Below are 138,568 nucleotides of genomic sequence, written 5' to 3'. Positions count from 1 at the left end.
GTATTCTAGTGACCTGAAATGCTCCGAAAATATTTAAGACAAGTTCAAAGGTTTCATAGATTCCCGGCTAGCACTGCAAATTAATGGTACAAGTTACAACACACAGTCAAGCTCTCAACAGACAACATAAACAACTAACTGCAGTGGCATGTGCACACGATAAGGTAATTTCTTGTTGCATCTAAACCTACCATGCCTTCGGGAATGTAAATACCGGAATTACATGGTACTACCCTACTGATTGCACCGATGATATTTGCCCTTCCTAATTCTTCGGGCCAGCTTCCTTCGCACGGCGTGCCCTCTCTCACTTTCTCTCCCTGTCAGCTTCACGTTCCGCCGCCGCCTTACGATCCACCTCCTCTATCCTCTTGCGGATCTCTTCTTGATCTTTCTTGCGCTTCTCCTCTTGCTATTCCTCTTGCTTCATTCGGTGCCAACGTTCCGTAGCCCACCTTGCTTGTTGTTCCACAAAGTCCTTTGCCTGTTGCGACTGCTCGGTGTCGAACCACTGCACAAAATCACAAAGAAGCGGAGGAGACTTTGTCCAACAAAAGTTAGAATCATAGCACAATGTAAGAGTGACAAAGACAAAGAGCTTATGTTCCGGTGCTACCTTAGCCCAGTCTTTGCCGTATCGCTTAGGTGGATCATATTCGTAGTTGTCACACATAAAGAATCTCATGTCGTAGTCATCTCCTAAAATCTCTGATTTCATGAACTTGCACAACGAACCACATAAGCACATTGGCACATCAATTCCTTCGGATATGGTGGCTTTACATTTGCTCCATGGAATATAGGTTGATCCTGACGAAGACATTGGCGCTATAGTGTGGTGCGCCAAATGACGAACAATGATTTCAATAATTAACCTATTGTATACCAAATCTATGTGTGAAAATATAGGAGGAGATAGAGGATACCTTGCTCTTGCAAATTTGCGGTTCCAGTCGGAGTTTCCAAGGTCCAATTTCTCGATTGAGATGGTTCGCCAAGTGGGAGTTGAGAAAATTACCGAGAAGATGGTGAAAGAATGGATGGAAGCTCAGGGAAGAAAGGTGGGGGTTGTATAAATATTGTACCTCGACGCCAAGATCTACGGCACCAAACTCGGCGCCACAAATCTTAGCGCCGAGGTCGGCGCCATGTGATTTGGCGCCGAGATATAAGGCCATGTTAGCAGCCACGTTGAAGCGGACGGCACGTTGGCAGCAGGCCCGGCGCCATGGGTCACAGCGCTGAGACGTTAAAGCTCGGCGCCACGAGCTTTGGCGCTGACCCTAGGGTCCAGAAATGGGAAATGTTTCCCCAGGGGTCTATTTGTGAATTTCTTTTGCGCGAAGGGCTAAAAAGCAAAAAAAAAGGCGGGGGCGCGGGCGTGTGGTTGTTTGCTCCCGAACCGCCCAAAGGTAGGGCGCGTTGTGCACTCTGCGCTGAGTGGGAGATAATGCCACGCCGTCGCCGCACATCGGCACGACTGCATCAGCCACCTCCCCCCGTCCCCGGTTCCCGGAGTTAGACACTGGCACCGCAACGGAGCAGGACGAGCCGGGGAGGAATTTCAGCCATTGCTCGCTAACTTCTACTGGCGGGTGATGCTCTCCACCTCTGTGGGCTCCACCTCATTAATCCCCCACCCCCTGGATTTTCTATCATGTTTTTACTTCTCAACAGGTGGCAAGCATTAGGCTAATCCCAGTGGAGTGTTTCATATTGATGTTTCTAAAATAGTCGTGCAAGCAAGAAGATTATAAAACAATATTTGAAACTATCCCTCCCAATACATAATTTCATGTTGTGGTTTCATGAAATCTATGTTACATTTAGTTTTAAGAATCACATAGTGTTGGTATTCGTGTAGAGAGAGTCTCATCTAGATGAAACTGTTTTCTTCTCTTTCATCTTAAATTTTATGTCATGTCATCGTATAATCCTACATGACATGCTAACTAATGTGCATGAAACTCCTATGAAACTCCCATTGGGAGTGGGAGTGGCCTTAGTACATGAACTATTTTCTTCCATTTCTATTTCTTTTCTTCCATTTTCCCGTATCTTCAATATTTAACATGTGGGTAGTTACAAGCATTAGCTATGTGGCTAAAGTTTGTCTAGAAAGAGTTATGCACAAAGTTGTGCAGAATAAGTTGTGTGCGTAAATTTACAATGACGTCAATTACTTGCACAAATTATCTATAAAGGTTGTGTTATAAAAATATACGATAATTTTACTCGCAGCTTCGCTGGCACCATCTTCATGTAAACTTGTGATGAATTATCACTAAGAAGTTATTCTGAAAAATTATGAGGGTAAGTTATGCCCAAAAGTTTTGTTCATAACTTCTATAACTACTGGAAAGATGTTTAGAAAAATTTAGGACATAAAAATTATATACACAATTTTATAACTTTCTAGATATAAAAAACTAGTAAGATGGCCCGCGCTAATGCCGCGGGTAGCTAGTTTGTTTTTTGTCTACAATTATTTTGTTTTTTTACTTTAACTTGGTATTTTTTTACCTCTAATTTGCTCTAGTTAAATACTATCTGCAGCTTTGTGTGTATAGCCTTTCATATCAATCATCGATTTCTAAGTTGCTTTATTCCATATCACTTTGACATTTTTTAATACTTTAATTTCTAATATCAAAATTTGAGGATTGAATTCTATATTGGGTCACTTTAACTATTTTATTGTAGCACGTAATACCTATGTTTGATGGTTTGATGATTAACTGTAGTAAGGAGTCACCTTGAATAGACGCTTGTCATTTCCAAAATATATATGTGTTAGTGGTGTTTTTGAAGACTACAACTTGTAACTTAAACAGTGGATTTTTATTTGTGCCTTGAATATCTTGATTATTATTTAGCAAAAAAATCTCTAGCCTAATTGTTAGAGCATCTTAGTATCATCCAATAGATCTTAGTTTGACTCCCTGTAAGAGCAAGTTAAAATGGCATGCATTAAATAAAAGGTTATATTAAAACAAAGGTTGGGACCTCAAGTCAAACAATATTTTGTTTATTTTATTCATCTGTTGTTGTTTTCTTATGTTTAGGTACGCGGTCTTCTTGTGCCGGGCAATCGTTTAATTTTATTTATAATTCATAGATTATTTGAAAAATGACATGTTTGAACGGACTAAAACTAAAGTTTAGTCATGGCTAAAGTTTAGACGTCTAAACTTTAGCCGACTAAAATTAGCACTATTCTGTTTGGATATATGGGCTAAATTTTAGATGTATTACTGAGTAAAATCACTTATACACTTGTGCCATGCGTGTGACAACGTTTAGAGGAGGATATTTTGGTATTTTACAATCAGATGCCAGAATTTAATCCTCATTAGCTGGTTTTAAAGAACTACTGATAGACTAAACTTTAGTTAGAAGGTTGACTAATTTTCCACACCTTTACCCCTCCTATTTAGATTATCTACAACTAAAATTTTATGTAAATAAAAATTGGTCTTTGAATCCAAATATGCCCGTAGTAACTCCAATATGTAGGCAATACTGCTTTGTTTGCCATACATTTTATTGTTCCCTTCTTGGAAGCCATGACCCATTTAAATTCGAACAAAAGAAGGCCTCTCTGTTGTTTATTTTGATAAAATATCTTGTAGAGTAGAATTTATCCTTATTCACATGCTTTGGACCGCTTTGGTTTGAACATCACAAAGATTTCTAACACCAAATAGATATACTGTAAAAGTATGTTTAAGAAGAATCTAATGATACTTAGTTGGTATCATAAATGTTAGTACTTTATTGTATAAATTTGGTCAAACTTGAAATATTTGGACTATTCAAAAAAATTAGAATAGCTTACAATTTGACTCTTTTTTGTTGCGAAGAGTGGAGATTATATCAAACGTGAGCAGCGCAGACTCATTTTACACAAAACAGCCGAGCACTCATGGACCCTATGATGTAAAGGTCCAGCTAAAAGCATAAAATAATTAATCTTTATCCTTTCACGATTCTATTAGCTATTTCCATATATATCTATTAGAGTTGTACTTCTATACTATTGCTATATATATAAAATGAATATATTGGAGTATTGTTTGAGTAAATCTAGACCGTTAGATCTTCATAAAATCTAACGGTGTAAATTCTTCTCTTTTTAGATTAATGTGGAAATTTCTACACCCACTCGGCGAACGTGGTGGTTTTTTTTAACACTATTGTATTAAGATAATAGATTACGGAATATCGGTAGCTGGAGAGTGCTCGCGAACTGCCCAAGCCGAGCCTCGCCCGGCAGCAGGCTGTGCGCAGAGCGGCCCACCTATCCAGCCCATAATGCCACATCCCAACAAGCCCATAAGTTTCCCTCCTTCCTTCCTGCCGCGTGCCGCCACGGAGGAGGAAAATTCCGATGGTCCATGGACGCCCAACAGCACAAGACGGCCCACTAAGCAGCCCGTACCGGTCGCCAGCCGCATGCCGCTACTGCTCGTCGTATACACAGACCCAGCTTGGCATTTCCGAGCAGGAAGCAGTGGCAACCCGCATCGACAACCTTCAAGCTCGCGATCGTGATCGGCCAATCCAAAAAAAACTGCATGGCCGGCCAGACGGTCCGCTCGGGCAGCACAGAAAACACGTGACACCGAGGGGCAGGTCGCCTGTCAAGTCGACGGCAGACACGAGCACGCATCCCGGAGTTGATGCGACAACAACTCCGGGTCAACTGTGCCACCGCCACGTCTCATCACCGAACCCATGCTGGCGCGGCCGCCTACGTTCAGCCGTTCATCACGCCCAATTCGTGGAGAGAGATGAATGAAGATTTTCAGTACTATAGTACCCCGATAGGTGTTATCCTGTCCATCCATGGTAGCACTGTTTGGTTCTCGAGATCTGTAACAATAGCAGAGAACTCTGATTTATATATCATGTACTGTATCAGCGTATGTATACGATTATCTGTACGCGATAAAACAGCCGTCTCTCCGTTTCAAAATCATTTGAACCACCTCCCATCTCGCCTGTCCCCTCCCCTGCGGTACAGCTTCACGTCGACAACAGCGCCTCACCGCCTCTGCTTGTCGAAGCAATGCCGGCGCGGACTCCATCCTCTCCACCGCCCGCGCCGGTGAGACGCAGATCCAGGGTCGCGCGAGGCCGGATCCGGCAGCAGTGGACCGAGATCCGGCGGTTGCCGTGACCGGCGGCGCTTCCCTCCCAGGCCCAGATCCGGTGCCGTTGAGGCCGGACCCGGTGGCGGCAGGACTGGATCCGGTAGTTTCCATGGCCGGCAGAGCGGAGGCGGGCCGAGATCCGCGCTCAAGCTGCGGCGGCGCGGGTGGCACGGCTCCCTGCCGCAGCGGTGCTGTCCTCCCCACGCGAGAGCTATTGCCGCACATGGCGCGGTGAAGGGCGGCGACGACGACCAATGTCCAGGTGTGCTCCGAGGCGGCCTGCTCTAGGATTTGCGCGAGGTCGCCGCGGCGGTCAGCGCGCGGCGCTGCGACCAAGCTCCCCGTCCTCGTCATCTTCCACACTGGCTACTTCGTCCTTGGCTGGCCCGTCTGCCCCGACTTCCATCGCTACGTGAACCCGCTGGTAGCTGCCACACGCGTCCTCGCCGTCTACGTCGACTACAGCCTGCCCCCAAGCACCCTCTCCCCGCTGCCTACGATGACTCCTCGGCTGCGCTCAGCTGGGCCGTAATCGGGCACGCACTGCGGGGGTGCCCCCGGCCTTCGCCGTCTCCCTGAGGCCCGTGAGGAAGTGCCTGGCGGAGCCCGCGACGGCGGCAGCGTCGCAGCCGGGGGCCTCGAGGACCTGCTGCCCGCGCAGCGCCTCGGCGCAGAGGACGTCGCGCAGCAGGCCTGCCGGCATAGGCCGCGGGCGCGACATGGGCCGTGCCCGCCGGTACGGTCATGCGCAACGCGGAGCTGCCCCCGAGGCCGCTAGTGTGGAGGAGCTCACGACGCAAATCGCTGGCATCCTCGGCGGTGGTAGCAAGGTGCGCCAGCATCCTCTGCCCTCGCCGCCCCGCGCCACGGCGCGTAGGTCAGTGCTCGTGGTGCTTCTCGCTCGGATGCTCGTGGTCTCTGGCCGATCCCCGGTGTTTTGCTTGGTTTTGCTGCCCCTGACAAAGTTCCCGGCGTGCGGTCGCAGGTCTACGGGATGGAAGGGAGCGCCGTAAGCGGCCTGCAGCAGGACCAATGAAGTCGGCGCCGGCGCGGCGGCGGTGGCCTGGCCCTTCGTGCCGTACACGTCGGCGCAGTAGCGTGGGAGAGATGGTGTTGATGGAGTGCCCTGCTTTGCTTCTCTTCCTCCTTGGCCAGAGCAATGAAGGTGATATTTGGTTTGTCCCGACAAGGATTCTTGCTAATAAGATGTGCTTTTTTCTGTTCTTTCATTATTGATGTCTAGATCCAGTTTGCATATACCTTTTCATTTTATGTTAAAGGCTCGATTAGCGCTCAGCCCTCCGTTACGTCATAAGATCCCTGCTTCTCTTTTCTCTCTCTTGATGTGTGCATCTTTCTTGTAGAAGCATGTTCTTAGAAGCTAATATACTGTACTCGTTCTTTCTCGAGAAGCTAACATGTTCTTGTATGTTTAAACACTCTTAGTTGTAGATCATGTATATGGTACTTGTAGAAATATATTTGTTCTTTTTTCTTTTATGTGTACCAGGATGTATATTGAAGATTAAAAAGAATTACGAATGGAATGAATTAAAAAAGTCACATTTTAGCAGCGGCGGGGGCTCAGGCGGTGCCTTTGCCTGGACGAGCTCTCTTGCGCACCAGGAGCTCACGGCCGTTTTTTAGTTTTCCGAGATTTCTGATTTTGGCAGGGTGTTAGAACGTGCCTCTGATTTTCGCATGTGTGTTATGCTTCGTGCATTTCATCTTTCAATTTTAGCTTCAAGTGATCTTGCTGAGTGCTTCTGTAACTTCTATTTTGCACTAGTGGTAATGTCATTTACTGCAAGATTAAGATGTTTTAATGATGCAAACAGCCTACGGCAAGCCGGCGTCCCATCCTCAGCAGTTGCGGGCTTTTCGATTTCGATTTCCTAATGTGTGCTGCAGAGTTTGCAATAATTTCTTGGCATCCTTTTTGTTTTATTAGCTTGCAAGTTGCAACTGTAAAATTGAAACTGTAGTTTTGACTAGCAACTGCATAATTGAATAGTCAGTTTTCCTAAAACTCAAATGAGGCAAAGATTCTTCAGAGTCCTTTGATGCTGGGAAATTCCCTTTTGATTTTTCACTAGAAAATTCTAGTTTGCTCATCGGTTTTTCATGCTACCTACCTGTCAATTACAAATGCAATGCTCATCTACGACAATGAGGCCGACAGCCAGGGCCCATGTACATCACCATTGGCGACGGAGGCAACAAGGAAGGCATTGCTCTCAGGTATGCAACTAGTGCCATCTCGGATCATGGATTGGTGATACCAGATTCATGTACATCTACATACATTGAACGTTCATCGAGGACCACAAAGTCGGTGCACCTGTAGGTACAACATGTACTTGTACATGCGTATGCGTGGCTCTCTGATATTCTTTGACCATATTTCAGAAATTCCTAGCAAGTTATCTACCATCGATATAAATCAATGAGCTTAGAATCGGGTACGGGATGGTACCGGATAAATTGATTAATGTGTAGCATCTAAATTATAGTACATAAATAGCATGCGCACATGCTCTAGAGAATAAGCTCAACGGATAGTATGTATGTGTTGTGTGTGTGTGTGTATAGATATATGTATGTACTTGTACAAATGTTCTAGTGTATTTGATACCAGCACGCACATGAAGTCAGAAAAAATGATGTAAATATAACACTAAAGTGAGTTTTATAGGCAAGGTACCGGCATGTATTTTGTGACTACAGTAAAAAAGTACTAATTGTACCCACAAGTATCAGCACCAAGCAAGAAATAACAGTACATATAGTAGGAAGAAACAACCGTATATATAGTTTGACCAATAGTTACTGCTCGGCATGTATAATAATGTCCCAGCCAATAGCCTTCGTGTACCCACCGGTAACAGTGCCGGACAGATACCGATACATTTTAAAAAAAAATAATTAAGAAAAAAAATCTCACCACACAACAGGCGGCAAACCCCCGTCCACACAAGTATATAGCAGGTAGCGGTAAAAAACTGAGTAAATAAATGGTAAAAAAAATGAGTCCACACAGGTTACGGTAAAAAAAATTGAGTGAATAAACGGTAAAAAAATGAGTCCACACAAGTATAGCATGTAACGATAAAAAAAATGAGTGGTGGAGAGGTAACAGGTGACGGTAAAATATTAAAACATTTGAAATTTGAAAGTGCGGCAGTAAAGTGACCATGTTGCACCTCTACTACATTTGCCGTTGGGATAAAAGAGCATCTGCCTTGCACTTGGATCAATGCACCTTTATGTCTTCCATACTCAGCAGTTGGACAGATACGATGCAAATGAAAAAATAGGAATACAGAGTTATACATAAGGATGAGACAAAAACGCACATATCTCGGTACAGATTCTTCGGCCACGATTGAGACATCCGCGGTCGCCGAGAACAAAAACGAGTTTTCGGAGAGAGATCCATCGACAGGGTCCATCAGCCCGACGCGAGCGATGGCGATCACGGTACGGCCAGGACGTGGCACGCTACTGCCCGGATGCCGCCGCTAGAACTGTGCGCACCAGCACACAGGGCGGTTACACTGTCAGACGCTAAACACCTTGCCTATTCTGGGTCGGATTCCGTAATCTATCTCTGTCCCCTGAGGCGCTTTTCTTATTAGAGCAAGGATACTAACTCATCCGACCAGCCGGCTGCAAGCGCCTGCCATCCGCTCGCCTCTGCGCACGCTGCCGGCTGCGTGCTGGCGACAGGCCCACGACCAGACACTCTATCAGCCGACGGGGAGCAGACGGTAAACTAAACGCCCGCTCCCTTCTCTCTCTTCACCTCTCTCTCCTTCACGGCGGACACCGCCGGCTCCCAGCCTCCCATTACACCTGCTCTTAGGCGCACGTGCGCTAGCAGCTGTCAGCGGCAAACAGACACAGCTTCACAGAATGAGTTGTTTCTCTTTCTTTTTCTCTTCTATTATTTGTGTCGTTTTCTCCCTCCACCCACGGACAACGTGTTTCATTTACATTTCCTCCCACCGCCCCCTTTTTCCCCTTCCAAATCACTGGGTATAAAGTTTTCACTATATGTGCCTAAAGTTTGCATACCAAACTCCACAATAGGAAATATAACTTTTTTATTAGGCATACAAGTTTAAGGCTGTGAATGGAAAGGTTTGAAGTTTTTATTTCATGAATCATGACCTGATATATTCATTATTTTTGTAACTATTTGTACAAATTTTTATATACATGATCTGAAAGTTTCTCAATTTTTTCATTAAAAGTTTTCAAGTAGTCGTTTTTGAGTTTTAGCACAGAACTTTGTAAGTTTGGACCTAGGATGTTTTATGTGCGTCATAGTTGTTTTTCACAAACATGAATATCAAATTTTCAAATATGTATATTCAAAGTTAGGTATTTTTTAAAGTTTTAGAGTTCGGAGTACAAAGTTAGTAATGTTATATTTCTAAAGTTTATATGTTCTAATGTTCAGGATTGTAACATTTTTTCAAATAAATTTTTAGAACTGAGAGGTACAAAGTTTATGATAGGTTAGGACAAAGTTCCCAATATGTTATACTAAGTTTATAACATGCTATTATAAAGTTTTTTGATTGGGCCTGCAAAGTTTCGAGTTTATTTTACTAAAATAATTTTGACAAGTGATTTTCAAAGATCTTGAGTTGAAAGTGCAAATTTATTTAATTTATGTTAATATTTTTTATTTCAGTATGAAGTTTTTATGTAAACATCTATATATCTATTGGTGAAAGGTTTTAAATATCTATGTATAAAGTTTTGTGTCTAGTAGTATAGCTTTTTAAATTTAATTGTAGAAAGTTCTTAAATTTACAGTACAAAGTTTTGAAATTACAAAGCTGTGGAGATTTTTTCTGGTTCGTATTGATTCCATGCCTATTGGTGTAATTATCTTCTCACACACATCTTGTTGGTTTTTGATATACCACAATATTAGCTTGGGATTCGCGTGAAGTTTCTAGAGCTGGAGAAAATTCCTTTTCTCTCAATGCAAGTGGTGTAGTTCGGGAGCAGGAGCAAAAGCATATTTGAGGTGAGCTGCATATACTCCTTCATGTTCATGTGTATTTTTTTTTGATGATGCTGCCTAGATGTATTAGCAAATTCTCTTTCTTTTTGTTTGTGACATATGCGGGGGTTTTAAGCCTACCTTTTGTTTTGTGAACCACACTTGTTATTTGTTTTATTTTTATGTTTTTGGTCTCCATATGCCTGAAATTTTGGAACTGTTCTTTAGTTATATGTCAAGCATAGGTATCCTATAAAATTTTGTATATAGTAATCAAAAGTTTGGTTATATTCTATTGTAAAGGGTTATGCGTGCAAATTGAAAGTCGAGGATATTAGAGTTTTCAATTATGTTCTTAGAATTTTTTGAACTACAAGTGTAAAGTTTTGTACACTTGGTTCATAAGTTTTTAAAAATACTAATGTGAAGTTATTAGTTTAATTATGTTAATTAAAAATTAGGGATTCTATAAAAGTTTTGAATATGTGCATTTATAGGTAGGGATTCTAGACTTTTTTGTTAATATGTGCACTAAAAGTTTTTCACATTCTTTTTACAAACTGCTATATATAGAACTTGAAAGCCAAGAATGTATAAATATTAAAATCATATAGTTGAAATTAGTTGACCTACATATGTGAAGTTTTACACATGTGGCTCATAAGCTTTCAAAGTATCTATATGAAGTTATTAAATGTGTATATTTAAAGTTCTTGAAATGTGTAAGCAGTAAGTTTCTAAATTTGGAATGCAAAGTTTTGGCTCTAGGAGTACAATTTTTGAAATGTACTAGTAGAAAGTTTCTAGATTCAATTTTATGGTTTGTACCATTTTGTTTTGCATAGGACCAATTTTCTTATGCATGAATGAGACCATAAAGTTGTACTCTGGAGCCATGTACTCATTAGGTTGCTATAGTTCTAGAATGCGAGGTTTTGAAATAGGTTTGGATCAAGAAGTTCAATGTTTGATATATCCTACTAAAAATGTACAAAATATTGAATATACGGGGACAAAGTATTAGATCCAAGAAGTACAAGTTTGAAATGAACCATTACAAACTTCCAAATATTTGGATTACAAATTTTTAAATTACAAAATTTAGGATATGAGAAGACAAACTTTACAACATGCTAAAAGAAATTTTCTTAATTCAGAGGACAAAGTTTGGGGTCTGTTTTAGTAAATAGTTTTTCACGAGTGACTTCAAAAATTCTGAATTCAAAGTGCAAAGTTATTGACTTTAGAGATCAAAGACTTTCTATTTGTCTAGAAAGCTTTCATGTATACATATATATATATATATATTAAATCTGTTTGTAAAGCTTTTAAATATCCATGTATAAAGTTTTTATTTGCAAGAGTTTTGGACCTCTCAAGGTGGAGGAAAAATAATAGTTAGTTAAAATAAAGCCAAATAGAGGAACCTACATTCTATTGAAAGATCATTGATAAGATCATGAAGTTTGATACATGCCACTAGCTACTTTTGATTGGTTTCTTGGTTCAAATATTTTGAAAACCTTAAACTATTTTAAAATTTAGTCAAATTTAATATTTTTTATTTCTATCCTAATGTTTCCCTCACTCTAAGTTTGTCTAAGTTTAAACAAACTTAGGGTGTAAAGTTTTTCCTCGCATATGTCTAAAGTTTTTGTACTTGATTTAAAACTAGTGGATATTTGCCTTCAAATGTGGTTTTTACAATATTTTGAATGTGTGATCTGATAGTTTTTGAATTGCATGTTCAACTATTTTTTAATATGTGACTCGAAAGATATTGGTATATAAATTTCTGTACAGAGGTTTTTAACATGTGGCTTAAAGTTGGAGATGTAAGAAGTTTTGAATATATGAGTCAAAAGTTTTTAAATTTTAATTACAAAGCCTCGTACATATATCTTGAAAGTTAAAGGTACTTGATTTTGAACAACATAGTTTGAAGTTTTTTTTATCTACGCTATATGAAAAATCTATGTGTATAGGATATAAAGCATTCCATATGTGCATTGAAAGTTTCTCGAAATATGTGATTGAAATATTATTAATCCACTTGAAAGAATACTTTTTTGTCACTTTTTTTTTGCAGGATGTCACTGGATTTCTTTGGGGACATCTCCGCTGAAGCTTTTCTATCAAACAATGAGAAGATCTATTTTCTCTTATTAAGTTGAAAAGCCACTTTTTATGCTGAAAAATATTTATGAATAATTATTTTGTTGTATTTATTGTAGTGGTTGATATTCTATTACAGAAAGAACATAATACATATGAGAAAGTATTGTGATGCATCATTTTTTTTCTTGAAACTTAAGTAGCGAAGTGTCACATTTTTTTCTTCTGTTCATTTTATTTTGGATCTTTTTTGGAGTTATTGCATGGACGTAATAACTTTTTGAGCACTACTTTTACATATGTATATGAAAGTACTCCCCGCCTATTTCACTACCCACACACCTGCTGTTTCGAAGGAGGAGAAGGAGAAGGAAAAAGCACGCAAGCATCTATTATATTATTAAAGGAGTGTTAAAAGAAGCCACCATGTTCGCCGAGAGGGTCTAGAAATTCCCACATTAATCTAAAAAAGAGAAGAATTTGCACCGTTGGATTTTATGAAGATCTAACGGTTCAAACTAACTCAAGAGTTCATATCAAATACGATTAATAAATAGCTAATTTCGGATTGAAAAAATTAAGGAAAATTAAGACATGGCAAAGAGTCCATGCTGAATACTATTAGTAAATAGTTTAATTCGGAATTAAAAAAAATAAGGAAATTAGGGCTTAATCAAAGAGTCCATGTTGAATACAATTACTAAATAGGAAAATTCTGAATTATCAAATTAAAAAAATAGCATTACCACTAGATAAAAATTAATATTAGCTGAATAGCTAAATTTAAAATTAAAAGTATAAATTCTATTATATTATTAAGGGAGTGTTAAAACAAGCCACCACGTTCGTCGAGAGGGTCTAGAAATTCCTACGTTATTCTATGACTGTCCAACTGTTGTCAGTTGACTAATTTTTTAGTATGTCATATTGTTAGTACCTGTTAAAAGTTTTGCAAACGGATTATGCGTTCTGTACGATTGAAGAAGAGGGGGGCATGGGTAATACGTGAGCTTGATGGAAAAACATATGTTTTAGAATTAATCTGGACTGATAATACCTCTTTGCAAAGAGATAATGTTGACTTGAATTCCTAGCAACTACTGGTAGCTAGCAGCACGGTGGTCGCAGGCAACAGGCTGGCAGAGGGAGCCTCCGACGCGATGTGCCCCCAGTGTCGTGGCACTGCACCGACATGAAGGGATGTCAAAGATGGATGTACGGACGATTTCGTGATGATGATGGAGTAAAGAAACGCGATGAGATGTCAAATACGATTAATAAATAGCTAATTTCGAATTTAAAAAAATTAAAAAAAAGACATGGCAAAGAGTACATACCAAATACGATTAGTAAATATAGCTTAATTTGGAATTAAAAAAATAAGAAAATTAGGACTTAACCAAAGAGTCCATGTTGAATACAATTACTAAATAGGCAAATTCGGAATTATAAAATTTAAAAAATTAGCATTGGCACACGACAAAAAAATTATTATTAGCCAAATAGCTAAATTAAAAATTAAAAGTATAAAATATTGGCATCAAATATGATTAATAAATAGATAAATGCAAGAACTAGAATAAAAAATTTATTGTTGATGTGTGTAGTGATTATGAATCATATTAAGAAGAAAAATAGCTAAATAAATAGTATCAAATGCAATAATAAAAATCCAAGTTTGAGTTTCATGGCAAATAAAGTTAATAAATACTCCAAATTAACGAAGATCTAAATAGTATTTGTGTATAGGATTTACACCATTCGATTTAATGAAGATCTAACGATCTAAATTGGACAAAAGAGTCCATGTCCAATTTAATGAGATGCAATATTTTAAACTACCAAAAAGTGTCTGTATCCAATTAAAATTAAATACATGTCCGCATGACATAAAAACTCATGTTACCATCTATGTCTCGCATTAACCTTCCTTAAAGATGCAAAAAAAAATAGCAGCAGCATAAGCATGACAACACGACCATAGTTGTATTGTATTGGTACTATTGAAAGAGATAATTGCTTTGAAAAATCTTTGGAACGCCCTGCACTACGACGCGACCATAGTCTTTGCCCGAGATTCCAAATCACAACTTTTTGAGTCTCAAGAACGTCCTGTAGTACATGCAGCTGCATGAAGCACACTGGATTCTACTCAAAATCATTGCCGAACTCAATCAATCCATTTCTTCTGGAGCAACCAAACATCGAGATAGGGACGAAAAAATAATGATGATGCGCATAGTTTCACATATTGCAATCTATTGCAAGACCATTGGCACCTTATGATTGTAAGTGTGGGCCAATGAATACGCAGACGAATTAATGTGAGAGAAATAGCCGCTAAAGAACCAATGCTTTCTCCAAACAAGAATTATCATTATAAATATTGTATATTCTTGAACAACTTTAGTTATACAAACTAATCTGATGGTGGTCAACAAAGAATTATGATTCTATGGGCATATAAATAGTTTCATACAAGTAATAATCACTGGGATAAAGGGTAAAGCACCGAAACCTACAAATAAATGTGACTATTATTAGCTCAATCTAAATAGATGCATGGGAAAAATCAGGAAGTTAGTCATGTGAGGAATCAAATAGCATAGATAATTATTAACATTATTATCCCCATCTAATCTTCTATAAGTACACACTAGGCATGGAACACAAATGTGATCGATACCTCTAAAGAAGTATAGAGAAAGAGAAGAGAAAAAGATAAAGAAGCACCAAGATTGAACGGGTAAGGAAAGTAGAAAAAGGAGAATAGAAAAAGAAGGCAGGAAAAATGAGAAAATGAGGGCAAAAGAATAGGACAAAAGTGAATTTATTGGTTTAGTCTATAAATAATATCATTAGAATGAGAAAAATATTAAATTATAGCCATGTCATGTTGGACATTTGACATCTTTCATATATTCATGAAAAAATAGAAGAAGCGCGAACGGTTTTCAAAACAGCTCTATATCCATAAAAAAGCTGCTCCATCAAAGAAGCCACAACTGAAATTATTTTAGGCCTGAAGCCCTGCTAATCTATCTCAAAGTTGATTGCCTACAGTACAAAATCAAATGATTCAAACAAATATACGTTGTCGATGCTCCTCTTCGCTCAGAAAAAAAACCCTGAGGCACAATACTAAACAGGAAACTTCTCCATTAGATGCATCGGATGCGATACACACTAATCGATTTCAAATATACCGAGGAACAAAATAGAAGACAGAGAAATCAATAAAAATTGCTAGAGAAAATGAAAAATAAAAAAAAGAGTTAGAAACAACAACAAAGATATATATGGAACTATCTATCACCGAGATGACAAAACTCTAAAGTAGACCAATATATGCAGTCATATGGGCTAAAAACAAATAAATTGTGCAGTAACCAAAGTGGGAAAAATAATAATAGGTTCGGTTAAATAAAAAATTTAAAACATATATGCATTAACATAGCACGCATATATATAAGTTTTGCATAACATTTATTTACCAAAGCCAGCAGGAGGCCTCAACTTATTTTTTAACATAACTTTTTTTTTGTCTAATCCATGATCATTTTTATTTCGCTCCGATGATGAGTCAGGTCTAGATCTGCTAGATGCTACTTAAGTGCTCTAACAACTATACTGGATATATTTTCGCTAAATATTAATCAAAATATTGCAAGATACAAATCGAACTCCAACATCTAAGTTATAGATTGTTGGCAAACATAACTATCATATACATATAAATATATTTCATAATTATAAAAAACTTTATATGAATACAATTATGTACAATTTGCTCCATATTCAAGGTGATCCAAAATTGAATTCAATCCTCAAATTTAGATTTTGCAGGTTTAAGTACTAAAATATGCAACTACAATATAGAATAAAGCAACATAAAAAGTGATGATTGATATGAACTCATGTGCATAGAAAGCTGCAAGTAGTATAATATTCAATAAGAGCAAACGAGAGGTAAATAAATTACAAAATACATCTCTTCTCTCAATGTAAATATTTTTAAAGAATTAAATAAAAAACTAGCTACCCACGCTATTAGCGCGGGCCACCTTGCTAGTTCTAAAAGTAAGCTAACGTCAGAGCCGCTTAGAAGCTAGACATGGGAACAGGAAATTAATAAAAAATAGAAACAAATTAAACTACTATTTTACATTAAAAAGGCTGTTTGGTTTCATTAGCACGGTAACACGCACAATTCTCGAAAAAAGAATCTTCAATGCATGGAGTACTAAACGAAGTTTATTTGCAAAATCTTTTCACGGATGGGTGTAATTTTTCATGACGAATCTAATGACAGTAATTAATCGATGATTGGCTACAGTGATGCTACAGTAATCATCCTCTAATCGTGCGGTCAAAGGCCTTATTAGGTTCGTCTCGCGAAGTAATGCAGGGTTGTGGAGTTAGTTTTGCAATTTGCTTTTATTTAATACCCTTAATTATTGGTCAAAATTTTTGTCCTACTTATACTGCAACAAACCAAACAGTTGGGCCAAACTGACGACGCTTGTTCGTCGCGACAGCTAGCGGGCGATCATTCGCCCGCTAGCTGCCCCCGCTGTCAATTTCGTCGATCGAGCCCATGCTCTTGCTCTGAATCTTCGATAGCCCGCATTGAAGGATGAGAGTTCCAGCAAACCACCCCCGGTACATGCATTGAAGGCACAGTCATGCTCCCCTCTCGGGTACGCATTGAAGCGTCCTGTCAGAGCGCAGGTGCGCGCCAGTTGCAATAAATAGGTCCCCCGGTGCCGGGCGTTCCCTGCGCGCCACCGTCGAGCCGCGGTGTCATCTGTAGCTGTAGGAGAGCGACTGCGAGCTCGACGAGCTGAGCAGCCGGAGCTGGTGGAGCATCTGAGCTGATGAGCGCGGCCACAATGGCGGCGGGCGCGGCTGCTGCTGGTGCCGAGGCCGGCGGGGCGCTGGGCGAGACGGTGCGGGAGCTGCGGGAGGCGTACGAGGGCGGCAGGACCCGGAGCCTGGCGTGGCGGCAGGCGCAGCTCCGGGGCCTCCTCCGGCTGCTCAAGGAGAAGGAGATGGAGGCGTTCCAGGCGCTCCACACGGACCTCGGCAAGCACCACGCCGAGGCCTTCAGGGACGAGGTCTGCATCCCCCCCCCCCCCCCCCCCCCCCCCCCCAAATCCATTCGCCAGTTTCTTAGTCCACATCCACGCCTTCTTCTCCTGGTCGCCATCTTGACGATTTGGTTCGGTTTTTGGCAGGTCGGGGTGCTCATCAAGTCGGCCAACGGCGCGCTGCAGCAGCTCCGCAAATGGATGGCTCCGGACAGGGCAAGCGTCTAATCGATCCATCGAGCCGCCGTTCTCCGGCCGGCCGGCCACTTTTCTGACGCCCTTCCTGTGCGTATCGGTTGCGGGTGTGTGCAGGTGTGGGTGCCGCTGATCGCGTGGCCGGCGACCGCGCAGGTGGTGCCGGAGCCGCTCGGGGTCGTCCTCATCTTCTCCTGCTGGAACTTCCCATTGGGTACGAACCAAAACGCCAATCATATCGACCTCTTCTCCCTGCATCATCTATTCGTACTCGCCAAACTTAACATTCTTGATGCCAACGTTGCCAACATTCGCAATCGCAACGTTGCCAACCGTCTTCCCCTACTGTGTGTGGCACACCTAGAAGCTAGAAGGTCAAGTTCTCCGATACGGTGCCTACGCCTAGTCTCGTAGTCTGTACGTGCTGTGCTGCCCCTGCGTATACGCATTCGTACACTCTCCTGCACCGCAGTCATGGTACCTGTCTGGTTTTATTCCTGTTGCTCGAGTCAGTAGGGCTAATCATGGTACGCAGTCTGGTTTGGTGGCGTTCAAAGCGCTCGTGCCGTAGCAGTGTTAAGACACCTTCGAGAGTAGGGCTAATCACGGGCCCAACTACTGACGGCGACTGATGCGGCATCAATTTTGATGCTCTTTTCACGGACGCACTGTCGTGGGGCCACTCATCTTGCCTCCCAGTGGTATCGCACTGCAGGACAGAACTCCATCCAACGGCTGAGAGAACACGAGGCACACGTACACACAGTTGAACTGTGCCCGTCGCCGTCGGGTACTATTGTACTAAATTACCACTGGTGCAAGCATGGAAACGGTGAGCCTTCAGCCTTCACTAGTTCACCGCTACAGCAATACTAGTTCGCGGGAGCTGTCAGAATTGATGGAGTGGTCTGGTCACTCGACGACTCGGCCCTGTTCGGCTGGGATGAAAAGCGCTGGCTGGGCTGGCGCACAGTTCCTGCTGGCTGGACGCACTGTTTCTGCTGGGCACGCGAGAGTGCGAGACGCGGTGGGAGAGAGGAGGCGCTGGGGCAGCTGGTTCACCAGCCGGCTGCCGAACGGCTGGGCTGGTGATCAGCCCAGCCACTCTCGCGCATCCGAACAGGCGCTTGGTACCGGCCCGTCAAAAACGTTAAACGTAGGAACCTAGCTGGCACTAGTACTACCATGTACCAGCAAAGCCCAATAATTTGCGAAACAGGCCAGACCGGAGTACAGGAATCAGTGGTTGTACCGGACCTGGAGCAGGGGCAAGACCGCAAGAGGCTCCAGACGTTCAGTTCAGAGGCTGCCCCCCATGTGCCTCTGCGCGGTGTGGGGGCGATTACTGAGCTTGAACTGGAGTGGCAGCTGACCGTGACCGAGAGTAGCGTAGTTAGCTGCTAATTTTATGCGAGCAAAGCTTAGAATGGTGCTGCTGGGTTGGGTTAAGAAAAGGGATTCAGAGGGTGGGGTAAGGTTGCACGCAGCAGGGTCGCAGGGACGCCGCTCTGCCGTGCTGTTCGATCCTGTGGCTGTTTCTGTGCGTGCCCGGCGCGGCATGTGGGTGCACTGCCGTTCGGGGTCGAGGCGCGCACTGGAGCCGGCCCGATGCAGCTAGCACATTTACCAGCGGGCTCTCGTCTGTTGGCCTGGCCAGATTAAACCGTCCTCCGTCCTGTGACCGGTAACCCTTCTCATCATTTTACCACGAGCCAGTCATCGTTAAAATGATCGTCTACCCTACCTGCAAAGATCAGGCCGGGGCACAGTTTCGAAATGTACGCCTGTATAATCGTACCCGTGCTCGGTCGTGTGCGTTGGCAGGCCTGTCGCTGGAGCCGCTGATCGGGGCCCTCGCGGCCGGGAACGCCGTGGCGCTGAAGCCGTCGGAGCTCTCGCCGTGCACCGCCCGGTTCCTCGCCGACAACATCGGCGGCTACATTGACGCCTCAGCGGTCAAGGTCGTCAACGGCGGACCCGAGGTCGGGGGGCAGCTCATGGAGCACCGCTGGGACAAGGTCCTCTTCACCGGTAAGTCAATCCAACCGCCAAAATTTCTCCTGCGGCGCGGAACAGGCGTCCGATCGGGGCCAGCCGTCAGTCTAACAAACGCGCGCGCTGTTTTTCCCCGTTTGCCCGACGAGAGAAGGGAGCCCCCGCATCGCGCGCTCCGTGATGGCCGCGGCGGCCCGGCACCTGACGCCCGTGGCGCTGGAGCTGGGCGGCAAATGCCCGTGCATCTTCGACGCGGCGGCGGCCGGCGCGCGGGACCTGCAGGTCTCGGCGAACCGCATCATCGCCGGCAAGTGGTCCTCCTGCGCCGGACAGGCCTGCATCGCCATCGACTACGTGCTCGTCGAGGAGCGCTTCGCGCCCGTCCTCGTCAAGGTGCTCAAGTCGACGCTCAAGCGCTTCTTCCAGGACGCAGACCACATGGCGCGGATCGTGAACGAGCGCCACTTCCAGAGGCTCAGCGGCCTCCTCAAGGACAGGGCCGTGGCGCCGTCCATCCTGCACGGCGGCTCCGTGGACGCCAAGAACTTGTGAGTTCGATAGATCTCAACTCTGAATGATCTGCCAACTGATGCAGATCTACAAGGTGCGTGACCTGATCTAATTTTCTGACGAAACTGCCACCAGGTACATTGAGCCCACGATACTGCTGAACCCGCCGCTGGACTCGGCGATCATGACCGAGGAGATCTTCGGGCCCCTGCTCCCCATCATCACGGTACACTCTCGAACGCTGCCGCATGCGCAGCTGCCGTCTCTTGCTCCGGCGAAAACTGAAACGCTGCCTGCGCTTGACTACCGACAGGTGAAGAAGATCGAGGACAGCATCGCGTTCGTGAAGGCCATGCCGAAGCCGCTGGCCATCTACGCCTTCACCCGGGACGCCGCGCTGCGGCGCCGGGTGGTGGAGGAGACGTCGTCCGGGAGCGTCACCTTCAACGACGCCGTGGTGCAGTACGCGATCGACGGGCTACCGTTCGGCGGCGTCGGGCAGAGCGGGTTCGGGCAGTACCACGGGAGGCACTCGTTCGAGATGTTCAGCCACAAGAAGGCGGTCATGAAGCGGGGCTACCTCCTGGAGCTGACGCTCAGGTACCCGCCGTGGGACGACAGCAAGGTCACCCTCATGCGCTACCTCTACCGCTTCAACTACTTCGCCTTCGTGCTCGCCTTCCTCGGGCTCAGGAGATGATCCAGCTCGGCTCCAGCATCGACGCAAGAAAATTGCACGTGGATATTTAATTTGTTTGAGACCAATAAACTGATGGTGAATGAATGAATGATAAGCGAATAAAGAATAGTAGTATGCAGTAATTATGTTTGTGGTGAAGACTGAAGAGCAAGTATCGTATACAGTATGTGCTACTGCACTGCACCCGCTCTATGATTGCTTCTAGTGAGACAATGTAAAATACCTTTCAGTGTTTAGCAGCGCATACTGGCCGGATACGATCGATACTACAGCGTACAAGTTTGTAGGGCAAAGGATTTAAATTCTTACCTTTCAAAAAAGAAAAAGAAGGATTCGAATTAAAACATGTATCTGATTTGTTTGCTCTTGGTAATATAGTAACATTCACCTGTGCATATTTTCCCACAGATTCTTCTCCTCTGGCTCTCTTGCACAGCTGGAATTCTTGCCCTGTAGACGGCACACCAACCATCAACGTGCAGGACTGCTCCCAGGCTCCCAGTCCCACTCCTGGCACCAACGCCGTTAGTCCTCCAGCCATTAATACCACGTTTTGTTTTACAGGAACCAGTTTGGACTTTGGACTTCAGATCACCCCAGCCATTTTTGAACAACAAAAGGAAAATGGGCCGGAATGACTGTTTGAGCCAGCCACCCAATAGCACGAGAGGCCGAGAAAACTAAACAGGCCAAGACTGGGCCTAATTTAACCTTATTGGGCTGCAGGCACCTTAGACGAAAGGAGAAAATCTTGGCTGACGGTAAAAAACACACTCGGCCTTTTGGCATTCCGAGCCTGCTTGTATACCAAAACATCGGCATGCCAAACATAGGCATGCTAATATTTTTTTTAACAAAGTTCTTGTAAATTTAGAATGTCAACCAAACGAGTAGCAAAATTTATGGATTTACCTACATTTTAGCATGATAATATTTTGGAAGTGGACCAATCACGCCCTCTGACTTCGTATGTTCGTCAACCATCGTCATGGTCAAATTTTCCCAAACCCCAACTCCCAATCATGCTAGTTGCACTACAGCTAATGACTCTGTTCGCTGGGCTGGAGCTGGAGCTGGTGGCTGGAGTGGTGTGAGAGAAAAATATTGTTGTCAGGCTGGTGGCTGGAGTGGTGTGAGAGAAAAATACTGTTAGGCTGGAGGCTGCTGGAGCTGCCGAACAGAGTGAATGACACTGGTACTTCTACATTTCGCTTCCTAGTGGCACCTTTCGCTTCCTAATCGCTCCTCTCTCGTGACCTTTTTTGTCCCGGTGAAGAGGTGGTGGGCATGTCCTCCCTGATACACGGTGGAAAAAATAATTCTACACCAGAGCTATGAAAGACGGCAGCACCATGCAAGCGGCGGCGGCCAGCGACCGCCGCCGCGTCGCCGGCGCTCCGTTGGGCAGCGCGGGGTACTGGTCCGCCGGCGGCATGACGCACTCGTGGCCGTCGAAGTAGACCCTCCTCGGGAACGCCCAGCCCCCCGAGAAGGTGAACTCGCCCTCGCTCTTCTCCAGTATCATCTCCGTCTGCACGTTCCCGTCCTGCAGCAGCATCTCGTTGTACGACCGTATCCCCCAGAACATCCCCGTGTCGTCTGCAACAGCCAACAACTCAACAATTCTGCTGCAGATCGTGCTGCATTATTACTGTTACTGACAAGTGGCGGCCGGGGCACTTACTGATGGTGCCGTACTCGACGAGGGGCTTGTAGTTGAAGCTGAAGAGCTGCGTCAGGCTGCGCAGGTTGGGGTGCTGCAGCACCAGGTTCCAGTCGCTGTAGTTCCTCACCAGGTTGTAGTTGCTCACCGTCACCTTCACCCGCCAGTACCTCCGGTAGTTCACCTTCACGTGCCAGTGCACCCGGATCGGGCACATGTGCTCGGAGCACCGGACGAGCGGCGCGGCCGGCTCGCCGCCACCCGCCGCCGGCGCCGGCTCACCGCCGCTGACGCACTGCGGCGATGCCGGGGAGCCTTGGCAGGCGCAGCTGCAGCGCGGGCACGGCACGATGCCGCTGCTGTAGAACGTTGACAGGGAGACGCAGCACGACGGCGCCCCCGCCTCCCGGTACTGCGAGTACGAGCAGGTCACCCGCCACGTCACTGCACGTACGGCAGCAACAACGTGTCAGAGCAGGTCAGGAGCAGCGGCGCACGGGTTCGAACACGGCGCACGGTCTCGACGACCAAGGACGAACGGGGCCTTACGGAGCACTTGGACGTGGCGGTTCGTGTCGACCTTGGTCCTGGTCGGGGGCACCTTGGTGGCGTTGCTGCACGAGTACCCCGGCACGCCGATGTCGAAGCTCCACGGCATCTCGGGCTCCTTGCCGCCGCCGTCCCGGGCGGCGGCGTACTGGCCGACGACCATTTGGAACGCGGCGGCGGACGTGAGGTTGTTCTGGGTGAGGGACGAGAGCACGCCGTCGCGGCAGCAGTTGGCGACCTGCTGGTTGAACGGCGTGCCGGGCGGCAGGTCCGCCATGACGGGCCGCTTCTGGCAGCAGTGCGGGCGGCTCCCGCCGCCGACGCGGGAGCAGTCGCCCTGCTCCGTCGCCTCCGCGCCCCTCGCGTCCCAGATCACCTCCTCGCCGGCCCAGCTCCAGCTCAGCCGCCACCCCGGGCGCTCGATGTGCCGGTACAGCTGGTGGTTTTGGATGCTCACCATGACCTGCGCACAGAGCAAATCGATCGTCCACTTTCGCTCAGGCAATTTGAGTTTCCCGGATGCAAGGGTAAATAACAAAAATTTCACCGCGAGGAATGGGGGTAAATGGCAACTTGAAACATGAAAAAAAAAAAGAATGCTAGCACTAGCAGCAAGGGAGGCGGAGAAAGTCTGAATCTTTTCTTCGGATCCATCACCCGTGTGGAAGAATGGCGGCGCTAAAGAACTCACAACTCAACATCAAGAATGCGTACCGTGTACGTGTTGGCGACCTTGACGTCGAGGCTCTGGAAGTCCCAGTTGATCGTGATGTCCCCGTTCGGATCCATGGGGTCGTAGGCATCTGATCCAATCAATCCAGCGCGATCAAACAATCAGCAACCACGATTCGGCCGCCCATTTCAACGATTGGAACACGCAAGAAGAAAGGAAGGAGGAAGATCACCCGCGAATCTGGAGCAAGAAGAGCACGAGAAGACGAGCAGGACGAAGACGAAGCGCTCCTTCCCCATCGGTCCAAAGCCGATAGAATCCCCCGTCTGAACGCGCTTGACGCTCGGTTTCGCAGGAGACAAGGGGGAAGGCGAGAGGGGGCACGAGGAACAAGAGTACAAGACACCGGGAGTTCGGTCAGTCGATAATCCGATCGCCGATGTGACGTTCGCCTCCCAGTCCCATCGATCGATCGCTGCACTCGCCTCGAATTAAACGCCGGGGACGGGGAGGTTTTCGCTTGCAGAGTTGCAGGCAGAGGCTGCAGCCCGCAGATACGCCGCCGCTGCAGGAAAAAAAACATTGATTACTGCTGGTGGCGGCCCAGTTGGCGCCCGCTCACCAGTCGCCAGTCGCCAGTCACCGCGGCGCGTTTTCGGAAGGCCACCCCGGATCGGGGCATGTAGGGCGCGGCACGCCGATTTGGCACGGCGTTGCCACATTTGGAGGGAAGGTTTGAACCGGGGGGTGGTCTCACGCTCTCGCCGGCGTGTGGTCCCGGGGCAGAGAGGAGGTCATCATGGATAGAGAGCAGCTGCCTCGCAAGTAAACCTGCTCGTGGCCACAGACGGCAGGTGATGAGGACCCGACGGCCCGATCAACGCAGAGATGACGTGACTCATGAATATTTTTTTTTTGCTTGAGACTGGTCTTTTGGCGAAGACTTGGTAGTACTTCGTGGCAATCTCTTGTGCTCACCTGGCTCATTGGCTCGTTGTGGCAGAAGTTTAGTGGCCAATGGTGAAGGTATCTGGAGGCAGTGTACTAAAACTTAGAATCTGACAAAAGAAACGGACGTGAGCCAAACGTTCTCACTGAAACCATTATTCATTTATTTGGCAATAGCAATTTTGAAAAATTAACAATTTCGGGGCCAAATGAGCCACTTATGGGTCAAATTCTGCCAGAGAGCGCATGGCGCTTAGACAAACCAGGGCCGAACGAGGCCCAAAGAAGGCTGCTGGACTCTCATCTGTAAGGCCCACGCTCAGACGGCGTAAGGTTGGGCACTTGGGCTATTCATGTTTTTTGTGTTTCTTAGGCTCTCCAAAATGTTTTTTTCCTTTTCTTTTTTTTGCGGACGGACTATTGGCCCAGTGGCAAGCTCCCCGTTTGTCGGTGATGGGAGGAGAGAATCCTGAGAGAGGAAGGAGAGATGAGTCGCTTTATTTCACATGTGTTGCTAATTTCTCCTGAGGTGGTAGGTTAAGGTAGATGAGTCGCTTTATTTCACATGTGTTGCTAATTTCTCCTGAGGTCGTAGGTTAAGGTTTGAACAGTTTTAAACTTCGCTCGTGGGAGGGCCTTACATTTCCTGTTCCTTTAACAATTGTGCTCATGAGTTAGCTCGTCTAGGCCTTGAGAGGGATCCGGATCATCCATGTATTTGGCGTGATCCTCTTCCAGATTTTGTAACTCGTCTTGTGGGGCGCGACTGCCCAATTGACCAATTTGGTGAATAATAAAGCAATTAATGAGCTGCTTAGAGATTAAAAAAAAAAGAAAACTGCAGCACCGGAAAGCCAGAGACTTCGCCGAGGTCGGCAACGATCGCCACGGTGGAGTTCCTGCTCGCCTGCTACCTTGTCATTTGTCAACATCCTCTGTCTCGTCGACGGCGCGCCCACCCCTCGGATGCCTCGGCGACATTCGACCGGTAGGCAGCATGGGTGCATGGCCAATCGATCTCGCCGGTACAGATGTACAGTATACAGTACGGCGCTGCCATCATGGGAGTGGTCACGCACGCGGAGTCACAACAAAACTCCCCGTCTCCCCCATAGGCCCATACGCAACCATACATCCACAAAGTCCAGTTTGAGCAAGCGAACAATTTGCAAGAGCTCGATCGAAATCGACACAATTGATGCATCGGAGAAGCACCGATCCGTTTCGTTTTTGGCTTTCTTTTTTCCATCGTTCCTAGCTACCTTCTAGTAGTACGGTAGTAGCAGTCTAGTACAGAATACAGATCATCACCATCTTCTTACTGAAAAAAGACGGCGAGCTTTTCACCAGTACGGGCAGGGAGGCGACGGTCGGGGCCACTTGCTGCTGGCGAACTCCGCGTGCATCTGCGGCACCCACCGCTCCCGGCTGGCCCGCTCGTCGGCGGTGACCACGACGTCGGCGAGAAGCTGCTCCCGCCCCGTCCACGGCGTGTAAGCTTCTTGCAGCAGCCCGCCGATCTGCCCTTGCTCTCCCTGCTAATAGTAGCACGCGAGTTAATCGCCGACACGCCAAGTGATAGAGTCCTAGCATAAAGCCAATTCCCTGATTCTTTTTTTTTACTTTTTATTTATTTAGTATTTTTTAATTACATGTAGTGCATGCATGGTAAAAGCTGGTGATTCAAATGAGAAAAATTGACACGGAGCCGACCGAGAAAAAGATTCGCGAGCTGTTCGTTTGTAGGAGTATCATCAGATCAGATCATATCGTATCGTATCTAGGTGGTCTCCCACGAGATATTATCCTGACAGGCTGGTCCAGCAAATCAGGGGATTTTCTTTGTTTCTTAATGCAAGTGTGAGCACGACAACAAGCTGCCCTTCATGATTATTCTCAGCTCGCAAATATTGCAATTGCCAAAGGAGGCAGTAGTGGTTAGGCCGGGTAGATGGCCGGCGACCGGCGGCGATGTGTATGGCGCATTGGCTTCTGCAGTGGCGAAGCTAGAGCAAATTGAAGGGAGTGCACTAACTTTGTGAGTGTATGGAGTTAAGGTGTATAGGGTACATATATGGTGAAAAATTAGGCCTAATCACTGTTTTTGCAAAATTTTGTGGGTGCATGGGCACCCCCTAATCATTACCTACCTTCGCCCCTGGGCTTCTGTGCAACTGGCGGCGCAGGGGCAGGACCAGACTGTGACGTGCCGTGAAGGTTCATGGCGTTCTCAGGAAACGTGTCGGTGAGAAGTACAGGGGGTTGTTCATGTTCATACGCCGCCGCCCCGGCGGACTAGCTTAGGACCTTAGGTGGAGTAGTTCGCAGCAGTATTTGCGTGCTACTGATGAAGGCGGAAGGGATGGAGATGAGATGGTCGAAGTCGAACGGACCTGGTAGTCATAGAGGGCGTCGTCGGAGCAGGCGGCCAGGGCGCCGGCGGACGCGTCGTCGACGAGGAAGTCCTCGACGTGCCACCCGGGCAGCGTCTTGGTCAGGTACTCGGAGATGCTGCTCCCGTCGCTCGCGCTCGCCGCGGCCGTGGCGCCGGCGTCGCCGGCGCTGCAGGAGTCGGCGTTGCAGGGGCTGCCGCTGTTCTCCTCCTCCTCCTCCTCCTCTGACGCGGCGTTGGAGTACACCGGCGCCGACGACAGGCGCACGCCGGTGAGCAGGAAGCGGCTGTGCCGCCGCGTCATCTCGCTCGCGGTGTGCACCGGCACGTCGCACTCCCGGCACAGGATCGCCCTGTCCTCCTTGCAGAACAAGAACCCCCTCCGCTCCTGCGCGCAGGTCCACAGCCACAGTCGGTTACCACCACGTTTCACCATCGATCAGTTTCAGAAAGCAGCAAGGGAAAAGACCATCAGGTACCTGGCAGATGTCGCAGAGCGGCGGCTTCGTCTGCGCGGACGAGGACGTCGTCGTCGACGGTGAGGGGTGGAGGAGGGAGAAGCGGCGGTGCTTCCCGGCGAGCTTGTTGGCGCAGTGGACGCGGCGGTCGCACGCGTCGCACAGCGCCGCCTCGTCGGCGCAGCAGAAGACGGAGGCCGCCTCGGCTGCGCACACGTCGCACTGCACCTTCATGCCGGCCGCCGCGCGCCTTGCTAGCTACTACTCGGGCCACTCCACCTCGATGGTTGAATGGTTCGATCGATCTCGATCGGTCCGCGCTGCTGCTGCTTCTGCTGCTGCCCAAAAGGGTATGCTGATCCAAGCGTAAAAGGCGGTGCGGGGAGTGGGAGAGGTAGATGAGATTTGCTCAAGTCAATGTCTCGTCTAGAGATGCTGCGACCGAAGGCCCTAGAACCAGAATAGTGGCACAGGAGATGATGATGCTCGTTTATATATAGTTTGGGAGGCGCCAAAAGGCAGCAGCAATGGAGTCATGTATACTATATATATTATATAGGGCAGTGGGGTGGGAAAGTAGGCGTGCGACCTGTTTCGAGTCTAGAGATTGTTTGGTGGAAAGGGAAACAATGCGAGGCTGTTTAGCTTAAAGCAATGCAAATTAGTAGGTTCAGCGTAGAAGCACACGGAAGCCATGGCTAGAGTGGTCTGCACCGACCACCCTTGGTTTTCCAATAAAACTGGGCGTATAGCCCGCGCATTTGCACGGCTAGTATTGAAAATTCAAAATTTGCATGTCGTTGTATCTTTAATTAAAGGTTATACTATTTTTACCATACATCATCATATTTATTATCATAAATTATGTCTTATTGTTTATTAAAATAATTTAACTATGATCTACCTATAATCACTACTACAAAAACAGCCTTTTGTCCCGGTTCCATAGGACCATTTGTCCCGGTTTTGGAACCGGGATTCGCCTTCCGGGACAAAAGGCTGGAGGTTTTTGTCCCGGGTGGCAGAACCGGGACAAAATGTCCCACACGCTAAAAAAAATTTGCACCCCGCGGGATTCGATCACAAGACCTCTTGTCTAGTGCATGGTTTCCTTGCCAACTCACCTAAGTAGTACATGTGACTCAGTATAGAATAACTTCCTTTTGAACTGTCACGAGGAGGTGCCTTTTATCCGGGTTGGTAACACCAACCGGGATAAAAGGGTTGGGCCTTTTGTCCCGGGTGGAGCCACCAACCGGGACAAAAGGGGACCTTTTGTCTGGGTTGGTGCCTCCAACCGGGACAAAAGACCCCTGCCCCCCCCCCCCCCCGCTGGCCTGGCTAGCCGTTGGAACCGGGACAAAAGCCACCTATTGTCCCGGGCCCAAAGGCAACCGGGACAAATGGTCTGGAACAAAGACCTGTTCTGTAGTAGTGAATAACAATTTGATTTGTTGAGCTTTAATAATATTATGCAGATAATTATTCTTATTTTCATTCTATTTTGATTTGTTGTTAGATTTAGTTTTTATTAAATGGTATTTTATATTTAATTTTTCATAATGACATTGGTGGGTGATTTTTAATTAGGCACAGGGATATTTTAGGCTAATTTTTATCATAATGGCAGTGGTGAGTAATTTTTATTTTTCTATTTTTCTCCTATTAACGTAGAAATTTCTAGGCCTTGAGAGCGAACGTGCAGGCCCCGTTTGTTGGCCAAATAATAAGATTATAGATTGATGAGCCGTGACGGTAGGAATCGAGAGGTGAAATGACACGGAGGAGGTTGGAGGAGAGCAAAGGGCATCATTTCAAGTCGGGCTGGGCATTCGGGTGGAACCGAACCAATCGGTTCGGTTCCTCGGTTCTCACAAAAATTTGGTTCCTAAGAAACAAGAACCGATCGGTTCTTTTTATAAGCAAGAACCAACCAAATTCAGTTTCGGTTAATTCGGTTCGGTTCCGGTTCTAACCGAAAGAACCGAACCAACCAACCAGTCAGAGAGGCAGAGAAGAAAAAAAATCGTCGCCACCACCATGTCCTCCGAGCACGCCGAGCTCGCACGCCTCTGCAGCTCCCGCAACTGGTCCATGCCCATCCGCTCCTCGGCAGCTTGGCTCAATCCTCGCGCGCCGCCGGCTTGCTTGCAGCCTTGCAGGGGACCGCCGCGCCGCCACCGCCTTGCCTGTAGGAGACCGCCGCCGCCTTGGGGCCTTGCCTACAGGAGACTGTAGGGGACCGCCGCGGCGCCGCCGCCTGGCCTGCCGGGGAGCTTGTCTGGCGCGCCGTGGCCTCCTGTGGTGCGCCGTGAGCGTGGACACGTGGTGCCGCTGTAGGGGAACTCCAAGGGCGGCGGCGGGGGCCTAGGGCGGGGCGAGGGCCACTGGGCTAGGGCGGGAGCGAGGAAGGCCCGCGGCGGGGGCCGGGGCCGAGCGCTGGCCGGGGGCGGCGGCGGCGGCCGGGGCTCGGGACCAGCCGCTCGCTGGGGCGGCGCTAGGGATTGGGGGGATTTGGGGGCGGTGGCGGCGTGGGGGCTGGGTGGTCTGGTGGGGGGGGGGCGGCAAGGGGGCTGGGTGGGCCGGGCTGGGGATGCCGCGGGCGGGGGTGGGGTGTTTTTGCTAGGGTTTGACTGTTGGGTTTTAGTGGGCCAAATGTCTACATGGGCTAAATGTTTAACAAGTTCGGTTCCTCGGTTAACCGAGTAAAGAACCGAAACCGAACCGAGTACTTCGGTTCCTAAGAATCAGGAACCGAAGAGGAACCGAAATTCTCGGTTTCGGTTCGGTTCGGCTCCGGTTCTCGATTTTTTCGGTTCGGTCCTCAGTTCTCGGTTTTTTATGCCCAGGCTAGTTTCAAGCACACAACGCTAGCAGTGTCACAGTACGGAGGTCTATGTAAGAGGCGTCACAACTTTTCTTTATCATCGCCATTGCTTTCGTGCTTCCGTATCAGCGAAGAAAATGCGGGAAATGAGGGGGGAAAACAAGAGGGGTCGCTTTCAGGGACCACCAGCCTGTTGTTGCAATCTTATACTAGCTAAACGACCCGATCAAGATCAAGGTCTGCCCAGCGTGAAGCCGGGCGGCAATGCAGTGGCGCTTCTTTTATTTTTCATCGAGCAATGTTGCAGTGATGTTTTCAAACTGATCAAGAGGATTGGTGGGTGTTTCCTTGGTTAACCCCCAGTTATCTCGTTTTTTTTTTGGTGGGAGATTTTCAAACCGGCTGCGGCCCAATGATTAGCCGTCCGTGGGTTGCTGATGGGCGCGGATGGGCAGGCGATAAGGGTCAGAGCTCAGACATGGCCGCATGGGCGCTCATAGGTCAGGCTCACAATAGGGACACCGTCCTGCAACTTGATGCCATGCCGGGGCCTCTGCGGGGCGATCCTCCGTTCATGCACTTTTCTCGTGGTAGCGTTGCTGTTTTAGCAAAAGGGACACCAAGAGCTTTGGCATCAGTGTTCAATAAGCAAGAAAGCTCCGGAATGCGCCATGGATTCTCATCTGTAATGAAATGGTACTGCCTGCTTATAAACTCAACGTCCATTTATAAATTCGACGTTACCAATTCAAAATTTCAAATGGTGCTATTTGTATTACAAGGTTGGTACCAGAGTAAATGATAAAAGCACATGATTCCATGGCGGTCTTCGGTAAGCTTCAGAGCAGCAGTACAATAATTCTCCCCTAAACAAAAGCAGCACAATTCTTTTTCCCTGCAAAAAAAGGCAGATGCCTTTGCCACTTCCCATTAATAAAAACTCAATTGCTCGCACAGATCACGCAGTTCATTTGAGCTGCATACAGGACCACCGCGGGTGCCGACTGCCGAGGGCTAAATTATGGCCAGCTTACTGGTTAAGTACGCCCATGTTTCCACCAGAACCATACCATGGTCCCCCATATATAGTCTGCCTATACATTGTGTATAATCAAATCCAACCGCTTTACCAAATAAAATGCCATTCCTTTGAGGTCACGGGTGACCTCATTTCCAACGCTCCTTTCAATAATCCATGTTGCCTCAAAGAATTGGTAGTGTTGCCTCAAGCTCTCGATACGCCAGAGTAAAGGCCCTTCAAATCCATCAATCGCATGAAGGCTGCTTGATCATACATTGTTAGTGGCAGTACAAGATAAATCATATACGTGGGATGTGTTAGGTTGTACGGTTCTGACAGGATAAGAATTGTTTCCTTCGCGTATGATTTTGGTGACAGTAAAGGCAGTTTCAACAACAAAAAAACAGAAATGGGCAACCAGGGTCGTTCAGACTTGAAATGTACTAGCAAGATGTAGATCAAAAGGATGAGAGGCACTGTACGTGCAGATAGTTCCGTGGCACGGACAGATTGCTGATATGGTTCGGTGTAAATCTCTGTAAACCTGCTTACTTCGAAGGCACTGTGCAGGCACAGCATACTACAACCTCCATCGTATATGTTCAGAGCATGTTCCTATTTACAAACTAGCAAGGTGGCCCGCGCTAATAGCGCGGGTAGCTAGTTTTTTTATTTTATGTTAAAAGAGCTTTAATGAAGTGTCTGGTCACACCGATTCAGTGTGGGCTAGAAGAAACGGTGACGCTAGTGCGTTTTTTTCCTGCAAAGCTGAGTCCTCTGCCAATCACTTATCTTGGGATTCCATTAGCAGTGGGGCATCTAAAGAAATCAACTTTGCAACCCTTAGTGGACAAGGTCGCTGGTTGTCTCCCTGCATGGAAAGCAAAGTTCCTAAGCAAAGCTGGTCGGTGTGTCCTAGTGAAGACCACATTATCAGCAATTCCAGTGCATACAGCCTTGGCGATCACAATCTCTCCTTGGGTGATCCAATGCATTGACAAGCTGCGTCGTGCATTCTTATGGGCAGGTACAGACACGGTGAGCGGTGGAAAATGCTCTGTAGCTTGGCCGAAAGTGTGCAGACCGCCGGATCTTGGGGGACTGGGCCTCATCGACCTGGAAATCTTCGGCTATGCTTTGAGAATGCGATGGCTATGGTTCAAAAAAACGGATGGGTCGCGGCCATGGGCTAGTTTACCTGACAAATTGGAGGGCCTGGTCGACGCCATGTTTCAGGTTTCAGTGTCCGTTGAGATCGGTAACGGACAGCGGGCGCTATTCTGGTTGGACCGCTGGCTTCAAGGGAAAAGCATTAGTGAACTGGCACCCTGTCTGTTCAATGCAGTTGGTCCTAGAGTGGTAAAACATAGAACAGTGGATGAGGGCCTGTTGAATAACAATTGGGCTCGCGACATCTCAGGTGCTCTAACGGTCCAGGTGATACTTGACTATCTGCTAGTGTGGGAGTTAACTAGATCGGTGCATCTTATGCCTGAGATGCCGGACAAATTTATTTGGAAATGGACGAGTGACCACAACTTCTCCACTGCATCTGCGTATCGCGCATTCTTCATTGGTCAAACGGAGATACAGGGAGCCAAGCTGCTGACGAAGGCACGTGCCCCGAATAAATGCAAATTTTTCATGTGGCTTGTCCTCCATGATCGTTGCTGGACTGCCGCGAGGAGAAAGCGCCATGGCCTGCAGGAGGATGACACTTGCATCCTTTGCGCTCAAGAAGTGGAGTCCATCTCTCATTTATTGGTCCGATGCGTTTTTGCCAGGGAAGTTTGGCACCGGGTATTGTCGCGCCTTGGCTGGCACACACTTGTTCCTTTGAATGGCGGTTATGACCTGGCTTCCTGGTGGTCTTCCTCACAGAAAAAGCTACAGAAAGACGATCGCAAGTGCTTCGACTCACTGGTACTCCTTACCTCGTGGACGATCTGGCTTGAGCGCAATAGAAGAACGTTCGATCACCAGTCTAAGTCTGTGTTTGAGGTCACCTCGGGTCTTGAGGATGAGGTTGTCACTTGGGGCCTAGCTGGTCACAGCTCGATTACTTCTTTTGTTGTCGCCCTCGGTAGATCATTTGGTCGCTTTTTAGTTCATATGTAATTTTTTTTACAAATGTTTTCGAGCTTTGGGCCCCTGTTCCAAAGCTAGTGTTTGTTCTGGTGACTTATTCTTCTTCTTCTTAATGAAAAACGTGCTCAGGCACGATCATGAAAAAAAGAGCTTTAATGAAGTTATACCTAATAAGCAAGAAAAATATAGTTATATATGCTCTTTATGTAAGTAATTTCCTTCGAACTATCAATTGAAACTGAATATTATCTATTTTGTAGTTATTTTTTATTTTCCTTTTATTATTTCTTTCATAATTCATGTATTATATTTTTTTGTTGAATTGAAGTTAAAATATATATGTATCATATTCCATTTTATTTGATTAATTATAATTATTATGTTTCATATTAAAATCAATTTTATATACCTTTTTTAGTATAAGCATGGTGTTTGAAGTCATATTTGTAAACAGAGTTAAATTAAATTGACATGAGCTATCAGTAAATTTTTGTACTAAGGCCAGTCTCGACAGGGGTTTCATGGAGGATTTCTTAAATATCATTAATTTTGCTAACATGGAAAGAAGAGAGAAGAATGTAGTTTTATGGGATATGAGGAGGGAGGCGGTTCTTTTGCTTGGTCAGTTCTTCAACTTGCGGAGGCGACCATGGTGAGCGCCTCCAACACTCATCCCACCCCACCAACGCCGACCGGTGACCCACCGCCGGCCACACCACCACCACCAAAGTCGTCCGGTGACCCACCGGCGACACCTGCTCGTTCCTACCAGCTGGAGGAGGAAGCTTTGGACTACGATGACTCCCCGGGCTGGGAAGCAGAGGTTGGCCCGACGGATACGGTGGAGCCGGCCGAAAATCAGGAAGCGAAGGAATCCAAGGACAGCTGCGCTCCGTCGTTGTCAAGCCGGCAGCGCACCGGGTATCCTACAAGGATGCTCTTGTTGGGGTCAGAACTTTTCGACCTAGATTCAATGCGGCTGTGGAGGCAAGAGGAGGATGGAGTGTGGAGAGGAGAAAGGTTCGTAGGCATGCAGCTACGGTATGGGATCGTCTGCAGCCTGTGCATAGCACTCATGACCGGCTGGGTAGGAGATGGAGCATTCATGACCGGCTTGGTAGTAAGGGAAGCTTTCATGGCCGGGTGGTTGGCAAGCGCATTCATGAGCATCTAGGCGCCCGTGTTCCAATACTGGAAGCTTTTTCCTGCTTCTCAAAGCTAAGGCTGAGAACAAGTGCTTCAATTGCTTTGCTCGCGACCACCGCATCACCGACTGCAGAGACCCACCTCGCTGCATTCTGTGCTCCAAGTCGGGGCACAAGGCGCGCCAGTGCAAGAACAAGTCTGAAGCTAGTAGGAGTGTTTGGAGAGAGAAGGAGGTGAGAGGGAAGGAGAAGGAGGCAAGCAAAAGAATGGAGGGCATTCCGGGTGAGCCAGAAAGGTGTCCGTCGAGGGTGACCGCCTGTGCTGGGCGCACGGTGGCCACCAGGGAGGCGGAGCGGGATCTTGAGCTGCACTCGCTTGTTGCTGTGCAGCTGGATGCAAGGCAGAGGTTGACCTGTGACCAAGTTCATCATGATCTTGTTCGCCAGCTGCGCATTCCGGGGTTTGCGCTGGGCGTCACAATGCTGAAGACTGCGACTTTCCTTCTGCGCTTCGGGCAGCCTGCTCAGCGCAATGCGGTGCTAGGCCGTGGACCTCTTGTTGCCGGAAGCACCAGGCTGCACATCATGCCCTGGACACGCCAGTTCGGGGCGGTGTCTTCAAGCATGCTGAACTTTCGGGTACATGTTTGCATTGAGGTCATTCCTAGCCATACTACCGATGTTGAAACCATTAGCAAGTTGTTTTCGTCGAGGACAATCGTGGATCGAGTTGACCAGGAGTTGAGGAAAGAGGAGGACACAGCTTGTGTTTGTGTGTGGGTGACAACATCTGATCCTGATAGTATTGCGGTAGAAGGAATACTAAAACTAGAGGAGCCAGTTGATTACTGAGGAGCAGCACAATGAGTTCTTCATAAGGCTGGGTAACATGGAGCCACCGGAGGTGCATCCTGGGCCAGCAAGAATGCTGGACTATGAGGTGATACTCCATGTTGACGAGGTTATTGATTTCACACCACTCCCGGTTAGTCCTTCTTGGAGAAGTTATGAGAGTGAAACGAGTGGGATCCCAGATGATTCACTGGATGATGAGTGGCCAGTCAAGCACAGGTTCAGCTGGCAATTGGGTGTGCCGGATAGGGGCCAATCGCCTCCGCGGGTGCCGGTGCATGATCGACTTGGAGCAGGCCGTCGTGACAGATCTCCAGATAGAGGTCTTGGAGGTGGGCGAGGTCAGATGCAGTTCCCACCACCTCCACATACAGCCTTCCGTGATGTTTGAGCGGGAAGCAGCGGCCATGGTTCTCACCCAGGAGGCAGGAATGGAGGTTTTGGCTCATCTGCTGCAGGTGCCATTTCAGAGGCCATGCGGCCAATGAGGGACATTCAAGACCCAACGTCCTTGCCGGAGCCGGGGGAGATGCTCCAAACTCTGTTGGAGAAGAAGGTGCTACAGTACATGGGAGTAAGCAGCATGCTGTAAAGCCTATGTCCGGCCATGCAGAGCTAGATTTCCTATTGTGTGAAAGAACGGATAACGATACATGTCAGTGGGACCCGATGGTGCAGGAGGCCTTAGGAACCTTGTCAAATGCTCACGAGAAAGAAGCCAATGCTGGGCTGAAGGGGGTACAGGAGTTCGAGCAAGAGCTGTGTGATGCGTTTGGAGCAGCAAAGGGGCAACAGTGTTTGGAGTCTTCCTTCCGTGCTGATCCAATGGGAGTTGAACTGCTGGGTCAAACTTCTGGGCTGCTGACCATCCATGTGCAGCCAACTGTGGGGGAAGTTTTTGAACGACCAGAGGAGCTGTTGAATGATGTGCTAGTGGAGGGAGGCAAGCCAGGCCTATTTCAGGCGGGAGACGATAAGGACTATTTTGTCTTACCGGATGGGCCGGAGGATGGGCCTGCTGTGTCCGATGAACTTACTAGGGGGCTGGTCATGGATTGCCTCACTACTGCAAGAGAGATATTTCCAGTTTCAGATGCAACAGGGGACATGGGCAATGGTGTGTTGCTGAGGCAGGATGGACAGCAACAGATTACGGTAGCCGGGGAAAGTAATGATGCTACTAAGTACTTGTTTACCAAACCAGTTGATAATCCTCTTCTGGCAACGCCAAGACTGATTGAGAGGGAAAGTAACCTGGTGTAAGGATCGATGGACCAAGAGGGGGGGTGAATTGGGCCTTTTTCAAATTCTAAAGCAAGGTAAAGCAACCTTAACCTATGCAATACTAGTAGGGCACCAATTCACCAACCGGATAACTAAGCTACCTACACAAGCTAAAAGAGATAAAAACAAAGTAAAGCCTAGCAAGGTAGAGCTAAGTTATGATCTCTAAGTCAAGCTCATAAGTAAATTGCATGAAAGAAAATGCTTGAATAAAGAGAGTGGACAAGAGACGACCGGATTTTTCCCGTGGTGTCGATGTGTTGGCACACACCCCTAGTCCACGTTGTGACACTCACTAAGAGTCTTGTCACCTCCCATGTCACCGAGACTTGGGCGCTCACTAAGAGTCTCCGTTCACCATCCCGGCGTGGTGGAGCTCAGGCCACGTACAATCTTCTTCTCCGGGCTCCCACAATCCTTGGCAAGCTCCGCGAGAAACACCCCGATCACCAAGATCGCCTAGGTGATGCCAATCACCAAGAGTAACAAGCTAAGGCCTTCACTTGAGCAAGAACCGATCACCAAGAACGGATGCACACTAGCTTTTCTCTACTCAAGTCCTTAATCTTGCTTCTTGATTGATTGAAAGCACAAGTATGTGAATGATGAAGCTCAAGGTGGCTCTTGACTATGGTATGAGTGTTTGGATGTTGCCTGGTGTCAAGAGTAGGCGAAATGACCCATTGGAGGGGTATATATAGGCAGCTCACACAAATAGAGCCGTTGGAGAAAAGCTGCCAGAAAACTGCGTAGCGCCGGTTAATCCGACGTACCCCCCATTGTCATCGTCGGTTTAACCGGTGAATGTAAACTGCCTCTTCTGAAAACTAGCCGTTACAACTGGGGCAGATTAACCGACGTAGCATCGGTTTAACCGGTGAGTGTAGTTGTCCACTGAACCACTGAAAAATCAAGTCTCTGGACAACTGCACCGACGTTAACTCAAACCTATCATCGGTTTAACCGGTGAGTACAACTTTTGAATTCCTCTGAAAAAACCATCTCACTGGTCAATTGCACCGACGTCTTGATTCAAACAGCGTCGGTTAATCCGGTGAATAGAACTTGAATTTCCCTGGAAAAACCAACTCTGGACCAATGCACCGACGTTAAATTCAAACACGTCGGTTTAACCGGTGTATTGAATTTGTCCAGACTCTGCTGACTTCGTTTAACCGACGTATGGAAAATTGAGAGCGTCGGTTAAACCGGTGTATAGACTTTTTCTGATTTTGTCTTTTCTGATTTGAGTCTTGAATGAAATCCAAATATTCTTGAGATATAGTTTGAGAACCACTTATTTGAACTTCTAGAAACCTGAGTGACCATAGTGTGCATCCATTTTCAAATGACCATGTCCATGCTCAAGTTACTAAGCTTTAACCCCTCTTAATAGTGCGATCACTACAAAACTATAAAACCTATACTAACCTAAGTGTCCTTCTCAACCTTGTGACACTTAGGACTAGAAAGATCCTTAGCCTTGACATAAAATTGAGTTGAATACCGAGATCGCCTTTTTGAATAATGAAATTTGAGGGGCCTCTTTTGACATATGACCAAATGAGCGATAATGATCTTTTAAGCTGCACAAACTCATTAGTCACAATAATGGTTGTCATTAATCACCGAAACATACCTTGAGGGCCTAGATGCTTACACCTGGACTCAGATGCACCACAGCAAACAAAAAGAAGAAGTACAAGGCTGGCAAAACGTCCCAATTCAGATCTGCCAGTGGAACAGCAGGCAACAGCATTATTGATGAAGAAGTGTGGGCTACTGCAGCAGAACCAGAGACCAAATGAGGCATCCAGGGAATAGTTTCAAGCACAGTTTGCTAACCCAATGGTGGATGCTACTGTAAAGAGCTACGGAGAGGCATTTGACTTGCCGACGGATGAGGGCACTGATAACCTCAGTGCCTTGGTTATTCATGCTGAAGCTTAAGCGGGGGAGACCCGCTTCATGGGTGTGTGGGCGTGTGTTGTGTGTGTGTGTGTGTGTGTGTGTGTGTGTGTGTGTGTGTGTGTGTGTGTGTGTGTGTGTGTGTGTGTGTGTGTGTGTGTGTGTGTGTGTGTGTGTGTGTGTGTGTGTGTGTGTGTGTGTTTGGGTCTTCTGTACGTGCGTCGGTGGGACTGTGTTGTGTCTGGAATCCTGCTGTCTGTGGGACTCTTGTGTCATGTGGTTGGTGTTGTTTTGTTGGTGGCCTGTTATTTCACAAGTTAACTCTGGTGCTCCAGAGTGCAATACCACTGGTTGGTGTGGGGTGGAGTGTCTCTTGTTTTCTTAATGAGTGAACAGAAGTGTATTGTACTAAACTGGAATGTGAGGGGGTTGAATAATAGAGCAAGGCTTCAGGTGGTGAAGGATATGGCCAATGACTAAACTGGCTGTTGTTAATTCAGTGGATGTCACTGAATTCTTGGGTGCTCGATTCAGTAATCAGTTTGCCTATCTACCAGCAAACAATACTAGAGGGGGGTGCTACTGGCAGTGGATGAAGATTACTATACTATTACTCAGTCTGTGTGTCATCAACATTCAATTACTGTGCACTTATCGTCAAAGCAATGTGTGTCTGACTGGTGGATAACTGTGGTTTATGGACCACAAGGTGAACAAGAAAAAGTGGAGTTTCTGGCTGAAGTAAGAAGCATCAGAACTACAGTTGGGGACAAGTGGCTCTTGCTGGGGGATTTCAATTTAATTCTGCATGCAACTGACAAGAGCAATGAGAATCTGAATCGAAGGTTGATGGCTGAATTCAGAAACACTGTAAATTTTCTGCAAATGAAGGAACTGTCGCTGAGAGGGAGAAGATTTACTTGGTCAAATGACACAACGCAAACACGCATTGACAGGGCTTTCTGTTCAGTTAATTGGGACCTGATGTTACCAACTGCGAGCTTACAGGCACTGTCATCGGCAACATCTGATCACAGCCCATTGCTAATCACGGGGGGTTCACTAGGGTGTAATTACAAAGGTTTCAGGTTCGAGCTGTTCTGGCCGAAAGTGCAGGGGTACCAGGAAGTGGTGCAACAGGCTTGGCAGAAACATGTTAATGCATATAATCCTTTTCTGAGGCTGCATATAAAGCTCACATGTGCAGCGAAAGAATTGAGAAAATGGGCAAAGAAAACTTTTGGAAACATCAGAGTGTTAATTTGTGCTGCTAGGCAATTGATTGCAATTCTTGATGTGGTGCAAGAGCACAGGCAATTAAGTAATGCTGAAATTCTGCTAAGAAGGGATCTCAAGTCCAGGTTGCTGGGACTAACTGCAGTAGAAAAACTAAGATTAAAACAGAAGTCAAGGTTGACATACATCAAGGCATCTGAAGCTAACTCAAAACTGTTCTATCTGCATGCAAATGGAAGGAGAAAGAAGAATTTCATCAGATTCTACACAATGTTAGCAGGATTTTGTATACTCATGAAGAAAAGGCTGAGTGTGTGTATCAACATTTCAACAACAGACTGGGCCAATTTCAGAGCAGAGGTGTCACTCTTGACTGGGAAACCTTGCAGCTGCAAAGAAGACAATTGCAACATCTTGACCAGCCTTTCTCAGAAGATGAAGTCAGAGCTGTGGTTGACGACATTGAGGCAGATAAAGCACCGGGCCCTGATGGCTTCATAGGGGCATTTTACAAAGCGAGTTGGAGTGTTATCAAACATGATGTGCTAGCAGCAGTAAACTACTTTTACAGCAACCATGATCAGCATTACAACCCGCTTAACACAGCTCATATTGTGTTGCTGCCAAAAAAGGAGGAGGCAAGCACAGTGGGGGATTGCAGACCAATCAGTTTATCACATAGCATAACAAAGTTGATCTCCAAACTAATGGCGACCCGATTGCCTGTTGAGTTGAATTGCTTACTGTCAAGAGCACAGAGTGCGTTCATAAAGAAAAGAAGCATACACGACAATTTTTTGTACACCCAAAACCTGATCAGAGAACTAAACAAGGCAGGCAAACCAACCTTGTTCATCAAGTTGGATATTGCAAAAGCATTTGATACAGTAAGATGAGATTATTTGCAAGAAGTAATCCACAACTTTGGTTTTGGAAATCGGTGGAAGGCATGGGTAACTACTTTGCTGGGGAAATCGAGTTCCTCTGTGCTACTGAATGGGGTAAGAGGAAGGTGGTTCAAGCACAAGACAGGACTTAGGCAAGGGGATCCACTTTCCCCTATGCTATTCATTTTGGCCATGGAGCCATTGCACTTAATGCTAGCCAAGGCTACTCAAATAGGTTTACTCACAAACATTGAAAACAGAAATGCAAAGCTGAGAGTTAGCCTTTTTGCTGATGATGCAGCCATCTTTGTTAATCCAGTTAGCGAGGAAGTGGCTGTGGTGAAAAACATTTTTAGATGGCTTTGGATTTGCTTCTGGGCTACTTACCAATATAGAGAAAAGTGTTGTGTATCTTGTCGTCGTCGGACGGAGAACTCTCACCCTCGGTGACAGACGGAAGCTGCTGGTCTGGGTCTGAGCTCACTGGGGGAGTAACTGTCATGGAGGCTCTCGTGCTGGCACTGCCTGGTAGAGGATCCGTAGAAGTCGTAACCGGGTCAGCAGAAGAAGTATCAATATCTGAAGAGGTGACTGCTGAGGCTGCCGGCTGCGTCGACTGTGGAAGCAGGGACTCCTCTACTGCTCCTCCCCCTGAAGGTGCTGCCTGAAGTGAGGAGGGGAGGGCGACCGACTGAACCGCTGGCGGTGAGTCCTGAAAGAGTGTGGTCGCCGGCAGTGGTGAAAAGAGCGGACGACCGGCAAACCCAAAGAGTGCTGACATCGAGAACGTGGTCTCCGGTGTCGCTGAGGTAGCTGGAGCTGCAGTAGGAGCTGGAGGAGGAGGAGCTGGTGTGACGGCAAGCTGAGGTGCTCCAACACCCTGAAGGCCTGACTGTCCTGGCTGCTGCGGGGCGAGTCCGGTGTGAGAGTAAAGCTGTGAGATCATCCCGAACATCGCCATCATCCCCTGCTGCATCTGCTGAAACTGAGCGTCTGTCCTCTGTGAAACTCTGTCGATAAGCCCGACAAAACGCTCCTCGGTCGCAGCCCGCTCTCGGGCGGCCTCTCTCTGTATAGCAGCAATCTGGGCCTCATGGGCTCTCCTGGCCTCCTCCTGAGCAAGCCTGTCCTCTCTCTGCTGGGTCACGAGCTGCTGTAATAGTGAAGTGAGCTCGGACGGCTGAATCACCTGAGACTCAGAGACTGTAGCAGCTGCTGAAGTCGGAGGTGCTGGCTGTCCTGAACCTCCTGCCTCGTGATCGTGACTGGCTGGGGCAGCTGAAGGAAAGTACTCAACGTCGTCGGAGGAGTCTGACTCAAGCTCAGACCAGTGAATCTCATCATCTCCCCCGGGAAGCTGTGCCTCTGCTGCTAGGAGTGCCTCATCCTCCTCTGCCACTCGTGCCTGAACCTCCGGTGACAGTCGAGCCATCGCTGCTCTATCTGCGTGTCTGCCCCTCCTCCTGTCCTGTGGAGCTGTGGGTCGGTAGACAGGGAACCTGGGAGCCTCGTCGTGACGGTAAGGAGCACTGATGGGTGACTCTGCTGGCACTATCATAGAGCATATGTAACTGATCCAGTGCGCATAGGGAAACTGTCGCACCACACCCATCCCGTCTGTGATCACATCCTCTATCTCAGCCAGAATAAAGTCAACTATGTCAAACGGCTCGTGAGTGAGGATGTGTAGAAGCAGGAGCTGCTGCAGTCCCGTAAACCCCTCTGGGTAGCCACTCCTCGGTAACAGAGTCCTCCGGAGTGCCATGTGAACAGCGTAAGCCTCTGGGGTCAGCAAGCTCGGCACTCTGGCGTAAGAGGCTGGGAACGGCTGGCGGAAACACTGAGTGATCGCCTCGTGAGAAGGAGCAATCCCGCCAACCATCGCCCTGCGGGGTGGATCTGAGTCCCCGTAAACCCTCTCGTGCAGCGAGACGTCGACCAGGTCAACTCCAAGAATACCAGCAATGGTCGCCCTCGACAAACCAAAGTCCTGCCCTCCAAACATGAAGTGTACAGCTCTGCGCTCGGGGGCTATCCAAGCTGTAGCGTAGAACACTCTGACCCAGTCCTCGATATAACGGTTCTGCTCCATCTCTAGCAGTCTAGGCAGACCTCTGAAGTGAGCAAAGTGTGCTCTCACATCTGCTCCCCCTGCGGCTGTCCTCAGTGAGACCCAGTCAAGAACCCTGTGCTGAAAGATCCGGTGGCCCCGCCTCTGGTAGGTCTCGTAGAAACTGGCCTGTAGCAAAGTCCAGAACCTCCTGTCGACTCTGCTGTCTCGGGTCACCGGGAACCAGACCTCCTCGTCAACACTCCACCTGAGTCTCTTGACCTTGGCCGCATTGGCTCGGGTCAAGTTCTGGAGCAGCACACCTGGCTCCAGACGCACAACAGTGTCCATACGGAACACTGCGCGCTCGGCCTCTAGGGCCTCGGCTCTACGAGCTGCTGCTGCTGCAGCTGTGGACCTGCGAGGCTCCTGTGGCTGGTGACCTCCTCGCGTCCTCGGTCCAGTGCGACGCTCGGTCGCTGGTGAAGTCTCTGCTGCTGGGGATGTCTGCCGAGTGCGGCCAGACCGTCGTAGAGTCGGTGACTCCTGTGTGCTCTGCCCCTGAGACTGCTCGGACTGCTCTGCCTCTGAATCTGAATCTGCAGCTGTATCTGACTGATCTGACTCTGCTGCTGCTGCTGTCGCGGCTCTGGTGGCCCTGGCACCTCTTACTCTGCCCATGCCCCTGCCTCTGCCTCTGCCTCTGCCTCTGGGGTCCTCCCTGATCTGGAACGGACGAGCGCGGCCTGATGCCTGCTCCTCGGCGGCCTTGGCCACCATCTCGGCCTTCTCGGCCTCCTTCTCTGCACGAGTCCGCTTGCGAGCGGGCTTCTCGACCACGACCTCCTTTCCCTTTCTCTTCTCGCGACCCATCTCGAACAAGCAAATTTTCGAGCACCTGGTGAGCGCTGATCGGGTGCTGCTGCGGCGTGGAACTGCGGCTGCGGCGTGGGGCTGCGGCTGCGGCGTGGTGCTGCAGCTGCGGCGTGGAGCACGGCGGCGCTTGGAGCACGGAGGCACGCGCGGCTGGCGTGATGGCGGCGGCGGCGGCTACGCGCGCAGGCGACGGCGCAGAGCGTTTGCGCGGGCGGCGCCGGTGCGCACGGGCGGCGCTGGGCGAGCGCGAGGGCGCGGCGGCGGCGACTCGACGTGCAGGCGAGCGGCGGCGAGTGGTGGCGGCGCGGAGGGAAGGCGGCGGCGCGAGAGGAGCGAGTCGAGCGGCGGCGGCGTGAAGGAGTCGGGCGAAACAGAGGCCGGCAGCGCGGGCAAGAGACATATATGACAGGCGGGCCCACGATTTTTCTTAACGCCGGTCGATCCGACGCCTAGGTTTTGATCACCGGTTGATTGCGTCGGTGTAGTTCACCCGAGGCTTCTGCAGATCTGAAACTGAACGCCGGTTGAACCGATGATGTCAAGAGTATACTCGTCGGTTGATAAATCAAAACATCGGTTGATTGCTAGGTCTGATTTGCATTTACTATCACCGGTTGATCCGATGGTCTGACTTTTGTATACGCCGGTTGAACGCCTGAAACTTGACTGAGCTGAGACAAAACTTAGTAACGCCGGTTAAACCGATGATGATGCTCCATTGAACGTCGGTTTAACCGGTGAAGCCAAAAACCCCACACTCAGCTCACTCTTCTATGCTAAGTCCAATAAACTTATAAAATTCAAATAAACTCAAGTCAATGGACTTGCATAGGCGACTTTACCCCTCAAAATAAATAGGATAGCACACTTGCTTAAATAAATTTCTTTTCAAACACAAGGAAAAGCCGCAAGAGAGACAAAACGCCAAATAAAATGTATGAGCCATGTCATAGGAATATTGAAGATAGAAAGCTTCAAACTCATCATGACATTGCTCATTAGGCAATAACGCACCTAACACTTTGCTCTTTTCACTTTTCATGAATTAAGATCTTGTATATGAAAACAAGTCTCATTTTCATCAAGTGATCTCCTTTGTGACCCTTACGCATGCAATGATGATGCAAACTACAACCACATGCGAAAGTATAGTAAACATGAAGTGCACATCTAGATGACAAGAAATGCATAACAATAAATTAAGATCTACTTGTCAAGTTTGAACCCACGGGAAGCTTCTTCATGATGAGCCTTTCTACAAGCCTAGAGGAAAAACAAGTGGACCACCACCTCTAGCTAAACCCTTGCTCATCACTATCTTACCATGGTTAGACAAGTGTCCTATATGTATGCATTTTTCTATATGACATGGCAACTTACATGACGTTTGCCGCATCTAACACATTGAGCTCATTTCTTAGCCTAACAAAGGTACTCTCGTCTAAAGGTTTTGTGAATATATCCGCCAATTGCTCCTCGGATCTCACACCTTGAAGGGAAATGTCCCCCTTGGCTTCGTGATCACGCAAGAAGTGATGGCGAATATCAATGTGCTTTGTGCGAGAGTGTTGAACTGGATTCTTGGCAATTTTTACGGCACTTTCATTGTCACAAAGGAGTGGGATCCTATCTAGTTTCACACCAAAGTCCAAAAGGGTTTGCTTCATATATAGGATTTGGGCACAACATGCACCGGCCGCTATATATTCCGCTTCCGCGGTGGACAAAGCCACGGAATTTTGCTTCTTACTCGACCAAGAAACTAGAGAACGCCCAAGCAAGTGGCAACCCCCGGAGGTACTCTTGCGATCCACACGGCTTCCGGCAAAATCCGAATCCGAGTATCCCAAGAGATCTAAACTAGCGCCTTTGGGGTACCACAAGCCTATGCTAGGAGTGTGCTTGAGATACCGAAGGATCCTATTCACAGCCGAAAGGTGTGACTCCTTTGGGTTAGCTTGAAAGCGGGCACACAAGCACACACTAAACATTATATCGGGCCTAGATGCGGTAAGGTAAAGCAAAGACCCTATCATAGAACGATAGAGGGATTGATCAATCGGTTTACCGTCCACATCCAAGTCGAGATGCCCATTTGTTGCCATGGGTGTCTTGATTGGCTTGCACTCATCCATCTTGAACTTCTTCAAGATATCTTTGGTATACTTTTCTTGATGGATGAATGTCCCTTCCTTCATTTGTTTGACTTGAAAACCAAGGAAGAAGGTCAATTCGCCAATCATGGACATCTCGAATTCCCTAGACATCATGGTAGCAAACTCATGGCTTAGCAAATCATTAGTTGAGCCAAAGATAATATCGTCAACATAAATTTGACAAATAAAAAGATCCCCGTTGACGTCTTTTGTGAACAACGTGGTGTCCACCCTCCCGATCTTGAAGCCTTGAATGATTAGGAAGTCACGAAGCCTCTCATACCAAGCCCTTGGAGCTTGTTTGAGCCCATAGAGTGCCTTGTGCAACCTATAAACATGGTTAGGATTCCTCGGATCTTCAAACCCGGGAGGTTGCTCAACATAAACAAGTTCGTTAATAACACCATTTAAGAATGCACTTTTCACATCCATTTGATACAACTTAATGTTATGATGTGAAGAGTAAGCAAGAAGGATGCGGATAGCTTCAAGTCTTGCAACCGGAGCAAAAGTTTCACCAAAATCCAAACCTTCGACTTGAGAAAACCCTTTTGCCACAAGTCTTGCTTTGTTGCGTACCACCACCCCATGTTCATCTTGCTTGTTCCGAAAGACCCACTTGGTGCCGATGATGTTCTTGTCTTTTGGAGGAGCTTCGAGAACCCAAACTTCATTGCGGGTGAAGTTGTTCAATTCTTCTTGCATGGCCATCACCCAATCCGAGTCCTCAAGCGCTTCCTCTATGCTAGTGGGTTCAATACAAGAAACAAACGAGTGATATTCGCAAAATGAAGCATGTTTAGAGCGAGTTCTTACTCCCTTTGATGGACTACCAATGATTTGACCAATTGGATGATCCTTGGAGATGCGACCATGCTTCACTAGCGGTACTTGCGTGGATGCTTGTTGGGGTGGATCATTGGTGACTTGTGCTTGTGGTGGAACGTTTTGCTCTTCTTGTTCTTGGACTTGGGGTGTTGGCGTTGGCACATCTTCTTGAGGTTGTGTATCATCTTTTTCTTGATCTTCATCCATTTGGGGCGCCGTGGAGGTGCTTGGTGTAGATGAGGAAGATCCTCCCCCTTGATCATTGTCTTCATGCACCTCTTCCGGCTTGATATCCCCAATGGACATCTTCTTCAAAGCTTCATCAATCTCCTCATCACCTACATTTTCATAGCCAACAACCTCCTCTTGGGAGCCATTAGATTCATCAAACTCCACATCACATGTTTCTTCAACTAACCCGGAGGTTTGATTGAATACTCTATATGCTTTGGAGTTTGATGCATAACCAAGAAAGAAACCTTCATCACATCTACTTTCAAACTTACCGAGCCTTTTCTTCTTATAGATGAAGCATTTGCAACCAAAGACTCGAAAGTATGATATATTTGGTTTCTTCCCGGTGATGAGCTCATATGGAGTTTTCTTGAGGAGTCGGTGAGGATATACTCGGTTGGATGCATGACACGCCGTGTTGATTGCTTCCGCCCAAAACTTCTCGGACGTGCCATAATCATCCAACATTGCTCTAGCTAGGGTGATGAGAGTCTTGTTCTTTCTTTCCACCACTCCATTTTGTTGAGGCGTGTAGGTGGCGGAAAACTCATGCTTGATGCCCTCTTCATCGCACCATTCTTCAATCTTCATGTTCTTGAACTCGGTGCCGTTGTCACTCCGGATCTTCACAATTGGGGAGTTGTACTCCCTTTGAGCTCTTCTTGCAAATGTCTTGAAGAGTTCCGGAGTTTCACCCTTATCGCCTAGAAACATAACCCAAGTGTAACGTGAAAAATCATCAACAATTACTAGGCAATAGAGGTTACCACCAATGCTCTTGTATGTAGTTGGACCAAAGAGATCCATGTGAAGTAGCTCGAGCGGCTTGGAGGTAGACAACATCGTCTTGATGGGATGATGTGTTGCAACTTGCTTCCCGGCTTGACATGCTTTACATAGCTTGTTCTTGTCAAAGGTGACGTCCTTCAAGCCGGTGATCATCCCTCTCTTGTGGGCTTTCTTGAGGTTGCTCATGCCAATATGAGCAATTCTTCTATGCCAAAGCCACCCAAGAGAAGACTTGGTGAAGAGGCATGTCATGGTGCTTGTTTGCTTTGAAGAGAAATCCACCAAGTAAATGTTGCCATGCCTAAACCCCGTGAATACCAATGACTTGTCTTTTTCATGAGTTACTACAACACCATTCTTGTCAAAGGCACACGTTAGTCCAAGATCACACAATTGAGCAATTGAAATAAGATTAAAACTAAGTGCTTCTACAAACAAAACATTAGAAATAGATAAATCTTTAGAAATTGCTATTCTACCCAAACCTAAAACTTTTCCCCTTGAGTTATCACCATAGGTGACGTGTTCATGATCGCCGGGGTCTTCAAGGGAGGTGAACATGCTATCATTGCCGGTCATGTGTTGAGAGCAACCGCTATCAAGTACCCAATGTTTTCCACCGGCTTTGTAGTTCACCTACACACATGAGAATTCACTTTTGAGTTTTAGGAACCCAAACAAGCTTTGGGCCTTGCACATGTGTGACAAGAGCTTTTGGGACCCAAAGTTGCTTGGGGAGCTTCTTCTTTGACTCCTTAGTGAGTTTGCCAATGAATTTGGCCTTCACCTTGCCCTTCACTTTACTCAAGAGAAAATGGTTATTTTCAAACATTGAAGAGTAATTCTTGGGTAATTTAGGAAGAGGACGTGATGGTAAAGTGCACTCCCTAGTGTGGTGCCCGGTGACTTGGCAATGTTGGCAATATGATCCAACTTCCTTGATGAAGCTAATCTTGATCTCCGGAGAAGGAGTAGTGCCTTGATTTGGCTCCGGAAATGAACCAAGACCTCTCTTGCCATAGTCACGTGCATTGTTGAAGAGAATTTCCTTGTGGATGTATTCTCCTCTTGAGAGCTTCTCCACACTACTCTTGAGGCTTGCCACTTGATCCATCAATTCCTTTTCCCTAGAAGGTGTAAGCTCGGGCAAAGCATTAGTAGCATTTGCATTAATGAGTAGGTCATCACATGAAGTAGAAGCATTGACCTTCTCAATAGTTTCATGAGCAAAGTTCTCAAGACTTGGGTCAATTGCTTCATAGGCAAATTCAAGTTCTTGATACTTGTGAGCCAACTCCCTATGCTCTTGTTTAAGCTTTTTGTGGCTCTCTTCAACTTGCTTAGCAAGTACAAGTGACTCATTGTGCTTTTTGAGCAAGTCATTGTACTTGCCAAGCAAATCGGAGTGGGCAAGCTCTAACTTGGCACGAGTGCTCTCAAGAACCTTGACTTTGCCCTTTTCCCTCTTGATGACGGATGTATACTCATTAATGAGATTAGCAAACTCATTAGGGTCAAGCTCATCATCACTATCATTTTCACTCTCACATACCTTAGAGTTACCTTTGGCCATGAGGCACATTGGAGGTGGAGGTAGTGATGGTTCTTCATTTGTGAGAGCGATAGTGACTATGTCTTCTTCATCACTTGATTCTTCGCTTGATGAGACATCGGTCACCCACTCTTGCTTTTCCACCAAGAAGCTTCTCTTGGTGTTGCCCCTTTTCTTTGGGAAGAGCTTGGTCTTTTTGTCATGGCTCTTCTTCTTCTCAAGCTTCTTGTTCTTGTTTTTCTTCTCATCTTCTTCATCATCGCTTGAATCATGGCGATGTTTGCCTTTGTTATCCTTCTTTCTCTTGTCCGGCTTGGGGCAATCGGGAGAGATGTGTCCTTTTTCCCCACAATTGTAGCATGTTTTGTACTTGACATCTTCCCTATACCGGAACATCCTTCTTTTGGGGTCAAAGTTGTAACCCTTCTTTTTTATCTTGTCGCTCAAGCGTGTGAACTTTCTCATCATGAGAGCAAGTTCCCCATCTTCTTCATTATCGGATGAGCTTTCATGATTATCTTCTTCTTCATTGCTTGAGCTAGATTCTTGCTTGATCATCTTGAGCTTGCGGTGCTTGTTGACCTTGGTTTTGAGAGCAATTGATTTGCTTGTTGTTGGCTCTTCTGTCATACCAAGGATACTCATTTCATGAGCGCGAATTTCGCCCACAAGCTCTCCCACTTCCATTGTATCAAGATTCTCCTTTTGAAGCATAGCATTGATAATGTTGTACTTGGGCTTCGGAAGGAGCATGAGAATCTTGCAGTTGATGGAGCCACAGTCAATTTTGGAAACTTCAAGAGCATTAATGTCCTTGACAATGACATTCAAGCGGGAATACATATCATTGCAATTTTCATGAGCAAGCATTTTAAAAGAATCATATTTAGCTCTAAACAAGTGATATTTTTGTTCACGGACTTTTGTGGAGCCTTCATGAATTTCAATTAGCTCTTTCCATATATCACTTGCTAAGTCCATGCCATTTACTCTAGCAAAGACTTCCTCACTAATGGCTTCGAAAATTGCATTTCTAGCCTTTGCATTCCATTTTAATTGCTCGGCGGTGGGAGTTCCGGTGAATCCGGTCTTAGTGGCCAACCACACTTCGGGGGCAATCGCATCAAGGTATGCGGCCATGCGAACTTTCCAATAGGCAAAGTTCTTGCCCTCGAAGTGAGGCGGCGAACCACCCATCTTGGCCATAGCTCTAGGCGGTGAAGCCTAATGATCCAAATGAGCAACGAGGCTCTGATACCAATTGTAAGGATCGATGGACCAAGAGGGGGGGTGAATTAGGCCTTTTTCAAATTCTAAAGCAAGGTAAAGCAACCTTAACCTATGCAATACTAGTAGGGCACCAATTCACCAACCGGATAACTAAGCTACCTACACAAGCTAAAAGAGATAAAAACAAAGTAAAGCCTAGCAAGGTAGAGCTAAGTTATGATCTCTAAGTCAAGCTCATAAGTAAATTGCATGAAAGAAAATGCTTGAATAAAGAGAGTGGACAAGAGACGACCGGATTTTTCCCGTGGTGTCGATGTGTTGGCACACACCCCTAGTCCACGTTGTGACACTCACTAAGAGTCTTGTCACCTCCCATGTCACCGAGACTTGGGCGCTCACTAAGAGTCTCCGTTCACCATCCCGGCGTGGTGGAGCTCAGGCCACGTACAATCTTCTTCTCCGGGCTCCCACAATCCTTGGCAAGCTCCGCGAGAAACACCCCGATCACCAAGATCGCCTAGGTGATGCCAATCACCAAGAGTAACAAGCTAAGGCCTTCACTTGAGCAAGAACCGATCACCAAGAACGGATGCACACTAGCTTTTCTCTACTCAAGTCCTTAATCTTGCTTCTTGATTGATTGAAAGCACAAGTATGTGAATGATGAAGCTCAAGGTGGCTCTTGACTATGGTATGAGTGTTTGGATGTTGCCTGGTGTCAAGAGTAGGCGAAATGACCCATTGGAGGGGTATATATAGGCAGCTCACACAAATAGAGCCGTTGGAGAAAAGCTGCCAGAAAACTGCGTAGCGCCGGTTAATCCGACGTACCCCCCATTGTCATCGTCGGTTTAACCGGTGAATGTAAACTGCCTCTTCTGAAAACTAGCCGTTACAACTGGGGCAGATTAACCGACGTAGCATCGGTTTAACCGGTGAGTGTAGTTGTCCACTGAACCACTGAAAAATCAAGTCTCTGGACAACTGCACCGACGTTAACTCAAACCTATCATCGGTTTAACCGGTGAGTACAACTTTTGAATTCCTCTGAAAAAACCATCTCACTGGTCAATTGCACCGACGTCTTGATTCAAACAGCGTCGGTTAATCCGGTGAATAGAACTTGAATTTCCCTGGAAAAACCAACTCTGGACCAATGCACCGACGTTAAATTCAAACACGTCGGTTTAACCGGTGTATTGAATTTGTCCAGACTCTGCTGACTTCGTTTAACCGACGTATGGAAAATTGAGAGCGTCGGTTAAACCGGTGTATAGACTTTTTCTGATTTTGTCTTTTCTGATTTGAGTCTTGAATGAAATCCAAATATTCTTGAGATATAGTTTGAGAACCACTTATTTGAACTTCTAGAAACCTGAGTGACCATAGTGTGCATCCATTTTCAAATGACCATGTCCATGCTCAAGTTACTAAGCTTTAACCCCTCTTAATAGTGCGATCACTACAAAACTATAAAACCTATACTAACCTAAGTGTCCTTCTCAACCTTGTGACACTTAGGACTAGAAAGATCCTTAGCCTTGACATAAAATTGAGTTGAATACCGAGATCGCCTTTTTGAATAATGAAATTTGAGGGGCCTCTTTTGACATATGACCAAATGAGCGATAATGATCTTTTAAGCTGCACAAACTCATTAGTCACAATAATGGTTGTCATTAATCACCGAAACATACCTTGAGGGCCTAGATGCTTACACCTGGACTCAGATGCACCACAGCAAACAAAAAGAAGAAGTACAAGGCTGGCAAAACGTCCCAATTCAGATCTGCCAGTGGAACAGCAGGCAACAGCATTATTGATGAAGAAGTGTGGGCTACTGCAGCAGAACCAGAGACCAAATGAGGCATCCAGGGAATAGTTTCAAGCACAGTTTGCTAACCCAATGGTGGATGCTACTGTAAAGAGCTACGGAGAGGCATTTGACTTGCCGACGGATGAGGGCACTGATAACCTCAGTGCCTTGGTTATTCATGCTGAAGCTTAAGCGGGGGAGACCCGCTTCATGGGTGTGTGGGCGTGTGTTGTGTGTGTGTGTGTGTGTGTGTGTGTGTGTGTGTGTGTGTGTGTGTGTGTGTGTGTGTGTGTGTGTGTGTGTGTGTGTGTGTGTGTGTGTGTGTGTGTGTGTGTGTGTGTGTGTGTGTGTGTGTGTGTGTGTGTGTGTGTGTGTGTTTGGGTCTTCTGTACGTGCGTCGGTGGGACTGTGTTGTGTCTGGAATCCTGCTGTCTGTGGGACTCTTGTGTCATGTGGTTGGTGTTGTTTTGTTGGTGGCCTGTTATTTCACAAGTTAACTCTGGTGCTCCAGAGTGCAATACCACTGGTTGGTGTGGGGTGGAGTGTCTCTTGTTTTCTTAATGAGTGAACAGAAGTGTATTGTACTAAACTGGAATGTGAGGGGGTTGAATAATAGAGCAAGGCTTCAGGTGGTGAAGGATATGGCCAATGACTAAACTGGCTGTTGTTAATTCAGTGGATGTCACTGAATTCTTGGGTGCTCGATTCAGTAATCAGTTTGCCTATCTACCAGCAAACAATACTAGAGGGGGGTGCTACTGGCAGTGGATGAAGATTACTATACTATTACTCAGTCTGTGTGTCATCAACATTCAATTACTGTGCACTTATCGTCAAAGCAATGTGTGTCTGACTGGTGGATAACTGTGGTTTATGGACCACAAGGTGAACAAGAAAAAGTGGAGTTTCTGGCTGAAGTAAGAAGCATCAGAACTACAGTTGGGGACAAGTGGCTCTTGCTGGGGGATTTCAATTTAATTCTGCATGCAACTGACAAGAGCAATGAGAATCTGAATCGAAGGTTGATGGCTGAATTCAGAAACACTGTAAATTTTCTGCAAATGAAGGAACTGTCGCTGAGAGGGAGAAGATTTACTTGGTCAAATGACACAACGCAAACACGCATTGACAGGGCTTTCTGTTCAGTTAATTGGGACCTGATGTTACCAACTGCGAGCTTACAGGCACTGTCATCGGCAACATCTGATCACAGCCCATTGCTAATCACGGGGGGTTCACTAGGGTGTAATTACAAAGGTTTCAGGTTCGAGCTGTTCTGGCCGAAAGTGCAGGGGTACCAGGAAGTGGTGCAACAGGCTTGGCAGAAACATGTTAATGCATATAATCCTTTTCTGAGGCTGCATATAAAGCTCACATGTGCAGCGAAAGAATTGAGAAAATGGGCAAAGAAAACTTTTGGAAACATCAGAGTGTTAATTTGTGCTGCTAGGCAATTGATTGCAATTCTTGATGTGGTGCAAGAGCACAGGCAATTAAGTAATGCTGAAATTCTGCTAAGAAGGGATCTCAAGTCCAGGTTGCTGGGACTAACTGCAGTAGAAAAACTAAGATTAAAACAGAAGTCAAGGTTGACATACATCAAGGCATCTGAAGCTAACTCAAAACTGTTCTATCTGCATGCAAATGGAAGGAGAAAGAAGAATTTCATCAGATTCTACACAATGTTAGCAGGATTTTGTATACTCATGAAGAAAAGGCTGAGTGTGTGTATCAACATTTCAACAACAGACTGGGCCAATTTCAGAGCAGAGGTGTCACTCTTGACTGGGAAACCTTGCAGCTGCAAAGAAGACAATTGCAACATCTTGACCAGCCTTTCTCAGAAGATGAAGTCAGAGCTGTGGTTGACGACATTGAGGCAGATAAAGCACCGGGCCCTGATGGCTTCATAGGGGCATTTTACAAAGCGAGTTGGAGTGTTATCAAACATGATGTGCTAGCAGCAGTAAACTACTTTTACAGCAACCATGATCAGCATTACAACCCGCTTAACACAGCTCATATTGTGTTGCTGCCAAAAAAGGAGGAGGCAAGCACAGTGGGGGATTGCAGACCAATCAGTTTATCACATAGCATAACAAAGTTGATCTCCAAACTAATGGCGACCCGATTGCCTGTTGAGTTGAATTGCTTACTGTCAAGAGCACAGAGTGCGTTCATAAAGAAAAGAAGCATACACGACAATTTTTTGTACACCCAAAACCTGATCAGAGAACTAAACAAGGCAGGCAAACCAACCTTGTTCATCAAGTTGGATATTGCAAAAGCATTTGATACAGTAAGATGAGATTATTTGCAAGAAGTAATCCACAACTTTGGTTTTGGAAATCGGTGGAAGGCATGGGTAACTACTTTGCTGGGGAAATCGAGTTCCTCTGTGCTACTGAATGGGGTAAGAGGAAGGTGGTTCAAGCACAAGACAGGACTTAGGCAAGGGGATCCACTTTCCCCTATGCTATTCATTTTGGCCATGGAGCCATTGCACTTAATGCTAGCCAAGGCTACTCAAATAGGTTTACTCACAAACATTGAAAACAGAAATGCAAAGCTGAGAGTTAGCCTTTTTGCTGATGATGCAGCCATCTTTGTTAATCCAGTTAGCGAGGAAGTGGCTGTGGTGAAAAACATTTTTAGATGGCTTTGGATTTGCTTCTGGGCTACTTACCAATATAGAGAAAAGTGTTGTGTATCTTGTGAGCTGTGAAGGGCTGGATCTACAACTTATAATGCAATCTTTCCAGTGTCCAATCAAAGCCTTCCCATGTACCTACCTGGGATTGCCACTAAGTCTTAGGCCATTAAGAAGAGTTCAAATCCAACCACTCATTGACAAAATTGGCAAAAGACTAGCACTTTGGAAAGGGAGGTTACTCAACAAAGCTGGGAGACTGAAATTAATAAATAATGTGTTGTCTTCAATGCCAACTTACTTCCTGACTACATTCAGACTGCAGAAATGGGCCATCAAAAGTATTGATAAAATGAGGAGGGGTTTCCTTTGGAAAGGAACTATTGATGCAAAGGGAGGACAGTGTCTTGTAAACTGGGCCAAAACAAAAAGGCCAAAGAAATTTGGGGGACTGGGGATACTTGATCTTGACCTATTTAGCAGAGCTTTAAGACTGAGGTGGTTGTGGTACCAATGGACTGAACCAGATAGACCATGGGTAGGGACTGAACCACCAGTTGATAGAGTTGACAAACAATTGTTTAGAGCAAGCACTACAGTCACACTGGGAGATGGGCAAATAGAAAGTTTTTGGCAATCAACTTGGTTGGATGGAAAAGCACCAATGGACTTGTATCCTGACCTGTTTTGGCTGGCATGGAGGAAGCACAAGACAGTCAAGGAGGAACTACAAAATATGAATTGGACGAGAGGGTTATGGAGGATGGGGTCAGTTGATGAAATGGCTCAATTTGTTGAACAGTGGGATTGCGCACAAAACATTCAATTGAATGATCAACCAGACCAGATCAGGTGGAATTGGACAGCAAATGGAGGGTATAGCTCCAAGTCTGCATATTTGGCACAGTTCTATGGCTCTTACAGCACTTTCAGAAGCGGGAACAATTGGAAAGCTGAAACGGAGGGCAAGCACAAGTTTTTTGCATGGCTTCTGATCTAGAGCAGGATTCTAACAGCAGACAACTTGTTGATGAGAGGGTGTCCATGTAATCCAGTGTGCATAATGTGTGACCAAGAAATAGAAACGCCTGAGCATTTAATTCTACATTGTAGCTTCGCACGCCAAGTGTGGCAGGGAATTGCAGTCTGGACGGGTGGCCTCATCTTGACTCCGGATGCAAGAGTGCAACTGATGGATTGGTGGGAGAAGGCACTCAGCCAGCTGCCCAAGAAGATACGTAAACTGAAGGCCTCGGTGATGATCTATGGAGCTTGGAATATCTGGAAGGCAATGAACAGAAGAGTGTTTGATCAAAAAGTGCTGACGCCTGTTGATGTGCTACATGAGGTACAGATGGAGATGAAGTGCAGAAGTTTGGCCTGCGGTGGCCCTGAGTTATCTTTTAGTAATAATGTTTAAGCTTTTTAGCGTTCTTTCATAGTTCGAGTTTTTATTGTTTCATGTAATATCATGCTTGTAAAACTTTGCTTGCTTCTCCTATCTTAAATGACATAGCGGAGCTCCCGCAATCTTTTCAAAAAAAAGGGATATGAGGAGAGTTTCATCACTATGAAACTCATCTGGCACGGTTACCTAATTCTTAATCTAGGTATCTTTGCCCATGAAACTTCTATTGAGACTGGCCTAAAATTTGCATTATTTTGGGACGACGGGAGCATCGTTTTGTCGTGAGATTTTTTTTACCGTTTTAATTTTTTGCAGAATGTTGTAGTTTTTTATTTTTAAGAATATTTGAAAATGAATGGAAAATGACTAATTACCCCTGTCTCCTAAAACCATCCCAATTACAATCGCATCGAATCCCCCGACTATCCAAACCGCTAGCTTCCGTCCTGCTCCATCGTGTGGTGGTCCTCCGTCTTGCCCCTGCTCCAGTGAGTGGTGGATCTTGCCGGCGGCGGGCAGCGGATCCTGCCGGCCGCGCGCGGGGTCCTGCTACCGACCGCCCGGGCCATCATGCCTGCTGCTTTTTCGGTTTGTGCGGCATCGAGGCCTCAGCCGTATCCATCCTGCTGGCGGCGCGCTTGGCGCCTTCTGCCGGCCGGCCATACAGCCACGCCTGTTGCTGTTTTTGGGTCCTGCCGCCGCCTGTCCGTGCCGCCGCGACGATCGCCACTTCAGTCCTTGGGTTGCTGATTCTTCAGCCGGGGCCCTGCTTGCGCCTGATGGTGTTGGTGTTCCGGTTTGGTCCGAGTTCGCCCGCAAGGCGGCGGCTGCATCACAGAGGCTTCCGCCCGTTTATGCAAAAGATAAATTGAAGAATTTCACTTTATTTAATCGCAGCTCAGTTTCATATTCGGAGGCTCATGCGAGGTCATTTGGGGTACGTCCTTTGGCTTCATCTGTGGATCTTTTATTACCAGTGCTGCAATCTCATCTGCTCCCGGCAAACCATGTGTTCCATTTCTATTTCGATCTGCTATTAGCTTCAGAGTGTAATCATGGTAGTCTAAGTTTTTGAATCTTTCTCGGGCCATTCGGAATGATTGAGCCAGGATATTGTTCTCATCTAACATGCTCTGAAGGCCAGCCACAATAGTACGGTAAACCAGTGTTTTTCCATTGGAACTTCTCGATGCGTCTATCCTATTTTGTACCTCATTCTCTGTATCGTAGATGTATAGTTGTGCCCAACATGGCTTGCTAGCTTCTTCTGGCATTAGAGTTCCAATGTGATGATAGTTTTGACTATGCATACGGAATACGTATGGCCCATGGACTTTGTTTATCTCTTTGTCTACAACCCCTCCCATGGATGTGAATGAGAACATTGAGTTGTAAGACCGGATATTTTCTCTAAAGTTTTTCGAATCTTCTCCTTCTCCATTCAAAAGATTGTTGAGGTAATTCGGTGGATTTTGGCATGGAAGCAGTCTGATTTTTTTCCTTCCTTGCAGCACATTCCGAAAGCTGGCTTTTTAGTTTTGACTTTGGGCCTTAGTCTTTCCTCATACCATAGGAGAGCATTGCAGTGTTCACATCTGTATTTTGGTTTTCCGAAGTTCCATATATTACTTTCAGCATCACCCCTCTTCTCTGTTTCGCCAGATGCTTTGCTACTGTTCTCTTGATTTGCATCTTGTTGCCTGTTCTTGTACGCTTTGGTTTCCTCTTTTCTTTAAGTATTTCTTTTCTCTTCGGTCTTGGCAGTCTATATTTCATCTTGGTCGTTTCCTCTAAACTGCATACTCTTTTTTTGCCCTTTTTAAGATTTAGTTGTTCCTTCCTCCTCTTTTTGTTCTGCAAAGCTTCTTCTTTTCTATGGTTTTCCATTAGTTTTTGCCTGTTTGAGATGTAAAATTAAGGCAACAGGAAAGACACCATGTAAATACTTGCTTGTTATAGACTTGTAGCAGTTGCCGCTAAAGTATTGTTATTATATTTTTAATAGAATTTTAAAATAGATTGTATGCAATGCGTAGTAGCATCCATGAAAGATAAGTTAATTTTGAGGTATTTTTAAATTTATATCTAGTAATTTTATTATTTCGATTAACATAATTATGCATGATATGTACGTGTACTACAGGCATGAAAGAGAAGAGGTTGGCATGAACTTGCCGAAAGTATACTCCAGTTTAGTTTTTTTGTCTTCCACAAACTGTTGTGGTTCCCGATGCTTTGTTTAATGAACTGTAATGCTACAAATCAATATACTTGCATAAGCAGCCAGTAGAGAATATAGTTCTTGATTTTTGGAGCAGAAAAGGAACAATGGAAAATACCTGTCTTTCGTCTGTTGTTGATGGTTGAATCTATTCTTTGAGATGGGCTACGGAATTAGATTAGTATATGTAAATATTTGGAGAAAGCATACGATGAGGTTTGAGTTATATAGTTTCTATTGTAATAATACTCTGTATCCGTTTTATTTACAACTTTGCATATAGTTGTTCGTTTCGAATATGTATTGACTTTAAATTTGATTTTTTGTTTAAGAAAGATTCTTGGTGGCCCAACGTGTATATCTTTTGTCAAACTAATGATACCTGATCCATTATTGACCTGAGCATAAACACCTAGGTCGTCTGAGCCATACACTTGTGCGAGCTGCGAGAGGACCAACTTAATAATGGCGTGTGATTGGAGCAGTGGATCCGGCTAGGTCGCGCGTCGGCTCCGGCTGGCCGGCCAGGACGCGTGGCGTCTACGTACATGGCTGCGGTACCTGCGTGTCAATTCTGGCCGGCAAAAATACATGTACGTAACTGCTATGGAATATCAAATATTTTATTATTTGTGTTAGGCAAAGCTAAGGTTCTATTATCTTGGCGGGACTGCTTTTCCTATCCGAGTCGGCCAAGTCAGGTTCTTTTCTCCTGGACTCTTTTTTCGTCCGAGTCAACGCCTTTCCAAAAGATTTTTTTATCACGGTCAATACATTAATATGGACTCTTCTAATTACTTTAGACCAATTTTTATTTTTTATTTTTTTATTTTTTTATTTTTTGGATTAACGTGTGAATTTCTTGATCCTCTCAGCGAACGTGGTGGCTTCTTTTAATTTTTTTTAACACTCCTTTATTAATATAATATATGCTTGTGCAGAGCTAGCGCAGTGTGTAAGCGAGGCATGCACACGAAGGAACGCTGCGACGCGCTGGTCCACCCATCCTCGCGGAGGCCGAAAAGGGCATTCTTGGCCGGGCTCGCTTTCTCAGTTGGCGGCACGGCATTGGCAACCGCGTAGCCAGCGTGGACGAAAAGGCAATACGAACCGCTAGGAATTAACGCCTCCACCAAGTCCAACAATGCAGCGGCCTTCGGCCTGTCCTCGCAAGCGCTGAGCACGGCGCGCCCCTGCAACTACCAGTCACCTCACCAGAGCCCCGCCGCAGTCGGCAAGATACGGCGGATCCGTTCACACCACGGCCGATGGATCCATCCATCCGCGCAAAACCACAGCCCGATCGGTGCGTTTCTGGTTGATTGGCTCATGTTGAAGAAGGCATCCTGATCCATCAGGCGACCAGGTTCTGCATCCATTCAGAAGCAAGATTAGCGATGGCTGGCGCGAGCTCTTGGTGCCTTTTCGGCGTGAAGGCTTAGCTATCACATTGAAGTTCTCGTAGCTCCACTTGATCAGGGGGATGGAGGATCACAGGGAAAGCCAGCCTTTTGCAGACGTGACGCCCCATTAATCGCGCCCCCGGCGATCACAGGCTTGGACGGCAACCCGAGCGGCGGCCCCCGCCGCAGGAGCGTAACGCCGCGGGCAGGAGGGAGAACGAGACGCCACCGGAAGGCGACGGGCATGAGAGCTAGCGAAAGGCACGGCTCGTCCGCTGCCCGGACGAGGAGCGAGACATGCCGTTCTGCCGCAGCCCGCAGGGGGTCGCTTTACCCCGGCGGCGTCGCCGTTGCCGGAGCCGGAGGTATGGGGCCGCCGCCGGGCGCGCCTTATCGCAGGGCCCGATCGATGGCGATAAGACGGCGTACGCGTAGGATCATAGCGACGGCCGGCCGGCCGGGGAACTTCTGCGGTCAGCGAGATGATGAAAAGAACAAGGCGATGGTTTATCCGTGCGGGTGTGCGTGGTGGATGCTGCGGCTGCGGCGATCGCGTCTTCTCCGGGGAAAAGCTTGCTTTTGTCATCTTCCTCTCCACGATCAACCGGCATGCTGTTTACGCCGGGTATATTATTTTTGTATTTTCTGGATGGATGATCTTGATCCGATAGCTGGTACCTGGTATTTTAACTGCTGTGCACACGACTTGTATCTGCTGGCTTCTTTTTTTTTTAATAAAGGATAGATACTATCAGACTTCATCTACACATAATAGAATCAGTCCACTTATTACAAAATGAGTAAAAAGTTACAAATACTCGCATAAACAAGTCTAAGCGAGGTAAATAAATTGAACAGGTCTTTCTCGTAATTAATGAAAACCTAATCGACTTGACAATAACCATCCAAATGACGCAAAGACTCGTAGTGCGCCTCCTCAACCCGCTTCATCTGCTGGCCTCCTCCTGGCTGGCGGCGAAGTGGTTGGAGCATCGATGGTTTGGATGACGAGTCCCCCTTTATCCCGCTCCTGAATTTCTTTTCCGCGTGGCCCTACTGCCTACTGGAGACTATTTTGTTCTCCATCAGATCTTTTAGAGCTTCTCCAATAGATTACTCATATCTCATATTCAAAACATACTCTTTCTCCATTACCAATAGCTACTTTTATGATTTTGGTAGTAAATGATAATGGTTGCTGCAGCGGACTACTGAAATCTAATCACCAAATATAGGGTAGAAAGAAAATCTCCTTCATTTAAGTAAAAGAGAGGTGTGTTTTGATGATTACCAAAAATCTTTAGGTAATGAGGATTGGATTGGTAATCTGCTGGAGCACATCCAATTACCTAAACATTAACTTTTTGGTGTTGGAAAGAGGGATGGGTAATTTGTTGGAGATGAGCATCTCCAATAGTTTCACATCTATCTTCCCCATCCTTGTTTTTTTGAAAAAAAAATTGTCGGTGCCCTGACCCGGGGGGTCCGAATCCCAACTAGTAAATGTTGTGTGTTTCCTCGTCCCAGGTGTTGATGCAAGAGGCAACACAGTAACACACGGGTTTATCCTGGTTCCGGCCACGTGGTCGTACGTCCAGCAAGGGGGTGTGCGAGGGCCCTGTATTATCTTGCACCGGAGGTGTCTGTAATAAGGGGTACATGCAAGGCGAGAGATGGAGGGAAGCTCACAGGTCTCTGCTAGAGGAGAAGCTAACAGAGGCGAGTGCCAATATCGAGCGTTGAGTGTGGTGCTTGTGTCAGGGTGATCGCGACCAACGTCCCAGGTGACGATCCTGCGTAAAGAAAGCCCGTCTCCTCCTTTTATAGTCACAAGGAGGGGCGGTGTACATGAGCAGGGGATCGTGGAAGTCGTCGTTTTCCCCCGAATCCCGGGGTGCAGTGGTCGAATACTGTAGGAAGTACACTGTGGGGCATGGCGTCGGGCGTGGCAGTCGTGCTTGGTCTTACGGAGATCGCGCCGGCGTCCTGCCAGCCCCAGCGGGCGGCGTGATCGTCGCTGTAGGGTGTACGGTCTTCCAAACGTGGCGTGATGGCGCCCCGTGGGCCCTGCAGGTTAGGGTCTTGCGTGCTCCAGCGGCACGTAGCGATCCCGGACCCCCCTGAACGGAGTGCTGGCGCACGTACTAGGAGGTCCGGGAGACACACGGAGTTCCCGGACCCCTCGAGGGGGAGGTCCGAGACTCCGGCTGCGAGTGCTGAGCGTCCCTCCTTGAGGGGCACGTGGCGACGCCGGACCCCCTCCCGAGCAGGTGGCGGGTCCGGGGTCATATATGTGATGAGGTGGAGTCCGGACAGCCGGAGTTGACAGAATAGTGATGGGAACTGTGCCGAGCGCGTCTCGTCCCGCGTCGTAGGCTCCACAGTGCTGCCACAGCGTCCGGGATGGCGGAGCAGTGACCGGAGTTGGCGGACGGGACTCCGATCACAGTCACTGTGGGGAATGGCGGCCTGACGCCGTCTGTCCTGGGCGCTGTGGAGGAGTGGTTGGCATTCAATGCCTCCGTACGACGGGCAGGCGAGCGGCAGGGACGTTTGTCTTCTTCGTCGAGGGGTGGCCTCGAGCGAGGCGGAGATGATTCGCCCTGCTCGAGGGTAGGTTCGCTACCCTCGAACGAGGCGGAGATGTTTTGCCCACTCGAGGGTAGATTCGTTACCCTCGAGCGAGGCGGAGATGCGGGGCGCAGTCAAGGGTCTCGATGGGAGCCCTCGAGCGAGGCGGAGATCGTCCCGCGGGTCCGAGAGGGGCGCGAATGAGCCACATGCTGGGCTTCTTTGAGTCATTTCCTTTCTTCCGGATTGGAAGGAGGCCGTGAGCCTTCGTGGGCCCAGACGCCTATCATGTGTTTGCGTTTTTTAGGGTGACTTTAGTAGCCCGATTAGGGTGTCCCTAATTGTGGTACCCGACAAAAATACTCTCAAATAGTTTTCCATCATAGTTCTTCACCTCTTAACAATTGGCAAATTGGCATCCACTATGCGTTTCCGTGGAATTATCTTGTGGAGCCGCAACATTTAATTTTGAGAGTAAAAATGAGAAGACTCTTTTTTTACTTTCCAAACCTATTTAGGAAGTTGGCAAATAAAATTTTGAGGAGAAAAAATTAGAAACTATTGGAAATGGTCTACATAATTTTTTATCTTCAGTTCTTCACATTGTGTGTCTTTGAGCTGTCCGGGCCAACGGCGGCGTATTTTAAAATGTGTTCCTGACTTCTCTTTTTGAGATCGGGCCCAGACAAAATAAAAAGTGTGTTGGAATCCTGGACTTATGGCGTCAGGCGCTGGCCCATGCTTCATTTTTGTGCGGGCCTCATCCAAGTGGGTCAGGTGACTAAGATCCGGCCCAACTTGTAGCAAGCGCATTCCCTTTGTGCGGCTGCCATTTCTTTGTTCCTTTCGAAACAGGCGGAGCAAACCATGACATATTGACATTTACCTGCTACGTCTCGTGAACGCTCCTGTCCTAGTGTACAAAAACTAACCAAAAAGCATCCAGGCTTGAAAACTGTAATTGTTACGTAGAACATAAAAAAATAAGTCACGTTGCGTTTAACATTATTAACAAATTTCAAAAAAAAAAGAACATCTGTAGGACGCGAAAAACAGAGTCTGCAACTGCTCACTATGCTGCAATAGAGTCTGGAATCATACTGTAGCCAACATGCCCATTTGACAAAGGTTTTGTTTGGTTCTATGCGGTAGTGAGTGATAGGAAATTTTGACCGCTAATTACGGTATTAAATAAAGTCAGTTTATAAAACCAACTACAAAACTCCTGCGCTATGAACTTTGAATAATCTAATAAGGCCTTTGACCACGTGATTAGAGGATGGTTACTGTAGCATCACTGTAGCCAATAATCGATTAATTACCGTCATTATATTCGTCGCGGAAAATTATATCCATCCCTAAAAAGATTTTGCAAATAGACTTCATTTAGCACTCCATGCATGTGAGATTCCTTTCTCGACTTGTATGCGCTAGGAGAACCAAATAAGGCCAAAGCATACGCGGAAAACTGGCTTCGCGTAGCACAATTTGAATGTTCTTTACCCGCTAATCTCTTGACACGAAAGAGGTGTTATTCCCCGTACAGCCAATAGGGCCACGTCGCTAGCTTCTTCTCAGTCGTTGGATCACGTCCCTTACTTACCATCAGGCGTTGGATCAGTGCTGAGGAACCCGGGCAGTGCAAAACGAACATCTGTGCTAGGGCTCTAGGCCTCTACATCTCTCCAGAGCCTCCGGCAAACGCTCAAAAAGAGAAGCGAGCACGTTTTAACGAGACTCCGGCAAACCCTCAAACAGAGAAGCGAGCACGTTTTAACAATGGCAACGATATTGCTAACCCAGTCCCTAGACGAACAACGCAAAGGAAAAAAGCCAATCAACGAACAACGCAAAGGAAAAAAGCCAATCAAATCATCAGGTGTGCACTCTTTCTTGCCATTAATCTCCTTCGCCATAAATCTATGTTCCTTGCTCAACCAGTCGCAACTCGCATACTACAACGCCGACGACCACGACCCAGCGTCTCCTTTGTTTCAATCCCCTCTTCGCTCGCAGTTGGCGTCGAGATGCAACGGCCTGGCCGAACCCCGCCATAGCGACGCTCTGCTCGGGGCCGTCACCGGTCTGAGCTGGCCGCGGCGCCGCACACCTTCCTAGCCGCGCATTGGACTGGCTGCACCGGCCGCCTGCAGCACCTGGACCTCTCCGGCCTGGCCGCCCGACCTCAACCTCGCCGCATGCACGCCACGTAAGAAGGGGGGAGACGGAATGCATCCGCAGACTCCAGCATCGGCAACCAGTGGCCGCACTGCATCCTCTGTTTCAATTCAATCCCATCTTCCTTCTCCAATATCGTCAAATACCAATCCAGTCTCCTGACCACCAATTCGATGAAAAATTGCAATATTAAGACTGCAAAGACCAATGTTTATAGTGCCATTTTTACAAATTTCATCTCATAGAACAAATAAAACAACACTGCTTTAAAACTCTATAATATAAATCCCTTACCTATCTTCTCATATCAAAGAGATTACCCCATTAAAACAATTGTTACTAACACAGTTGTAATGTTTGTTTCAGGTAACCAATAAGCAAAGAATTTTTTTTAAAAAAGGAACGCAGATATCATGCAGATCCCATATACCTTGTATTGCTATTTAACTCGTGCTAACATATATCATGTATTCATTTTTATAATTTTCTTTGTCTTATTTCCGTTCCTCATATTTAGAAAAAAATAGGGATCAGAAGACAAAAAAAAAACAATGCCTCACAATATCTCTCATTAGCTGTGCCCAAAATTTATTAAAAATGACCCAACAATACAGGGCACTAACCAAAATATATGGGCTTAACAATTAACATTGCTACACGCTGGCAAACATAGCGGCCCGCGCGGCAATGCCGCGCGCAGTTTCTAGTAATGACTGTTATTGTGTTTCAATAGATTTATCTGGGAGAAACGAGTACAGGGCAACAGTGTTTGTTTTATCGAGGGAGGGGCAGCAGTGTTTGTTTTCTCGGCGTACGCGCGCCGACAGCGGGGGCGGTAGGCGGTTGGATGGAGCCTGCCGCGTCCGCGTGACCGGCAGGCACCAACGCCACGGACTCGTCCTGCGCTGCAGCCACGGGCAAACCGCCCCGCGGGCCCGGCCTGGCAGCCAGAGAGCCGTTTCTATACTACTCAAAAAAAAAGAGCCGTTTTTATTATTCCTCCGGTCGACGACCGAGCCGAGAGGGCACACGCACGCGGTTCCGCCGCAGCGGCCCGGCTGGCCTCTGAACTGAAAGGGCCGTGCGGGAAGCCAACCACCGCGAAAGCGCCGGAGAGTCGGACGGGCGACGCAACCCAGGCGAGGCGGGCGAATCGAGGAGGAAACCAAACCAGAGGTGGGTGGGGGCCGGAGGCCGCCGGACCCAGGTCCCTTGTCGCCTCCTCCGCGGGACCGGTTCGCCGTCTCCTCCCGACCTCTGCCGCCCGCCCCGCGCGCATGGAGGCGCTGTGGAAGCAGGCCTCCAGGCTCAAGGAGCAGGTCGCCCGCCAGGTCAGTCACGCGCTCCCGAGCCCCGCCGACCACCCTCCCCCTAATCGCGACCCGTCTGAGCACCGGCAAAGGATGCAACAGGGTTCGCCTTGGACGCTGATTTTCCGATGACATGTGTCGCTTGAAGGGGAGCCTGTGCCTGTTTCGGTCCCTGTTTTCTTCGTGGGAGCTTGGACGCCTGCATAGGATCTAGCCGTGTGCACGATTCCCGGTCATGTGAAGTGGGCGCTGAATCCGGTTTCGAGGCGGAAGGCTGCGATGCGATCGGCTTGGTTGACTTATTCTGATCGCAAGTATCGCCTCTGGTTTCCTTGTCGAAACAAAGAGCCGTATTGACATTTTCCCTGTTGTCCGCCATGCATCGTTGCAGTGATTGCCACTCGGTTGCTTTCCATTTGCCTTGAACAGACTTGAAATGCTTGACCGAAATCTGGACTTGTGCTGGCTTAGGAACGCCCAAGTGAATATATTAGAGCTTAGAGGGCTACAAGTGTTTAGATGAAGTTTTTTTTATAAAAAAAACAATATGGAAATTTAAAAGCCAATATGGTACAGAAGCTGGCATTAATCAGGTGGCGTAGTTCGGTCGTGATTCTTGTTGAGATATCTGAGTTGTTAGAATATGTAGATTTTAGGTGTATAGAAGCCTAACTTTGAATTTGATGTGTAGTCTTGCAGATGCTGTTCCTACCTCAAAAGTATGATAAGATCAGCTGGTAAATTGATTTACGGATTCTCAGCTAATATCTGAAAGTGATACTGGACTGCAAATGCCTGTTTTTGTAATTTGCAAAACTTGCCGCATAAATTACATATACAGTGTCCAAATTAGATATTCATACCTGGAACCTGTTTGCATATTTTTCCCATATTATCACCAATCATTAGCTGCTCAGTGATCGCCTATTTATACTACATATAACATTTTCTTTGATTTTTTCTTACTGTTTTGATTACATCAAACAAGTGTGCAATTCTCCATCTTAAGTGTATCAAATCTTTTTAACTCGCTAGAATTGATGAAATTTTATTTTGTCAACATCACTGCAGGGCGTGTTCAAGCAGTTTGGCTATGGGAATTCAGACAACTCGTTTACAGATGAGTCAGAGGTTAAACTGCATCAGAAATTGGAAAAGCTGTACTTATCGACTCGTGCGGCTAAAGTATGATGAAGGCATACTTATCATCTCCTTTTTTTATTTTCCTTTTTCCCTGATAAAAATATTGGCATCTTTTGCTAGCATTTTCAAAGGGACATCGTTCGTGGCGTGGAGGGCTATATTGTCACAGGATCCAAACAAGTTGAAATAGGTAGTTCGCTTCTACTATCTATCAGCCGACTGAAGGTTTTTTATGCTAAACGTAGTACAGTTAAATTGTTGTCTGAGTAAAATTGATTTTAACTGATAAGCTGTGCAATCTATATTAGGGAATAAATTGTCTGATGACAGCCAGAAATATGGTGTTGAAAACACATGTACAAGTGGTGATACTTTATCCAAAGCAGCTACATACTTCGGAAAGGCACGTTCACTGATTGAAAAGGAGCGTGGCAACATGTTGAAAGCATTTGGCACACAGGTCTCTGTTCCTAACTCTGTATTTGCTTTACGTTGTGAACTAAGTCGTAATGAAATTGCAAGATTGAAATTATTTTGTTTGGGACTTCAAACTAGATTTTCCTTGATAGGCTGATTTTTTATTTTTTTTGCAAGTTGTTGATATCTAACATATTAATCTTTAATTGTCTTCATCATAGCATGTTAATTACCAGACTATCTGATGGGCCTTTGTAATTATTTCTCTCCCCTACTTTGTTTTTGACGAATTCTCCCCCTACTTAATGGAAGGGTGGACTAGCAGTGCTGGTACTGGTTTGCTAAAAATATGGCACGTGATAACTGTTCAAAAAACGTTGAACTTTTGTAAATATCTACTGATATTTGGTTTCTAATAATTTGTGCTATATTTCAAGCATAGTCGCACGGTTTTTCTTAATATTTGCACTGATGTAGACATGGTAGATAGATTTCTAGCAAACTGAATTACAATTTTTTATTGGAATTCTAGGTGGCGGAGCCGCTGCGGGCAATGGTAATGGGTGCACCCTTAGAGGATGCTAGACATCTGGCTCAGAGATATGACAGAATGAGGCAAGAAGCCGAAGCACAGGTGAATATCTTTGCTAACTTATAAGCTTAGTTCCCTGCAATGGTGAAACTTTGTTCTTCACGGTTAGAGTTTATGGAAGAGGACACCTTTGGGTCTGGAGTTGCTACCTAAAAGAGTTATTCAGTTGATGGCAACAGCCAATCAGGGAGCTGCAAGAGCTATATGGTCCATATGCTATACTATAATGTAAGGAATCGGGTGCTCTAGCCTAAGAGGGGGAGGGGGTGAATTAGGCACTAATAAAAACTTTGACCTATGGCTCCAACTAGTTTGCACAAAACTTAAACTAAAACAAGCTATCTAGATGTGCAACTAAGTTGTTCTAGTGTGAAAATCACTATCCCAAAAGAGTTATGCACCCTATAGCTTTTCCTAACAAGAAACTACTATATGAAAGTAAAGTCACAAAGATTGCAAGTAATAAATGCGGAAGCTTAAAGAGCGGGATAGGAGATAGCAAACTCTTGACGCGGGTGTTTATCCCGTGGTTCGGTTAGCCACAAAGGCACACCTACATCCACGTTGTTGTAGCACTCACTAAGAGTATTGCTACTCGGCCACCAAGTCTCTTCCGTGAACACAATCACGGTCACCTTGGCCCCGGGTTCCACTAAGGAGCTTCTCCACAAAGAATGTGGGTCTCCACGTCCCCCGCACAAAGATGTCGTCGCCGCTCCACACCAAGTCGGAGGGTCGATGACATTGCCGGCGAGCTTCACGCTCCAAGGTGCCGGCGCACCAAGCTCTTGTTTTGGTTCACTAGAGAACCACAGCACAAAGGCTCAAGGCCTTGCAATCACACTCACTAAGAGCTAACCTTTACACAACACTCTCAAAGTATGCTAAGGGCTAAGGATATGATCTTAATGCTTTTGTATGGCTTGGAGATGTTCTTGGGTGTGTGTGGGATGTCCAGCAACTCCAGCAATCTTCAAATGGCCGGGGTGAGGCGTATATATAGGTCATCAAGTCTTGTAGCCGTTGCTCCAACGGTCAGCTGAAAATCTGCGTATCACCGGAAGAACCGATGCCTCTGGCTGCGGTAGCGTCGGTTCTTCCGGTCACTCATAACCCGAAGTAGCCGTTGAACTCCTGACAGCTGACGCAGTGATCACCGGTTGAACCGATGCTGTACCGATGCATCACCGGTTCATCCGGTGCTTAAGAATCTTCTTCTGGGCGCTAACGTCATTGCACCGACGCAATACTCCGATGCACCGTCGGTTGAACCGGTGCTGAAGAATCTTCTCCTGGGCTCTTGACATCGTCTCTGGAACATAGGACGCCCAATGCACCGATGCCCCTTTTTGACCCGTCGGTTCAACCGGTGCCTATAGGCTGACTTGGCTTCGATTCCCTTCTGCACCAGAATTCCATAGCGTCGGTTCTTCCGACTACCATCGGATGCACCGATGCCCTTGGCGTTGGTTCTTCCGGTGCTACTGACTGAAGAGCTTTCAGGGCGCTGGGGGCGGCCCTTCGGGTCTTGCTACGCCTATCTTTTCTTTCTCTTTGTCATTACTTGAACCTAAAAGCCTGAGAATGGTCATCTTAACAATCATATTAGTCCAAGTGTTGTGTTGTCATTCGATCACCAAAATCACTTGAAATGGCATAAATGGTGCCATGTTCCTTACATATAACCTCAGCGGTTCGGAACTGCAAGTTATGATTTGTTAGTAGCAATGTAAAAGTATCATTATAATATTTACCACTGTCTAATGCCAAAGCCAAATCCTTTAACCTCACAGTCCTGTTAATCATATGTTGCACCACGGTCTTGTACATAGAATCCTATTACATTCTTTGATCATATGAATCAGTTGCACCAATCTGTAGTTTGTGCTAGGTCTCTGTTTCTCTACAGCATAAAACAGTACCATTTCTCTTATTTTCCCCCTCCTTTTTTTGTCTCTTTTGAGGTTGTCGAAGTATCTAAACGGCAGAACAGAGTGAGGGAATCACCTGGGAATGGTGATATGATATCCAAGTTGGAAGCTGCTGAGTACAAGCTTGAAGAACTGAAATCAAGCATGGTGGGATTAGGGAAGGAAGCTATTGCAGCAATGTCAGCTGTTGAGGCTCAGCAGCAACGATTGACATTACAGCGCCTTATTGCACTGGTAATAATCAATGGCACACCTTGGTGCAACATTTTCTTATCCTTCAGGTTGCTGTATTTTTATGGTTACTAATCATTGTTGTTTTGACTTTTAAGGTTGAGGCTGAGAGAGCTTACCATCAGAGAGTTCTGGAGATACTTGACCAGTTGGAAGAAGAGGTATATATGCTACGTATCTGCTTTATTATTCAAGCAGATTTACATCTTGGTCTGCCATGTTGGAAAGGTTACTGTGAACTCTAAAGCACGCAGGATTTTCTATATGTTAAACTGACAATTATTTTCTAATTGTTAGATGGTGTCTGAGCGCCAAAAAATCGAAGCACCTCCTACCCCAGCTGCAGAAAATTATATGGCACCACCACCTTCTTATGATGAAGTTAATGGAGTGTTTGCATCCACTTCTGTTAATGAGACAATCCAATCTGTCGATTTCTTCCTAGGAGAGGTATGGCAGTCATTCAATAAAGAATTATCACACCAACGGTCCATATGTACAAGCTGTTAACGATATCTCAGATGCTTCCTGAATATGACTATTTGTTCTCTGTGTTACAGGCCCTTGATTCCTTCAGAGCGGAAAGTGAGTTTGAGCTTACCTTGTCAGCTGGTGACATTGTAATTGTCCGAAAGGTAACATACGCTTTCACAACCATCGTTTCTTTCATCCACGTTGTTAACACCATTTTTGCTTCTTTTTAAATGCAGTCTTAGCAGATAAACACACTATCATTTAGTCGTCTTTAACTTCATCTGAACCAATTGCCTTTTTTTTCAAAGCTGTGGGTTGTGTGAAATGCTTATGTTTTCACCAGCAGCTGTGATAATCATGTATGATCATTCAGGCTGCCAATTGTCTGATGCTGTTTGTGCAAACAGATCTCAAGCAATGGGTGGGCAGAAGGCGAGTGCAAGGGCAAAGCTGGATGGTTCCCTCATGCTTATGTTGAAAGGCGAGAACGTGTTTTAGCAAGCAAAGTTCCACACATCTTTTAGGAGTCTTGAACTGTCAATTACGTGGTTTTTATTTTTATATTGTTGGATGCTGGAACAGTAGCTGTCTTCTATTTATGTGCCTCTTAGCTTCTGCGATGTACTTACCGTGTGGCATGTGTATAGATCAAAATTTTGATTTCCGTTTTTTTTAGTTTCTACCTAGATTCTGAATGTAAACATTTCGGGAGACTGATTGGACAATGGACATTAGTTATCTTCATGTTATTTGAAATGGTGAAATAGATACAGTTGATGTTCATAACTTTGTTTTAACAGCGGCAAATGAACATCTTTTTGTTTCTTATCAAAAGTAACAGCAAGTGCACAATCGCTCACGATTTCTCTGCTCGAGTCTCGAGGTAAAGCGCAAAACGTTTAAGTTGCATGAGACTGTAAAGCTACTGCCGCAGGAGTGCCGTTTGATTGTGGGAACTGGAAGAATCAATCAACCAACCGCCCGGACAGCGTTGCGTGGAAATCATGGTTTGTTCATGGGAAATCAAAGTTGCCCTAGATAGCACGAACGGCTCTTGTTGGGTACCAAACCTTGGGTCCCTACTCCACTGGATTCCAGACATTGTGAGCTACCGGATTTTGTACTTTCCGGAGCGATAAACATATGGTAGCCCAGCCCACTGCACTAATCAGTCGCGGCTGTGCGGTGTCCCTCTGTCTGCAGAGTAATATGGGCAACGTATGCGAAGGCGTCTCTATTTGGGCCTTGGGCCACTCCGCATGCCACCTCATAACTAGTTGTGCTTTAAGCAACGCCTCAAAAAAAAAAAAAGTGGGGCTTTAAAGCAGCTTTAAAAAATATGTAATAACGGGGGCGTTGCGAGAATCGAACTCGCGACCTCTCGCAACCGAAGCGAGAATCATACCACTAGACCAAACACCCGTATTGATAGCGATGGATAATATACCTCTTATATTTCAAAATTATTGTGAACATTTGTTCTTCTAAGCCCTCTTTTTTTCTGAAACAAACAGGAGACTGCGAAGCCTCCAGAACGCGTTGTGAGCTCTATTGTCAACATCCACAAAGTTAAGGCGAGAGAAATCAAGTGAAGAACTTCGCTTTCAGTTCCAGCAAATCACCGGAATTACATCACGCCTGCAACCACCCCCGCGCTCCGGTGGCGCTGCAGGCATACGCACGGGGCGCGCCGCGTGACCTCGGCGTAGGTGACCTACCGGGATCCGGCACGTCGTCTCGTGGTGGGTAAACCTAAATCAGTTGGCTTGTCGACTTGTCGTGCCACGCATCGCGGCTGCCGGCGACCCGGCCAATCGACCCCCCACCCTGGACGCCGATCGCGCCGCGGGGGCGAGGTAGCCGCCGCCTCGCCCGTCGGTGCAACCTGGCGGCTAGCCGGGCGTCGCTGGCAGCGGCAGTGGCAGCGACGGCGCCGGCCCACGGCCCGTCCCGTCCGGTAGCCACACGTCACCAGCACTCATCCAGACATCCCTGGCGGAGCTCGCGTATGACTGTGCATCCACCACGCCGTCAGTGTCAGCGAGCTCCCTCCCCCCTGGGCCTGGCCAGGAGCCCAGGACGTCGCCAAATGGGAGGCACAGTAGGCAGCAACAGCCAAGGGTCTAGGGCTCCACGCCACGGAGCTGGCCGGATAAGACGAGGAATGTCCAATTCAATCAACCCGCCATGAATCAACTAAGGATGCTTGATTTAAGGATGTCCAATTCATTAGCAGCAAAACACTCAAGAATTGATTTAAGGATGCTTGGATCGGAACCGCGGGGTTATCTGCAGTGACAGTGAGAGGAGAGTGGCTACGCGGGGCCCCTGGTTAGCAGTGAAAGGATGTGTGTCCGTGGGTGGAAAAGGGCGGGTCAAAAGCAGCGTCCGCGGCGGTGACTAGGACGAGCAGCACGGGCCACGGGACCAAAAGGGAAAGGGGAGATGCAGGCCGGCCAGGGCGTCTCCTCAATCACACACAGACACAGCGAACGCGGCGGCGAGGTGATAGATGAGAATTTCTTTCAGGGAAAGAGGCGAGGCTACTGGCTTGGGCGAGAATCGTGAGACCAAAAGATGCAGCGAGCGCGATGGGGGGAGGGGGAGAGGAGAAAAGAAAACACGGAGACGAGAGACGCCAGCGCGCCGCTCCAAAAATACCTCGCCGGCCGTCCGCGCGCGCCGCTCCGTGCGCTCTGTTACCGTGCGAGTGCGAGTGCCCTAGGCCTCTAATCATTGCGCGCCCTGCACCTGCAGGGAGTGATGAGCAGCTGCCGCGCTTTCGGATGGCACCCATCATTCCAATCCGACGCCCACATGGACGGCGAGCCCTGTCCGGATGGGTGCGTGCCGGCTACCCGCTTTCGAGTTCTGTTGCTCCTAACCTCCCTGAACCTGTTGGGTTAGCTGAACCCACTTCCTGACCAGCCCGAATGAATTGCGGCGACGAACGGACAGGGAGGAAAACCAGAGGAGCGCAGTGCAGGCAGCGGTAGACCGCACTACTGAACTACCACTGTCCACTACACCCATGGCTTGTACTGCGGTTTCGATGGCTTAACGCTGGAAATCAGCGAAGGGCGCAGGGCACCCTCTTCTTTTGTTGACTTCTTGGGGTTGGCGTGTTGCAGCACATGGCATTTGTTCGCCAACATCTCTCTCCCCGCAAATGTCACGCTGTGTGGAACCAGATGTCTACTAGAACTACGGTTTGGGAGGCGCTGTATCCGGAAATTGTGTGGCTGGTTCAGTGGTTGGAGCACCTCGACGCTTACGGTGTCGTGCCATTTCCGGGAGGAGCTGCTGCTGGTCGAGCGCTCGTGGTGGCCGTATGATTGAGCCATTACGAGTATGCGTGGTAAATGATCACAAAATTCAGCTTAGATAATATGTGGATCAGATTTCAAAGAGGCCAAGTTCTAATCTTATATATATGGATCAAGTTGAATTGTAAAACCAAAGCTCCTCTAGTCTAGTTGGTTATAGGAGCTGAGGTATGGTCGCCTCCGTGAGGTCGCGAGTTCAAATCCTAGGTGGTACGAATTTTCGCTCACCCCCACCCCCAAGCTATGATCCACCATTACCACAACTAATTAAAAGTCATTGCAGCTCACCCCGCCGGGGCACGCGGGAGGCCCAATAATTCAGAAGCTACGGCCAGGCCGATGGGATTTTTTTTCTTCACTCCTGTGCTGTGCTGTGTCAAGTGTCAACCGTGATGTATTTGGATCGGCCTTTCGACCGGTGCTGCTTTTCCCCTGCACTGTCGATTTCGCTCGTTCGGTGCGAGAGTTTTGATGGTTGGGATGAGAGAGCAAATCGACAGGTGTTTATCAACAAAAATAAAATCTTACTACTGTTTCCCTGTCACAAGTTGCAACCGAACGAAACTGCGGTCACGAAGCCGGTCAAGATGTAGCGCGACGCAGATGTTTGGGCAAAGAGCGCTGAAGTCATCAGCGTCTTTCCCTCCCCCTCACTTGAGCAGAGAGACTCCTTTTTTTTCCCTCACGAAGTCACAAGTTGACCGGTGTAAAGAGACAAAGCCCAGGAACTCTGCAAAGCCATTCGAATCTTTCCCGGCTGCTCGGTGCTCGCCCGAAGCTTAAGATGGCTGTAGCTGTACATTGCAGCTCAGCCTGCCGTTTCTAAAAGCAATCGAAATGCTTAGTGTTAGCCGTCCTTGGACGATAGGGAAACTCATGGGCCCATGACCGATGGCACCCCTATTTTTGTTCCTCTCGGACGAGTTGCTGTCAGATAATCAGACCCCATCAGGATCGAATGGAAGAAGGTGTCCGCTATCCATGGGAGTTGGGAACTGGACATTTGGAGCCTGCAGACTCTACAGCACAAGAGAATTGGCAGGAGGTCAAAACCGAAACAAAGCCAAAGCAGGTAGAACTGATAGCGTGTTGTCCATTACATCGTGCAATTTTTAACAGACTGGCTGCGTTTAGTTCCAAAATTTCTCTCTCCAAACTTTACTATTCATCTATCACATCAAATTTTTTGACTCGTGCATGTAGCATTAAATATAGATAAATAAAAAACTAATTGCATAGTTTTTATGTACATGACGAGACGAATCTTTTGAGCTTGGTTAGGTCATAGTATGACAACAATTACCACAAACAAATGAAAAGTGATACAATGTCCAATGTAACTTTTTTCCCTTTTTATGGATCTAAACACAGACTAAGTGGAATGAAATTCAGCTGGCGACACCGCACAGATCGTTTGCTACCCTTTGCCCAGGCATCATCCTATGCTTCAATGCTTGGATAAAAACCGGAGCAGCACAGGTAAAACCGTAAAACGTACTGGGTATACACGTACCCCCACTGACCTTTATGCGTTGCTCCAGTGGGCGGCTTCATTTTTCCACGGGTACACGCACTGGCCTTGGCCTGCCTCGCCGTCGCCGCCATCAAAGCGTACCACCACCGGTAGACTCCGTACCATGTTACTCCTGCTCCCGCCGCTGCGCCTGCGGTTCGTAGAGTAGGAGTACCTCGCAAGGAGGGAACGCCTTGGGCGCCAAGGGTTTTGAATGCCCGGCAACCGGTCGCGCCGACGCCGCAAAGGCCCAGTGGCCTCACGTGACCTACTACTCTACTGCGCGAACGAGCAAAGGATTTTTCTAAAAAAATCTTGCTACCGGTAGTAGCACCGCCGGACTGATGGATTCGGTGTGTTCGCTGCAGCCGCGTGCAGGTGCTGGAGCATGAGCAGCTTGACCCATCCCCGGTTCCTCGTCGCGAAATTCCCGGGCATAAAACAACCATCCCCAGATACACGACTCGGCGACCTACTCGTCGGCCGGCCGGCTACGCTTCTCGACGCTCCATGGCAAAATGTTCAGGCTCGTGCTTCCAATTTCATTTCCAGCCTCCTGTCGCACGCACGTAGCACACTCGTACAGTCCGAAGTCGTTCCGTTCAGGCATTAACAAAAGGAGGCGCGCCGCGACTGGGTTGGGTTCCAACCGGAACAGCCCGGCACGAAAACTGGATGACGCAAAAGAAAGAAAAAAAAAGAAGAAGAAGAAGAGAAAAGAATCCGGGTGGGCAGGAACCGATAGAACGGAACAAAGCAGAGCGCGGCAGAATTGCGTGGCCGTTTACGATAAGGCACGGGATTAGCGTGCGGCTGCGGCGGCCGGGCCAAGTGGAGGAGCGGGGCGCCGGCGCGTGCGGGGCGGCCGCAGCCGGATGGTGGTGGTGGTGGAGCTCGGCGGCTCATCGCCACCGGCACAAAGGCGAGTCCCACAGCAATCGATTGGGAAAAGGCCCCGGTCGCGGTCACCACCACCACGACCACCTCCTCCTAGGTGCCCCCACCAATCCAATCGCGGCCACTTCGCCATTACCGTCCAGGTTACGTTGGAAGTATGTTGGGCGCTGGGTCCGCCCAGATGACTGTGCCACCACCACTACCCCCACAGCGGAAAAAATCTCTCGTCTCCGTGGACGTTTCAAAGGACTCGGGGCAGTAGTAGACAGTGCTAGTATATGGCCGCAGGCACGAGCCAGCGAGGAGCAGCCCACCCCACAGATTTGGCAGGGATGTGCCGGCGCCATCCAGAGCCAAAAGCAAAAGCGTTGAGCCTGTTTGGCTGATCTTGCCACCGCTTGTCTCGGTTTATAGCACTATTCATTCTGTCATCCCAACAGCCTCAAAGCTTACTGTGATGCAGTGTGAAGTAAAGACCTCAGTGAGCGCGGAAGCCGATGGCCCCTGGCGCAAAGCCGATGACCTCAGTGCTCGTTTCAGGTGCCGCGAGTCAGAAGAAACCACTACGGGCGGCCTACAAAGCTGCAGGGTGTTTTCGCCTAACCCGGCAGAATCAAACGGCCAGGGAGCCCTGAGTTCCTGTTCCATCGGTCCATCCACCCATCCCCACTTCACAACTCTTTTTTTTTGGGGGACCCACTTCACAACTCACGCTTATGATCAAGCAAGATGGCAACATCAGCCTTGATGCTTGCTTCCACACCTCGCTATCTCCACTCTACTGCCCTCCTAACTAAAGGGGTGTTTAGATTGAGAGACTTCAAAAAAGTCCTAGGGACTTTTTAGTATTTAGAAGTATTAAATAAATATTAATTATAAAACTAACTGCAGAACCCTGGGACTAAACTGCGAGACGAATCTAATGATGTATCTTAATCTATGATTAGCGAATGGTTACTGTAGCATCACTGTAGCCAATCATCAATTAATTAGGCTCATTAGATTCGTCTCGCGAAAAAGCAATCAGCTGTCAAAAAACATTTATAAACAGATTTTATTTAATAATATAAAATAATAAGATTCCTTTTGATATGATAGGGACTTTTGGAAAAAGTCCTGGAGCCAAACAAGCCCTAAGCATATCATGTCGTTACAGGTGACAACACCATGTGATGTAACCAAGGGTGCACGCAACACGCACCTGCCCCCCACACAACGGGTCACGCTGCGCTCTTCGCTGCTCCGGCGATTGTTCGTCTCGTCTTCCTTTCCAGCACCGGGTGCACTGATTCTCCGTTTCAACTGCCACAGGACCAGCCAATCGCCATTGATCGATGCCATGGTCCATGGATCAAACAAGCTATACAGCTAGCTCAGAGAAAGGAAGAAATAAAAGCTGCCTTTTTAGAAATGCTAGAAATTTAAGTTCTGCGCTAGTGCTGCGCCTGCTGCTGCTGTCGCAGTAGAACCCTAACCGTAACCAAAGCTAAACCTAACCAGACCTAATCGAAAGCTCCTAAACTCTAATTAACCCAAGGGACTACGACGACGATACTAGCAAGAGGAAAAGGGAGGGAAATCCAGGTACGGTACAAAGGCTATTCCGGCCGGAAAAAATGTACAGCCACCGCTGCGGCTCGGTGGCCAAGCCTCCTTGTTGCTGCCGGGGAGGGGCAGCTAGAACGACGCGACGGCCGGCGCAGCGGTGGCGACCATGCCGCCCTCTTTCTTGCGGCGCATCTCGAGCACCTTGCGGTGGGAGTTGGAGTGGATGCTGCTCACGAACGTGGGGCTGCAAGCAGGACGGTACTCCGGGAGCAGCCGCCCGGACTTGTAGCGGACGCCGCACGCATTGCACAGCGTCTTGGCGCCCTCGGGCCCCGCGCGCCACTGCGGGGTCTTCTGCACGCCGCAGTGGCTGCAGCGGCGGTCGCCCGGCGCCGGCTGCTGGGCGGCGGCGGAGGGGTTCGGGGGAAGGTGCTTCGGCCTGCGCCCGCGCTTCTTGGGCTTGTGCTTGCTGCCCTTGCCGCCGCCGTGCTTGGACTTCTTGGACGGCGGCGCCGGCAGGAAGTGGTTGAAGTAGCCCTCGCCCAGCTCCAGCCCGCCGAACGGGGGCGAGTCCAGGAGGAACGACGAGAACGAACCTGACGAGGAGCACGAGGACGTGGTGGTGGTCGACGAGGACGAGGCCGAGTCGGACAAGAACGAGGCGCCCGAGAGCGACCACCCCGGGCCCCGCGTACGCTTGCTGCGCTTCGCCTTGACCGGCACCAGAGCCTCCGTGGACAGCGCGCAGATGGTCGGGGTCCGCAGCGGGCCGTGCGCCGCCGGCAGCGCACGGTACGCGCCGTCGTGCGCCTGCGGCGCCCGCCGCTGCTGCGTCAGCGGGGGCCGCAACGCCATGGACGCCACCAGCGCGGCGGAAGGCTGCGGCTGCGGCGGCAGCTCGGAGAGCGAGTCGTCCATGATGCGGGAGACCCACTCCAACTCCTCGACGTCATGCGCCTGCGGGAACGCACAGCACGGAAGCATAAATTAATCAGCTTTTGCAAGATAGCCGCCGTCTTTCCGAGAATAGTAGCGAAGCGGTCAAGGGTCCTCCCGGAAACTCACCGGAAGGTCAACCATCTCCGGTGGCGGCGGCGGGAGGTCGTAAGTCACGACCGACAACGGCTGCGAGTCCTCGTTCGACTTCACCTCGGCCGCGGCGGCGGCCGGCGGCGGCGGCGCCTCTTCGTTGTCGGGACCGTCCTTGTCAGGCTCGCCGAACTCCTCAAGGTCCAGCAGGTCCTCAACCGAGAACCCGTCTTTCTCCGCAAGCGCACCGGCAGCCGCCGCCGCGGCGTCCTCCGCCGTCTCCTCCGGCGGGAAGCTATTATGACTCTTCAGCGCGTCCATCCTCCCATCATCCTTCACCGCCGGGCCGGAAAAACACGCACACATCAAAACCACTAATTCCGGATACCAGAAACCAAGCACCACGGCTCAAGAAATGTTTCTCCCCTCTCTTCTACCACAAAAAAAAAAAGAAACAAAAACACCCCGAGAATCTTCTTCCTCCGCCCCTCAATCAATCAACCATCTATCTATCCGCAGGCGGCACCCTTCCTTACCAGGGGGCCATGGCGGTGCGCGAGGGAAGGCATGGCGGAGCCTCGCGGGAAGGCGCTGCGGGAGGGGGAGGAACCAACCGGTGGCGCTGTGGCGGCGTCGGAGGCGTGGAGGAAAGGCGAGGAGGAGGAGGCGGAGCTGGAGGGGGGAAAGGAGGAAGGGAGGAGCGTTTGGTGGAGCATTGAATGGCTGCCGAAGTCCGTGGGCTCAACAAAGGGCGAGACGCGCCGGTTTCGCGCTCGGCCCCCTCCCGTCTCGCCAATTTACACACCGGCCTCGCCTCTTCCGGCCCTCCCCCTCTCTGCCCCTTTGGCGCTTTCCCCCTCCGCTTTAATTTCCCCGCCGCGATATCTTGTGGATTTCTCCGGGTTATTTTGTTTTTCCGCCACCTCGCTATCTGATACTACTACGCCCACGCGCCCCCACTTTTGTATCGGCGCCCTCCCACTTTCGAAAAGAAATGGAGCCAAACCAAAGATGTGCTGTTACAAAAAAGAGAAAGGCGAAACGGCGCGTCGAGATGCGCGCTGAACCAGCGGACGGCCGGATGGGGTGGCGCGCGCCCGGGCCGGAGGGCACGCGGTGGGCCCGGGGCCGGCCCGCGCCTCGCGACGGGGGGGGGTTTGGATTGGATGGTGGGGGGAGAGAGCGTTCGAACTTGGTTGGACCCCGCCGCGCACGCAGGCCGCATGGGCTTCCGATTCCCGTTCGGGTCTGCTGGTGGTAGACGCTGAGGACGTGCCCGCGTCGTGTCAGTTTCATCGTTTCATAAAGATCGTCTCTAAGAAAAAAGAAAACAATTTTGTTTTTTAAAACAAAAAGATTTTGGATACGGCGGAATTCATAATTCATGGGCTGCATAACGTTTTGGAGGATACGGAAGCGATATTGCATTGCATCTTGGCTCATGCATGCACGCCATGCTGGTGAGAATCAATGCGTTCGTGCTGGATTTGGAAACTGTTCGCGCGCCATATATTATTTGGGTTCATCTTGTGGTGCCTGGCAGGCGGCCTGATGGAAGTTTACGCGGGGGAGCACGGGAATAGCATGTGCACTTTGTGATAGACGCGGAAAGCCGGAATATATTATTTCCTCGCCTGCGAAGCAAACTCGAGTTTAGAAGAAATCGATAGGAACAAGCAAACTATGGGTCTTTGCTGCCGATTCGTTTTGGCCTTTCCCATGTCGTTTTTACTACTACTACCGCTAGGAACTATCGAGAATATGCCGTGTTTCTACCAGCACGAAAGGGATAATATACCGGACTCCTGAATGTGTATTGGCAAAAAATTTCAGAATAACAAACGTTCAATCCACGGTTTTATTCTTTATTTAAAAACACGTTGTTTTTTTTAATCTATACGAGTGTTCCGGAACGAATTCAAAACGATTCCCCCTCCTCTACGCGATGCCGCGGCGGCACTCGCGTGGCTCCACCCGCCGGGGTGTACGTGGAATCGCCAAAATTGACTGGAGTTTCCTTCCGCCACGCGAAGTTACTAGAATGCCCCCGGTCGAAAAATCTGGGCGGCCCGCCGGCGCCGCCTCGCGGCCAGGGTTTCACTAACCGACCGGTCTTCGGTAACCGCCGGGCTCCGGTTCCGGTTTACCGGACCGGTTGCATCGGTTACCGGTAGAACCTGTTCAAATTCAAATTTAAATTTAAAAAACTCAGTTTAACCGGTTTGTACCAGTTTACCGACCGGTTAGACCGGTTTACCGGCCGGTTTGAATTCAAATCCAAATTTAAAATCGCATGTGCAACCGGTATACCGGCCGGTTTGACCGGTTTACCAAGTGGGCCTTAATGGGTCGTCTCATTTTTTTCCTTTTCTTTTTTATTTTAACTTTAAATGCCCGAAAAATATGTTAAACGAACGAATTTTTAAGAAAATTTGACACCATTAAATTCGTCGCACCTTGAGATATTTTTAGAAATTTTTAAGAATTTTTTCATTTTTTTGAATTCAAATTCAAATTTTGAATTTGGGCCGGTTTGGTACCGGCCCAAGCCGGAACCGGTCCGGACCGGTTTGACCGGTAACGGACCGGTTCCCACCGGTAAGGGAACCTGCTCGCGGCACGGGCCACGACCGCGCGCGGGGGGCTGGTGGCGAAACCGCAGTTGCCGCGCGCGGCGCGTGGGTAGTTTCGGCAACCGGTTGCTTCCTGGCAAGGCCACTGGCGACCCTCGCGGGCGAGGCAGGCAGGTGGGGGCCCAGGCCGCTGTTTCTGGCCGCCCGTCCCCTCCCCTCGTGAAGCTGGCTCGTGGGACCCACGCTCCCGGGGACCACGCGCCAGTGGGACGATTTGAAGGAGCAACGATATCCTCTCCCTCCACCGGGCGGGCACGGGTTCCGAGGTCGCGCCGGTGACGACTGCCGAGTCAGTCATCCGATCTGGCAGGCGCGCGGACGCGTCACGCTCGCGACGTGGCTGGCGCCGACTGGATTGGTCGGCCTGGTGCCGCGCGCAGTCGGTATGGTGGTGGGCTCCAGCGGCGCGACGTGCGTGGGATTCGAAAGACGATGGACCGGGTCCTGGTTCTGGGCCGGGCTCACCGCCCGACGTAGCGGGGCGGTTTCAAAGGCGGCCGGCGAGCAGAGCGGACGGGCGCGCGCGCGCGGGGCTTCGGCTTCCTGCTTCCGTTTCGACTCGATGTTGGGTTGGCTGCCTGGCTGGTTCACGGACCGTTCGTGGACTAGCACCATCAATCTTCTCGTTCGTAGGGTTGCCCTGGTGCAGGGCAGCAGTAAAACGGCCATAAACGCCGCGCGGCTGTTGGCGTGAAGGCGAAGACTGCCCCCTTACTAGCTCAGCCAATAGTACCAGAAGAAAAAAAGAGACGAGTGTCATAGAACATAAGAGAAGTGTCATCACAATGATATTTTATTGGCACAGTTCTTAAAATTCTAATCTAGATAACTGTATCGATGACACTCTCACTGAGACTAGTCTCAAGATGTTGCCTGCTATGCGTGTGCCTCCGCGTTACCGGTCGATGCTTTCGGCCCACACTCCTAAGCTATGAATTGACGCTGAGATTTTTGCCGAGATATTTAGAGCTCATTAAAATACTAAATGTGTGCAACTTATCATTTACTGTAGGTGTAGTGTGGCAGTTTTATTTGAGATTCATAATTTTACCAACTATCCTCACTTCTAAAATATAGGTCATTTGATTTTTTGAACACCAAATTTGACCACTAGTTTTATTTAAAAAATTATACAAAATATCACTTCTTTTATTGTGGCTTGCTTTATCAATACAAGTCCTGTAAGAATAACTTAAATTTGACTATATTTGTATAAATTTTTTGAATAAAACGAGAGGTCAAATTTGATGTAAAAAAAGTCAAATAATCTTTAGTTTGAAATGCATGGAATAATAACTAACTATACGAGTCATCTGCAGTAAAATTGGATTCCTGTTTCAAAGCATATCCAATAAAGTTTAGAGACTAGGGTCGAATTTCTCCTATATGTAGTATGTTTTTTTGAGGTAATCTCCTATCTATAGTAATATAAGGAAGTCAACGATCATTTCGAAAGCGCTTTTTTATTCTAGCAGAAAGAATGTTTTGTTAGATCTTGTTAGGTAAAGCCTCTCCGGGCTTCACCACCTAACAGTAAGCTTTGTTTGAGAGAATTCAGGAAACAACACTGCTTCCAAGCGGTGTTCGGAGAACAGCATCCAAAACCGACTATTTCACGAAACAATGCTCAAACCACTATATCAATGAAACAACACTGAATCTTTTTACCCCTCTCTTGTTATTTTTTCCCTAGTGTTTTCCAAACATCAAAAGACCAACTTGTCCTTATGCTTTCCTTTTTTTTGAAATAAAAGGCAGGATCGCTGCCACATCATATAAGAAGAAGAAGCAATCGTACATAACGCGCCGAACCGAACACCACCACCACACAAACAACGCACACAAACAACGCACCCAACAAAACACTACACCACCACAAACTAGGAGAGGGAGTGAAAGAAGCCGCCGCGAACTACGCCATCATCGCCGGGCTGGAACCGGACTCATCCTCAGCCTGTTTAGGTGGACGAAGCAGGCTGGGGTAGAGCTACTGTTGAAATAGCCAGCCAACCAGTTCGAGCAGCAACCAATTATGGTTATTCACATTCAAGCAAGATTCAGCCGGCCAACTAGCTTCTACCCCCAGTCTAGCCGCGCCTTTGCCACCAACTAAACAGGCTGTCTACCCGTCCTGAATTATAAGGTATTTTAGTTTGTTCTGAGTTGTAATATTCTAAGTTTGATCGGATTTATAAAATAGGTAATAATATTTGGAATGTTAAAAGAAAATAACTGCATCTATATAAATATCTTTATAATCTACTTATTTGAACATCTCCGTCCATTTATTTTTTATTTCCCGTTTTCTCATGGTCGCGAATGTTAAAAGAAATGGCCATAAATCAATAAGGGTGTGATTAGTTTCTTAACTGATACCATGCAAATAGTTGTTATTTGGTTGTCTTCATACTCAGAGCCTCGAATATTGCTAAATAGAGCAGTTAATTAGTTATCTCATTGTTTTACCAGCCTGGCCAGGTAGAAATGAAGAATTTCTCTGCATTCGCGTAGGGGTTAGAACCGATTGCTGCTATAGCCAACCAATCACGCAGGTGCGGCTAACTGACAAGAGCAACCATAAATTATCCAGATCCCTCAAAGGTCTCTCTATCTTCAAAATGTAGTACCTGCTCTGCGCTAAGCGTTTCAGACCGTTTTTGAATCAACACCAGTTTAGAACGGGCAATTGACTGGCTTAGTTCTGTCGCCAGTACTGCTGGTTTTAGGAGTGAGATTTTTCAAGTTTGTTTTTCAGAGGACACTGAATTTTGCATATTTTCAGCTCGGCACTGCAGACGATGAATCGATGATGATGATTCTGCCGCAGCTGATTTTGGGCCGGAAACCAGGAGAGCCCACACATTTTGCGAAGATCTGCCAACTACACGCATTCCTCATTGTGGGAATCAGAATCGGCGGCGAACCCGCCCGACAAATTCCCACGAGGCCAGACCGCCGAGCATTCGTCCAAGCCCAATAAACCCTTCGCCCACCATGCCGCCGGTTCTCGGCTCCCCGTTCGCCCGCGGCGACCTCCCCGCCGGCGACGTCGACCCCGACTACCTCTACTTCCTCCAGCACGTCCGCGTCGACGGCGACTCTTACGTCCTCGAGCTCCCGGCCAACGGCGCCTCCCCGCCCTCGGTCCTCAGGTACGAGGCCCCGCCCGGCAGCTCCTCTGACGGCGAGTGCGTCTACCCCTCCCCGGGCCGGCTCAGCACCAACGGCCGCGCTGTGGAGGGGGACTCGTCGGCGTCATTGGAGGCTAGGCCCGCGTGGTACGACTCTCTCGATGACGTCGACGAGGACTACCGCCTCTTCCTGCAGCACACGCGCCTGGTGGATGGCCAATTGGTTCTCGAGATCGGGGGCGTCGTCATCAACTACGACCAGCCGGTTGTGGAGGGGCCTCAGACGGAGAAGAGTAAACAGCGGGTGGTAGAGGCGGCGATTCCTTCACCGGGGAAAGGGGACAGTTCTGGTGTGGGGAGCGATGAAGTTGGCTCCGGTGCTCCGGCAACGGCTGTTCCGGAGCAGTACGCGTGCGATTGGCGCGCGGATCCGTCACTAGGGCGTGAGGTGAAGGAGAAGGATGGCGGAGATGAGGGCCTGTCGGATGCAGCGGATGCAGGCACGATGAAGGGCGTGTACTGGGAGGCGTGCTCAGGCGACGGCCGTCGTGCCGGACGCCGTACAAATTCGGTAAGAGATTCTGTTATTTCCATTTTTATGTCGCCGTTTGCTTCAAAAAAAATTGATGTCGCCGTCACTAGTAGCTCTCAGTGCGCAAAGAATTTCTTCTTGTGCACAGCGCCAGAGCTGTGTCAGATAAGATTCTAAAAATATTCCAGTACGTTTCTTTTATCCCTCCGTTTTAAATTGCAGATCATTTTGTCAAATCTAGATATACAGTTTTTCTAGACATCTAGATATACACTATGTCTATCTAGATACGTAGCAAAACTCTGAATCTAGATTTGCCAAAACGACTTGCATTTTTGAAATAATAACGAGTGCCATGTGGATGGCATCTTTCATAGAAGTTATGTACATCAATATCTGTATTGTTCATATCAGTTATCTTGCCTTTGATTTGTTCTTCCTTCCTATTCATTTGATATATATAGGGGGCAAAGGTAGAACAGGAACTAGGTATTGTATGGCCAACACATATCACCCGGAGGCCAGATTCAGACTTTAAGCATAGGTTGATCGAGGCCCTTACGCAGCCAGTTGCTCGGAAAGAGTATTATAGATTGTTTGACATGGTTACTCTCCGTACTCCGTTAATGAAGCTACGGCAGGTCCGCAATGAAACAAAATTCTATCCTACAGAAGAAATGGGCAGTTCATATTTGGATCACTACCCAGGTACGGTGTTGTATTGCTTGCATACTTTCTGTTCATGAATGATGTCTCCTCATTGCATTTTCCTTCAGGTGCTACTTACATTTTCATTTCTAAAATATTCTGATAAACATTCTAAATGATTTTGTAACTAAACTGCAAGTAGGTTTCTCGTATGTGTTGGATCTCATCTGAATTCCTGTAGTTCATGTCCAGTTTTGTCATATCCTCTTCAACTTCATTATTGTGATATTGTCTATGGCTGTTATTCGTTTTGTTTTTGAGATGAGTATCTATTATAATTTATGTCAACGATATCCAGTCATTTTGTTTGTCTACTCCTTTTTTTCATCATATAATATATACAGTGTGTCACTCCCCTGTTCCATGGTACATGACTGAAACATCTTATTGATGATATTGTTGAATCACTGATCTATGGTTGTTGACATAGTAATTTTTTAGGACACACCTTCACAGAATTGGCTATTCCTTTAGAATTTGTAAGCTCAACAGCAGGAGTTCAGCTGAGAATGACTCTGTTATTGAACAACTGTTATCAGCGAAGTATTCAATTTCAGTTATTGAATTCTATAGTCGCCTGTGCCAAATATGTCCATGATTTTAGAGCAATTTAATTTGTGCTGTACAACATTTCAAATGTCATACTTAGTTTATTGTTGAGCCCTATAATTGATGAATGACTCATTTCAGCTTAGCAATTGCTTCATTTGAAGAGTTCATATGCTGAGATCAGCGTCTTGGTAGGAATGGTCTATAACCCACAGTATAGAATAATAATGTTGGACAACAATATATTACCACATCAGAAGTTTTTTCTTTCCTTGCTTTTTGGTGACCAAACTATTTGTTTGGCACCACTGTGTAGTAACAACAGAACCAACTGCAAAGCACATCTGTAGTTGGCATTAAACAAAATATTTTGTGCTTGTTTGAGAAACAGTGTTGTTTGTTCTTGACTAGTCAGATTTTTCTTGTGGTTGTACTACTAGTTAATGCATTTTCCTTACTTTACTTTAGATCTGGCTGAACAAGTTATGAACAGTGGCCGTCGCAATGGTCTAGCTCTTATGCGTGGGTTTCTGTTCTGGTTGCAGGTAACCTACTAGTAGTTCTTGTATTTCTTAATAACTATTTATTTTTTGTATTTCTTAATAACTATTTAGCCAATGCCTGTTCTCTTCCATCTTTTTTTCCTTTGTTGAAAATAGCTGTCATATCATATATATATGAAATCCGCATGTTTCCACCCTCTTGATGGGCAGGCACAATTGCCCAACTTAAAATTTTGCTTCCCAACAGCGAACTATTTATTATTCACTTGTACATTGCTCACAATTAGAGTGTGTATCCTTTTTGTGTAAAGTCGTTTTTATTAAAATAGAAAAATTTCAGTCCAGCAAACCTGTAAGTCAATATAGTCCATTAGGAGATCTGGTTAAGCAGGCTTGATATTGTAGTGAAATCAGTTTGTTTGCAGCATCAGTATCATACTGTTTTTTATTGCCAAGCCATTGCATCGGCCCCTGCATTGCATGCCTCAGCACCATTGTTCCTTGTCAAATTGAATTTGTAAATTTTGAGCTCCATATCATCCTTCTGCAGAACAATGCTCATGACGATCAGTTCAAGCCATGGGTCGATGATTCCAAAGATCAAGAGGTTATTCCTGTGATGGACTGAGCTCGCACCGACTATATGGCTATACCCTTAGTTTGCTTGATTTCATTCTTTGGAGATAATAACTCTGCGATTGTGACCAATTGTCCTCGGCAGAGAGTGTGCGGCCTTGTACAAGTGAGGCTTCAATCCTGGAATACCACGTTCACTCTTGGAATAGCAAATGCCTGTATCGTTCAGATATCGGATAATAAACAGTTCCCTATTGAATCAATAAACTTTCTATCAGCTATTGGATGAGTAAACAGTTCCCTGTTGAAATAATAATTTAAATATTCTATCTTACGTGATTACGTTTGGGATGTGACCCTTTCCCCCAGATTGGGATTAGTAACTTCGGTGTTTTTGTTCTTGATCTCCCTGTCATCGAGCAGTCTAGTAGTGATGCTGAAAACAGGATCCAGAACGAACCAGTTAAATCTGGATCCCCTCGTATGACAGCAGGATTGCAGAGATCAGTCCAGGGTTGCTACTTAACAGATGACCACCACCGCCAGTCCACCACACTCGTTCAGCAGCACCCCCATTCTGCTTGACCTCCACGCCGGCCGTTTCTTGGCCGCGATCACCCTCAACACTTTCACTTTTTTTTTTGAACGAAACCCTCAACACCTTCACGAATTCTGAGCTTTCGACTACATTGGGCTTCCCGCTAGACCATTACTTTTTTTTTGTCGAAGTCTCGCTAGACCATTACAGCGTCCAAACGGGGCGCTTTGAGAACTTTCGCAAGCAAAATCATATTCCAAAGAACAACCAAAAACTGGTGTTCAGTGGTGGCGGTGGTGCAAAAGCTGAGGGCAGTGGTCGCCTGGGAACGCTAGCATAGTGAGAGCAGAGGAGTTGCTATCCTGGAGGATGAAATGATCTTACGGTGAATAGACGAAGGAATATGGGACAAGGAGATCTGTTGAATGTTGATGACAAGATGAATGGATTGCAAATTGAAGTAGATGTAGGAAGATGCTTCTTGCTTTTTTTTTCTTTTCCTTTTTCACATGCGTGGTGATAGAAGGGCTATTAGCCTGATATTCGTCTATGATACCTCCAAATTATCAATATTCTGGAAATATTAGGCATCCAATCTAATATGAACAGAATTATTGGAAAATCTAACTGGAGAGGCATCTCGATTTATGATAGCTCTCCTGATAAAATCGAGCCATGTCGGAACTAAATTAAGCATTGAAATTAAGGATTTAGGTTAGAGATTCCAAGTTACAGCAACTCTAATAGATTCGCCCGCTGCTGGCGCTAAAGCGGACGCCATGATGGCAGGACCCACCGCTCTTAAATGCAAAGAGGGCCACTCAGCCAATAGCAGCACGGGCCTCATCTCCTCACCGGCCACAGCGGGCGTTTTGCCAAACGTCCGTAAGCTTCTCTCTCTTCATTTCTCTATCATCCACGTAGACATAAGCCGGCTAGTAGCCCATCATAATACTTGCTTTTAGAGGTTACCTCTAGGCTGCTGGTGCGGTAGTAGTTGCGAGAGATGGTGTTACCGTTGCCCACTACTATGATGTGAAAGGAGGCGGATGAAGGCGGGTGGTTCTTAACGGTGGCGTTAGATGCGCCATCAGTAACACAAAGGATGACATGAGGCTTTATTTCAAAAAAAAAAAAGATGGCATGAGGCTTTATTTCAAAAAAAAAAAGGATGGCATGAGGCAGTGCATAAGGATAACTGGATAAGCGTGGGCGAGACAGCGAAGGAGAAAGGAAGATGGAGGGGTGGGATAAGTTCAATGAATGTAGACACAAAGAAGCACAATGCCTCCTACTCCTACTCCCTCCATTTCAGATTATAAGATATTCTATTTTTTTGGAGATTCAAACTATTTTTATATTTGATCAAAATTATAAAAAAGATTATAAAAATTTATAGCACTAAATAGATAAAATATAAATATATTTAATAAAGAATCTAATGATACTTATTCGATATCATAACTGTTAGTATTTTATTGTATAATCTTGGTCAAATTTGAAATATTTTGACTCTTATAAAAATTGGATCGACTTACAATTTGAAAGGGATGGAGTATTATCTAACACTCATATAATTTTATTGTGAGAAAATGAATGAGTTCATGAAGCCAATGATTATTAATGACTGAAAGATCAAATATCGGAAAATTCTTCCATTCATGAGCTTATTAATACCGAAGTCCCACACTAAATATATCTATTATAAATATGAACGTCATACAATGCTTGGCTAAAAGCGACACTTCACTCCGCCGAACTTGCACTGATGTTATAAAAAGTTCTCTCCATTGTATTTTTTTTAAAATATAAAAATTTTCTGCTTTGATCATTCACAAGCGAATGGGGCCACTCTCCATTGTAGCTGCGTCGTCGATTTTTGGCGCTTAGCTTACACGCTGCTACCGTAGTGGCGTGGGAAGATGTGGCTCGCTGTGCATCTTCACGATGGGATTAGCGAGTGAATAAAACAAGGGTATGCGAAGAATCGAATCAACAAGACGAAACAATCGGAGCATTTCTCGCACAGGAGACTGTTCATCTACCGCCGACATCCTTCAAACTTCCACAACTCGGTGCAAACTCTCGCTCAAATGGTCCCACCATATAAGGGGCACGGACACAGTCACACTACTTCACACCCTTCCGAACCAGCTGACCGCGGCCGAAAACCCCCCCGATCATGCCGCCGCCGGGCAAACCCTACACCCGCTCCGCCGCCGCCGCCGCGCCCGAGGCCGACGAGGTCGACCCCGACTACCTCTTCTTCCTCGACCATGTCCGCTTGGACGGCGACGCCTACGCGCTCTACATCCCGTCCGAGGACGGCGTCTCCCCTCCCGTGGTGATCAGGTACGAGCAACCCCTCCCCGGCAGCAATGTCGGGGACCCCGTCACCGGCTCTGAGTACGGGGGCCAAGGGGCCCCTCGCCCGTCGGAGGGGGACTCCTTGGCCGCGCGCGATTCCCCGCACGCTGCCCCGTACGCCGCCTCCTCCCCTCGCTCTTCAGGCGGCAAGCGCAAGGCTCCAGAGCCGAGCCCCCGCGTGGAACCGGAGGCCCGGAGCGGCGCGGTTCCCATGGAAGAGGACCCGGCGGCGCGGGAACCCGCGTGGTACGACTCCCTTCCTGCTGGCGTCGACGAGGACTACCGCCTCTACCTCCGCCACTATCATGGGGTGGACGAAGGCACAACCGTGGTGAAGATGGGGGGTGTAACTATCCATGTGGGGGACGACCCGTCCGTAGACAAAAGCGACGCCGAGGAGGATGAAGATGAGTCCATTCTTGCGTCAGGGCACTCGGGGGAGGACACTGTTGGTACGGAAGAGGAGGAGAACATGGACGGAGAGAAAGAGGCGGGGCTTGCTTCTGATCTGCAGATCGTGAACGTCTTTGATTCAGAGGTACTTGTGCTAGTCCCATCTCTTGTGAATTGGTGTTTCTGCCCCTTTTACATGCCTCTGACGCACCTATTACTAACACCAATTTTTGCTTGTGATGATTGTAATTAACTCGTCTGGCTTAAAAGGTGAAGGAGGAGGAGGTGGACGAAGAAGGTGAGGATTGGGAGGTGGAGGCGCCGGACTCTTCTGTGAAGACGTATGAGGGTGAGGGGAAGGAGGTCGGGCCTGGATCAGAGTTGCAGATTGTCAATGTTATTGAATTTGAGGTAACACCATGCCATTCCCTCTCTTGCGAATTGTTGTCGACGCCACTGATTCCATATCATTATTTTCTGGTTACGTCTATGTTGTGCCTGGAGGACGGGGAGATGCTGAGTGCACCAATCAAGGGAATAACAGAGTCGCAGCCATGTAAGAGGGAAGCAAACTCAAGCAAGGAACATCCAGCCACACCTGACAATGCTTCGGTTAGAAATTATAGTACATGTCATTGTAATAATTATTTGTTTATGTGCATGCTATTGTTTTTAGCAGTGTGCATTGTTTGTCAAATGGATAAATGACCATGCTTCCTAGGCTCCTAGCATATATTTGTTATGTGCTTGTTTAGAACTTCAGATAGGGGTGCATGAATACAAATCCCTTTGGTTTACTAATTCTCAGAGCAATCCCCCTTTGTACAAATATTTTTTTCTCTGATGTTTACTTACGTGTGTCCTTAGCTGTCAAATAGGAGTCTGCAATTAGAGTGTTTCTCTCTTACCATATTTCTCCATACATTGATTGCTCTTGTGACTTATTTACTACATATAATTTGACGCAATAGTTTTAGCCTTTTAGATAACTGTCATACCATAATAGATTTTAAGGCTTGCATGATACACTGAAAACAATCAAGATGGTTCTAGATAATGTAGATTAGCAATAAAAACATCATTTTATGCAGGTCTTAGGACTTTGATACTTATTGCATGAGCTCGTCATAAAAGAATAAATTGCAAACACTATAATTGTGTTTTATCATCTAATACCTTTCGAATTGTTTTCCCTTTTTTTAATATATGGATGTTCTAGTGTTATTTTCTAGCCACCAAATGGATTATTTTAGAGGATGTCTCTTGTAATGCAGTTAGTACTTTTTTTTTCATATCCCATGATCTGTTCACTTTTTCTTTAAAGATTAGGCCAATCTATGTCTCATGCAGTATTCTTGTTTCTCCTGACGTTTACTCATAGGAATTACAAGGTGTTATATGGCCCCCACATATTATTGAGAGGCAAAATTCAGTTTTCAAGAAGAATTTGATGGAGATTCTCAACAAACCATTTAAACAGGAAGAGTATGATAGGTATGTTGTCCAGGCCACAAGTCGCAGTCCAATTGAAAAGGAACGAAGGACCCGTCGTAATGTGGTGTACTATCCCTGGAAGCATGAGATGGGCAAGTCATACTTTGATAATTACCCAGGTATGCTTTTATATCATGCTCACTGCATTTTTTCAGTGTCATCTTTGTTATTTGGCCTTTGGTTATGTTTTGTTCTTGTTCTTGTTTTCCTTATGTAGAATCGTCGTAAATTCTAATGCTTATTGCTTATCTCCTTGCTAAAGCAAATTCGTTCTATGTTCTGTACTGAGCTAACAATCAAGGTCGTTTGTTTTCCACTTCATAAAATTTGTATGTGTCATTGTTCGTAATTGTTATTTTCATTTTGAACCTTGAGCCGAGCACTGTGCTGCTTCATTATTTGTTTTGTGTCTGCATGTTTTATACCCTCATTAAATTAGCATATGCCCAAAATAGCTTGTTGATGGTTTGCTTTAATCTCTGATTATAGTTGTGGAAATATTCTTTCCACGCCACATCTGGATTCCCTTGTTAAGATATTTATGTTGCTGTTGCACTATCCTGGAATTTTGTAGTTTTAATGCCTCACAGCATATGTATTCATCTGAGCGCAAGATTTCTTTGAAACCTGAAGCACTTGTTTTATTCTGAAATTGTGAAATGGTTTCTTGTGCAGTACTATATATATATTTACTGATGATAAATTGTGTTGGCATAACAGTTGGTTTGTTTTAATTTTCAGCACATACGCTACGCATATGTCAGTGCCATGATTTGAATGCTAGCATAAATGTCCAAGTAGATCCGTCATATTTTGTTGTAACTTTTTTTTTATTTGCCCCAAGGGAAGCAAGCTGTGTTTGCTCTTTCTTTGATATTGTACGGCTACGCATTTCGATCTGTAAAAGTGGAGGAATAATGCTATTTTTCTCCAACTTTCCTGGGTTGCATATGTACTGACACCTCTTTGTTTATTGAATTTCAGACCTTGCTGAGCAATTCAGACTCCAAGACAATAACTATCCCAATCGCTTGGCTCTTTTGCGTGGTTTTTTCTTCTGGTTGCAGGTAACAGCATACAATTTCTTTATTGATAATAATCTGGGCAAATTGTGTATTGTATTGGCACACTTCTAAAACTCACAATTCTATCTTTTGTTAAATCTGGTAACTATTGATTACCCGCAAAAAAGAGTAACTATTGATTTAGCAGAAACACTCTCTTGGTGGAATTAAAAGGAAAAGCGTACTTTTCAGTGGAGATAGGCTGTAGTTTCAAAATGTCGCTCCACAAAATACAGTTAAAATCAGGCTAGGAATGATGTCAACCATGAATTCATGATTAATCATTTGATTTATACCATTACTCTGGACTGTCTTCTTACTTGCATGGAGTGCATGCTACGCAGCACTAGCATAGCATATGTGCAAAATTCGATTGCTTATTCTCTATCTGTATTACTTTTGTAGAATGTTGGGCGAGAAGACCAATTCAGGCCATGGACAGATGACTTCAAAAGATACCGAGTTGTTGAAGAGGGTTAGTGAGTTACCCATACTAGCTGCCACTCCCTCCTGTTTCAGAAAGAAAGTCTTTTCTTGATTTAGCATGGCAGCCAGTGTGCAAATTTGGCTGGTAATACTCATGAAGTCATCGGTAATAACTATTGAAAGAAACTATGAAGACTATGGGGTTGCAGAACCGGCACCCAATTTCGGTGCTCTAGAAACAGAAGTGGTGTTTAGAGTTTAGAAGACAGTAGTTATTTTGCCCAGCCACTCTTTATGTGGGTAAGAACTGTGCAGAGTGACAAAGTGTTGTAACAGAAATCGTGTATGACTTTCAGTGCTGGAACTGCGAAATATACATATCGCTCAGCAACTGAATGGAGAAACCATTCTCTCTCAGTGCTGGATTCGTTCTATTTTGCTTCTGGGATCTGGCTACTGTTGAACTTGACCCGGGGCTTGCCCATGCTGAAATTGAGGACCCTGGACCTCATGTTGTACTTGAGCACCCCGTCGTACAGCATCTTACGGATGAAGTGCTCAAGGTCAGATCCGATCAACCGAAGCGTGTACTCCGACAGCTCAGCCCCCTGTTTCAACGCAGGAACGGATCAGGTAGCATCAACGTGCCCTGCTGAGGCATATAGCTCTCTATCCTCACAGTATTCAGCAATGTTATTTTCATTGCCATGCATGTTTGTTCTAACATGGTGATGGAATGGAATTCAAATCTATCAGCTATGGAGACACGTTGCAGCGAGAGAGCAATGAGGAGAGGGTACTTACCTCGTAGTGGTCGACGAGGTCCTGGAACTCGTTGAAGACCATCTGGCAGGCCTCGTCGGTCCAGGCGAACTCGTCCTGCGGGTCCAGCATGAGCGTGAGCTTGTCCATCTGCGTCTGGTCGAACGCGTTGGTCTCCGGGTCGATGTACGCCGCGTAGATGCGGACGTGCCGCGTCGCGCTGCTCAGCCACTGCCCGCCGTACTCCCGGCTCATGTTCTTGCTCTCCGCCAGCGGCTGCCGCGGCAGCGACTGCGCGTCCCCCGTCCTCGCCTTCGCCGGCTCCCCCGCCGCCCCCGGCGCCGGCGGCGGCACGTCCGCCGCCTCGGCCTCCTTCACCTGCTGCTCCTGCGGCTGGGCGCGCACCGGAGGGAACCTGACGGGCGCCCCCGGCGTCTTGTTGCCCGCGAGCCGGCGCCCCTGCGGCGCCAGCTTGGCCGGGGACAGGAACACCGTGGTCGCCATGCCGGTGGCCTCTATCTGCTTGGCGTCTGCTTGGCTGGTGATGGTTTCCTCTGCCTTTTTTTCCCCTCGCGCTGGGGCGTGCACGGTGCAGCCACAGGCGTCTTAGCGCGCGTCGCTCGTGCCGATGTCGCGTACTGGGAGTGGATAAGGGCTGTTGTTTCTGCCACACGAACAATTGGGCCAGCGCCCAGCAGGCTTCCAGAAATATTGGGCTGTGAACGCTGTCGCCCCCACCGGTCGTGTTTGTTGTGGCGGCTATTGGGCCAAGTAGGCTCTCTCCAGAAAGTATTGGGCCGTGAGCGCTGGCGCGCCCCGATTTGCACACGCGGCCTCGTTTCGTGTCTCACGTATACTGGACCAGCTTGCGTATTGTCGCGTATCTCAAAAAAAAAAAAAAAGCTTGCGTATTGTCGCTTTTCATGTCAGTCCTTTCTCAGAAAAAAAAAATCACGTGAGGCGTGACACTTTTAAGTGGTGATGCTGTAGGCCGTGTAGCTTCGCATGTGGTGCACGCTTATGATTAGAGTACGTAGACTAGTAGTAGTAAGCCACTTTTACCGTCACTGCAAAAGCAGCAGTAGGTCCGCGACAGCTGGAAATGTTTTCGTCAACGTGATGATCGCGTCGCATGGAAGGCAAAGCGAAAGCTGCTGCTGCGACACGGGCTTATCTTTCCCGGGAAGGAATCCTCTGTTCAAAAGGCCAGCGGTAAATTCAACTTGGAAGACGCGTAATCAACCGGAATTTTCCCAACTTGTATATATACATAAGTACATAACACATACTGTTTTTTATATTACACAGTACATAACGCACACTTGGCATTCGGCAGCAAATGGCTTTTGTTACAACTCACAAATCCAACGAATCAAATAAATAATCGTGCTAATAATCTACGAAGAAGCACCACGAACTAGCCATGCACGTCCCTTGGCGCCGGCACCACCAGATCGGGGAGGCCGGCCGCTGCGGCACCGGCGGCGAGGGGTACCACGGGGAGCTTCTCGCAGTCGCAGATCTCGATCATATTGCCGTCGGGGTCGTGGAAGAAGAGCTGCTCCACCACCGTCTCGCCGTCGCGCACCCTCGCCGCGACGAACTCCAGCCGCATGTCCCCCAGCCTCGCCTTCATGAGCCCCATGTCCGCGCACTGCACCATGTCAATGCCATCGTCGGCAAATAAAGCGTGCACGTTAGCTGTGCAACGCCGAGGGGCGGCGGATCCGTAACATTGTGCTCTGGAGCCTGTATACTGAAACCTCGGCGTTCACCTGAAAGGAAATGTGGTTGCCTTTTGGGTTGATCGCCGCCGGCCGCCTGGCGACCGGCGGCGCGTCGGGATCCGAGACACGCTGCAGCAGGTGTACCCCCATCCCGTACCTGTGCAGCCTGAAATGTTTCACCTTGCGCAGATAAACATCAAACATCTCCATCGCCAAGTGCTGCAGCAGTGTGAAGTATTGATCGAAGTGTGGCTGCTCACCACGCTCCTCTGAAGTCGAGGGACGCCGGGCGTTTGACGAGCTGGAAGCCGAGCACGCGCTGGTAGAAGGCGGCCGACTCTTCGACGGAGGCGCACTGGAACGAGACGTGGTTCAGGCGGACGAGAGGGACTGCAGCGCCAGGCTCCTCATCGGACCCCATGGCCATGGTATTTTTTTTTACGGGAGAATTATATTGCGTACAAAGCTGTCGACCGGTGAATCGATGGCACCTCTTCTGGACTGGTTCAGGTCAGGGGGCAGAAAATAGAGGCCATGTATTTATAGATTCTGCGTGCCAGTTGCAGTAGACTTGCAACCACAATTATCCATCTAAGCTAAGTCTTGCAAGAAATAGATAGCGAAACCAGGAATCCAGAAGCCGTGAGACGACCTTGACCTCCACGTAGGATCGATACCAATCCCCTTACTCGTCCACCGACGTTGCCTGTTGCTGGCCTGCTTGCTTCGTCATGCGTTCGACTGACCCGTGACGCCCTGATCTGACGATGACGACGCTCGGCTGCTTCTCCATAAGCTGCTCATGGGTTTAGGATTGGGACGCTGACTGGAATGATTTCATTCAGATCTGCTACGCGTTTTACAAAGGAATTTTGTTGCACGAACCCTATCGAACAAGGAACTGCGAGGACGTTGACCCATTCTGGAGCAAACTACTACGTACGTCGTAGTCTCTAGCAGTCTTTTCTTACGTATGCATACATACGAGGGAGAGGAGATGTCGTGTTCCCAAATACAGTATGTCTCAAATACTGCACTCTTAAGTATTTTGTTCCAGCCTCCCAGTCCAGGACAACAATAAGTAATATATCTATCTATTATATTAATAAGAGAGTGTTAAAAGAAGTCAAAAGAGGCCACCAAGTTCGTCGGGAGGGTCTAAAAATTCTCACGTTAATCTAAAAAAGTGAAAAACTTACACCGTCAGATTTTATGAAGATCTAACTATCTAAAATAATCAGAAGAGTTCATGACAATGTATTCAACGTGATAAAAAAAATCTATTGGAAAGGGATCCACTCGGACGGAAAAAAAGTCCGGCCATGACAAAACAACCTAGCCCGGCTTAACACAATTAATAAAATATTTAATATTCCATATCAGGTACGTAAATGTATTTGATACTCTACACTTCAAGAAAATGTATTTGATATTCTATAGCAGGTACATGCATGTATTTGGAAAGATACCGATCAATAAATATAGCTATAGAACTCGGATAAGAAAAGAGTTTCAGCCATGTAAATAAATAGATGGCCAACTAGGAGTGCGACCTCACTGGAGCCGCCGCGCCCAGCAGCACACTTGACCGGTGGGCTTTCTTCCTCCGTGCCATGGATTTGAGGTTACACTAGGCTCTTGCTGCAAAAACAATTTGTGGTCGTTTTTCGCTACTTCAAAGACCTAAGCAAGACAACAAAACAAATGTTTCAGTAAAAAAAATAGAATGTTAGGTCACTTGACAGTTTTAACAAAAGCATATATATGATGAATAGTAAAAACAACATAGACTAGACATAAAACATATATGAATCTGAGCTGCTATTAAATAAAGAGAAATTCTTGAGTTTCCCATTTGTATTACCGCTGGATCCGGCGTGCTGCTGCCACATACTCGCAGCCGAGCGATGCACGTCCCCGACGAACCCGCCATGATGCAGGCGCAGCCTCGCGGGCGAACGCCACGCAAGTTGGTGCAGCGGCACGACCAGGCGGAAGCAGGCACGCGGCCGGAGGCTCCATGCCCTGCGTTCTGAGGTGGTGACTGACGCATATCGGCACGGGCGGGTGGCAGAAGGGCCCAGCGCGCCACAGGCAGGAGAGTTACGACCAAAGCCTCAGTGCACCTAAAACCGAAGCGCGTGGCTGGCGCGGTGGGCCGAGCAGGCGGCCGGCAGCGGCAGTACCCCAGCGCGCCACCGGTAGGAGTGCCGCACCCGGACCTCCGCGCTATATGGACCAAAGCAGAGGCTGATGCAGCAGAACAGGTGGGCATCACGAGGGCCACTGCGTGCCGGAGCAGGCAACATGTGGAGGCCGGCGGATTCGATGGTCTGGAGATTCAATGCAGATGGGGTTGGAAACTTGGGATGGCTTTAGGCGGTAGGGGTATAATTGGCTATTTCCCATTCATTTTCAATTATTCTAAATAAAAAAATAGACTACAATATCATGTAGCAAATTGCGATGGTTAATGAGTGTCCCATGATAAAGAGATGTTTTTTTAGTTAGAAGCCAAAATCAACTATGAACAAAGCCCTCTAACCAATTTTGCAAAACAAACAACATGAGCCTGCACGCGGCAGGACAACCTTGGGAGGGCTCAAGCTACACAGTGAATTTCACCATTAAGGACATCCGATGCGAAAGTCAAAAATAAAAGAGAAAAAATCAGCACAAATAGCTAGAGAAATTAAAAATAAAGAAAAAATAAAACACAACAAAACACGTAGATATTATTTAGAAGCAAATTGCTTACATAAAAAACATAGATATCAATATTTTCTATGCTATTACCAATGCTGGTGCAACTTCTTTGCTGATTTTTAAATATTAAGTTAAACAACTAGCTACACGTGCTATTAACGCGGGCTACCTTGCTAGTTTTTTTAAAAAAAGAGGATGACAAGAATTGTTTTAGGCTGAACTCCTTTTTAGGATGACGATTCACGTTAAGATCGGTCTCAATGAAGATTTCATGAAGAGTCTTATGGTACTAAATTCTATATCACATCATTAATTTTGCTGATATGACGAGGAGAGATACGGAGGAAGTTTCATAGGATGAGAGATGAGTTTCATCCCCCATAAAACTCAATTGGCACAGTAATCTAGTTTCAGTCTAGATAACTATGCCATAAAACTGTGTATTGAGACTGGCCTAAGACTTTTCCTTCAGTTAAGCAATACTGCTTATTTTCTCGGATACAATTAATTAAGGAGCGCATCACTAGCCTATAAAAAATGGCAACTAGCTCTCATACAGTCTTACAGGTATTATGATTATAAAATGTTATATATTGTTATTGTGGTGTTATGATTGGGATGCCAGCTGGACTAACTTGCTTTCACTTGTGGTACATTGTTTGCGTAGGTCCTATATTTATAAATTATTTTCATAAAGGTGCAAGATAACAGAGAAGTAGTTTTATCTATCTTATACCGAACTCTGGTCAACAAAGAAGGAATTTTAAGCACATTACCTCGTTGTGAAGCAACTATCAAACGCGCCTTCCATGGCATGGATACAAATGCAAGCTAGATCCCATGTTCCCAAAAATTCGCTTGTGCATCGAGCAACTATGGGTGATGAAAACCGTCAATACTCAATAACATTGCACGTTTGGCTAGCGATTTGGCTGTGCTGCCAGGGAAATCAAGCAAAACCCTGGTAGCTGGTACCTCAAAGTTTCGGCGTTACGAACCTAAGTGAAGTGACTTTTTTTTTCCTTCTGAAATTGCGACGGATTGAAGAGGTCGTCGGTTTGTCGCCTCAGCCCAGCGCCCGTCCGGGGCTACCGACAAAATCGCGCGCACCTGGGCGGGGCGAGGTTCCTCCTGCCGGCGCGCGCCGGGTTCGCTTCGCACCAAGCGGGAGAAAGCACGCACGCGGCTCTCGTCAGTCTGACGCAGAGGAAGACACAGCAACATCTCTGATTCTCTGTGCAGTGTGCACAGCGCGACGAGTTGTTTTCTCTTAAAATAAAGCTTCAATTAAGTATCTTTGTTCTTTTGAGTTCTTTGAGTTTCCTAGTTTTGTTATGTAATCAAACTTTGTATGATCTTGCTTGCTTCCTCTTTTAAATGATATAGCTGTTTCCTTCAAAACACAAAAAAAAGTCTAAATTACTCCCCTCAACTATAACCAAAGTCTGAATAACCTCCTAAACTATCGTTTTATTTTACACCAAAACTATGAATTTTAGTTCAAATTATCTCCTAATAAAATTTGTCTTTTTCATTTCTCCATGCATAGGTGGAGTTTTAAGTTGAAATTTTATAAGATAATATTACACACCATAGTGCATGTTAGAAAAAATGCATCATAATTTTTTATCATTATTTTGATAGATTAGAATATTTAATAATAAATTAATTATTAGAGTTCAAAATTATATGAAAACTAATGAGAAAAAATAAAAATTATAAATTAATTTAGACTTTGGCTATAGTTGAGGGTAGTAAATTGAACTTTTTCAAAATAAAGCTTCAGACTAAGATTTCTCGGGCAGTGTTAGTTGTGTTTAGAAAGAGATTTAGGTAGTGCATTGCTGCATACGCAGAACACAATTATTGGTGTCCGGTGGTAGCTTGACTCGCTGCAGTGATTTTGTTAGGAAAGCTGCGCAGGCAGCAGTTGACAGGCCGAGCGAGAGCGGAATGATTGAACGAGTGCATGCATGATCACCAAAAAAAAAAAAAAAAACTTGGTCACTGAGTGGACAGTGCTCGCATGAGCAACCCGGTACGGTGGCAGCTGCGACAGGTTAATTTTACCATGATGAGTAGTCTGTGTCGTGGTAAAAGCTGTAGTAGTGCTCACGTACATGACGGCCGGCTTCTGCACGAAACATGTTTTGGTGCCCAGACTTCGTTCAGTTCCAAACTACGAGTATATGTTGATACTCATTTCCGTTAAGGTATGTAGCTTGTTTAAGGACGAGTTATGTGCTGAATCGCCATTCTGGTATCAAAGCACTTACCCTGCATGCAAAATCTTTTCGAATAGGAGATGTACTCTGCCGCATGCTGACGTTCAATTCGAATTAACCAATCAGCACCATGTACCCTTCTCACACAAATCAGTCGCCTGTCGCTTCCCTTTTACCGTGTCAAAAACACACGGGCTCAAAAGAGTGCTTTGATTAGAGTTGAAGCTAAGCATGCACGCTCGGCGTCAATCAGCACCGCCTCCTCTCCTCTCCTCTCCTCTCCTCTCAGGACGGTAGCTTTATTTCAACATCGCGCACACAGGACTGCAGGACGACAGCGCAGAAAGAATCAAAAGCTAATGTGTACTCGCAAAATTTTATTGCGCCAACATGTCAACTTGTCGATCGATTATGGCGCACCAGCGCGGATTCCATTCTGGATGCACGAATTGCCGCTCGCCAAAGAAGCAGAATCTCAAATGATTTGGGAATTTTTGAAGTCCCTTGGATGCTTGGAGCGCGCGCCCTCTGGCACTCTGCGGTTCGCTGGCACCGGAGGAAAAGAATTCTCGGCACATGTTTTTACTGCCAAAGTACGCCCACTGGACCCGGGTGAAAAAGAACAGAAATTTCTTGATCTGGAACGAGGACAGGGACTGCGTCAAGTATCTCGTCTTTCTTTCAGTGAAAAAAAAGCATATGTAATCCCTTAATTGTCTCGGAATAGCAAATACACCCCTGGCCATTTGGCCAAGGTATTTCGTCTTTCTTTCAGTGAAAGGAAAAACAGATGTTAACCCATGCATAGGAACCATCGACGCGATCGAACACCGAATTATTTTTTTGTCCCCCGACCGAGACGACCGCGAGAAGTGGCTGCATTCTGGCTCGCGGTGATTGATCGAAGCGCTTGTCGCCTCCGTTGTCCGCACCCGCGGTGCCGGCCGCGGCAACCGACGGAGCCGCGCGCACCTGGCCGCAGGCGCCCGGCCGGGAGTCCGGGTCGTCGCCTCGTCGGACTGCCTTGCTGTGCGCGGCCCACTGCTGCCTGCTGGTTTTTTCTGTGAGCAGTTGCGCTCGCACCGTACGCGCACACACGCTGCGCGAGATGCAAGTGGATGCGTTTGCAAAAGTGAAAAAAAGTCGATGGCAAATCGATGCCCGGCTGAACGAGCGACACACCTCGAGCGAAACCCAAGTAACCTGCAGCTACCCACGAAATAGCATTTGCTTTACCACCAAGGCAGTGTAACCGCCGGTCCCATCAGCCTGAATCTTCACCCTTTTCTCCGTCCTGGTGATCAACCCAGGCCGATTATCATCATAAACCACATCCTATCCTATCCACTAGCCGCAAATCTGCTTGGGCAAGACACCTGCATGATGTGCCACTGGGATCTGGAGGCTGGAGCACCGAGCACAGGGGAATTGCAAGTTCGAAGCAGCCGCAATACCGTTGGGAGCCGAGGGGCCTGCGCGCAAAACGTGCGGCGAAGTAGGCGGTAGAAAAAGTAAAAAAAAATAGTTTTCAAAAAAAAAAGTCAAAAAACAGGGGGGAAATCAACGGTCCCCTCTCCGTGCGGTGTGGGGCAACGGGTAAAAGGTAAAAGGCAGCAGGCGAGGAAAAGGAGGACGGGGAGGACGGAAAGGCTAGCCGCCGTCCTGTGCGATCCTCCCAAGCGGACACGACCAGATCGTGGGGGAGGTGGGTGCTCGCCCTCGCCGCGGGGTGCCTTGGCCTGCCCTGGCGTGCTTCCGCTTCCCCTCGCTCGCTCGCTCGCTTCCCCAACCGCCAGTGCCAAATCCTCTTCCCGATTCTCCTTCCCGAGAAAACACTCCGCAGCCCAAGCAATCAGAGCTCGGCCCCTGGCCGCCATGGCCGCCGCTGCAGAGCTCAGCACCCACGCCGTCGGCGGCGCCACGGGCCCGTCTCTGGGCCTGGTAAATTTCACTCCTCCCACTTACTACCAGCTCCCGCGTCGCCGTCGCTTGAGCATTACAGGTTCGCCGGGGTGATTGCGATCTAGCACTAGCTTGGTGGCGCAGCGATGACTGGTGGATGACTGGTGAGGCGACGAGAGGGCTAAATTACCATGTGCTCGGCGATCCTGTTCCCGTCGGTGGGATCGTAGAAAATGGCCGGCTGCCTCGCCGCCGCCGTTCTCGGGAAGCAGGAAGGGTCAGCACATTGCCATGAGTGGGCTACGCTGGTAGATTCGAGGCTCCTCGCCGTCCACGGCCTAATCAGTGTGATTCCGATGTACGAGTGGGCGACACGCTAACCACCATCCTAATCAGCTGCAGCAGGGGGCCCCGCGACCGCGAGGAGTGCCCCCGCCCGCCGGTGCCGCCTCCGCTGCGTCCACCTACTAGAGCAACTACCTGCCCGCCCGGCAGCGTCGCTAGCTAGCTCCGCTCCCCTGTTCCAGATCACTCGAGTAGGGCGGGCGGGGGCGCTCGAGTTCCCCTTTCAGTTGCTTTCGTTGGCTTTTTGTTTGTTTCCGATGTGGGTGCGCTTGCCTGTCGCTTATAATGCTGTGATCTTGGCAGATGGTGTAGGGGCCAGGGGAAGGGGGGAGAGGGGAAGTGAGGGAGGAGAGGAGAGGGGGAGGGAGAAATGGGGGCGATCGGAGGTGACGCGCCGGTGCAATGGGACAAGGTGGACGGGGCCGAGGTGGCCAATGGTGGCGGCGGTGCGGCAAGGCTGGAGAAGATACTGGTCTCGGTGAGGCTCAGGCCGCTGAGCGACAAGGAGACTGCAAAGGGGGACCAGGCAGAGTGGGAGTGCATCAACGACACTACCATCATCTCCCGGAGCACATTCCCAGACCGGCCGACTGCTCCGACTGCATATTCATTTGGTTAGTAGTTCTCGAATCTGGCCCCCTTTGTTATGAAATTACAGTTCTCTATTCGTTTATTTTGGTCTTTCGCTCTTTCTGTATGCATGCTTTGTTAGCTCTGCAAGTTTTCCTCAGAAACTGGCTGTCCAATTGGTAAATTCACATACCAATTTTCAGCTGTATTTAGGAGAAGGCATTGTTCGAAATTTTGATATCTGTCTGAACTCCGTTCTGAGATCATCAATTGTCTATTGCGACATATACTCAACTAAGCTGAGTAATGATCTGACAACAACAGCAACTTGAAGCAACTCTTTAGGTGCAGCATGAATCTCCCTTAAGAAGCTACCATAAAGAAACTCCCCTGAAATTGAACCAAGTCACTAACGTTTACAAATTAACCTGGATGATCTTGTCTAGCGGACAGATTTTCATCTCACTATAGTACAGATTGTCAGTGAGGGGCTTTAGTTTGCTCTTTTCACAAGTATGCATTACAAAATTCTCTTACTTTCCAGCTATGTCCTGGTGCAGCTTCTTTGACACAATTCTGTTCCTTCACAGATAGGGTATTCCGTTCTGACTGCAATACCAAAGAAGTATACGAGGAAGGGGCCAAGGCAGTCGCCCTCTCTGTAGTTAGTGGTATTAACTGTAAGTCCATGCTCCCTATCTTACTCTGATTTATTTAAATCAAGGTACTCCATGAACTCACTAAAATGTGTTTTCTTTTACCCTTTATTTGCCTGTAATAGCAAGTGTGTTTGCGTATGGTCAAACAAGTAGTGGAAAGACATACACCATGACTGGAATAACGGAACATACAGCTGCAGATATATATGATTACATTGCCAAGGTAAATGAAGAATTCTTCCTAGTGTTTTATTAGTTCATAACAGGGCTTAAAATTCTTCTTTGTTCTGGATTGTGAACTGATAAGCATGCCTTTTTTTACAGCATGAGGAGAGAGCATTTGTATTGAAATTTTCAGCAATTGAAATATATAATGAAGTTGTAAGGGATCTTCTTACTGCTGAAAGCACATCTCTTAGGCTTTGGGACGATGCGGAGGTCAGAGCAGCACTTACCTTTATTTAAAAGAGGGGGTGCTAAAAAAGTATCCTGCTGTGCCCGTACACTGATAATAGTTTGATGTGTGTATTCTACAGAAGGGAACATATGTAGAAAACCTTACTGAGGTTATCTTGAGGGACTCACACCACCTTAAAGAACTTATTTCTGTGTGTGAAGGTGGGTACTATTTGTAGTTCATTTAATATATAATTGGTGATTACTGTCTTCTCAGTGTATTTTGTGTGATTGTACCAGCTCAAAGGAGAACTGGGGAGACATACTTAAACGAAAACAGCTCCAGATCACATCAAATACTTAAGCTGGTTTGCCTTCTAATTGATTGCATGTAGAAATAGAAGGAAAAGGGCTTAGGCAGATTTGTGCAAAGATAGTTGCTGCCTAATTTCATCATTTATTACTTGTTTTGATTCTTTCAGACTATTGAAAGTTCTGCTCGCGAGTTTGTGGGTAAGGACAAGTCAACTACACTTGTTGCTAGTGTGGTAAGAACTAATATTTCGCTCATATTTCTTTCATATCATAAAATGGGAAGTGTAATCATGTTTTGTTGTCTGTGCAGAACTTTGTTGATTTAGCTGGAAGTGAACGTGCATCTCAGGCATTATCAGCTGGTACTAGGCTGAAGGAAGGTTGTCATATTAATAGAAGTCTACTTACCCTGGGAACTGTCATACGGAAACTAAGGTTACAACCATAACTCAACGTTTTGCACTGTCTTGGTTCTAGTTTAGTCTGCTCCTCGTAGGATGGAAGCCTTGTTTATTTCTTTGGAGCATCAGATCATTTTCATACTTTAACTGTTTTCATTTATGCAGCAAGGTAAGAAATGGGCACATACCTTACCGAGATTCAAAGCTCACACGCATATTACAGCCTTCTCTGGGAGGCAATGCAAGAACAGCAATTATTTGTACAATGAGCCCAGCTCGAAGCCATATGGAACAGTCAAGAAATACTCTGTTGTTTGCAAGTTGTGCAAAGGAAGTGGTCACAAATGCCCAGGTCAATGTGGTTATGTCTGATAAAGCACTAGTTAAGCAATTGCAAAGAGAACTTGCAAGGTTGGAGAGTGAATTGCGATGCCCAGCTTCATATTCCGGCCTTGAAACATTGGTGAAGGAAAAGGACAACCAAATTCGAAAGGTAACTGCTACTTCTGACTGTTTTTTCCGCTTCTACTCATTTCAGTATTTCTTTGTACACGAAGTAACTCAAAAGCCATAGTGAACTATTACCATTTCAGTTGCTTTAAGTGCCAAAATAGGACAACTTCCTTACCTCCACAAAGGTTTCATGTGTTCTTCTTTGCAGATGGAGAAAGAAATTAAGGAATTGAAGTTACAACGTGATCTTGCTCAATCAAGACTGCAAGATTTGCTCCAGGTTGTTGGAGATAACCATGGTTCGAAGCACCCTGTGGTACATGCACTTTACTGCTTTCTACTCTAGTTCACTAGTCTTAGTTGTCGCTCATAACAAAAGATATTTTTATCTCTGCACAAATATAGGCTTCTGGAAGAAACTTTACTTTCGATGTTCCTCAGCCATGTGAGGATGAGCAATCAACAGCATCAGAAGTTGTCAGCAGTGCCCAAAATGTTAGGTTTCAAGGACGACAGATAGCACAAAGGGATCATAGGTCGCAGCAATCTGAAAATAATGCGCAGTTACCTCTTGGCTATTCAGTCTGCAGTCCTCCATTCAGTGGGATGCCCCCAACTAATGGCAGAGATGATCGCTCTCAAGTATCAAATGAAGATTCAGAGGATCTTTGCAAAGAAGTCAGGTGTATAGAGACAAATGAAACAGAAGAAAATGAATGTTTAGAGTCGTCGGCTATGGGAAGCAATAGTCTGCAAGATTCGAATGTGGGTTCTAGTATGCATGGGAATAATGATCCAAATCCATCTGTGAATTCTAGACAGCATGATGTATCTCCTGTTACCCTAGAACAACATTTGGAGAATGTCAAAAAACCATTTGCCGCTCTTGTCATGGATCTGGGATCCTCTACACGTAACTCGTCAAGCTCAAAAGTAATTGGCAGAAGTAGGAGCTGTAGGTCTTTGATGGGTTCTACTCTGTTCGAAGACTTGGAGAAGGAAGATTGCACCCCTCCAAGCAGAAGTTTCATGGACCACCCAGGGAGACCTGAAGGGTGTCAAAGAAGGGTATCTGCACTAAACTACGACGAAGAGAGTGAAATTTTATCAAGGGCAGGGTCAATGCTTTCTGAAATTACCACTGCAAGGGATGGACTCAAGGCAAACGGCTCTGTTGCTGGTGACACAGAATTTGCTGGCATAGGTGAATTTGTGGCGGAGCTAAAAGAAATGGCCCAGGTTCAGTATCAGAAGCAACGTGGTGATCAGGTGCGTAACTGGAAATGTTTTTGTGCTCATGCTGACTCGACTTATTTAACTATTTCAACTTCCATAACATTCAGAACGCAGCTATTATCCTACAGTTTTAATTAGCTGACATGATGTTTTACTTACCATAATTTGATTTCTACTCATTAGAATAATGTAATGATTCTCAGGGTGAGAATGGAGAATTAGCAGAAGGGACCATAAGGAGTGTGGGACTAGATCCGATAATGGACGCTTTGCAATCACCCTCACGCTGGCCGTTGGAATTTGAGAAGAAACAGCAAGAGATCATTGACCTGTGGCATGGATGCAACGTTTCCTTGGTCCACAGGACTTACTTCTTCTTGCTGTTTAAAGGGGACCCAGCCGACGCGATCTACATGGAAGTAGAGCTTAGGAGGCTATCATTCCTCAAAGATACATACTCTAATGGAAGCATGGGACGTAATGTGGTAGCAGCCGGCCTGAACACTTCTCTGGTTTCAAGGTAACTCATCTTCACCATATTTCGCACAACTTTGCTCCGTCGCATCAATCGAACTCAATGGCCTGCTATGCACTCATGCAGCGCAAAGAAGCTGCAACGGGAGAGGGAGATGCTCTGCCGGCAGATGCAGAAGCGGCTGACGATCCCGGAACGGGAGAGCATGTACACCAAGTGGGGGGTCTCGCTGTCCTCCAAGAGGAGACGGCTGCAGGTGGCTCGTCGCCTTTGGACCGAGACCAAGGACCTGGAGCATGTCAGGGAGAGCGCGTCCCTCGTCGCCAGGCTGATCGGGCTCCTGGAGCCCGGGAAGGCCCTGAGGGAGATGTTTGGACTCAGCTTCGCGCCGCAGCAGTTCACCCGGAGATCGCACAATAGCTGGCGATATGGCCGTTCTGCTCTGGACTGATCGAACTGCTGACAAAAAAGATGTTCCTTTTTTCCTTTTGTGTACTGGATTGGTGTTGCCCTCTTGGAAATAGGAATTCGTGGACTTTTTTTTTGTGACGAGTCGTGCTATGGATCGCGAGGAAATTTCGGAGAAATCGAGTCGAATCTAAGATTAAATAAAAGAAACAAAGAACGGAACCACTGTTTCTTGTCGAGATGCCGTTGGGTAGAAAACGGGGTCACCCGTGCCCATACCCACTAATCACCCATACCCAAATTACCCATCCCCAAATACTATGGATAATGCCCGGTGGGCATGGGTAACCCATGAGTAACTGCGCTTCAAAAATCAAAACAAGTCTGGACCTGCTGGATGGCCTCAACCGATCGCTGCTCGTGCTCGTTCTTATCCACGCCCCGTGGGCCGTTCCCCCTGCCCACCATGGCCTCTTTGACCGCGGCCCACACCATGGCGTCGACGAAGGGGGTCTCCTTGAGAACTTCAATATGCAGTAGAGCCCAGAACCTCTCTACATCTATTTGTCACATAACCTTTGATAAATGCTACGAGTAACTTTACAACAAGAACGTCTGAGAACTTCCAAGTTTGACTTGTGTATCCGTCAAAAAAAAGTTTGACTTGTGCTAAAAAAAAGTGATGCTCTGTATTGTTAATCGAACCATGTGAGCAGTGATCTGGTGGTCCTGCTGCACTACATGTGGACGGGGAGTGCGTTCCCTCCGTGAAACTCTAAAAAGGAAGAAGCTGTTACTAGCCTCCAGAATTCTAGCATGTCAGACACTCAGACTGGGTGGTGCTCATGGTCGATACACACCCACGTGCGCAGTGAGCTGTTCTGAACTTGACAACTCGTTGTGATCTCCCCGGGATCAGATAAAGGACGCGGACGCGGTGAAAGGCATAGAACATGACTTCATTGGAATGTTGTCCAGACAAGTAAAATGGTTGGTAACTGCAGCCTGACATGTCGCTTATCCCATGACAACTTATCCCTCTTTTCTACATTGGTAGGCTGTTTTATAATGCTGGACGACAAAGAAGGGAATCAGCACTGAACTTGGTGTGGTTACGGCGGTGTGAAAGACAATCCTGCGGCCGTCTATTATATGCGTAAGTGCACTGCATTTTCGTCACTCCAGGTCGTTGTTTCTTGCAGGTGCAAGTGAACGATTAATTCGATCATGACGCAGTCAAGCAGATCACTCCATTGGCGTCCTACCAACAGGGCAGTTGTTTCATTCAGGCGCCGACGGGTAGTTTCAGCGTAGTTGATCATGCATCCATTCATGTCCTCAAACGCTTGCTGATGGAAAAGCTCCTTGCCCACCGGCTGAGTCATATGCATTTGCTTTCAGGGAAGGTTTTTCAGGCTGATGTATCGGTTGAGCAGCAATCATCAATCGGAACCTTGTTTTGTCAAAGATGTACTCCTACCTACGCAGGAGAGAGAATCTCCTTGCAGAAAGGAAGATGTGATAGAATTAAAAAAGGAATAGCAGGGATCGCCAATCCTTCATTAGGAAAAAACAAGAAGAAGTTGTGCTGAAAAGAAAAAATAGGCGCTGACAGAATCTACGGAGCATCCCACAAAGGGCCCAAAAAGCATCATAGTTTCATCTGCATCAACTCTTTGTTGTCGCGGAAAGAAGAAAAATCGAACAACGTAGTAAAGATCGAAAGACTGCACGGCACCTCCGTCTTACGCTACTGAAGAGACAGGCGCAATTCTCTAATGGCAAGCCAATCATTTTTTTTTCGAAACACAAGCCAACCATCTTATCTTCTTCTTCGTTAAAATAAAATAGAAAACAATAGTACGGATCGAGCCTTTCATGTGCATGTCAAGTTTAGTTAATTCTCGGATCCCGAATACTCAGGTTAGGGTATCAATACGGATTAGAATATTTGTAATCCGTAAATATTTGTAAAATATATAGTATTTCAAATATATTATGTACCATAAAGTGATTTCATGATGCACCTAGCATTACTTTGTGTTGTAAACCTGTAGTTTTTTTTATGGTCAGAGTTAAAAAATTTACTTCGAATATATCTAAATAGTCTTTATTGTCGGTGTAGTAGTAATAGAAGTATCTAGGAAAGAAACGTGTACAGTGTAGAGACAAAACAAGAATTAAATGACCATGTCGCTTTGTTTTTCGTTTGAATTTTCTGTCCAGGACATGAAAAAAGAAATACAGAAAAACAAATAAAAGGCGAAATTAGTGGTTGACAAGCTCATCGGTCCCCTGGAATCGAAGGACCACTGCACTACTAACCCAGAAGTGAAACCTCTCACAGCAATCGCATTCGACCAAAAAGGATTTAATTTAGTTAATGATGATGATTGGCATCTTAAATTTTTGAAAATCGCATGTATCATCGCGTAGAGTCCCCGGGTTCGTCTTCACCGCCATGATAATCCCATCGTGACGACACCAAACAGCGACGTATTAACCCAAACCCAGCGCGGAGCCAGCGATCCTTTTAATCCCCCCTGCCTGCAGATAAACAACCTCCTCTCCCCACCCAAATCCCCAACTCCTCCAATCTCTCCTCTCATCTCCTGTCAGCGGCGCACGGATCCTTCGATCGGTCCGATCCAGGCACCCGCCCAGGCCGATCGCAAGCGGATCGGATTTATGCAGTCTTACTGCCGCGAGCGCCAGCCATGCCGCGCGGCAGCAGCTTGCGCCAGAGCTTGAACGCGGAGGAGGGGCCGGGCGGCGCTCGGGCGGTTCGGGTTCGGCGTCGCCGGCAATGTCCGGGATGTCCGACTCCGCGGGGGGCGGACGCGCCGGCGCGGAGCTGATGGTCGAGCAGTTCCACCTCAAGGTGCTCCACGCCGTCCTCGCCGTGCGCACGCCGCGCCCGCTCGCCGCCGCCGCCGCGGCGCCGGCGGCGGCTTCGGCGTTCCGGCGGAGGGACAGGTGGTTCCACCTCCCGCTGCACGACCCGCCGCCGCCGCCCGAGGCGGCCGACCGCCTGGAGCCGCTGGCCCCCGGGGAGCCGCTCGTGGTGGACGTCCTGCTGTCCCCCGCCGGCGTTGGAGCGGGACCGGGAGGGGAGGTGGTGGAGAGGTGGACGGTGGCGTGCGAGCCCTGGCCGGACGCCGCGGGCGGCGAGGAGGTGGCCGTGAACCGGGCCTACAAGCACTGCTTCACGCTGCTCAGGTCGGTGTACGCCGTGCTCCGCGTCCTCCCGGCGTACCGCGTCTTCCGCCTCCTCTGCGCCAACCACTCCTACAACTACGAGATGGTCCACCGCGTCGACACCTTCGCCGAGCCCTTCTCACGCGCCCAGGAGGCCGCCTTGCGCTCCCACCGCTTCGTCCCCGTCGAGACCCAGCTCGGCCGCCTCGTCGTCTCCGTCCAGTACCTCCCCAGCCTTGCCTCCTTCAACCTCGAGATCACTTCCCTTTCGCCCTCCAAGATAATCCCCGACTACGTCGGCAGCCCAGCCGCTGAGCCCATGCGCGCCTTCCCGGCCTCGCTTACCGAAGCCACCGGCTCCGCCTTCCCATCGTCCTATCAGCTGCAGCGCCCGCACAGCTGGGCTCCGCCTGTCTTCTGGCCGCACACGCCGGCACAGCAGGTGTTTTACGCCTCACCCACGCCCTCGCCGCCCCACTTTCCAGGTGGGTACCTGCAGAAGCGTCTCACTAGGGGGGAATCAGCGCCAATGCCAATACCACAGGTGGGTGAGAGGAGGAGCCCTGTGCACCGCCAGAACACGCTGCCACCGCCATCTCCAAGAAGAGGAGACATGGGGACAGCAAGTGCTCAAGAGTCTCCGTCAGAGATCGGCCGGTTGATTGGGAGGTTGTCACCCAGACACAAGGTGATTCATAACTCTACTTCTACTGATCTGCATATGCTCAGCTGTATCGATAATTATTTGTGAACGTCAATTATTCAGAGTTTATTTGATTGAATCTTTCTGGCCAGGAGAGCTTTGAAACTGACACCAAATTCATCTAGGATACCTGAAGCCCTGACCTAGAATTACATGTTTATGTGTTGGAATCTGAGTAGATAAGGCACTAATTATCATCTTACAATCTTTGCTCTTTAGTTACTACATTTAGTTTAACAGGTTCATATTTTGCATCCTCAGTTCACCATTTCATATTCTAGAGCAAGGTGGAGCAGAAATATGCAGTCAACAGATATAAATAGGGGTTATTCAGAGCCCAAGAATCACAACTACAGCTATTCACATGAACCAATTTAAATTCAGGCCTAATCTTTTAGATCTATGTTTCTTGCTGAGTTTATTTACCAAACTTCACTCAGTTACCATGTTTGATGGAAATTTTTATGGCACATACAAAGATACCTAATCTTGTATTGAGCCAATAACCTATATCAAGATACTCAATTTATCTCATTTTATGCATGTTGCCAGAAACTGCTTTGGATTGTGAACAAGTTCCACTGATCCTTGCTGTGAGCAAAGTATTTGTAAAACTTCATCTTTGTAATATTACTATATTAGTTGAACAATGAAGCAATGGCTAATAATTTGGTGATTTTCTGAGTGCATCAAAACCAGTTTTGGATGATAGTCTAGATTCTGGATCTTCTCTTCTATTTTCTGGGTGATTTTCTGTCTTGGCACTTCTTCTGTACTGTACTGGCTTAAATTTACTCTATGCTTTCTACTAAATCTTAATTATAAATTGAAATAGCTTTCAGCAAGCTTGGCTTCCGATTGTATCATGTTAATTAAGCTGATCTGTTACTCTCCATTGGCACTGGTTGCTGCGTCCAGGGCAAGGACAACAAAGATGAATCTGGCAGGTTCTCTGCACTCTCCTCATGTGATTCCCCTCGGCAAGACGATCTGGAGGATTATCCTTTTTTCGTGGATGATGTTGATCCCCCGGTCTCCAAACCTGGGTATGTTTAAAATAATATCTTTTCTAGATCATTTTGCTATTTGTTTTTCACAAATTCAACCCTAGTGGCTTTATCTGGTCCGGACTAAAAGAACATAGAATGAAATATTATACCATTTGTGTGCTCAGTAGGCAGTAGCACAGTTGCAACTTCCTTGCATTATATAGATAGGTCGACTACTGTCATTTGGTAGCACACTAGTGCATTGGATAAACGAATTTCATTGAGTATTCTGTCAACAACAGAAAGCCTTTTAGTCCAAATAAAGTTGGGGCAGGCTTTTGTGGAAATTACAAGATTGAGCAAAATTAGCCAACCACTCATGGATCTAACTGGTAAATAATGTTAGAGCTATATACTTGACTGATGTGCAGGCATTCAGCTCTTTTACGCATACACATGAATGATCCTGTCAAAATTCTGTACATGATCAATTTGTTGTTTACTATGAGGATTTAAAGACCTTGGCACTACCAAACTGCATAGAGTAGTTAATAAGTAATGTTTTTATTAGTGTACATAATATAATATTGGAAATCAGCCATCAGTAGTAGAACAATTAATTGGCAATTAGTTTGGGCCTGCAACTGAAAGCTTTTGTTCCGTTGCTGTAACTATGACGAACGCATCCTAGATGGCCTTGCACCCAAGTGGCGTGTCCACAGTAGCACCACAAGCTTTTGTTATGGCTATTGGCTAGTGATCATGAATCATGACTATGTATTGGCAAATTTTGCAATACAGCGCTATTTGGTGCACCGCCACCGCGCAACACTCGTTGCTCGATAATCTGTCATATTTATTCTTAGCAAGATGTTACTCAGTCGACTTGTTAGCATCAGGCAGTCCCTTTTGACAGCTCCCCGCATCAACCAGAGTTTCAGTTGTGCAGTAAATAATACGGCCTTATCTTTATATACCCGTTTCCCTGGTCAATCAACAAAACAATGCTATCTAATTTGTTTGTCAAGAAATACACCTTATAATCCAATGGCAATGCTTTGGTGTTGACTGACCACCTATCAATATTATTTCCACTGTCGAGTTTCTTAGGAATCTAATTTTTTCTCTGTGAATTATACAGGAGCAGTGATGGGAAGGAAACAAGTGATCAGGCATGTTCGTTGTCTCATAAATCTCAAGATGCACAAGTTGGTTCTCTAGTCTACCTGCTGAGAAACGCTCCTCCGCTGCGAGATCATCCTAGCTATTCATTACAAACATCAAGGGCTGAGTCCAGCCAAGCAGCCTCAGCAAGCTCCGCCCCGTCCCGAAGGACATCTGATGCACTTGAGGAGCTCCAGGCCTTCAAAGAGATAAGGGAGCGACTGCAGTGCAGGGGCAGCGCAAAACATCAAGAACCACCAGGGAAACCATAGCCACCATTCTTTCCCTTGTTTCTCTTAACATCACCTCTGATAAGAGACCCCAAAAGGGCAAACCACAGTACAGGATGCACGGTGAGCTAAGCCAACTTGTTCTGTTGAGGTGCTCATGTATATATGACTGCTGAAATTGATGCTTTTGGTTGAAGAGAAGGAACCAGCTTCAATCTATTTCAGCGACAGTTTCACCCACTCATCGTTCTTAAATGGTGAGGGCCATGATCTGCCGCTGTTCAGACTCTTTTGTGTATATGGGAGGCGAAGCTGATACGCGTAGGTGAGAGGGAGCCTGTGATGGATGAATTGCTCTAGTGTGTGCGTTTGCGTGTGTAAATTATGTAACTGCTCGGAACCAAGTGTTCAGGGGACACCAATCTTTGAAGAATTGCTCGTGCTTCAGAAGACTAGTTTTCTTTCATCCTTCTGTATGATCTGGAAAGTTATGGATTGGCTGTCTGCATTAGTTAAAGAGGATTAGATATAATCGTGTGTTTATCTTTTTTTCCTGTCTTAATACAATGGCATGAAGGAGTTCAAGAAACTAAAAAGCCTTTTGCCGTTGGTTCACAGTCCAGAGAACCAGGTTTGAGGAAACACAAGGCGAGAATTTTAGAAAAAGGAGATCGGATTTATTTCATTTATACTCCTATATGTTCTTCGACAAACGCACTAGTCTCTCTCGCCGTTTTTTTTTTTATAATCCCATAGGCAAGCTTTATTGATTGAATAAGGTTACATCGTTCGCTGACATAGGTAAATTAAAATTAGGGGGCTCATTGTCCCACATACAGTTTTCATTTAAGATCATAGCTTGCCTAGCTAGAGCATGTGCTACCTGATTTGCATCCCTGCTCACATGTTCTATAGAAATCTTCTGGAAACCCCTCCACACAGTATTGCATTCATCATATATTGCCGCTGCTGAGTTTGCCGTACATCCCCCATTGCTCATGATTTCAGTTACTTCCATACAGTCGGACTGGATGATAATGTGATTTCCACCAATCTGTTGGGCTAGCATCAGACCATCCTTTAGAGCAAAAGCTTCCGCCATTGGAGTATCAACTAAGTGAGGGATGTATCTACTTGCTGCAGCGATCATACCCCCCGAGCAGTCTCTGATTATTACACCTGTACTCCCACTGCCTCTATTTTCATCATAAGATGCATCTACATTCACCATTAGAAAATCCTCTGGGGGCTTTCTCCATCCCTGGCGAATCTGTGTTACCATCCCTGCTGCCTGTTTGTAGTTCTTTGTCAGTGAGACAATAGAGAGACCTGATCTTGCCGGACGCTGAACAGACTCTCCATGTACTATTTGCCTTCTCTCCCACCATAAGAACCAGCCGCCTGTCAGGATGAGCTCGGCGAGTCCCACATCCAAACCTTGAACTAGTTCTTCTCCTCTTATCACTTCTTCTAGCACAATGGATCCCGGTCGGTCTACTATGAATAGATCGGCGATTTTCTGACCGAGCCCGATTGATGACCAGACCGCTTTCGCTCTATCACATGTAAAGATCATATGCTTGATGTCTTCCGCACCAGCCCGACAGACCGGTTTGAAATGTTGCTTTCTGTTTGAGGGGGGTTTGAAATGTTGTTGATGCTGTTGTCTTGTGGATCGGTGGGCCTTGGTCATCCCTGCGACCTGTCTCTGCTTCTCAGCCCCCGTCCTCTGGGCCTCGGGACGGCGCCAGCGCTAAATCACAATCCGTTGCACAGGCCCAACCCGAGCGCTGCTGATTTATAGGTGGGCCGCGCTGTGTGTGTTCTATAGCGGGCCGCGTCTGCATTTCCTCCTGAACCGGATCCGGAGCGTAGCCATGCTAATGGGTTGGAACCCGCACCATACCCAACCCCACCCAATCCAATTAATTAATTTCTCAACTCTAACCAATCCGCCCCATTATAAACGGGTAACCCATAAAAACCCATGTGTTCTATTATGCAGAGGAATTTAGTGGTTCTACATTTAATGTGGGGACCACATATATGTCTAGCCACACTACTTTGCACAGAGTATCTGTTAGTCATATTGACTCATCTCTAAAAATTTCAGTCAATTTCGATAAAATTTTATAGTGTGAACGCGAGATTTTAATTCTAGGGTCCGGCTCTTGATGTGGAGCTCATGTGTAGTTCTAGCCACGCTGCTTTGCACAGAGTAGCTGCCAGTCATACTGAGTCATCTCCAACAAATTTCAGTCAATTTCGATAAAATTTTATAGTGTGAACGTGAGGTTTTAATTCCAGGGTCCGTCTCTTCATGTGGGGCCCACAGTTAGTTCTAGCCACACTGCTTTGCACAAAATAGCTGCCAGTCGTACTGAATCATCTCCAACAAAATTCAGTCAATTTCAATAAAATTTTCTGATATAAACACGTGGTTTTAATTTCAGAGTCCAGCTCTCACGTGAGACCCATATTTATATATAGTTATACTATTTTGTAAAATGTATCCATTTCAACCCACCCCAACCCGCCTCAACCCGCATTTATATAGAACCCGCCCTGACCCACCTCATTAACTAATACAACCCATTTTAACTCATCCAAACACACTCCATTTCAAAACCCACACCATAAAATCCATTTCAACCCAACCCATTAGCGGGCCTACCGGAGCGCCACCATGTGGCTACACTAGCCAAACCTGAAAACAACCCCACCGATTCGATCCATCGGCATCGGTGGAGTATCATCGTGCATTTCCTCCTGAACCGGCCAGGCCACCCGGCAGCTTTGCTTCCGCGTCCGGTGAAGATCAGCTGGTGACGCGCCACCTCTCTATCCAAACCAACTACAGCAGTATAGCATGCGTATGCAAGTATATAGGAGCATCAAGGATGACGCGTCCTTGTCTCAGTCCGCCGGCAACTAGCACTAGTTGCAAAGGAAGCACCACCATGACTAGCAACCAAAACTGAAAAGAAAAAGAAAATCCCCGCGTGACCGCACTTTGCCTTACTAGGTATTTCTAAATAAAACCGTCGTCTGGATTGTAGCTCACGCTTGAATGGTTGCACGTAAAGTATTTCCCATATATACACGTATATTAACGTTTCGATTGAGCATGTAGCAATATATTATTGCTTGCATCCTCCAGAAAATTCATCTTTACCGAAATTTGTTATCCCTGCAACATCTTCGAATTAGACCGTGCAAATCAACCAACTGTATATTAGCCCTTTAATGAGTGCACATTATTAGTTTATATAGGTTTCACCACGTTGGATACCGTACGGGATGTATTAAACCTTCTTAGCCAAACCAACAAGCACTACATAATATCAAGGGTACTCCTCACCTCACATCTCAACACCTCAAGATTTGTCTGTTGCCTCCATGAACATATCTAAATCCGTCATTTGGATTGTGGATGTTTGCATGCAATATATTTTCTAACTGAAGGAATACCTAAACGCAAGAACTGTCTACTGCCTCCATGTACATCTTTAAAACTATCGCCAGCATGGATTATTGCAGCTCGCACAATTTTTCGCACGCGAAACATTTCCCGTACGCATTCATCAAACTGAAGCACCACCATGACTAGTAATTAAAACTGAAAAGTAGATCCAGTCTCGTAAGATTTGTCCGTTACCTCCATAGATACCTCACAAACCACCGCCTATTGTGTGGCTCGCACTGAAATGGTTGTACGCAAAAGATTACCCGCACGCATACAACGGTGTCGATCGATCGAGCACGCAACACCATGACTAGCAACCAAAACTGAAAAGAAAAAGAAAATCCCCGCGAGACCGCACTTTGCCTTACTAAACATTTCTAGATAAAACCGTCGTCTAGATTATATCTCACACTCGAATGGTTGCACGTAAAGTATTTCCCATACGCATATATTAACGTTTCGACTGAGCATGTAGCAATATATTGCTTGCATTATCCAGAAAATTCCTATTTACCAAAATTTGTTATCCCTGTGACATCTACGAATTAGACCGTGCAAATCAACCAACCGTGTATTAGCCCTTTAATGAATGTACATTAGTTTATATAGGTTTCACTATGTTGGATACCGTACTGAATGTATTAAACCTTCTTAGCCAAACCGACAAGCACAACAATATCAAGGGTGCTCCTCACCTCACATTGGTGGATGCACCAGGACTAATAACTAAACTCTCAACACCTCAAGATTTGTCCGTTGCCTCCATGAACATATCTAAATCCGTCATCGGTGCAATACATTTCCTAACTGAAGCAATACCTAAACGTTTGTCTACTGCTTCTATATGCGCATCTTTAAAACTGTCGCCAGCATGGATTGCAGCTCGCACTCAATTTTCCGCACGCAAAACATTTCCCCTACGCATTCATCGAACTGAAGCACCACCATGACTAGTAACTAAAACTGCAAAAATAAATCCAATCTCGCAAGAGACTTGTCCGCTACCTTCATAGACACATCAAAAACCGCCGCCCATTGCGTGACTCGCACTCAAATGGTTGAACATAAAAGGTTATTTGCACGCATATACAATATAACGGTGTGGATCGATCGAGCACGCAACACTTCCCAAACCTAATCGGTGCGGGCTGGATGACATACGCTTCAAGTGTGCGTGTTGAATTTCCATACGCTCGGCCGATTAATTAATTTACTAAATTTGTTCTTGACCTTGCGATGTCCTCAAACTATATATATACCGTCCAAGTTCACGAGCCGTACATGTCAAATGTCATCAGCCCGTTGAATGAATTCACATAATATACTGTGTATTCGTTGGCTGCACCACGTCAGGCGGCGCTTCAAGGTCTACTGAACCCGGCGCGCCTAATGCGTCGCATAATTATTCGTCGCTCCACTTTGGGCGCTGATGGCGATAGGGGTGGTAAAGGGCCCAACATTTTGAACTAGAAAATCTAAGGATCGGGCCCTAAAAGGGCCGGGTTCTAAACATATGTATTTTTGAACTAAAAAATTTAAGGGCTTTATTGGGCTGTGAAGAGGCCACTAGGGCCATGGCCCATTACCACCCGCGATCGCTTTTCCCGTTGATTACTCCACGGGGGACGCACTACCCGTGGTGGCCACGCGCCCATATCCGACCTTTTCTCCTGATGCCAGTGGCCGCGCCACGAACATTCCGCAGTTTTTATATATACGAGACATGAGCAGCTCGAGCATTTCTGTGTCTCCCACTCGGCACTTGACTGCCATTTTTTTTTCCGAGTAAAAGATGCAGAGATCGCTACAGTCTCGACCATTGCCATGCCCGAACGGCCTGAAGTGCCGGACAGCCGCGCTGTGCTCAACGTGGATTTGTTCCACCACTGGAGTAAACTAGTAGTAGATCAATGCTAAGCCCACGAGGTTAGTCGCCGGTATCCCCTAACCCGGGCAGTAATGCGCTCCGATTGGACCATAAGACCAGTAGTGCTAATTAGGCCATCGATCATTCGATCTCGTGGATGTGTTTTGGGATTTTTTAGATATGCATTTTTTGAAAACGTAGATGTGCGTATTTAGATACATGTATATATATTGGCAACAATGCATTTATATATAGTACAAATACCTAAAAAGATTACGGGGGAATTAGTCAAACAAATTAGCGAGACGTCGTAGCCTTGGGACGATACAGTAGGAGTATCGTCTGCGGGCTGCGGCTGCATGCCTCCTGCATGCGCCGCCGTGCGCACGGGATCCGCGGCTGCGGCTCACGTACACGGCACACCTCAGCATGGGGGCGCGTGCCCGGCACAGGCGGCGCGATCGCGGCCGTCCATTCCTGAGAACCCTAGCGCATTCCGCTATAAATACCCCGCGCCGGGGCGTGTGGCAGCCACGCTCCAATCCCCATCTCCATCGATCTGTCCACAGCAGCCTTCTGTCACTCCTCCCCGGCCGCCTCCGCGCGCCTGCGGCTTCGATCCATTCCATGGACCCCCACCTCAGCTCCCACGTCCACGCCACCGCCGCCGCGGCGGCGGAGGCTGCTGCGGCCGGTGGCTCTCCGGATGGCAAGAAGGCTGGCGGTGCCGTGCTCCCACCGGCGGCGGTCGTCATCCTCGACGTCGAGGCGGGCGGTGCGCCGGCCGCGGCGGCCGCGGCCGCCGCCGATCCGAGCGACGGCGGGGACGGCGGCGTCGACTACATGGCGCGCGCGCAGTGGCTCCGCGCGGCCGTCCTGGGCGCCAACGACGGCCTCGTCTCCGTGGCCTCCCTCATGATCGGCGTCAGCGCCGTCAACAGGTCGCGCAAGGCCATGCTCGTGTCCGGCATGGCCGGGCTCGTGGCCGGCGCCTGCAGCATGGCCATCGGCGAGTTCGTGTCCGTGTACGCGCAGTACGACATCGAGGTCTCGCAGCTCAAGCGCGACGGCACCGACAGCGACGAGGGCGCCCGGGACGCCCTGCCGAGCCCGACGCAGGCCGCGCTAGCGTCCGCGCTGGCCTTCGCGTTCGGCGCCATCCTGCCGCTGCTGTCCGGGGTGTTCGTGCCGTCTCTGTGGGCCAGGCTGATCGCGGTGTCCGCCGCCAGCGGCGTCGGCCTGACCGGGTTCGGCGCGGCGGGCGCGTACCTGGGCGGCTCGAGCATGCGGAGGTCCGTGCTGAGGGTGCTCCTGGGCGGCTGGTTCGCCATGCTCGTCACCTACGGCGTGCTCCGGCTGTTCGGGGTGGTGTTCAACATTGACGTCTCGTCGGTGTGACATCGGGATGTGAAAAATCCTGCATGTCTTTGAGTGTAGCAAACTAGCAGTCGCCTGGACAGGGAAAGGGGAATAAAGTAACATGGGTGTGTATGTAGTGTATGTGTGTGGTGGATCTACCTGACTGTAATGTAATGTCAGGGCTAATGTATGGTATCTGATGGGAAAATCAAAAGGAGAGACAAAATTATCTATGTGTATTATATTAATTCTGCTCGTCGTCCTCGCTTGCCAGTTGTTTGTGTTTAAGTTAATTCGTCTTGAAGTCTTGAATACATGCGCAATACTGTGGTCTGTGAAAATTAAGGTGTGCGCGACTTTGGTTTGGCATGCATTTTACAAAATGGACTAGCTAATATAAGTTGTTCAACTAACGCAGATCACAAACAGCAACCCCAATAGGTGCGATTCAAAACTATCAATATATACCTTGCTTTGCTTCTGCTTTTCTGATTGTGCTAGTTTATGTTCAGATTGATCTGCAAAAACTTCCAGCTACTGTTTCTTTAGATAGCCAAATACAATCATATAAGTAATCCTTTCTTGGAAATGACTCATGACATCTGCTCCCACATCATGGCTAAAGATGGATCAGGATGAGTTGTCATGCACCTCTCAGTTTATCATGCTTCAGCACCTATCCTGACGGCGGTTGGACGTTGAACAATAAGTAGGCCGTTTGGAATAACAAACCAAAAAACAATGTAAGAGACATTTTTCTCTGTACATATGAATGATGAGCTTGTAGTGGACAATCCGGTAAAGTTGGGCCTTGCCGTGTACCCGCATAATCTTTACTTAAAGTGCTTACTGCCATTATCCTTTTAGCACTTTCTTGGTAACTTCAGGAACCTTTTGTGGTTTTGCCATTTGATGACCGGGCTTCTTTTCTTACTTTCTTTTCCCTTTTTTCCCCTCTGTCACCCAAAATTTTCCTTCTTTCTTCTTCCTAAATAGCATGCATGAAGATGGAAACAAAATCTGAGTGTAATTAATGTTTTTGAAAAAAAAGGGCATGGTGTGACTAAAACTATGAACTCCTCTCAAATACTTGAATTTTTCAACACTTTGATTCAGGTGCTAACCACCTCAAAAATATCTGAATTCTTTTTTACAAGGAATTGCATGCATGCTCATAAATTCGGGAACTATATAGCCAAAACACCCGGTGGCCGGTGCTAGGTTGGCAGGCCCACCTTTATGTACTATACTACACAAATACAACCTGGAGTAGGTATACGTATCAGCCGGCTCAAAGTCAATCTAAGTAGCTCACGAGCCTTAAACACTAAGTTTTCGTTTGGCAATGGCACCTCAAGCCTCAAGGGTTGCATGTGAGCCAACACATGTATAGGGATCCTGCTTTGTGTAGCCGGCCAGCAATATCTGTAACAGTACAGCTGATGGTTTTTTTACTAGGACTGATGTGCTAATAATCATAGCCAAAACCGAAATCAGCTTGCATTGATGATTCATCGCTGGCGTACCATTTCAGAAGCAAAACTGCACATTCAGTTTCAGAAAGTCGCAGCACTAGGCCTGGGAAGCCGAGTGCGGTAGCTGTCTCGTTGTGGTGCGGACCGGGTGGCCTGTGAACCTGCTCGTTTTTGCTGCCATGGCGAATTGACAGCTACAGTTTTCCATATACCCTTGTCACCCTGCTGATCTGATGCCCCTCCCCTTGATTCCTGATGAATTCCAGTGGCAATTTTTATTTCACTGGCAGAAGCTACCTGCCAGGCGCCAGGGCCGTGGCATGAGCCACGCCCACGCCATTGCCGGCGACCCCGGGCCGTTGGCGGGGGATCGGATTCGCACCGTTCCCGTGGTCGCCACACGCCCCGTGGTTAGTTTAGTCCCGGCCTGCGCGTAAGATTCGTACTGGGCCGAGCAGAAAACTGGGTCTCGGCGTGGCGGGCACGCGCCCGGCGATTAAGTTTATCCCCTCTTGGCAAGGGGACGCCGAACCTGGACACGCTTCACGCCACGCGACCTGCTCCACTCTGGTCAGCTACTCGATCGCCGTGCGTGACCTGTCAAAGTTTACCTCATATCGATGACTATTATAAGCCCCGTTCTGGAACGCGTTACGTGATTGCGAGAGGTTTTTAGCCTTGGATTTTGGTCAGCTTCTGCTTATTGGAGAATAAACCCTGGATGCCTACTTCCCCTTATGCTTCTCAGATCGGTCGGGCCATGGTTTTTAACTTTTTATGCATCGCACGACATGAGAATTATATTAGAAGTGAAAGTGAATGGAATGGTTGGATTGTCTTGTTAATAGAGATCACTGTTTATATACAAGATCAAGGGAAACCGAAGGGACATGCCCTTCGGTATGGCTCCTTCGTGAGTTGGCCCTTTCGTGAAAGGTAACCGCCTACTGACTAATCTTATTAACTATTACAGAAATTGATCACTAATTCTAAATTCTTCATAACACTCCCCCTTGATCAATTTTCTTCTTCTTATGGTCTTGTAATCAATTTGATCTTCTCATGAACTTGTAATCAATCGAAAAACTCCTTGAAAACCCTATGGGAAAAATCAGGAGATGCGATATAATATATAACTCCCCCAAAAACCTTTTAGGAAAAATATGAGGAGATTCTTTGGAAAACCCTGTGGGAAAAACCAAAGTAATTCCGGTATACTAGGCAAAACTCCATAAAACCTAGTGGGGAAAATAAGGAGAAACACTATAGTATACAATTACCAATGTTAGTAGACCCTTGAGACAAATCCAAGTCTTAGTCTAATAACGCCTTGACCCTATGGTCAATATGCTTCAAATATCATCTTCCGAAAATCCCGGTGGGGAAAACTAGATGACATAGCATATAACTTTGTGTTAACATTGCCTCATCAAAAACTTTGTATGAGAAACCTCAAAAGAAAAAAAAAACTCACATAAAGAAAAGAGTACAATGTATCATGTCCTAATATCATCCACCAAAAACCTCTTCGGGAAAATGGATGATATGACATAGCCTTGTGTCGATATGGCCTCATTAAAAACTTTATATGAGAAACCCAAAGGAAAAAAACTCATACAAAGAAAAAATGCAATATGATGTTTTCAACAAGTTATTAATCAGAGAGACGAGAGACTCTCCCCCTGAAACTTGCAAACCTTTCATACCAATGTATTCTACACATATGAAATGTGGAGTATAGTAGATCTTGTGAATATCTCTTCGAGATTATCACAAGTACTTAGTTTGCAAATATTCATATGCCCATATGACCTATGAAACAGAACCATCTTAATGCAAAATATTGCATTAAGTATAACTTGGCTCCATCTAAACAACACAAGTTGCATTACCTTTATAGATAATGATCTTTAATTCAATAGAATCAGAACCACATAACTTTAGTATGTGACATATCATTCTGTCAAGCTATACACATTCATGTGTAGCCTTGTACAATGCAGTATTAGAATGATTAGTGAAATTAATCATTAAATGTCTACTTAAAGACTATTACAGAATGGTCTTTCTATATTTATGTAAAGCTTATTTCAATGATCTGGAATTTGGGGATCTTACAGATAACCAGAATCATGATATACACGTAATCGGATCATGGATTATATCAAATCCGTATGTGCTATTTTAAGATATATCAAAAGTTATTCTTAACTTCAATCTACCAATTTTAGGTAGAATAGTGCTGCTATTAGATAGCAAAGTATTGCAAAGATAATATCCGTCCGGGAACTTTTGCAATATATGTATTAGCGCATAAATAGCACTAGGATAATGGACCATATGTCCCAATATCTCAATTCAATCACTATGGCATAATAAACAATCTTCCTCATGCCTTTCTCTATCATGAGGTAGAACCACCATAGGATTCCCTTTCATATTGAGTCATTCAATATGATATGGATATAGATAGCTTTACTATAAAAATATGGAAGAAAATACTTGGATCCTAAACACAAAATAAAATTTTGGTTTAGACCGTATCTCCCATATCTAAACTCCGTCTTTAGATTACAATGTACTCTTGACAAGTGTTCATTACCAATGATGTCAAAATTATTGACAATCATATAATACTAGAAAATCCCATTAAGAATTCCGAAATGAACACCACGTGTAATTAATCTTGTATCCATTTAATTTAAGGATACATATAAAGTCGATTGTACCAAAATCAACTTAACTGCTTTGAGCTATATATTGACTTAAGCAATACACGGTATATGTTGCGATTTTATATATAGTTAATTATTGGATATGTGAACTCCTTCCCGAAAGTTTCACAATATACCAAATCAAGTGATCATATGTAATAATTACATCTATCAACTGCAAAGGTAAACGCTTTTGAACTGCCAGTCAAAAGTTAGTATCGGAAATTTATAACTTACTATAGAGAATAACCTGCATTGAAAAACAATGCTCTGGGCTTTGCGTAAACCCCTTGTGCTACTAGTCTTGCTTTAATCTCACCACCTCATTGTTCTCAATCCATTCTAGGATAAGAACACTTTTGTACCCACCGTAAAGGTACATCTAGGTGTTGGCTTTACTACCAAAAACACCTCTCTTCAAGTGAGCAAGACTATCTCTGTTTGTATAACTTTACTCAACAAGTTCCAGTAAGAGTGACAAAGCACTCTGCCATGGTCTTATTAACTGGATAACTTTGAATAATGTATATAATTTATTTAGAGAAGTATGAGTCGACTCATGTAGCCTTTATATGATATAATTTTCTGGTTATCAAAACTCAAAAATGGACCCTGAATGACTCATCGTGACTTCCTTAAACGAGAGTCAGGGCTTTCCGATATCCCAGCATTAGTATTTTGGTGCACCTCTGAGCTGGGTTGTGGATTATAAATATCCACAGGACATAAAATGTCCTCTAGGTATCTTTCAACCAAAGGTTGAGTTGCATTTACTAATTTAGAAGAAAAGTCTTCTATTACTAGCATGAATAATCCTGCTTTATGGCCATACTGCTCCCCCTCTTATTTACAATTGGGAGTTGAGTGGTTTTACTTAGTACCACTAGTCTTTCTGGCACATACTTGCATTAGATTAATGATTAGTAAATGCATGTGGCAGTTTATTTGCAATACTATGCAAATCTTTGAACTCAAAGTTCAGTTAATTTAGTACGTGATCCTGAGCTTGAAATGCTTTATGCATTCAAATATTTTTCGAGCATTATATATGGTACTTCTAATCTCCCCCTGATGCCTGGAAAAGCTCATTTATACTAAAACCCAGCATACAGGTTGTAAATAGATCCTCTCTAAGAGATCTAGATACTGAACAATCGACGGAGATTTGAAATTTCAGATGATCACCAATTTCCTGTGTGAACCCATCAATGTATGCTGCGGTGGTGAGAGTGGTACGTATACAACGTAACTCAATCTTACGTAAATAGGAAATCTTCATGTATTTCCACGTACTATATGCATATGGGAGATATGCAATTAATCATAAGTCAGGAGTGTGTAAATCTACCTGACTTCAATATGAAGTTGATGATAGCAATCCAATAATGATGATCCTGTTATGACTTTAATGTTATACTTATAGATTCCAATTTATGCTTTTGGATATGTAACTAAACTCTTGTGATACCAAGCAATCGTCATTGAAGGTATAAAGGTTTAGTAATGTTCAGGATAATGCTCATAACTAGAATCATTATCTACCAAATGCATGGTTGAGTATGTAAATTTTACACACTCTAGATCATCTCATAGATGTATCTATACAACCATGAAATGCCTGAACTGTCCATACAATCTTTGTACGAACCCATACATATTCTTTTGAATATGATCAAGAAATCTAATAAAGTCAACCTGATTTTAAGATAAGAGGGTCTTAAAATCTGTTTCCCTATGTTACTTATCGTATCCCCACTTTGGGAAAGTCAGGACCAAATGAATTGCCATTAATTTCTCACGCATCCCTTTGGATGCCCAAGTTGCCGTGTGAAAAATTTGGATACACAACATGGTGTACGGGATGGTTGTATGCATATCCAAACTATATATGCCATATCCAAAGTTGTCTTTTTGTGTTTTCCTAAAAATACATGTTGATATCTCTATACTTTAGTAAAATATGAGTTGAATTAGGACATAATTAAATGTCATCAATTGTTTACTCATATCCTTAGAAAGAATGATAGTGGAGAAGAGTCGACCAAACTATCATTGCATCATATTAGCGATAGCCAAAATTATTCCCTCTTCTTGTCATAAGAACCAGGAATATTTTACTTCCATAATTATAAAGTTTGTGGTACAAATTATCCACTAGAGACATATTATTCCAAATTGGAGTGATTCCCGTGCAATCTATATATGACAAGAATTCAATGGAATTTTTGTCTAATATATAGAAAAATCCATAAGTATTGTCGAGTATCAAATTCATCAATATGATACTCACAGTAGTTATGCATTGACAGCAAATGTTACAATATATTTTGATGGGCTAAATAATGTCAATGGACCTTGAGATTATTCTCAAATCTCAAAACAAGTCATTCGAATTATGTTCGATGATCTTGTTGTCCATGAATTTATGTTCTCTTATGATAGAAATGAGAGTCATTGTTATGCGATCTTAGAAGATCTGGCAAAAACAATCAAATTCCTAGAGAGCTTAAAATTTCAGATTGAAAAACTTTCAAATCTTATGTCCTAACTCCTATTTTATCCCTTATTGATGTTTAATATAGATAAATCGTTCCTTCCATAAGATATTCTTATTGATAATCTTTATGGATGTAGTGCCTTAACAATAGCAAGGCACATTTTCTGTTAACTATAATAAACAACCCCAATCAAGGGTCATTAAATTCTTTCATTAGTTTATGGGATAAAAGCAATATTAATGTCCATTGTTTATGTGGGATATTGATGCCATCAAGAGCGAGTTCAATAGACTCCTCTAAAGTCAATATCCAAAATATGTGACAGACCAATGATTTAATTAATTTACACTTAAGGTAAATTAAAAATCACTTTGATGTTGTAATTTCCAATGCAAAATTTAGGGGATCCATATCTTCTTTTTGTTTTGGATAGTTGGAGGTAGTCGACGAACTTTAAACCTCACAACAATTAGAGGTAGTCACAAGTTGTGTAGACCTCATAAACAATCATTATTAATATGGCACACACATAGTAGATAATCTCTATGTCCAAAAACATAGAGTAGATCTCTCAGTAGTAGGCAAATAAATTGCTGCTATAGGCATGGTCTCTAGGCTGATATATTCACATGAATATACCGCAGCCAATGCCTAAGACTCTACTACTTGTGTGTAACCTTTAATAATGAATGACGGTAGTCACCATAAAAATGTACCATTCGTATATTACCAAAACACTTATCTGGAAGAACACAATATAGGTAATTATCAAGTTCAAATAAATATGATGTAGACCTCTTAGCAATGGGCGAATAATCGTTGCCATAGGCACGGTCTCTGGGCTGAATAATTCAATATGAATTAAGCGCAGCCAATGCCTAGAACTCCATTACTCGTGTTGGGATCCCAGATGTATATAGGATATGGATATAACAATTTTGCATAATCCATCATTAATTAAGAAATTCTTAATTAAGAGGGACAATCCTTGTTAAAATACTATTTATAGAAAATTACCAAATTAACAAGTTTAACAAAGTATTCTAAAGACACTAAAACAGATAATTTAATTAGCCTTACTAGCGAAAATGGTTTGGCTACCATTTTGTCTTTCTAGACTGGGCCAATATGAGCCTAAACACAACCATAATTAATTAAGCATCACTTAATTAAGAGGATATGATTTTATGACAATTAAAAATAATTGCCAAACAACAAAATCGATAAACTATTTGTGTTTAGATATATAATTTTCTGGTCTCGAAAGCAAACAATGTATAGGAGTAAAAAAACTCTAGCATAGAGATTCTGTTAGAGTCCATGACTAAAAACAGAAAAACATAGACACAGAAAACATATATAAACAGTGAAAAACTCCGCAATATAATATATTATGATGTAATTTATAAAGACTAGTAGGTCTCAAAAACTATCTATTTACTCTAGGTAAATAATTTGCATGGTATGGCATTTAAACACAAGGTCTAAAACAAGCATTTATATCATCAACTATAAATGCAATATATTGAAGTTTTGTATCCAATCTAGGGTCTTAAACATAAATATACAGAACTGAAAATGTTAAAAGGCGTAAATAGATAAAATATTGGGGGCCTTATTGCAGTTTTGTGAAGGAAAAAGGAAAAATTGGGCCGGTTTGCTGGCGGCCTGGCACAGCCCGCCGCGGGCAGCCTGCCACCGGCCCAAGTCGGCCTGGCTTGGCCCGGGTCAAAGGGGCAGGGGCGGTTAGGGTTCACTGCGCCCCCAACCCCCCCGACCACCCTTGCCGCCGCCGCATGCCCCAGGGGCGCCGCCCCCTGCCTCTGGGGCCGCCGCCTCTTCCTGCCCTTAGCCCTTAGGGCCGCAGCCGCCCCTTGGTGCCGCGCCGTTGCCGGCCTTGGTGCACCGCCGTTGGCCGGTGTGCACCACCGTCGGCCGGTGCGCGCCGCCGCCTGCAGTCGTCGGCTTGCACGCCCCCGTCCGCGCCTTCCCCTTCTCCTCCCTTTGTTCTTCTCCTCGCCTGCACCCGCCCCTGTTCACGCCGGTGTTGCCGGTCGCCGGCCTCTGCCGGCCATCATGGCTCGGTTGAGAAGCCCAGGCACGCTGGACTCAGACAGGCCAAGGTGCCGTGGGTGGGGAAGCGCCGGTCGCCGATGGCGGTGCCGTGAGCGCTGACGTGCGTGGTGGGGTGCCGCGGGTGCCTCTGTTGGTGGAGGAGTCGGCGCTTACTAGCGCCATGGCTGATGAAGGAGGAGGATTGGGCGCCATGGGCGCCGTCCTGCTGTTGCCACCACCGCCCGATGGCGGACATATGGGCGCCGCCTTTGAGGGCGACTGCGTCGTCGTCGAAGAACAGAGATGCGCCTCGGCGTGCAGTAATCTAGTGGTGGCGACCATGCAGCGGGAGGACGAGAAGACCATCGTCGATTGCAAAGAAATGTAAGACAGAGTCAATTCTTACTTGTCGAAATTTAGGCCTCGTGGCCTCTATCCTTTGCTCTTGCCGTGGTTGTTCTTGTCTAGTTCCCGTAGAAGTAGCAATTCGACGAGTTCTGTCTTGCTGTTCTTACTTTTGCTCATTAATCTGATTGAGGCCGGACGACTTGATTGCCGATTCCAACGAAGACGACGCGTCTGTTATTCATTCTCCGTCGCCTCATTCGTGGACTTAGTTCATGATTTTCCTGCATGTACTTAATTAACGATGCAAGAAGAGTAAACAAAATGTAAATAGTCAGATTTTGATGAGCATGTCGCCGGCAAGCAGCCGGCCGTTCTTCCTGTCATGGTGGCACAGGCATATCGATGTCGGAGTGGACGTTCATGTTGATGAAACTCTGAATCGTGGCCTTCGCGTCTCGTGCCCTCATTCTTTGTTGTTGTCGCCGGCAAGTGGCCGCCGTCGGTGACGAAGACGTCGAAGGAAATCTGGTCGTCTTGGACCCTGCGAATGTTGGTAACCGCTCGTTGCCGGCGTCATTGCTTGCTTCTTCTTTTCATTTCTCAATCTCAGCGGAGAGAGCAGTCCGTGACTGATAACGTATTAGAAGTGAAAGTGAATGAAATTGTTGGATTGTCTTGTTAATAGAAATCATTGTTTATATACAAGACCAAGGGAGGCCGAAGGAACATGCCTCTTCGGTATGGCCCCTTTAGTTTGCCTTTTCGTGAAAGATAACCGCCTACTGACTAATTTTATTAACTATTATAGAAATTGATTACTAATTCTAATTTTTTTCATAACAAATTAGTCATCGCGCGAGCGTGTATACTTTTCTGACGATAATCCAATCCCTCAGTTGAGGTTGAGAGGTGTGAGCAAAGCTTTGGCGAGTTCGAAAAAGGACAAGTACAAGCAGGCATCATTCATTCGAGCATCCACTACCGTGCGAGATAACGCTTCTGCAAGCACACCAGCGGTCCAATCTTACATATGCAAAGCAGCAAAGGGTTGTGCATCCAAACGAATCTGCAAACAAGACTGATTAGAAGAAAAGGGTTCGTCGTCGTCGTCTATGCAATGCGATGCATGAAGAGCTCCAAGCGTCAGATATTTTCCCGAACTACTGACACCCTGATGCTACCAATGCATATATATGTGCTAATGATTACCAGAAAATCAATATGTATCCAACCGGAATACCAACTTAACTGCATTTTTTTCGTGGCGTTTTTCTGCATATTCCGGTTCTGATTCAATCTACTTCTTCAGAGACTGCGATGTAGAACAGTGTATACTAGCATGGTTAAAGTTCGGAACTGCAGTCAGTCAGTAAGTTGTCTCTTCAAGTCCAACGATGCTCTGTGCAGGAAAAATAGGCGTTAGAGCACATGACTAATTATTTGATTAACACTACTTTATTAGCAGTTAGCACTTTGGTTCTAACATCAATGGAGCAGTACAGTGAACTGATATGGGCATATTGCTGTCTCCAAAGTGGTGTAGGGTGAAACACTACCGGAAAATGTGTGTTTGCCGTGTGCCTTCTTGTTTGCCGTGTGCAGCATTTCGAGCACACGGCAAACACATTGTTTGCCGTGTGCCTACCAAAAAATACATGGCAAAGGCTTTGCCGTGTGTTTTTTGATAGGCACACGGTGTTTTCCGTGTGTCCTTCTATACAACACACGGCAAACAAAAATTACCTCTCCCCCGAACACCCCATCCGGTCCGGCCCAACACACCCTCTCCCTAACCCTACCCCCTCTCTCTCCCCACCGCCCCCCCCTCTCTCTCCCTCCTCTGCCCACGCCACCACCAATCCCTCTCCGACGCCACCGCCGGCCCGACCGCTGCCCAGATCCGGTGCGGGGACGGCGGCTCGGAGTGCCTCTGGCGCGCGGACGGATCCCTCCCGGCGTGCCCCTCTCGCGTGGTCGCCGCCACCCTCATGCGCCCCGACCGCTGCTCAGATCCGGCGCGGGGACGGCAGCTCGGAGTGCCTTCGCCGACCTCCGGCCCCCTCCCGTCGCCCAGCTGGCCCCCTCCCGGCGTGGCCCTCTCCCGACCGGCCCTCTCCCGGCGTGGCCTCCGAGTGGCTTAGCCAACCTCCGTCACGCGGCTGGCCCCCTCTTGGCGCCCGCCTGGCCCCCTGCTTTTCCTCCTCCGGCACGCGGCCCCTTCCTCTCCTCTCCCGCCACCGGATCTAGGCAGCGGTCTGTAACATCCCGAAAATTACCTAAAATAAATCGTGCGCTAAAACTTTGCTTCGTCGTTGAGCTCGGGATCCCTCCTTGAAACCCTAACCCCAGTTGTCCGGAATCCTCCCTGTTCCGCCGGATCTCCCGATTCCCCAAAGACCCGACACCCGTATCCGACACCATGTTTCCCCTCGACCTGCGCGTCGCGCTCTCGCGCGCCCGGACGCCAAGCGTGGCCGACCGGCTCCGCGATCAGCGCCGTGATCCCGGCGCGGATCCCTCCCTCCCCCTTCTTTTTCCTTCTCTTTTCCCTCCTTTTCTTTTTCTTTTTCCCATTTTCCTTCTCTTTTCTTTTCTTTTCCTCCTTTTCTTTCTTTTCTTCTCTCCTCTCCTTCCTCCCTTCTCCTCCCTCCTTCCCGAACGCGGCAGAGCACCGGCCCGGCCCCCCCTCTCTGCGCTGGTCGCTCCCGAGCACGCCCCCGCGCGCCGCTCGCCGCTCACGCACCAGGCTCGCCCCCGACCGCGCCCGCCGCAACGCGCACCACGGCCTGCCCTGCCCCGCTCCCCCTCGTGCGCGCGCCCACGCTCGGCCCCAGCTCGCTTCGCGCACACGCCACGGCCGTCTGGCCACGCTCGCGCGCACCGGCCACGCCACGCCCTGCCCCCCCCCCCGTGCCCCACGCCGCTGCTGCCCGCCGTTGACCCCCCGAACAGCGCCGCCTGCGCCGGACGCCGCCTCCTCGACGCGTCACGTCCCGCCTCGCAGCGCACGCCGCCGCCCTGTGCGCGCACGGCGCCGGCGACCCCTCTACAGCGCCGCCGTTGACGCCGCCGCTGCCCTGCTCCCCGTTCCACCGCCTCACTTGCCCTATAAAGGGGACCCTCGCGTCGCCCTCGAGCTTCATATCCCGAGCCACCGCCCGCCGCCTCCTTGCCCTCCCAGCGCCGCCGCCTCCACGCCCGCACGCCGCCGCCCCTTCACTGGCCCTAGCCGCGCCACCTCCTCGAGTCGCATCCGCCCAAGGTGAGCCGGGGAAAGGAGCCCTCGCTCCTCCCTCTCCCTCCTCCCCCATAAGCTCTCCCTCCGAGCTGCCTCCACCGGCGTTGCCTGCGGCCGCCGCCTGCCGCCATGGCCATGGCCGCCAGAACCCCCTATGCGGGCCCCCTCCTCCGAAATTAGGGAGGGGAAATCAAACCCCGGTGTCACCCTTCCCCTTTCCCCTCTACTCCGGCCGTTCCCGAGGGCCAGGGCCGCCGGTTGAGCGCCGCCGACGCCCCCTGACCTCCTCCCCTGCTTTCCCGTGGAGGGAGGAGGAAGAAAGGGCGTTTTTGCCCATAACCCCCTCCACTTTTCTTTAATCAGTAAAGAGAACCCCGCCCTTTTAAGCCCTTTTGCAATTAAACCCTTATCCTTTATTATATTTCCAAAACAAACCCCCACCATATGAACTTAATTACAAATAAAACCCTGACCCTTTTAGATTAACCCAAGAAACTTTTAAAATATAAACCAAGCCCTTGCTTACTTAATTTTAATTACAATTAGGTCCCTGAACCCCTGTTTAGGGCCTAAACGCTCCCCTGACCTATCATTTTATGTGCCTAACGACCCCGGCTTAACCTAAAATTTTACCCCGCCTCTCCTAACTCAGTTTTGGCCATACCATTCAGAAACCATTCAAAAATAACAATCTATGCTCTATATTTCATGTGTTCCCGTTTCGAGCTCGACGACAAATCTTTGTTTTGATTGAATGTTTGTTTGTGTGCGTTGTAGACCACGGAGTGAACGAAGGAGAACCCGTTGATGAGCAGTGCTGTGAGCAGGTGAACGAGGACCCGTTCCGCGACCCCGAGCCCGAAGGACAGGACTTCCCCGAAGGCTTTGAAGACGGCAAGTTCAATCCCATCCTTTGACGCATGTTTCTGTCCTAGTTTTATAAACACAACCTAATGGCCTGTTTTATAAATTGCATATGTTTTACTTGCATGAAAACACAGTTGGATAGCCACCCCTTGATTTGTGATGACCATTCCTTGACTACCTAGATTAATGTCTGATTTTGCTTGGACATTAATCAATATTAGAACGCTTAGGACTTTACTCATAATACTATTGGATTTATAAAGAAAATGTGTGCGTGTGGGAAGGGATAAAATGTGGATCTTCGAAAGATGAGTATGGGCGAGATGGACGGCATTTCTGTGCGATTTGCCGATTGGTGTGCTTATGCCTGTGTGGCAGGGCAAAGAAGGGAGATATCCATCTTGTCGCATCTAAGGACCGAGTTGGTGTGTCATCTCACCTAACTCCACTATCGTGCAAACCACTCGACCGTTGTATGGGCAACGGCGTAGCATAAATCCCACTAGTTGGTGTGATAGCCATCAGGAGAGCTGAGAGCAACGGGTGACTAAGGAGAAGGGATAAGCCCAGAGTGACTTATGCCCGGTTATACCTAAGTGAATGGTCGATGACCCCTTGGTGCATCCCGTGATGGCTAGTCAAGCTTAGCTATGGTGGGTAATGGCTATGTTGGGATCTACACCGACACGACGGTGTTCGAGTTGTGGTATCCTACTTGTGGGTAAAGTTGCACACCTCTGCAGAGTTAAGAATCTATTCGAATAGTCCGTGCCCACGGTATTGGGCGAGTTATGGTGTGGTCACATAACTAGTGTTTCTTTGGGATGGGCTGGTGTGAGTTGTTTTGGATTTGGTTCCGGCGGTTGTGCCGTGTGCTACGACGGACGGGGAGTCCGGTAGCAGTTTTAAAACCTGAACTCTGGGTTACTGCAAAAACTGATTTCTAAAAGGTTTTTCGTAAAATAAAAATCCCTGCATAAAATGTCGTTTTTCTGCAAATTAAACCGTAACCTTATCCTTGATTTACCTATGCATATTATTCTGTTATAACCCCCTCCGTGGGTGTGGTTGGACTTGCTGAGTACGTTTGTACTCACCCCACTCTTACTTTTTACAGAAGAAGACCCGGACTTCGTACCAGACGACGCCGAGTAGGGTTATCGTTCTACACCCAACCTTGCCTGTGGAACCGGCCCTGTTGAGATGCCTCCGCTGTCGCAGTACTCTGAGCCCGTAGTAGACCCTATGTGGTTCGCGGTCTGGTGTTATGTCGTAGCCTGGTTAATTATTATTATCATCTGTATCGAGTGTCCTCCAAGGTTTGTACGGTTTTGAACCATCTGATGTAATAAATGTGGCATCAGCCTCCTGGGACTGGTGTTTTGTATCACATTTAAGTCTTCTCTTATGAGGGGACGCTTCACGGTCCGGGCGTGCGAGGGTGGCGGCGAGGCGTGGCGGCGAAGGACCGCCACGACGGCAAGAGCGGTGGTGAGAGCGACGGCGGCTGCGCTTCGTGGCGGCATCGCCTGGGGAAGCGCACGCCGGTGGTGCTCGATGTCGGCTGCGGCGTGGCCAGCATCGGCAGCTACCTCTTCGACCGCGGTGTGGCGGCCGTGTCCTTCGCACCCAAGGATGAGCACGAGGCGCAGGTGCAGATGACACTCGAGCGAGGGATCCCGGCCATCTCCGCCGTCATGGGCTCCAAGCGCCTGCCCTTCCCCAGCAAGGCCTTCGACCTCGTCCACTGTGCGCGCTGCCGCGTGCTCTGGCACGCCGACGGTGGCGCCCTCCCCTCCTTCCCTGCTGGGAAGCCGCATCGGAGGGACGTCGACGGTGACGGCGACTACTTCTTCCTCCGGTGCTCGATGTCGACGGTGGAGGCGCAGATGGCTCCAACGGCGGGGCAGTGAACGGCGGCGGCGGCCGGCAGGGGTGGGAGCGACGGCGGGGTGCGGCCGGTAGTGCAGCAGTGGTGGGGTGCGGGCGGCGTCGGGGGTGCCGCCGGGCCCGCATGGATTTCTTTTTTTATTTGCTATTCATTTTTTTGCTGGGTGTCGAAAAATGCACACGACAACCTCTTTGCCGTGTGCCTGACAGAAGGCACACGACAAAGGTCCTCTTTACCGACACTTGTATGTCGTGTGCCACGGCAAAGCCTTTGCCGTGCGTTTTTCGGCATTTGCCGTATGCTTTTGGCACACAGCAAACTAGACAGCTCCCGTAGTGAAAGTATATATCAGCATGTTCTGAACTTCTGATAAGAAATGAAACTTCACCACTTTGAACGAAAAGAAGAAAACATATCGAAGCAAAACAACCGCAAACACAACATCTAGGAAAAATCTGCAGATGTGTACGGGTGCATTTGGCAGAGCTCCCAGAGCATATTCTCTGCTGAATCCAACAGGAGCTTTGCTAAACAGTTTTTCAGAGAATTGATTCTCTGCTGATTCTGTCAAGTGATTCTGTGAAGTGAACAAAGAGGCTCGATCTGAAAAAATTAGCTTCTCTTGAATCTATGTGAAAGGACCGTGATGTCGCCTAGAGGGGGGTGAATAGGCGCACCTACAACTTTTGACTCAAACACAGCGGATAAAATTGTCTGTCTGCCAAACCCGGAACTTCCGGGTTTCAAATCCGGAACTTCCGGATTTGGGCTAGACAGTAGGTGAACTCGGAACTTCTGGGTTTGTCAATCTGGAACTTCCGAGTTCACTCAGAACAGAGTGAACACAATAAGAATAGTGCTAATAAATGAATGTAAATTCAAACACCAATTGTAGAGTCTGCTCTGAGAAGTTCCTTGAGCAGGTTCACACAGATCCTGCACATACGAAATAACAATATCTCCAAGACACAAGTGTCTAATGGAGAGCTCCTCAATCCACAAAACAAATGTAAATGCAATGAACACAAGGATTTGTTTTACCGAAATTCAGATTCACCCCATGCACCCATGTGTGAATCCTAGTCTCCGTTGAGGAAGCTTATATCGACCCCAAGGTCAAGCTATTTCCTCCTTCCACTATATGACCATATGCCCTTTTGGCACAAGATCGGTGCTACAACAAATTTGCCGCTGCTCACCACAATCCTTGGGAGCTAGTCAGCGACGCCTAGCCATCTAGGAGGCTTCACCTCCAAGAGTAACAAATGCGAATCACACAAATCATGGCTAATCTCAAGCGCTCAAGGTTTGTTGTGCTCTCTAGTGCTCTCAAACATTCACTCTCTCAACCCAACTCAAGGATATACACTAAACACACAATCTCACAAAGAGAGGTTGGGGAGAGCTCAACTATGGCTACCAAGCTTCTTGGGACGACCAGCAATCAACAGAATAGAGCCTGGAACAGCAGCCCACCAAGGAGGGGCCTAAGGGGTATAAATAGCCGGTCCCAACAAAACTAGCCGTTATGTGACAGTTAGAACCCGGAACTTCCGGATTCTACAACCCGGAACCTCCGGGTTTTCAAACCAACCAGTCGTTAGTACCACGTGTGCCAAATCCGGAACTTCCGGATTCCAAATCCGGAACTTCCGGATTTGCCCTGGCAGCAATGTTAAAATGTGTAAGTGAGGCTTTTGTGTCTCTCTCAACTCACATGGGTTACTTGAGCACTGAGACTAAACCAAAGACCATTGTGATGCATCCCTCTTGATAGTACGGCATACCTAAACTCAAGATCAAAGATAAATTATATTTCAACTTCTTGAGCTTCTCTTTTTCATCCTATGCCATGTGTTGATCAATCACAATCTGAGGTGTGCATCCAACTTGGCTTCTTTACTTTGAGCATATCTTCCTTGAGCTA

General features: G+C 47.1%; 12 protein-coding genes and 1 non-coding gene across 16 annotated transcripts; 7 read left to right on the top strand and 6 right to left on the bottom strand.

Moving 5' to 3' along the window:
• Window positions 1–16,912: 16,912 nt before the first annotated feature.
• On the top strand, window positions 16,913–21,038 carry LOC120641383 (aldehyde dehydrogenase family 3 member F1-like). The gene is made up of 7 exons (XM_039917469.1): window positions 16,913–17,408; window positions 17,529–17,597; window positions 17,694–17,790; window positions 19,401–19,607; window positions 19,726–20,119; window positions 20,217–20,307; window positions 20,395–21,038. The coding sequence occupies exons 1-7, from the start codon at window positions 17,169–17,171 to the stop codon at window positions 20,779–20,781; spliced, it is 1,485 nt and encodes a 494-aa protein (XP_039773403.1). The 5' UTR covers window positions 16,913–17,168; the 3' UTR covers window positions 20,782–21,038.
• Window positions 21,039–21,537: 499 nt separating this feature from the next.
• LOC120641384 (COBRA-like protein 7) lies at window positions 21,538–24,173 on the bottom strand. The gene is made up of 5 exons (XM_039917470.1): window positions 23,899–24,173; window positions 23,708–23,796; window positions 22,994–23,456; window positions 22,466–22,888; window positions 21,538–22,380 (listed from the first exon to the last, which is right to left on the bottom strand). Exons 1-5 carry the CDS (start codon window positions 23,963–23,965, stop codon window positions 22,103–22,105), a joined length of 1,320 nt encoding a protein of 439 aa, XP_039773404.1. The 5' UTR covers window positions 23,966–24,173; the 3' UTR covers window positions 21,538–22,102.
• Window positions 24,174–25,779: 1,606 nt separating this feature from the next.
• On the bottom strand, window positions 25,780–27,997 carry LOC120641382 (B-box zinc finger protein 20-like). 2 transcript variants are annotated; one of them, XM_039917467.1, is made up of 3 exons: window positions 27,486–27,997; window positions 27,008–27,394; window positions 25,780–26,152 (listed from the first exon to the last, which is right to left on the bottom strand). In XM_039917467.1, the coding sequence occupies exons 1-3, from the start codon at window positions 27,696–27,698 to the stop codon at window positions 25,958–25,960; spliced, it is 795 nt and encodes a 264-aa protein (XP_039773401.1). In that variant the 5' UTR covers window positions 27,699–27,997; the 3' UTR covers window positions 25,780–25,957. The 2 variants fall into 2 exon arrangements, with proteins under 2 accessions (XP_039773401.1, XP_039773402.1); XM_039917468.1 differs by having other exon boundaries at window positions 25,780–26,149.
• A 37,706-nt stretch (window positions 27,998–65,703) lies between these two features.
• Window positions 65,704–71,558, top strand: LOC120641381 (SH3 domain-containing protein 2-like). The gene is made up of 10 exons (XM_039917466.1): window positions 65,704–66,005; window positions 67,056–67,169; window positions 67,248–67,317; window positions 67,436–67,587; window positions 68,077–68,178; window positions 70,101–70,301; window positions 70,397–70,459; window positions 70,596–70,748; window positions 70,859–70,933; window positions 71,180–71,558. The coding sequence occupies exons 1-10, from the start codon at window positions 65,952–65,954 to the stop codon at window positions 71,294–71,296; spliced, it is 1,101 nt and encodes a 366-aa protein (XP_039773400.1). The 5' UTR covers window positions 65,704–65,951; the 3' UTR covers window positions 71,297–71,558.
• Window positions 71,559–72,122: 564 nt separating this feature from the next.
• Window positions 72,123–72,194, bottom strand: TRNAP-CGG. The gene has a single exon. It is a non-coding gene; the product is annotated as a tRNA-Pro (tRNA).
• Window positions 72,195–77,886: 5,692 nt separating this feature from the next.
• On the bottom strand, window positions 77,887–79,872 carry LOC120641380 (GATA transcription factor 6-like). Its single transcript, XM_039917465.1, has 3 exons — window positions 79,622–79,872; window positions 79,122–79,418; window positions 77,887–79,013 (listed from the first exon to the last, which is right to left on the bottom strand). The coding sequence occupies exons 1-3, from the start codon at window positions 79,799–79,801 to the stop codon at window positions 78,186–78,188; spliced, it is 1,305 nt and encodes a 434-aa protein (XP_039773399.1). The 5' UTR covers window positions 79,802–79,872; the 3' UTR covers window positions 77,887–78,185.
• Window positions 79,873–84,632: 4,760 nt separating this feature from the next.
• On the top strand, window positions 84,633–88,033 carry LOC120641379. Its single transcript, XM_039917464.1, has 4 exons — window positions 84,633–85,420; window positions 85,846–86,089; window positions 87,107–87,183; window positions 87,692–88,033. The coding sequence occupies exons 1-4, from the start codon at window positions 84,713–84,715 to the stop codon at window positions 87,767–87,769; spliced, it is 1,107 nt and encodes a 368-aa protein (XP_039773398.1). The 5' UTR covers window positions 84,633–84,712; the 3' UTR covers window positions 87,770–88,033.
• Window positions 88,034–90,265: 2,232 nt separating this feature from the next.
• Window positions 90,266–94,371, top strand: LOC120641377. The gene is made up of 6 exons (XM_039917460.1): window positions 90,266–91,160; window positions 91,286–91,426; window positions 91,520–91,627; window positions 92,397–92,628; window positions 93,494–93,576; window positions 93,979–94,371. Exons 1-6 carry the CDS (start codon window positions 90,438–90,440, stop codon window positions 94,051–94,053), a joined length of 1,362 nt encoding a protein of 453 aa, XP_039773394.1. The 5' UTR covers window positions 90,266–90,437; the 3' UTR covers window positions 94,054–94,371.
• On the bottom strand, window positions 94,203–95,346 carry LOC120641378 (NAD(P)H-quinone oxidoreductase subunit M, chloroplastic-like). Its single transcript, XM_039917461.1, has 2 exons — window positions 94,804–95,346; window positions 94,203–94,607 (listed from the first exon to the last, which is right to left on the bottom strand). The coding sequence occupies exons 1-2, from the start codon at window positions 95,263–95,265 to the stop codon at window positions 94,431–94,433; spliced, it is 639 nt and encodes a 212-aa protein (XP_039773395.1). The 5' UTR covers window positions 95,266–95,346; the 3' UTR covers window positions 94,203–94,430.
• Window positions 95,347–95,996: 650 nt separating this feature from the next.
• LOC120643072 lies at window positions 95,997–96,993 on the bottom strand. Its single transcript, XM_039919604.1, has 3 exons — window positions 96,749–96,993; window positions 96,537–96,654; window positions 95,997–96,415 (listed from the first exon to the last, which is right to left on the bottom strand). The coding sequence occupies exons 1-3, from the start codon at window positions 96,913–96,915 to the stop codon at window positions 96,179–96,181; spliced, it is 522 nt and encodes a 173-aa protein (XP_039775538.1). The 5' UTR covers window positions 96,916–96,993; the 3' UTR covers window positions 95,997–96,178.
• A 6,008-nt stretch (window positions 96,994–103,001) lies between these two features.
• On the top strand, window positions 103,002–108,720 carry LOC120641374 (kinesin-like protein KIN-7F). The gene is made up of 14 exons (XM_039917458.1): window positions 103,002–103,360; window positions 103,970–104,280; window positions 104,827–104,916; window positions 105,018–105,118; window positions 105,220–105,333; window positions 105,432–105,513; window positions 105,592–105,659; window positions 105,774–105,839; window positions 105,917–106,041; window positions 106,173–106,500; window positions 106,669–106,776; window positions 106,866–107,729; window positions 107,900–108,216; window positions 108,298–108,720. The coding sequence occupies exons 2-14, from the start codon at window positions 104,037–104,039 to the stop codon at window positions 108,620–108,622; spliced, it is 2,832 nt and encodes a 943-aa protein (XP_039773392.1). The 5' UTR covers window positions 103,002–103,360; window positions 103,970–104,036; the 3' UTR covers window positions 108,623–108,720.
• Window positions 108,721–111,040: 2,320 nt separating this feature from the next.
• On the top strand, window positions 111,041–115,395 carry LOC120641375 (autophagy-related protein 13a-like). 3 transcript variants are annotated; one of them, XR_005662246.1, is made up of 4 exons: window positions 111,041–112,465; window positions 113,399–113,526; window positions 114,611–114,986; window positions 115,061–115,395. XR_005662246.1 is itself a non-coding variant. In XM_039917459.1 (3 exons), the coding sequence occupies exons 1-3, from the start codon at window positions 111,386–111,388 to the stop codon at window positions 114,903–114,905; spliced, it is 1,503 nt and encodes a 500-aa protein (XP_039773393.1). In that variant the 5' UTR covers window positions 111,044–111,385; the 3' UTR covers window positions 114,906–115,395. The 3 variants fall into 3 exon arrangements, 1 of the variants encoding a protein (XP_039773393.1); XR_005662247.1 differs by having other exon boundaries at window positions 111,042–112,465; window positions 115,066–115,395; XM_039917459.1 differs by having other exon boundaries at window positions 111,044–112,465; window positions 114,611–115,395.
• Window positions 115,396–120,734: 5,339 nt separating this feature from the next.
• LOC120641373 (vacuolar iron transporter homolog 2-like) lies at window positions 120,735–121,805 on the top strand. Its single transcript, XM_039917457.1, has one exon. It carries the CDS (start codon window positions 120,824–120,826, stop codon window positions 121,592–121,594), a length of 771 nt encoding a protein of 256 aa, XP_039773391.1. The 5' UTR covers window positions 120,735–120,823; the 3' UTR covers window positions 121,595–121,805.
• Window positions 121,806–138,568: the final 16,763 nt, after the last annotated feature.

This window comes from Panicum virgatum, chromosome 7K (assembly GCF_016808335.1).
Source record: "Panicum virgatum strain AP13 chromosome 7K, P.virgatum_v5, whole genome shotgun sequence".
Lineage (NCBI taxonomy): Eukaryota > Viridiplantae > Streptophyta > Magnoliopsida > Poales > Poaceae > Panicum > Panicum virgatum.
The sequence above is the reverse complement of the archived record's forward strand: the minus strand, read 5'-3'. Positions and strand labels throughout refer to the sequence as shown.

Excerpts from the sequence above, each read along its gene's own strand:
- LOC120641383 (XM_039917469.1), top strand. The coding sequence starts at position 17,169 with ATGAGCGCGGCCACAATGGCGGCGGGCGCGGCTGCTGCTGGTGCCGAG. Across the intron at positions 17,791-19,400 it reads CTGCTGGAACTTCCCATTGG|GCCTGTCGCTGGAGCCGCTG; the intron begins GTACGAACCAAA and ends GTGCGTTGGCAG. Across the intron at positions 20,308-20,394 it reads CCCTGCTCCCCATCATCACG|GTGAAGAAGATCGAGGACAG; the intron begins GTACACTCTCGA and ends GACTACCGACAG.
- LOC120643072 (XM_039919604.1), bottom strand. The coding sequence starts at position 96,915 with ATGGCCATGGGGTCCGATGAGGAGCCTGGCGCTGCAGTCCCTCTCGTC. Across the intron at positions 96,655-96,748 it reads CTCGACTTCAGAGGAGCGTG|GCTGCACAGGTACGGGATGG; the intron begins GTGAGCAGCCAC and ends GAAACATTTCAG. Across the intron at positions 96,416-96,536 it reads GCAACCACATTTCCTTTCAG|TGCGCGGACATGGGGCTCAT; the intron begins GTGAACGCCGAG and ends GACATGGTGCAG.
- LOC120641381 (XM_039917466.1), top strand. The coding sequence starts at position 65,952 with ATGGAGGCGCTGTGGAAGCAGGCCTCCAGGCTCAAGGAGCAGGTCGCC. Across the intron at positions 67,588-68,076 it reads TGAAAGCATTTGGCACACAG|GTGGCGGAGCCGCTGCGGGC; the intron begins GTCTCTGTTCCT and ends TTGGAATTCTAG. Across the intron at positions 70,934-71,179 it reads ACATTGTAATTGTCCGAAAG|ATCTCAAGCAATGGGTGGGC; the intron begins GTAACATACGCT and ends TTGTGCAAACAG.
- LOC120641373 (XM_039917457.1), top strand. The coding sequence starts at position 120,824 with ATGGACCCCCACCTCAGCTCCCACGTCCACGCCACCGCCGCCGCGGCG.
- LOC120641374 (XM_039917458.1), top strand. The coding sequence starts at position 104,037 with ATGGGGGCGATCGGAGGTGACGCGCCGGTGCAATGGGACAAGGTGGAC. Across the intron at positions 105,334-105,431 it reads GGCTTTGGGACGATGCGGAG|AAGGGAACATATGTAGAAAA; the intron begins GTCAGAGCAGCA and ends TGTATTCTACAG. Across the intron at positions 105,660-105,773 it reads CACATCAAATACTTAAGCTG|ACTATTGAAAGTTCTGCTCG; the intron begins GTTTGCCTTCTA and ends TGATTCTTTCAG.
- LOC120641378 (XM_039917461.1), bottom strand. The coding sequence starts at position 95,265 with ATGGCGACCACGGTGTTCCTGTCCCCGGCCAAGCTGGCGCCGCAGGGG. Across the intron at positions 94,608-94,803 it reads ACCTCGTCGACCACTACGAG|GGGGCTGAGCTGTCGGAGTA; the intron begins GTAAGTACCCTC and ends GCGTTGAAACAG.
- LOC120641380 (XM_039917465.1), bottom strand. The coding sequence starts at position 79,801 with ATGCTCCACCAAACGCTCCTCCCTTCCTCCTTTCCCCCCTCCAGCTCC. Across the intron at positions 79,419-79,621 it reads CGCACCGCCATGGCCCCCTG|GATGATGGGAGGATGGACGC; the intron begins GTAAGGAAGGGT and ends CCGGCGGTGAAG. Across the intron at positions 79,014-79,121 it reads CGGAGATGGTTGACCTTCCG|GCGCATGACGTCGAGGAGTT; the intron begins GTGAGTTTCCGG and ends GCGTTCCCGCAG.
- LOC120641379 (XM_039917464.1), top strand. The coding sequence starts at position 84,713 with ATGCCGCCGGTTCTCGGCTCCCCGTTCGCCCGCGGCGACCTCCCCGCC. Across the intron at positions 85,421-85,845 it reads CCGGACGCCGTACAAATTCG|GGGGCAAAGGTAGAACAGGA; the intron begins GTAAGAGATTCT and ends TGATATATATAG. Across the intron at positions 87,184-87,691 it reads GGTTTCTGTTCTGGTTGCAG|AACAATGCTCATGACGATCA; the intron begins GTAACCTACTAG and ends ATCCTTCTGCAG.
- LOC120641384 (XM_039917470.1), bottom strand. The coding sequence starts at position 23,965 with ATGGGGAAGGAGCGCTTCGTCTTCGTCCTGCTCGTCTTCTCGTGCTCT. Across the intron at positions 23,797-23,898 it reads TTCTTGCTCCAGATTCGCGG|ATGCCTACGACCCCATGGAT; the intron begins GTGATCTTCCTC and ends TGATTGGATCAG. Across the intron at positions 23,457-23,707 it reads AGGTCGCCAACACGTACACG|GTCATGGTGAGCATCCAAAA; the intron begins GTACGCATTCTT and ends CTCTGTGCGCAG.
- LOC120641375 (XM_039917459.1), top strand. The coding sequence starts at position 111,386 with ATGTCCGGGATGTCCGACTCCGCGGGGGGCGGACGCGCCGGCGCGGAG. Across the intron at positions 112,466-113,398 it reads GGTTGTCACCCAGACACAAG|GGCAAGGACAACAAAGATGA; the intron begins GTGATTCATAAC and ends TGCTGCGTCCAG. Across the intron at positions 113,527-114,610 it reads CCCCCGGTCTCCAAACCTGG|GAGCAGTGATGGGAAGGAAA; the intron begins GTATGTTTAAAA and ends TGAATTATACAG.
- LOC120641377 (XM_039917460.1), top strand. The coding sequence starts at position 90,438 with ATGCCGCCGCCGGGCAAACCCTACACCCGCTCCGCCGCCGCCGCCGCG. Across the intron at positions 92,629-93,493 it reads ATACTTTGATAATTACCCAG|ACCTTGCTGAGCAATTCAGA; the intron begins GTATGCTTTTAT and ends ATTGAATTTCAG. Across the intron at positions 93,577-93,978 it reads GTTTTTTCTTCTGGTTGCAG|AATGTTGGGCGAGAAGACCA; the intron begins GTAACAGCATAC and ends TTACTTTTGTAG.
- LOC120641382 (XM_039917467.1), bottom strand. The coding sequence starts at position 27,698 with ATGAAGGTGCAGTGCGACGTGTGCGCAGCCGAGGCGGCCTCCGTCTTC. Across the intron at positions 27,395-27,485 it reads CGCTCTGCGACATCTGCCAG|GAGCGGAGGGGGTTCTTGTT; the intron begins GTACCTGATGGT and ends ACCTGCGCGCAG. Across the intron at positions 26,153-27,007 it reads ACGCCCTCTATGACTACCAG|CAGGGAGAGCAAGGGCAGAT; the intron begins GTCCGTTCGACT and ends TGCTACTATTAG.